Source organism: Schistocerca americana, chromosome 1 (genome assembly GCF_021461395.2).
Source record: "Schistocerca americana isolate TAMUIC-IGC-003095 chromosome 1, iqSchAmer2.1, whole genome shotgun sequence".
Classification (NCBI taxonomy): domain Eukaryota; kingdom Metazoa; phylum Arthropoda; class Insecta; order Orthoptera; family Acrididae; genus Schistocerca; species Schistocerca americana.
In genome coordinates this window covers 80538914-80683092 of record NC_060119.1, presented here as the reverse complement: position 1 = coordinate 80683092, position 144179 = coordinate 80538914, and positions in this window count along the sequence as shown.

The following is a 144179-nucleotide window of genomic DNA, read 5'->3' as shown; positions in this document are numbered from 1 at the left end:
CAGTTCTATTTGTCCGTTGAGCTTTAAGAATGCAGGCATCAGAACCAGAACACCGACAGCAACTAACTTTTAAGTCATCAGAATGAGCAACATACAAGCATGAGTTGCGTCTTGCTGGCATATTGTCCGGTGCTTACACAAGCAGCGTTGTTTTACTTTTTTCCGGACTTGTGTGTCACTATCGCTTTCCCAGGATTTGGTACTGTTCAGTGGACGAAGCGAAGAAAAAAATGGTTCAAATGGCTCTGAGCACTATGGGACTCAACTGCTGTGGTTATCAGTCCCCTAGAACTCAGAACTACTTAAACCTAACTAACCTAAGGACATCACACACATCCATGCCCGAGGCAGGATTCGAACCTGCGACCGTAGCAGTCGCACGGTTCAGGACTGCGCGCCTAGAGCCGCGAGGCCACCGCGGCCGGCGGACGAAGCGAAGACTCCTTTTGAGAGTGGAAATGTCGTTCGCCTCCATAACATACCAGCACTGGTAAGTGAAACGTACTTTCAGTGTCATGTAGCTTATTCAGTGGACGACACAGCAGTTTCGTGTAACTCGTGTCACTCTCTCACTTTTTATTCATTATAAATAGTCCTAGATACACATATCACTACTAACTGCTTAGACTGGATCATATAGGTTTATTCCCTCTTCCTTGGTATACTTGCAGAACACCTTATATGCGTTAGCATCTCACTCACGAATAGTTTTAATTACTATTCAATTAAGAATTCATTTGATGATTTTACACTATGCTCCCTCTGTGCGGAGAGATCATCAGATTGATCGGAAAGTTAATATTCCGTGTGTGTGTGTGTGTGTGTGTGTGTGTGTGTGTGTGTGTGTGTGTGTGTTCCACTCAGACGGAAACACAGCTTGATATAGACGGTGATGCGTATTAACGCTTAAAATACCTAAAACGACGCACATGATGCTGAGGTAAGCAGATAAGTAATTTAAGACACGTGCGGCCGCAAAGGTCGAAAAATGGAGAAGGTTGGGTAAGATTAAGCTCAAATGGTTCAAATGGCTCTAAGCACTATGGGACTAACATCTGAGGTCATCAGTCCCCTAGAACTACTTAAACCTAAGGACATCACATACATCCATGCCCGAGGCAGGATTCGAACCCGCGACCGTAGCAACAGCGCGGTTCCGGACTGAAGCGCTTAGAACCGCTCGGCCACACCGGCCGACTAAGATTAAGCGTTTGGTGGGGCCGACTAAGATTAAGCGTTTGGTAAGAGTTCGCAATGGCATTTTCCTTAAATTGGCAACAATTACCGACAACGGAAAGCTACATTCAGTTGTTGGTTCTATAGATACATCACACGTAGCTTTGAAGAGCTCCGCTAGATTGGCTGTAGCGGGTAAACATAAGTTTTTTTTTTATTGGCTGTAGCAGGTAAACGTAAGTTATTGTTTCAAATTACGTAATCTTTAAGTTGTATAACGTAAGCTATAAGCACTATCTAGGTATATAATAAAAAATAAAATTATTTGCCAAAAGAATAATTATCGTTCTGGGAGGAACAAACCACGGCTCGACAAACAGCGGAACCAAGCAGTGGCTGACCTTCGTGATTCTTTTTTTTAACTGTGTGGCGTATTGGTTAAAGAGTACGCTGTGAGATGGCGGAAAAGACTACGTGCCTACTCTTAAACCCAACCCCCCGCGTCTTCGTTTCTGACGGTTACTAATGCAGGAGGACCCATTAGGCACATAGATGTGAGTGCTTTGTTTCGAGCTGCCTATTTTAGACTATCCGCAATCCAAACAACTGAGAAATCCTTCAAACAACTGAGAAATCCTTCGAGTCAACGGCAATATTGACTTTCAATCCGAATGTCTTCGTAGCAGAAGACTTTTCTCCATGAGATATCACTCAGAGAGCTGAATTTCCAACAACTGAAGAACGAGTTTAACAGGAGCGCATGAACAAATTCTGCCGCTCAGGTCTGTGTAGTCCCCAGGAAAAAAATCAGGAACGTGATACAGATGAAGTTCAGAGAGCTAGAAAGCTTGTACGAACATGCGTCGGGCTGTCCAGTATTTATTCGCTGCGAAATATGATGTACCCACAAAAAAAAGAAGAAAATGGCAAAGAAATCCGAGATTTTGGCTTGGCCACCGTACAAAAATGCATTGTTATACGAACAAGCTAACCAGTCAAAACCAAGAAGAGACAAAAGGCCAGTACCAACAACGCAGAGTCTCTAGGGCCAATATGGGCTTAACCGCGCCGTCATCTTCACGAACAATTACGTCCAAATCCATGGAGAGATCTGATGTTTTGTATTGCTCAACGTGGAGTGAAGTCTGCAAGGAGCCTATCTGGGAAGACTGGATTAAGTGTGGTAATCCAATGGTGACATGAACACTGCACAGGCTATGAAGGACATGGTGAATTTTCTTGTGATTTGTGTTCGTGCGTACTCTTTGACTATATGTCACGAGCTCTTACCAGACGATGCGGCTAACTAAGAGTACGTACGAGCAGCGCCTTACATATGTTGACCTTTAACCTTTGTGTTAAAAGTTAGGCAGCTGTAACTTATACATTTTGTTCTCAAATAAAAAGAGCAATAATTTGCAATAAGTTCGTTGTAACCTTCTCATATACTAGATGTGAGCGGTTAAATACTAAGTGTGTACTCTTTCCCGATGTTTCCCAACCCCAAAGCGGGATGAGAAATGGTGTACATGTGAAGTCACCAGACGGCTTACCTCGCTGCACTTGCGGCGTTTGGGCCTAGCCGAGAAGGGTTGATTGAATGATATAATACTTGTATTCGACCAAACGGTGCAAATTTCGGACACCTTCTATAAATCTGACCTGCTGAAAACGTAAAGTTACAGAATTTTTGTTCTCACTGTAAGCAAGTAACAGCTGTTCTTACTTAGTGTTTTTTTTTCCATTTTGTCCCTATTTTTTGTTTACAGATATTATTTTGTTAATGAAACATAGGTCATTTACTAGTAACGACGCAATTCAGCATATTATACTCATTTACTTGTTACGCAATACAGTAGGTTTTTGTTGTACTGTACTTCGCAATAAACCACTAGAGACCGTGAGACCGGTAAATAAATTAGAAATGTTAGCTCTGTATACGCGTTAACTGTCGACCCAATGAAAAAATAGTGCCTGCCAGAAGCAAGGCTCGAATCCTCAGCTTCACGCGCGTAAGTCGCGCACCAGGGTCCAGAGAGTCACACCGACGAGAGTAATTGATAATTTTGGCCAACATGGTTGAGAGTGTCCGCGATATTGCTTGTGATAATTACTTATGAAGAAACAGTCACGACTGCAAAATATCATTTACTTAAAATGACTGTTTTGGTACATACAGCACGACGTCTTCAACCTGATCTCACTGTAAAGATTAAGGGTGGCTGGTAATTAGGGAAGTCAGTCTTGCAGAAAATGCAGAATGGCGTAATGTTTTACCCATTTGCTGCAGCTGGCCACGTGCTGAGCAGCTGCGTGTTGTCTACACAATAATTGCTGCTAGTGACTGTACTGACACGCGATAAATAGTGCTTGATAGCGCATCAATTTCCTGCATTACGTAAACTGCAGCCAAAAGGATCTCATTTTACCTAAAATCCAAAAGGATCTCATTTTACCTAAAATATGTATGAGATGCAAATGAAGTATAAAATAAACAGTACAGTTATATGTATATCAGAAAATGCAGAAGAGCACCAAGGGGTCCTCAACAGGCTCACATCGTGGGCGGAAAGAAATGAATTGCAAATAAACCACAGCAAAACCAAACAAATGACTTTTAGGAAAGGAGGGAAACACACTCCCAGAAATACAATGTCCCTGCACAATAGACCTTTAGAGGTAGTGCCAAAATTCAAATATCTTCGAGTCACTTTGCAAAACACCTTGTCATCCTTCAGTAGATAGAGTGGCCGCAGCAATAAAAGCCATCTACCACATGCAAGAATCTCAACAAATATCACTGGCTACAGCAATGGTACTGTTCAAGACAGCCATTTCTCCAATAGCTACCAATGCCATCAGCACTATATGGGAAAAACTCACCCTAAGCGACCTGATAACAATAGAAAAGGAGTCTAGGCATCGGGAAGTCTGCACCCTCAATGCTAACGTATGAATTAACCAAGGAAAAGTACTTCACTGACGACATCAAAATGCAGTTTTGGCCGCAAAATACCAAGCCCTACCATAAAGCTGGTCAAATCTTCACAGAGAATTGCAGAGCCACCTGGCCGGATATCTACTCCACAGACGTCATAATGATGGATGAACGGAAACAAGCAAACTACAAGCTACGACACGTAGCAACGCGTTACGCCACTCACGGATTTCATGATAAACTCTGTCAAAACAAGAGATTTCACCAGCCGAACGAAGAATGTGTTTGTGTTTTGTGTAAGAAAAATTGTGAGAGATACCACGCTCAAAACTGCAAAATGGGGTAAACCTCAATTATAAAACTGGCTCTGGAATAACTATTCATTTGTAATTTCTCTTTGCACATTATGCGCTTTTAGATTAATAATAATAAATATGCATATCATGATAAAAGTACTGCTGGTTCTTTTTTAGTGCAGGTCATAAATAAAATTGCTTAATTTTAAATGGAAGTGCACCAATACAAAGTGTTGTGCGAACATTGAACGCCTGCTGGTGATGCCTGTTCGTGCTTCACAGCGACACCGTTACCATGGAAATGACGATGTGCTGGCCGTTGCTTATCAAAGACCAAGCTGTAGCACGCTGTTGCCTAGGCGACGTTGTATATAGTACCTATTGGCGTCCAAAGATGTATGGAGATCACGCTGTTCCCATGGAGACATATAGGTGGTGGTTACTTTGGTTGAATTGGCGTTTTGCTCGAAATTTTCAAAGTTGTGCTTAGAGAATATCGTGATTTATAAATAACTGGCAGAATTAGACAACACTTGCAATAATTATAATGTGTGAACAAATCAGTGTAGCACGAGGCAATAAAAAATTTAAATGATTAAAATTTGCGATAATACCTATGTGGCTATGTCAGCCGTGAAATAAAAATATTGATGTTTTTAAAAGGTTTTTTTCCTGTAACATACGGTATTGTAACATACAGTATCAGTATTTATGAAAGATTTAGGAAATATAATATAAAAGACTGACGGAATCAATTGGTAAAAACGAAATATGTCAAGTCTAATAGGTCCAATAAAATATTTTTAAAAAATTTTCGTATAAACTCGTCAAATACCTCAAAGTTCAAGAACAAAAGAATAAAATAGAAAAAGAATTCAAATATCTCAGAGAATCGATTAGTTGGAATGCTAGGGAAAGCAAAGCAATGGAAGCCAGAAAAAATAAACTTGAATTGGGCTTCCAACTAACAAAAAATACATACAACAAAAAATCCCTTTCATGGGGGTCCAAAATTACAGTGATTAATCCAGAAGCATTGTATGAAGCAGAAACACCAAACATGAATTTCAAAGGCCAAACGGAGAAACTTGAGCTAGAGAAAAGAAAAATTTTAAGAAAAATTATAGGACCATAATTTCAAGACAATAAGATTATATACATCAAAAATAAAACTATCAACAAAAAAATTCAAAAACTTTCAGATACTGTGCGAAAAAGGAGGATATTTTTTTATGGTCATCTTCTCAGAATGAATTCCAGCAGATTAACCAAATGAATCTTTGAGTTTTTCCGTAACCGCAAAACGAAACTTCACTGGTTTAAAGAAACTGAGTAAGACCTAGTACAATTAAAGATTTCAGAAAATTCACTTATCGATTGAACAGCTAAATTACTTACTAATGATGAAAACATAAGGGTCCAAAACAAATCTACATAAGGGTCCAAAACAAATCTACACAAAAGTCCAAACCCTTCATCTTGGAAGAAGAGATGAAAAGAAGATCAGAAAGAATGAAGAACTACTGGGGCCTGAGAAATGAACAACGAACAACGAAATGAATGTTCCAGCGTACCCAAAAGAGGTTGAATTGAAAGAAGAAGAAGAAGAAACTCGTTAAATGGGAAAACGAAGAAGCAGCAAATCCTTTCTTGCATTATTTATTACAAAAGATCGCAAAAGGCCGTTTCGTGAAAATGTAATTGTTCATTGAAAGGGATTGACCAATTATCTTTCAGGTGAATAAAAATTTGAAGCTCCGCAAGTGTGTTCAATAGTAACACCTTTGGACTCGTGTGGAATATTTTGAGGCGATTGGTGATGTCACCTTATGTATATTCCTCATTTATAAGGCGTTGACAAAACATCGCTTTATTTCGTGAGATTCCTGAGGTATGTTCCTTAAACGTGTTTTAAAATTACATCCAATCTGTCCAATGTATATTTTTTCGCAATTACCACAGGTCAGTTTATATACATCTGATCGAGAAAAAGCCCGCATCTCGTGGTCGTGCGGTAGCGTTCTCGCTTCCCACGCCCGGGTTCCCGGGTTCGATTCCCGGCGGGGTCAGGGATTTTCTCTGCCTCGTGATGGCTGGGTGTTGTGTGCTGTCCTTAGGTTAGTTAGGTTTAAGTAGTTCTAAGTTCTAGGGGACTGATGACCACAGCAGTTGAGTCCCATAGTGCTCAGAGCCATTTGAACCATTTTTTTTTTGATCGAGAAAAATGTTTATTGGCATTTCTAATACAGGGTCGTAATTTATTTAAAAGGCACTGGCGTTTCTAATATAGTGTCTAATTTATTTAAAAGGGTGTAAGAATGCAATAGCGAGGCTGGTATTCTTGAAAAGTCCGTTAATTCTACTGGAAACTTTTCCCATACATACCATTTATAGTACATTTCTTTTGATCGTAATTTATGGTTCTTGATTTCACTTTCTGAAATAGAGAATCTACGATTTTGGGGTCATCGTTATTAGCACAGTGATTTTAGCATTCTGTTAACCATAGATAGAAAAAAGACACACTGCTGTTACAATCGAGAATACGCTCCAGTCCTGCGCACAAAACCAAAACCGTCCTGTAGTGGACATTCTTGAAGAATTGAAAATCTATAGACACTAGAAAATACTTACAAGAAATATTAAACGAGCATACGGAATTTAGACACAAATACTACCTAAAAACCTTTATTGAACTTTTAGGACACGAAAATGGATAAATCGGAAATAACGTATAATCAAAGATAATGGTGACAAAATGTAGTAAAATATTACCGCTGTTCACCCGTATAACCTTTGTTATCATATAACATTGTAAAGCCTAGTTTACACGACGACACTAGGTTGCATGCAACTGCCCTACGGCCACTGCGCATGCGCGCCGCGTGCTTGCGCCAACTCGTCGGTAAAACTACACTTTCGGCGTGTTCCAACTTTGGCGACACTAGCTGCATGAGTTTTGAGGTTATGTGTGTTCTTAGTGTGTAGACAAACTTAAATATGAAGTGGGGAACGGAGAATAATGTTCGCTTTTTGGATATCTATGCATTCCATAGGTGTTTGTGGGATTTCAGTGATGCTGAGTACAAAAATAAGCAACATATTGCTGCTCCTGAGACCTTCACATGCAATTACAACAGTTTGACAATATCTGAGCTGCAGGGCAAAATTTATTTAATTAGGAGCAAATATACAACTGAATTAAGAAAAATTCGAGCAAATGTAATTCTAGCTGTAGTTATACTCTTGTCTACAAGATTAAAGTCCAACCGTTCGAGTTGGCCGACTTTTTTTTATCAAGAAGCTACATTCTTTATTCAATATTCACCTATTTAAAACGTCGCAGCAGTGCCCCTATTCACACATGTTTGAATTTTGAAATATTGCCACTGTACAGATCTATCTCCAAGAGAGTAGTTTGTAAACCATTCTCTTCTTAATGCGCCCTGCTTCGAATAATTACTGCCGAATGTTCTCGATTGTAATGCATGCAATGTGAAATGAAAATTCAATTCTGGCGACAGTACTTCATGCATTACAGTATCTTTATTCCTTATCGCGTAATTAGCTCTATTTAGAAGAAACATTAACAGTTCAGGTGACATTCTAAGATAATTAAAAGAACTTCTTGGGTCTTCCATTACAAATTATTTCAGCAAGGATGCTGAGCAACCGAGCTGACGTCTTTTCTTCATCCTGTCAAGAATCGAAACACCTTTTTTTTTTCTTATGTAGCGATTCCACGCAACAAGCTTAAACTCCATCACAACTCGTGCGACGTGCAGCTGCCGAAACTTTCATTTCAGACACAACTCATGGACCCACAAAACGACGAAACTGTAGTGTATACTGGTTTCGCCGTGTCTACAGTCGAGTATGAAACCATTTGCGTGCAACTCATTCCACGCAAAGAGTGGCGCAACCCAATATCGACGTGTAAACTAGGCTTAAGAGTAGAACGGTCAAACAACTGTCAAACCATAATTAACGTATTATTCTCAATATATTTACGTAATTTGCTATCAAATCGTAACACTGATAGTTGGAAGACAGTTCCCTGAACCACATAATATGGGCGTCATTTCATTCTAAACCTGAGTACACTTTAATATTAAAGTGACATTCACGTTTATACATGATGTCGCCAAAATTGTATTCCCACGTACTTGACAATGGTAATAAATGCCGGAAAGGTCTCGTTATTAAAGATTAATTGATTATTATTACCAACTATTCAGGTGCATCATTATAATAAGCATGTCTCTCTGACATATACTTAGCAGCTGGCTCTGAAAAAGAAAAAAACTCACTGGGAAGTGTACTAGGCCAGCTTACTTCAAATATGCATAAAATTGTAGTTTTTCAGAAGCGAGAAATTTGTATGACGACCTAAGAAATGCAATATTGGTTGCAGCAGACCATTTAATCCCAAGGAAAAAGACAGAGGACATGAATAAGCGGCCTTCTACTAGGCCTGTTGTACTAAAGAAAATGCAAGATGATGATTTGCGTTACACACATACAACAACAATCCTTCCCTAGATAATTATCTTAAACTTCGCAAAACTCATGAGAAAAAAAAACCGTAAAACAATGAAAAGAGTGTTATTGGTGAACTTTCTGCGAGAATAAGAATAAACACTCGAATATGTCTGTGGTATGACCGAGTGTCAAGTAATTAAGAAGCAGAATTTCGCCTGCAGGATATACTTTCTTACAGATAGGTAACTTGTTCAGAAGCTTCATGGAAAGAAGACCGGCAGTGCACCTACCTTTCACTATGCTAACAAATGGCTATTCCGATCACTTACCATGTCAAATGTTTCAATACGCAGAATTGCAGAAAGCACTGAAGGACGATACTGATTCTTGCCTGGGAATAGATCCATACATTATTCAGTGGATGTAATATGTCTCAAGTAACTCGAATATGTTTACTCGGCATTTATAATACAATATGAATGGTGGGAGAAATGATTCCTGATTGAAAAACTCAAGTTATACTACTAGTTCCAAAACCAAACGCTGATCCTCTTAACGAAAAATCATTTAGACTAATAGCGTTATCATCTCACATCAGTAGAACACTGAAGCATATTATTAAAAACAGATTGGAATAATGGCTTGAGTCAATAAAACTTTTTCGAAAATCAAGATTTTTTTTGCAGGAGAAAAGGAACTCTGTACAGCCTCTTCTTTTTATCAACTGAAATCTAAATGGTTTGTAAGGAAAAGTAAATCTTCTAAGCTCTGTTATTAGATACTTCAAGATCTGTTCCAAAAATTATTAAATATGGGTGTTCCTTTCATTTTGTGTCAAGAATAATACCATTTTTAAGTGACTTCAAAATATTCATTTAACATAATAGCAAGTTATATGGACCAATAACGATACAAAAAGGCTCACCCAAGGCGTTGTATTAACCTCTTCGACTTATATAATCTATACCTCAGATCTAGAAAATATTTTTCTCTCCATCAATAAAATTTCTTCAGTATGCCAATGATATACGCATATTGCTGCAGGCTACAGATTACGCACACTACAATATTTATTTGATCAAGCTGTCATCGCATTAATTTGATATCTCAATGAACATGGTCTTTCAATACCGAAAAATAAGTTCTTTGTTGTACACATTACTAACAATAAAATCAATAGGCAGAAGATAGATTCACTTGGGTAAAAGATAACTTCAAATTCAATCGTCTCTGAAATTCCTGGTATGGTTTTAGACATGCATCTCACAGATATTAACCATGTAGACTATTTTACAAATAAAACAGAAGAATCTATGAATGTTACGAGGCCAGTGGCTTGCTTTCGTTGGAGAACTCATCCTTCTGTTCTACCAATATTATAGAGATCTCGATTAACATCTATAGGTTAGGCTACGGAACTGTGCGCTTTTATGCCCACAACTGTCACAATACAATGCAAGCAATTTATTCCCCCCCCCCCCCCCCCCCCCGCACTCGAATCCATCTGCGCAGCAGAAGCAAAAGCAGTAAAAGAGGCACTATCATTTGGTAGACAAACAGGACAGCGAAGACCACTTTCCAAATATGTTGTTTCATCTAATGAAAGCCCAAAATAGATATACGAAATTATTCATATGGTGATGCAAAGTAAATGACAAATGAATCGTCTTTTCTTTCTTTTGGAACCCTGCTCACTCCAGCATCACTCGCAACGAACAGGTAGGGGAATTAGTGAAGCCAGCAATTAGAGTCGGAATTATACATCTCTCGTGAGTGCCTTAAGCAGAGTGTAATCCACGGATTAAGAAGAAAGTTAATATTTATTGGAAAGAATATTGGAATTTATCTATATCTAATATCGACAAATGGCATGTATCGATACACGAAGCTTCCTTGGTTCCACGAAACAAATTTATCAAAGATATTACGAATGAGTATAATTTGGAATCGGTTCCATCACAGATATATTCCTGAATTCTCCTTACTGTGATTGTGATAATACCTCCTATTTTGATCTCAACCATAATCCTTTACTTGTGCTAAACACAGTGTGCACAGACACGTTTTTAAGGAAGTTTTGAGAAAAGCTGACATCCACCTACTCGATGGTTTTCCCAGTATCCTTTATGGCAGTTCAATCTGCAGGGTGTTCTACGAGTACTAGCAACACAACCGCCTAGCGAGGATTTTTCTACACTCATGGTCATAAATTAAGGATTATGCTGATACATGGTGAGCGGTTTGCGAGTTTAAATCACCTCGGGGTATGACCATGCGGTACATTTGACCTGTGGTCGCCACACGATAGTGCTGGCAGCAGTCCACATACGCAGATGTGTGTTGGTGCAAGTCACGAGTACGATGCAGCAAGTGTGCAGACGTTTTCAGACGTGCTGATGGTGGCTGTGTGTTGAAAATGGTTCAAAGAACACATATTGATGAGGTTATGAGGGGTAGAATACTAGGGCGACTGGAGGCTGGTCAAACACCACAGGTCGTAGTACCGGCGCTCCATGTACCACAAAGTGTGACCTCAACATTATGACAACGATTCCAGCAGTCAGGAAACGTGTCCAGGCTCTACAGTAAGGGACGTCCACAGTGTACAACACCACAAGATGACTGATACCTCACCATCGGTGCCCGAAGATGGCCACAGAGTACTGCAGATAGCCTTGCTCGGGACCTTACCGCAGCCACTGAAACAGTTGTTCCAGACATAAAGTCTACAGACGACTGAACAGACATGGTTTACCTGAAAGGTGCAGTCCACTGACCCCTGGTCACATGAGAGCCTGTAAAGATTGGTGTCAAGAACACAGTACATGATCACTGGAACAGTGGTCGCAGGTTATGTTCACGGACGAGTCCAGGTATAGTCTGAACAGTGATTCTCGACGGTTTTTCATCTGACATGAACCAGGAACCAGATACCAACCCCTTAATGTCCTTGAAAGGACCTGTATGGAGGTCATAGTTTGATGGTGTGGGGTGGGATTATGACTGGTCCACGTACACCCCTTCATGTCTTTGAAATAGGAACTGTAACAGGTCAGGTGCATTGGGTCATCATTTAGCACCAGTAAGTCCGCCTTTTCAGGGTTGCAGTGGGTCACACCTATCTCGTGATTGATGACAATGCATGGCCCACCGAGCTGCCATCGTGAAGGAGTACCTTGAAACAGAAGATATCAGGCGAATGGAGTGGCCTGCCTGTTCTCCAGACCTAAACCCATCAAGCACGTCTGGGATGCTCTCGGTCGATGTATCGCTGCACGTCTTCAAACCCCTAGGACACTTAAAGAACTCCGACAGGCACTGGTGCATGAATGGGAGGCTATTCCCCAGCAGCTGCTCGACCACCTCATCCAGAGTATGCCAACCCATTGTGCATGGTGATCATATCCCACACTGCTGTCGGGGTACACGCGCAGGAAACAGTGGCGTTTTGTAGCATATGTGTTTCTAGACGGTTTTCTCAACTTATCACCAATGCCGTGGACTTACAGATTTGTGTCGTGTGTGTTCCCTATGTGCTTAAACTATTAGCGCCAGTTTTGTGTAGTGCCACGTTGTGTGGCACCACATTCTGCAATTATCCCTAATTTATGAGCATGAGTGTACCTCCGCCACCAGCTAGCCAGTGGCGGCGCTGGTAAGGGGGTGGGGGTGGGGGGAGGCTATTTCCCCTGTGCTGCAAGGCCTTTTGTTTGTGAAAAACCATGCGCAGGAGGTACGCGTTTGTTGGCGACGCAATGCAGTGTACTGTGTGAAAGTGTTGTACGTGAAACGGGGAAATACAATTATTCTATTGGCGGGAGTATTTACGTATGATTCATACGTATATATATTATCAGTGTTTTCAGCAAAGAACTTATTTGAAGTGGAATTTCCTGATGATCAGGTTCCTAATCAGAGTACGATACATTGATCGATAAATACAATTCCTGAAACGGCAAGTGTTCTTGACAGGAAACATAGACAGCTACACACAATACTCACGGAAGAAACTCTGGATAACTTATGGCATGCTCCGGAAACGTCTAGAAAATCAGTTCGACGTCTTTCTCAGCAAATGGTAATTTTCTGTTCATTGTTGAAACGGCTACAAAATTACTGCAGTGCAAGAACTTTATAAACAGGGTGACCCAACAAAAATGTTGCAGTTTTGTGCATGGATTTTGAACAGGGTTTATGAAGAAATTGACCCCCTCCTAATTTTCTTCTCCGATAAATCCACCTACTTTCATTCACCAAAGAACGTTTATTGGAGCTCTGAAGAGCCTAATGTAAATATGGCGCACGATTTTGATCAAAAATTTTGGCAGTTACTCGAAGAACGAAAGAGAACTACCTATAGGTTAAATGAGCTGACCAAAAATCTCCAAACTGCACAGGACGAGTTAGCTAACAGCGTATCTAAGGTTCAGACAGATGTTTCAGGACTAGAATCATTTTCCAGTGAAAAAGTGAAAAAAACCGATAAAATGGAAAAACCGATCGAAAGAAATTAGGTTTATGAAGCTGGAACAAAAACGTGTTACACTGATGTAAAAGAGGTGGGGGTGTTCGACAGTGACAGCACACTCGCGGGGAAGTTCGTATTGCAGCACCGAACTTATGTAGAAGAAGTCTAAAAACTGTCCGAAAAGGAAATTAAAATTGTTAATCAAAGTACACGCGGACATCACAGCTGCCATACAACGAATTCGTTCTGGACTTGCTACTGGCAAAGCTAGTTCGAACTAGTCGACTACTGATAACATGGGAAACATACAAGAAAGTTTAACGAACGAAAGAGAAAATTTATTTTCACTTCCGCGGATTCATGGTGCTGCTAAAAGAGAGTACGTCACGCATGATCAATCGCCGACGCCAGTCACACAAACAAAATTTGTTACCTCCTGTTGCCGCACATGTCAGTTACCACACTAAATGGGGATAGGATCCTGTCTTGCATCAGCATTGGTAGATGAAAGCCGCTCAAAGCATCGTCAATTTTAGTTCGTTTTCTGCAGAGACGAAGAACGTCCACCCATGGTTTTTGTTAGAGCTTTCCGTAGCATACCGCTGCATAGCTCGACCGAATAAAAAAAAAAAAAAAAAAAACCGCAACGTGGTTTGATTCACCTGAAGGGGTGCATTACTCTTGGATGTGGCAGAACGTTGTCAAATATATGACGATTTTGAACAAACGTTTCCGGAAAAATTTGGGTCTCCCGGAGTTCACGAACGATTACGACGAGAAGTGTGCAACCCCGATCTGTTCAACAGTAACGAAAGGCTATTGTGAAAATATTGCGAAAAATTTATAAATAAAACAAGATACTGGAGCAAACCCATCACTCACCGAAAAACGCTAAAATGTTTCATGTGGTGTCACCGCCAGACACCACACTTGCTAGGTGGTAGCTTTAAATCGGTCGCGGTCCATTAGTACATGTCGGACCCGCGTGTCGCCACTGTCAGTGATCGCAGACCGAGCGCCACCACACGGCAGGTCTCGAGAGACTTAGTAGCACTCGCCCCAGTTGTACGGACGACTTAGCTAGCGATGCAACGGACGAAGCCTCGTTTATTTGCAGAGAAGATAGTTAGAATAGCCTTCAGCTAAGTCGATGGCTACGACCTAGCAAGGCGCCATAGCAATTGATAGTTATCGTATGAAGCATGTCTCATCAACAACGATGTATACAAATGATGGATTAAAGTTAAGTATTCCAGAAGCTACGTACTTTTCTTTATAGCATTCATTATGTATCCTGTTTCAGACCTCACTCCATCCTGCGTGAGCTTATAGCGTGCATTTCGGTCTCCTCAAACCACACTGTGTCGGCACTTCTGTCGACACATCATTTATAACGTAGGTTGCCTCTTAAATCTGCGAAAAATTAGTCACACTACCAGAAACAGATCTCGAATATTTTCTCTCTGTGCTGAACTCCGTTGACTTAATTTATGAAGACAGTTGAGCTCAAGGAGCCAATACGAGCATCCAATCAAATTTTCAGGGCAATGGGGACACACTGCCCAGTAATAACAATAAGAACATCCGTACACCACCAAGAAGGCAACAGAACTAGAAATTCAGGCTATCGAGAATATTACCATTATCAACAGAAAGGAGATCGTAGGTACAATCCCGGATACCAGAACCCACCGAATCATGTCGACACGAGTCGATACTACTAGCAGCTTATAATACAGTAAACAATGAAATATCTATTGATTATAGGCCAAGGAATACTTGGTCCAATACAAAACAGAGGTCAGACTCCGCAACTACAACAAGCCAAGAGCGCTTACAGTCGTTGGGGAAAGTGCTGGAAATGGTTGTGAAATGTGGTGTCACAATAAACCTAAACAACTCTGAATTTAGTGTGAGAAAATTGATTTTTTGGGGCACATCATTTCCCCAGCGGGAATCCTTTTGGAGAAAGGAAAAATTGAGGCTATGAAATATTTTCTGTCACCTAAGACCAAGAGAGTTTAATTTCCTATGGAAAAACACTACAGAGCTATGAACAGATCGGTGTCAACAGGATTTTGATGTGATCAAAGAAGCTTATTATACCAACTTATTATACCACCCTTATGTGAACACGGATTTTCGCCTGAGCACAGACGCATAACTATAGGGAGTAGGGCCTTGCCTGTTCAAAATTAGGAAAATCGATATACGTAATCAGTTTCACGACTAGACCTCTTCTGAGTGTGAAAGATCGTATTCTGGAATGGAGCTGGAGGCCGTGGCGGTTGTCTGGACATTCAGAAGATTCCGATACTACCTAAGCACACGAGTGTATTCTGTGATTGTCAAACCTTATCACCTGCAAACTGCTACACAAACGCCGGCCGAAGTGGCCGTGCGGTTAAAGGCGCTGCAGTCTGGAACCGCAAGACCGCTACGGTCGCAGGTTCGAATCCTGCCTCGGGCATGGATGTTTGTGATGTCCTTAGGTTAGTTAGGTTTAACTAGTTCTAAGTTCTAGGGGACTAATGACCGCAGCAGTTGAGTCCCATAGTGCTCAGAGCCATTTGATTTTTTGCTACACAAACGTATAGTACATTGGTTCCTCTTTGTACAGGAGATCAGTTCCGAAACTGCATAACTCAGGGGAGAACAAATCATTGTAGATGCACTTTCACAATACAGTGTCCCGCATTAAAGTACATTAAATGTCAAACCAATAATAATAGTAAAGCAACTTTCAGCTTATAAATGCCGATACTCGCAACAGCCTTTGGCCTGTCCTGAATCAGCGAAAGAAAAATCCACGATGAAATTTTCATTCATCAAAATACTCGTTGACGAGAATCAATGACAGAAATTCAGAGGTACCATTTCAAAAAGGAAGAATAATTTTCCAGTTTCTATTTATAGCACTCTCGCAACTTAGTACCAATATTTGTAGGTAAATTAAATGTCCGATCACGATGTAAGGGCTAAGCGTCGGGAGAAACTTATAATGACTTCACGCGGTCTGAACGAATTTATTGAGATAACGCGAAACGGAGTTCCAATTTTCATAGTTTGCTTGTGTACAATGGCACATATATCTCCCTCTCCCCCCTCCCTCAAATATTATGCGAAGGCGTGAGCTGGAAGAGTGTAAAAGAGAAACTCCAAGGAAAACAGCCGGGAACAGGCTAAGTACTACACCTTACACACATAGGCACTATTCTATAGTCACATACCTGAGTCACGCAAGTGGTCCGTATGTTTATCTGATGACTGTGATAATGATTTTGTTATGTATACCCATCAGACTTGGGGACATTAGTGTGTTTCAAAATGCACTGACAAGATTACGTCACACAGTTATTTTCGAAATATCCGATGCAAAGTACAAAAACTTTTAAGAACATGTGAGATATATCAGAAGGTAAAAAACACAAATACATCTTCTTCGATGGAACGGCATCTGATCATTCTTATTAAGCCATTAGAATTGATATCTCACAATGCAGCTGACCCACTGCCACAAAACAGGGGGCCAGGTGAAGTATGTAATTGCATTATATGACATTTTTATCAACCACCTTCGTATGTATGCTATTGAAACAATAACTTCGGCCTATATTACGTCTCAAAGTAGTAAACCGAAGTATTTTTTAAGGAATAACAATTAACGCATATATGGATTCTGCGTTTTCATCCACAGGCAAGTGCTGAGTATGTTTAGAGAATTCAACAGACATATTAGAACGCATGCTGCACACAAATAGACTAAACGGATAATTATCTCCATTTCAACAAACTGTCAATTACCTCCTCCAGACTTCCACTGGTTTAATCCCGATAAGAGTTAATTTTCTAATATGCTGCAACTGATGACTGGGCCAAACCATTACCACGAATGAGGTATTATTGAAAGAAAAGCATAAGGCAAGAATTAATAACACTTCGTGAAAGGACAGAAATGATGAAGAAAATACATGGTCAGAGATTAGGATATATGTGCATACTTCAGGTCAGAGAAGAAATATTCCCATGCGTGCATCTCAAGCATATCAACAGGCGAAATAAATCACAAATGGCAGCTGTTTAATATTCAGGACCATAACTGACATTTCACACCCCAGATGCGACACCCAAATTCAGGAAAGGTGTGAGGATTACCCCCAGAAGAATCAAAAGAAGTTCGTATACTGGAACAGCTAGAAACTTGAAACCTATTTCAGTGTTATATGGCTTTGTGAAGGCACATGCAATTTTTTACAATTTCGTACATTCAGTGAGATACCGAACTACTGTCTCTGCTCTCATCTACAAGTACTGACGTTTTCGTTTCCAGCATACAGTGGGGGGGGGGGGGGGGCGTAGGTGTTGTATTTAAGTGGAAAAGAGATGAAAATTTTTTAATGGCAAATGCTATGATGACTGGTGATAGAAACAATTTTTTTTTTTTGAGAAGCCATCCTTACATTGTATAATGATGCACAGGAAAGTTAAGATATAATATAGCTGAAGAGGTCAAAGGACTCTTCATTAAAACTGAGCAATTTCCACCTTCTCTTATCACTTTTTACCTCTTGGCTCTGTTCTCGTATGAAATGTACGTTAATTAGGGCCTGTCTGAATAATTCACAATAAAATTTGTACATTTTAATGGAATGTAGTACTTCACGAAAGATATTATCTGAGAGTTATTTAAAACCTGTATTTAAATGTTAACGAGGGACGGAAAAGAAGAAAGCACAACTGAAACATTCGAGCGCCATTCATTATAATTGCACACGGCATAAAAGTCGTTGTTGGGACCACGGTAAAAACTGCTGCCTCCAGGGAAAAGGAAAACGTCTAAAAGATAATCTTTATTGGACCCCAGTTATATAGTGAAAGTACAGCAACGAGTTTGATATCCAATTTTAAAGACAATTGTAAAAAATTGTTGTAGTTCCTTATACTGTAATATTAACTATTCCTGTGAGAAAAGCCATTTTTTTCTTTCTACACGTAAAATTGAAAATACTACAGCATGTGAATGTGAGAGTGAAATGGTGTGCGCTAAGCTCGGAATTTCAATTCGGTTGTGTGGGGATTTGAAGTCAACACTTAATATAAACCGGGAAATATTCTGAGAAACATAGCAGAGAAAGAGTTGGGAAGTGGTTTACTGAACGAAATCAATTTGGATATTGTAAACGAAGCTTAAGAGTGTTGCATCGTTAATCAAGTGGAGGGCTCTCCTCCTTTGATGGAGACCACAGCCGGTAGTTTAGGTTGCTGATCTTGAGTGTGGGAGAAGAAGGAAACCACTTAGGAGTAGGACCGTGTGAAATGTGTGAACAGTAAGGTTGCTGCACTGAACGGTGTTCGAATTAAGATTGAAATGTGGCATATGAAAATGGAAGACGCTAACGATTCTGAACACGGCAGCAGCAGGTTATCATCAATACAAATAAAATTTTAAGGAATATTTAGTTTTTCACGTGAATTTATGACTTAAAATATCATCATACCAATACTCACTGTTGCTATGAAAATTTGGGCCAAAAGTCAAAATCTGAATATCATACGTTATTAACCACGATACAGCAAGAAGACATTGGCCATTGTGGGCGAACACTCACTTTTCTGTTCCCACACAATACGAAGAGGATAGGTCTGATTCTGAAGTTTACGCTCACTCGAATAGATCATTGTACGAAATTCCGCGTGAGTCCAGTAGATATCAATGCAGGAGCTTCGGATATAGGGGGCAACTGCACTCGGTTTTCCTTGTCACTCATTCGGCCAATTCATGTTCGAATGGCCTGGTCTTCTAATATAGTTACCCGAGCGCCATTCAGTTGCTCGTTGAAGGTGTCGCGTGAAGGTCAGATGAATGAGTGTTCAAAAGTAAAACGTGTTTCGAGAAACATATCCTCAGTGCAAAAGACGTTGGTCGTAACGATGTTTGGGAGAGATATCCACTAGCGCTTCATCAGGATGTCAGCTACACGTACTGTGGCAAGTGTGCTCTCCTGTCTTAGACATCCGCCACCGCACATCTGAGGGCACATGTCTGCAGTGTATGACAACGTGTAAGTTCTGGAACATTACCAGTTTCAGTGAAAGCTACAGTAATTAAAAGGTGTGCAGAAATGAGTGCTACAGACCTTCGTCAATAAATGTCAGGAGTTTGTTAATATCGGTTCACAAGAGGAACATGTAGACATCTCCAACATATTGCTTGCTCCTATGAAATATGAGCCAGTATGATGCCTAGCAGCCCGCCAGATTGGCCGTGCGGTCTAGCGCACGACTTTCCCGGCGGGAAGGAGCGCCTGGTCCCCGGCAGAAATCCGCCCGGCGGATTTGTGTCGAGGTCCGGTGAACCGACCAGTCTGTGGATGGTTTTTAGGCGGTTTTCCATCTGCCTCGGCGTATGCGGGCTGGTTCTCCTTATCCCGCCTCAGTTACATTATGTCGGTGATTGCTGCGAAAACAATACGCGTACACCACCATTACTCTACCACGCAAACATAGGGGTTACATCGTCTAGTGTGAGACGTTCCCTGGGGGGGGGGGGGGGGGGGGGGGGGGGTTCCACCGGGGGCCGAACCGCACAATAACCCTGGGTTCGGTGTGGGGCAGCGGAGGGGTGAAGTGGACTGCAGCAGTCGTCGTGGGGTTGTGGACCACAGCGGCTGCGACAGGGACGAAGCCTCTCCGTCGTTTCTAGGGCTCCCGTTAACATACAATACAATACAATGATGCCCAGCATTATCCAGGCGACAGGCGTGAATGCATCTGGATGTATACCGGATGTAAGGATCAGTACATATCACAACATACGTTAGCTATCTATTACTGCGCTCTTCCCCTATGAAGATTATTGGCGACAACTAACTTTTCTGCGAACAAGAAAATTCTGGCTATTTACGAGGAAATACGAGGCGCTAATATACGCAAGCCACTGCGATCATTTCAGCACTCCCAAGTATGCATTACACATCTTTTCAACACAGTCGTGAAACACATGTTGGATGACGATTATTTGATAAGTGAGATTGCTGTCCGATTCATATGACGTGAACTCTATACAGACGAGTTTCAAGCAGGAAATTGGGAGAAAGACAGGTGTAGCTGCTTCTTTAGAGTGATACAGTCTGCCGTTAGGCAGTATCTAATGACAATTTTACAGCCATTCAAAAATACAGTAGGAATGCTGGAAGTCGAGAAATTTCCCACAATTCTGTTTCTATTCTTATGGCTGCACAAACTGAAACGCCGTTGTAATGCAGGGTCCGAAGATACAGAGGTATATTTAAATTATGGTAGATCTAGTTTTTTGTTTAATGCACAAAAGCTACATACTGTCGGAACAAAATCGCGATACCAAAAAATAATTAATGTAAAGCAATGAAATTTCGGTAATACATTTGTCTAGGGAACGTATACAAGTGATTACCATCCCGAGATCACAGGTAAGCGCGAGATAAGCCATTGGAAATGTTAAATGCTGGTACATTAATAAACTGTGTATCCACCAGAATGTCGAATGCAAGCGTGCAAACATGCATGCACTGTATTGTACAGGAAGAGAAAGTTTGTGGGACGGAATTCCATGCCTGCTGCACTTCCACAGTCAGTATAAAGACGGTAAATGTTGTTTGTGGATCACGCTGGAATTGTCGTCCGATGACGTGCCATATATTCTCAATTGAAGGCACATGTGGTGATCGAGCAGGCTAAGACAACATGTCTACACTCTGTACAGCGTGTTGGGTTTCAACAGCGGTATGTGGGTGAGCGTTATCTTGTTGGAAGACACTGCCTTTAATGCTGCTCATGAATGGCCGCAAAATAGGTCGAATCATCAAACTGACGTACAAATTTACTGTCAGGGTGCGTGAGATGACCACTAGAGTGCTCCAGCTGTCATACGAAATCGCACCCCATACTGTAACTCCAGGTGTACGACCAGTGTATGTAGCACGTGGATAGGTTGGCTTCAGGCCCTCGAATGGACTCCTAATCAATACACGGCCATCAGTGGCACCGAGGCAGAACGAACTTCCATCAGCAAACACAGCAAACCTCCACCTTGCCCTCCAATGAGCCTTTGTTTGACACCGCCGAATTCGCAGTTGGCTGTGGTTTGGGGCCAGTGGAAAGCACGCTACAGGCCGTCTAGCTCCGAGCTGTCCTTGAAGTAACCGATTTGTAACAGTCGCTATATCACTGTGGTGCCAAATGGTGCTCAAATTTGCTGTTGCAGAAATAGTACGACGCACCACGGCCCACGTCCCTCTCCATAGTGTCAGGTGGCCGACTGAAGACCGTCTTCTTGCAATCGTAAATTCTCGTGAACACCGCTACAGTGGCTACATTCCTGCCAAGTGTTTCTGCTGTACTGCAGAATGAGACGTAACAGTCCATTGAAATCCATTTAAAACACGTATTTTTGGATCCAACTTGAAATAAACAGGAAACACTCACGTAAACAAAAGATGGATCTGTGTTTGTAGAATTATTGCAATGAAACTGGTTACTAAATTATAATTGTATTGAAGTGTATGCGTCCTGTAATTGGTACGAACATTTTCCAAACCATGTATCTTTTGCGTTTTATAAAAATAGTAAAACGATTGTTATATTTCATATTTTGAGTATTTGCACACTCGCAAAATGTTAATGGTTGAAAATCCATATATGTATTTGCTCTGTAAGAGCCAGTGAAACTTTTCAAATATGTCATTAATTTTGAGGCAACAGTTTTAATTGTAATTTTATTAAAAAACCCTTTATAACATTACCGAGGATCGTTTGTGTGGTGTCACCGTCAGACACCACACTTGCTAGGTTGTAGCCTTTAAATCGGCCGCGGTCCATTAGTATACGTCGGACCCGCGTGTAGCCACTGTCAGTGATTGCAGACCGAGCGCCGCCACACGGCAGGTCTAGAGAGACTTCCTAGCACTCGCCCCAATTGTACAGCCGACGTTGCTAGGAATGGTTCACTGACAAATACGCTCTCATTTGCCGAGACGATAGTTAGCGTAGCCTTCAGCTACGTCATTTGCTACGACCTAGCAAGGCAGCATTACCAGTTTATATTGAGATTGTTATTTATCTTGGGATGCGTGTGCAGTCAGACTGATGTTCTCCAATTATGGATTAAAGTTAAAGTATTACAGCAACTGCGTCCGTTTTTCTAAGTTCTCATTTCCTTGTAATGTTTCAGACCTCACGCCAGCCTGCGTGAGCTTAAACACGTGCCTTTCGGCTACCTCACAGTGGCTTGGCTGTCTGGCCAAGTCACAACAGTTTGGAATTATAGAGGCAGCCATGTTGGCATTTAACGTCAGTGTCTTTATGAGATTTTGTGCAAGAAGCATGTAATTGATTAAGTAAGACGTACGTCAGTGTTGTAAGCATGTCAGCACTTTTGAGTTTTGTTAATGTAACATAAAAATTATGACGTGATATAGAATGAAGGTTCTGAAACATAATGTTAGTACTGTCATTCTTGGTGTAAAAACCAAGTTACAGTGGACATGGAGGAACACAGAGCTTGTGGCACCAGCAGATAATAAAGCAGTTGGATGAGTACACCCTACAAAATTATAAGAATTTTAATAATAATTTTACAAGAAGGAACATCCAGCTTCTCGTAGCCGTATTACACGACCGCGTTCAAACTGAGTGAGATACTGATATTGACGTCTTTGTCGCCTTAAAGGCACTCATGACTAACACTAACTCACCACGTCCAATCTCAAAGGTAACAACGCTCGCGATCTCCACAGTGTGCATTTAAAGGAAACCTGACTTGAATCATCATAGTGGAGCTACTACCGCCACTCTTTTGCGACTGACACGAAGAATGAATTGACGTCATCTTTCAGATATCGAAACACGCCTACCAACTTCCGTTTTTGTCACACAACCCCTTCTTGATATTGCAATTTTTTGCGTCAATATATTTATTTAGGGCAGCTGAGAGAAGTCATCTGTAATCAGCAGCACAGAAACGAAATATCTATTTTTGCAGTGCCTGGACTGTGGACCATGTCATATTCAATCTACTAAGGAGGTTGATCTGCATTTAACCCCAATGAATAGTGGTGACAACGAAGATGCGCTTGAGAGGTGAAAGTTTAACTGTCGTCTCTTTCCAAGGCTGTCTAATTTAGCAATAAGACTGTGTTATGTTCCAACTCCATTGTGTCTAGCGAAAGAAACTGCTGCGTGGCATGAAAAGCTACCTAGGATGGACGAAACAAATTTGATACGAAACGAGTCTACCGATTGTAATTACGCCAACTGCAAATAATTTGAAGACAACTGTATTCCTGTTTTGTTCTAATTTCTTAGGTCGTCTAGTTCAGATATATACCTCTGAATGAACAAAGCAAACTGTTTCATAAAAGAAACACCAATGTGGTTTTTCATTATGAAACCAACAAAAGTTGACACTTAAAACAGTTTCCCTGTGAAATTCCTAACCATTTCCTAATATTCATTATCGCATAAGGCAAGCCGTTCTCTCTTATGGATCAAAACGATGTCGCGATGAAACACTAGTACCTAGAAATACATTTAGGTGACAAAGTCATGGGTTAGCGATATGCACATACAATAGTGGCAGTTGCATCGAATAATCTAGGTATAATGGGGCAGTGTGCTGGCGAAGCTGTCATTTATACTCGATAATTCACGTGTAAAGGTTTCCAAGGTAATTATGGCCGCACGACGAGGATGAACCAAATTTTCACGACGTGCAACGCAGTGGCTGACGGCCTACCCTTAACGAGCGACAACAGCAATGTTTTCGTAGAGCTGTCACTGCTAACAGACAAGCAACACTGCGTGAAATAACCACAGAAGTCAATGTGAGACGTACGACGAACGTATCCGTTAGGGCACTTGCAAGATCCCCTCGCTTCTAAACTGATACTGTTATTACTCACAAGGGAACCTCCCCATCGCACCCCCCTCAGATTTAGTTGTAAGTTGGCACAGTGGATAGGCCTTGAAAAACTGAACACAAATCGATCGAGAAAACAAGAAGAAGTTGTGTGGAACTATGAAAAAATAAGCAAAATATACAAACCGGGTAGTCCATGTGCAAGATAGGCAATATTAGGCACATGTGAACAGAGGAGCGCCGTGGTCCCGTGGTTTGCGTGAGCAGCTGCGGAACGAAAGGTCCTTGGTTCAAGCCTTCCCTCGAGTGAAAATTTCAGTTTTTTATTTTCGGTTTACATGACAAACTCTTATGTTTTCATCACTTTTTTGGGAGTGACTATCACATCCGCAAGAAAACCTAAATCGGGCAAGGTAGAAGAATCTTTTTACCCATTCGCGAAGTGTATAAGTTAGGTGGGTCGACAACATATTCCTGTCGTGTGACGCACATGCCGTCACCAGTGTCGTATAGAATATATCAGACGTGTTATCCTGTGGAGGAATCGCTTGACCTATGACCTTGCGATCAAATGTTTTCGTCTACAAATCGCACAGTACTGCGGTGCGGTCGCAAAACACAGACACTAAACTTATTACAGTGAACAGAGACGTCAATGAACGAACGGACAGATCATAACTTTGCGAAAATAAAGAAAGTAAAATATTCACTCGAGAGTAGCCTTGAACCCAGGACCTTTCGTTTCGCAGCTGCTCACGCTACCCACGTGACCACGGCGCTCCTGAATTCGCACTCTTCTTGATGTTGCCTATCTTGCGCATGGACTATTCAGTTTGTATATTTTGCTTACTTTTTCGTAATTCCACACAACTTCTTTCTGTTTTCTCGATTGATCTGAGTTCAGTTTTTCAAGGCCTATCCACTGTGCCATCTTATAACTAAATGTGTGGGGGGTTCGATGGGGAGGTTCCCTTGTCAGCCGCGAGTCCGTAGAGGGTAGTATATGTAACGTACAGTGTAACTGGTCAGCATTTCTACCCGGAATTTACGAGTATAAGTCGGATCTTCCTTGATCCGCCTTGGTGGGTCCTGTCCTCGGATTTCCTCCTACCTGTGCGCGGTGCAGCTCTCGTAAATGTCGTCCCGTGCAGATTCTTTGGATGTCTCTGTCGGTGGAAGCTAATTATCTGATATTGCTGTCGATCAACTTTGCGGTATCTATTTACTCGAAATTAACATTCAGAGTGACGTAGTATCACTTTTATTCCTATTAGATCAATAATATAACACTCATGTCACAAACTACTCGTAACCGAGAGCATGGCTACCATAGAACAAGACAGGAAGAGCTCTTAACGCCGACTGCCGACTTTGGCGCGCAGTCCGTATCTCTTACTAGTTAACGAGGCAAAATTATGACAAATAGTTTTAAACATCCAGAGGCTCCTCCTAGTATTCATATTGTCATAAATGACTTTAATTATTAAATATAAATAAAACAAATCGGAGACTTTGGCGCCAAGATGGCGGTACTTCCCGTCATGTATATTTCCCAGTCTGACGCTTGTTGCTACGGTCCAGCGCCGAGCCCCACTCCACTACGCGCGACATATGGTCGCTTCGTCACCTAGCCAGCCAGCGTGGGAAATGCTCTCCGATTCATGGCCGGCTACGGACTACAGCACTTCCTAACTATTGTAAATACATCAATGAGAGACAATAATTTATTAAAACTAGTAAAAATGTCTTCCTCACGTAAGAGGAACCTTACGCACTGCAGCGAAATTTAGCGTTAATGAGCTATACAGCAGCAGGTGACCGACTCGAGAGCCTTCGCTAACACCGCGACATCGCTTGCGGCTCCTCTGCTGCACTCGTGACCATATCGGTTCAACCCTAGACGACTGGAAAACCGTGGCCCGGTCAGATGTGTTGGTAAGAGCTGATGGTATGGTTCGGGGGTGGCGCAGACCCCACTAAGCCACGGACACAAGTTGTCAACAATGCACAATGGAAGTTGGTGGTGGCTTCCTAATGGCTTGGGCTGCGTTTATATGGAATGGCTGGGCACTCTGGTCCAACTGAACCGATCACTGACTGGAAATGTCCGCCTGCTTACCTGAGTGACAACGTGTTTGCGTATCATTCAGCGGCCCTGGGTTAGATTACCGACCGGGTTGGAGATTTTTCTCCGTCCGTGGACTAGGTATTGTACTATCCTTATCATCGTCTCATCACCACCGACGAGCAAGTCGGCCAATGTGGCGTCACCTGAAATAAGACTTGAAATACGGCGGCCGAATCTTCCTTGGTTGGGGCCTCCCAACGAACAATGCCACACGTTCACTTCATTTCACTGACTGGAAATTAGACTTGGCCACTGTTTCTATGTTTCGATACAGTGTATCGATACGTGGAACTGTTTCAGTGTTTCGGAACGGCTACGGTTCACTGTTTCGAAACAGTGGTGTTTCATTACACCCCTGTCTCGGATAACTGGGCCACATTCGGTCTCGAGCCAGACACAGAAACTGTATCGTTGTTTCAGAATAAGGCTGTTTCAGTCCACCAGTGCTTGGAACGGACTAATTGTATCGAAACAGTGATGTTTCATCCCCCTCTGTGTCGGACGAGATTCGGGCTCGGCACAGGTACTGAAACACATTTGACATACCACTTCATGAAACACTTTCAAGAGTGTCAAAATCTTTGTGACAAACAATAGCATGAAGCTTAAGATATCCGAAAATAAAGCTTCGTTTCTAGCTGACTGTCATATTCCGAAATGGCGTAATATCTGCTTTATAAACACTAATCAAGCAATAAAACAACACATACTATTCGCATTCAAAATAATAAATATGTGAAAATCATTCAGTTAAATTACACTTTTTGATAACATGTACAGTAATCATATTAAGAAACGTAAGTAAGCCTACAACATTTTGAATAAAAAAAGGCGTAGAGTGACAGTTATTAGACATACACATAAATCTGATTTAGGTATAATTGCAAGCAATCTGTTTGACATATCACTGATAGTGTAATGGTGAACGGGAAGGACTAGGAATCATGGTGAATTTATAGTAACGGTTCGAAACACCTTGAAAGACAAAATTTTTTTCTGTTATGTTTTGTTATTTATTCGAATTATTTGGCGTTATTTGTTGAGTCTATAGTCACTGTGCCTATTATCCTCAATGATTCCCTTTGTGTGCATGGCAATTAGCAGGATGGGTATATTACCCATACTAACGGAATGTGGGAATTCCAGTAGCATATCCGTTGTTTCTGCAGTTTGCTCCCACCTCCAGTTCCGTTCGTGGTGGCCTTTCTGTCTTCAGCTATGGCTGTCCTCATGCAATTGAAAAGTATGAATGCCACACGACACGAAAGCAGCGCATTTTCTGCAGAAATACGAAACTGCCAAGACGCCTAAGTGATAATTTCATACTTTCTGGGATGTGATTAGCGCTCTCGCAACTCATTTGTGTTTATGTGGACATACTTGTACAGTAGACATTCAAGATGATAAAATGTGTAGGTTTATTAGATTACAAAACACAAACTGTTTCACTGTTTCGAAACAGCGTATCGAAACATTACATTGTACTGTTTCATTTGTTTCGAAACAGTTACGTGTTTCAGTTTGCCCATCTCTACTGGAAATGGTTCTGTTCAACTACTTGGAGCCACCCCATCCAGTGGTTTTTATAAAGGCTTTTGGAGGAGGTACTACCCAAGACGTGGAATAAGAAACAAAATATTCATTTCACAGCTGTTCATGTATTTCATTTTCCCAAACAACAATGGAAGTTTTGTAGATGACAATTGACCTCGTCAGCAGGGCACAATTGTTTTCGACTGGTTTGAAGAACATTCTGGACAACTAGAGCAAATGGTTTAGCCATCCAGATCGTCCGATATGAATCCCATCCAGCATTTATGGGACATAACCGAGAGATCAGTTCGTGCACAAAAATCCTGCGACGGCAACACTTTCGAAATTACGGACGTCTATACAGGCAGCATGGCTCAATATTTCTACAGAAGACTTCCAACGACTTGTTGAGTTCATGCCACGTTTTGCTGCTGCGCTACGCTAGGCAAAGGAGGTCCGAGACGATATTAGGAGGTATCCACTGACTTTTGTCAACTCAGTGTGTACACCTACAGCATAACTAAAGTGATGAGAGTGTAATTCCATGAATTAGTGGGAGCATGCGAAGAGTGACACCAGCCTACAGACACGCACAACATGCCACTAAAACAGTTACAACAGTAGGATGGGGAGCACTCCATACAGGCCAGCCTCCTATCATCCATACCTGCTGACAGAAGTAAAATGTATGAGAGAACAAGCCCTGATAACAGTCTGTCACGATAAAGCAGAGGAAGTCAGACTATACACTGAATACTCATCTGAACTGGTGGGACAGCTTCTACATTAACAGTAATACCTATAGAAGGCCGTCTTTTAAAGCATTGTCAATTTCAAATATTCTCTTTGGAGTCGAATAAAGCCTTTTAAAGGAGGTACTACCCAAGACCTGGAATGAGAAACAAAATATTCATTTCGCCACTGTTTATAATCGAACCAAGGCAGCCCTCGTGCCGACTGTAATACCAAAATACTGCACTACCTATGATCCATTCGAGAGGATGTTCCTGGCTAAATACTGGTCAGGATGCCTACCAGAGCTACAAAAGGGACTCTGAAAGAAGGTCTTCATTGCCGAAATGTGTAACACAAAATAAGTTAGTCTCAGGAAAGATTTTGAGTGGTCTATCAGGAAAACACATTACTGGGATGAAACCGTAGCACACAAAAACATACTACAAATATTGAAGATCAAACTACCTATCAATATTCGTGAGAAATTGTTTAATGTAACAGACAACAGTTCTTGTCAGGTGTTCACTTTGTAGATCTTATACCAGTAGGCTTTAAGTGTAACAGCGACAGCGGTGGTGCTGTTAGTATCAACGAATGCAATCTACAGCTAGGTACGCAATTTCCAAGCAACGGTTCTGCGCTGAAGAGGCAATCTGAAGGGGGACCCCAAACCGCTCATACAGGAGACAATATCTAAACTGTGCCAACTGCTTTCGTAATAAGCCCATAGCCTTCTCTGTTCAACATCATGCAGTCTCTATAGCTGCATCGTTCGAATGTTTAACGAAAACTGAAAGTGGGTGTGAAGTCCCATCCGTACAAGCAGCAGATCGTTCTGCATCTTCGATCTAACGATCTGCTAAGGCGTAGACAATATGCTTACCACATGTTAAGAAAGATCCACGATGACGACAATTGCATTAAAGGTCTACGGATGTCGGATGAAGCTCACTTCGACTGAAGTGGGCTTAGTCAACAGACAGAGTTTTCGCTCTTAGTCTCAGCAAAATCCACGGAAGACATTTTGGAAATAACATTCATGTGGGTGAATAAATGTTCCAACCTTTTCAGCTGACAAGAATTACGTTTGTCTAGACACGCAGTCGTTGATTGGCGAAACTTTAGTAGGTAAGTATGTGTGCCAGATTGGGTTAGGAATTATGGGTGACATTGGAAAAATTATTGAGATCGACGAATGCAATTTCAGAAAACTGACGTTTCACACAGGCAAACGAGCAGTCGGTGGATTATTTTTTGGACGAGTCGAGAGACAAGGCAATAAGTGTTTCTTCGAAGTAGTTCGTAAAGAAGAAAAGCGTATTCTTCTTAGTGTACTCCAGAAGGCCCTTCTTTCCGAAACTACCGATATTTCAATTTTTTTGAATCCAACGTTTGAAGGATGAAGGTTTCATCCATTTTTTCGTTAATCATAGTTCCCATTTCAAACACCCGGAAAAAGGTGCTTATACTAACAGTACCGAGGGCACTTGGTCTGCAATAAATTGGACCTTTCGGGAACCGAACAACTGCAAGAACATCTTTAATTCGTTTCTGCTTAAGTATGCGTGAAGGAGACAGTGGAGCCAGAAAAAAATTATTTAGAAGTGAAAAGAATTTACCATCCCCAGCTGAGTTCTGCGCTTTCTTCTATTTCCTTCTTCGTAGTTATCTGACTTAAGAAAAACACAAATTTCTGACAATGACAGAAACAGTGATAAGAGTTTACAATCCCTAACAAAGTTCTGCCCATTGTTCCATTTCCTTTCTTGTACATCTTATCTGAATTGGACTAACATTTATAAATCAGTTTCTAATTTTTTGCTGATGTGTCGTGTCTTGCAACACAGTGAGTTCCTATGTGTGGTTAGGTAGTACCCTAAAAGCAAAGCAATAATAATAAGAATAATTTCGGTTGCTTCATTAGCCTGATGCAATTCTTTCAACTGGATGTCACTTTGGCGACTTGCGTGTCCCTAATCTAGGCCACTTGTCCAACTTGGGGAAGGAGACCTACACTTTAACGTGGAATCCGAAACACATGTTTTTATGGCGACCCCTCACATCGTTGAGAGGTGAAGGCTGGGTTAAGACGCACAAGGAAAAATCCAAGGTTCGACCGGGATTCTATACCACTCCCTCTTGTTTTCCAGTCAAGCACACTTTAACACACATTTACAGTCTCGCTTGTTAAAAACACTTCGCTATTTCTATTTATTACTAATCTGTAACGAGTTCCGAAGGTGCAGCTAGGCAGGAACCCAAGAACACAGGCTACACTGGTGCGTGTGAACTGAGGAGCAATGCCGTTCTCGTAAATGTGCACATACGGTGTCCTATATTAGCATACCGCAGAAGCACGCCCACAATGCAATTTTGTTGCAAAAGCGAAACGGAAGAAGAAGCACAATCAGATTGGCTACCTGCATCTCACTAATCGCCTCCATTCTTCGTGATTCATCGCACCGTTACGAACACCTACACGTCACCTAAAAACCGCCGACACCGTAAGTGCAGGAGAATCTTGGGAATCTAAGTAGTTTATTGCACGGTTTACGCAGCACCTAAAGCGTGATCCCTGAAATCCCACAGAGCACAAATATCAGAGCGTTGACAGGGTTTGCATGTAGGAGTACCAGAATCTAATATAATTAACGAGAGTAAGTTCTGTACGGTGCGCTGTAGTGATCGAAACGATACAAACTAGCGAAAACTGTATCTAAAAAAACAAAGGTAAAATTGCGTCCAACACAGTATTGCAATGGTGTCAACTAGTAGAAACACTTTTAACACAGCTTCACATACAGATATGACGTACGAATTTTGGGTCAGAAAAAAGATAAAAAGGGAATCATTCATCTGAGTATTAGGTTAACACACTTACTACAAAAACGAAGACACCATCCCCACATGATCCTATAATCTGTTTTACTGAGCAACGTCATCAAAAACTACTTCGGAAAATCAAACACAGTGACAGGAGTAAATATTTCCAAGTAAATAAATTTCCCATGTAGGGATAATGGTGCACATTCAAAATGACTGATAATTCACATTGCGACTTGTCTGAAGAAGTCAACTTCGCTGTCAATTAAAGAGTTTTAATCTCGCTCCGGCCGACGCTAAAGATGAACTATAGTTTGTAAAGCTTACTTTTGCCAGTAGGATGTTAAACTCTTGCGAAAGAAGCACTGGCGGTTGCGTGGGCCGTGAAGAAATTTAAGTATTTATTCAACTGAAACAAACTAGTGGTATATTCAGACCACCGAGAACTTCTAACAGGAGTATGATACAGAGATCTGACACACTTGTATAAGGGGAGAGGATAACAAAGTAGTTGATGCTTTGTCAAGAGTACCTTTAGGAATGAAATGTTGCTTGAACTGTGCTGAGATAGGCCAAGAGTTTATGGTAGGCAGGTTTCAACTATTAGAGTTTGAATGAAATTTAAAACAACTAATAAGAAATTTTAGGAAGGTTCAACTACATGATCCTTGTTTTAGTAAGGCGGGAGAAAAGCTAAGTATCCAAAAATGATAGAAAACGATGGATAAAAGTCTGGAGAGAATGTAAAGGCGTCTTGCTCAAAGAAAGATGCTATTAAATTAGTATGATATATTCATCAGATTTATGGTCATTTTGGAATCAAGACATGTTTAGACCACATAAAAACTTATTATTATTATGAAAGTGTAATTCGAGGTTTTAGAAAAGAGTTACCTAAGTGTAAGGTCTGTCAACAAACGAAAAGTTTTAAGGGGAACAGTAACATGCGAAGTTACTCCACTGTTCCTATGCATTTGTGGGATCTAAATGTGGTTGGCATTTTTGGCCCACTGCCCCACAGAACTGGCAGTGTATTCTATATCCTAGTCATACTGGAGTTGTGGTCTAAATTTGCAAAACTGTATCCCATTTAGTCAGCTACGAGCAAGACCATGATTACAATTTTTTATAAAAAGGAATATTTTCCCAAAGCAGGAAAACCAAGAAGATTGATAACGGATAATGGTCCACAGTTTGTAGCACTTGACTTTAAAGATTTCCTGAGGGAACAGGGATTTTCAAATTTATTAAAGGCCTGGAATCACCTGCAAGAGAATCCCTCTGAGAGAGTAACAAAAGAATTAGGTTGGCTAATGAGAAATTACTGTGGCAAAAGACATGCCCTCTTTTTCTTATGGAATTTGAGAGAGAGCCCAATGACACTCCGAACGACATTACTAGAATCGTGCCAGAGGAAATAGTGATGGGTAGACTACAAGGTGATAAGTTAATGCATAAAATATAGACCCTCGCCCTAAAAAACCTGATTGGAATAAGAAATTAGAAAAATTCATGACTCAATGATAACAAAGAAATGCTAGGAGCAGGTTTGGAAGGATGAATCGTGAGGAACTAACTTTAGAATACAAACAGGGAATCAGGTTCTCATTTGAAGCCATTGTAAGAGCAAGAAACTTGACGAACATATAAAATAGTTTTTCCACTTGCATGATGGTCCATACGTAGTTAAGGCGGTGAATCATCCCTCAACGATATTGTTGAAGGAGATCGATTCAGAGTAATAGGCAAAGATTACGTAGGTGATGTTACACAATATGTAGTGCCTATGCAGCGCATACCAACCAGGTCAATGGGAAGTACCTTATAGATTTTGATAAGTGAGTATGCTACTATCAACGGCATAAATGGTCTAGCCTTTGACTTGCAAGCTTCAACTGTTTTACGCCTCCAAGGGATCGTAGACGTACATATGACATAAACTTCACATTGATACGTCTACCCATTCCTGAGAGAAAGGGTTTTTAACAGTCGCACAGACAGAGAGTTGGACTGACAGTCCGATGAACAATAAAGTGAGCCTATAAGGATTCCCTCTTTACAGATTGAGGTTTGGAACCATAACACGTGCAAAAAGTGTATTCAGTCCTGTGACGAAATCAATCACAGACTTCTACAAATGGATATCGATGTGAGAAATAATTCTTTGGTTGTCAGAACAGCATACATCGCAATGGACGAAGCCGTAAATACTGAGAATGGCAATTTCCTTTCTGCTCTGATGACGTCTTTGGAAAAGTTGTAAATCGGTGGGAGGTGTTTCTAATTGGTGACCGTGAACGTGTACCAAATTACCTGACCCAGTAGTAGGCCGCTTCTGTGAATAATAATGGCGAAATGCTAATTCATTTATGTGAACAACAGGAGCTCACACAGATATCCACTAATATACATGGATGCAATCCAGACGTAACCTGAAATCGGTCACTGACCATATTATTGTCGGACAGAATACTAAAGTGAAAGTTTAAGACGTCACAGACGTGTGTGACCCAGAATATGACTCAGATCATTTCTTGGTCATAGCAAAAACTTATTTTCCCTGTGAACAAGTCTTACATCGTATCAGGTCAGGTGACGAAAAAGGAACTCCACTGAACAATATCAAGCATAATAACGCGTGTTGGAGAAAAGACTCAACTAGTTTCTTATACCAGATAGGGCTCGCTGTGAAACTGAATAGAATAGGCAGGGACACTGTGGCGAATGAAGGTAGAGAAAAAATTGTAGATGAGAAGAAAGCTGATTTTGAGAAATGGTTGTCTACACAAAAGACTCAATACAGGTTAAATTATAATGACAAAAGGAGAAGGGTACAGTAAGAAGAAGGCTAAGGGCAGCTAGGCTTACTGGGAAGAGACATGTCACGAGGCAAACCTAGAAGCAAGCGACACGAAAGGTAATCAAAGGAATCCAAAACGCAGTACAAAGACATTGTTGGAATGAGTCTTCTACCGAAGGGGAAGTGGGAGACCTATTACAAAATCTCCTAACGGAAAAAAGGGAATAATTCACAGCTGATTTCTAAAACCATCCTGTTAACACAAACCGACCAACAAGTAGTGACTGAGCAAATGTTAAGTACAGCTCTACAAGAAATGAATAACGGGAAAGCTACATGCTTAGGAAACTTACCTGTAGAACTCATGAAACCAGTCCCCAGAACAGTTTATAGAAATATTTAATACATGTTTAAGTGGCGGTTAACAGCGAAATGAAAGGAAAAAAGCAATTATTTCATCCATATTTGCAAAATGACGCCGATGCAATTGTGCAAATTAGAGGAGTCAGCGTTCTTTGTGAGGTAAGTAATAAAACTGTGGTGTCACCGCCAGACACCACACTTGCAAGGAGGTAGCCTTTAAATCGGCCGCGGTCCGGTAGTATACGTCGGACCCGCGTGTCGCCACTATCAGTGATTGCAGACCGAGCGCCGCCACACGGCAGGTCTAGAGAGACTTCCTAGCACTCGCCCCAGTTGTACAGCCGACTTTGCTAGCGATGGTTCACTGACAAATTACGCTCTCATTTGCCGAGACGATAGTTAGCATAGCCTTCAGCTACGTCATTTGTTACGACCTAGCAAGGCGCCGTTATCATTTGCAATTTATCTTGTGATGCATGTACCGTCCGACCGATGTTCACCAATTATGGGTTAAAGTTAAGTATTCCAGCAGCTACGTACTTTATTTGGCTAGTCTCAATTACTTTACCTGTTCCAGATCTCACGCCAGCCTGCGTGAGCTTAAACGCGTGCCTTTCGGCTACCTCGTAGTGGCTTGGCTGTCTCGACAAGTCACAACAAAAACATGAAACGGAAGCATAAATAACAGGGTCGGACGAGCAAAATGGGTTCAGAGGAGAAGGCTTATGGACAGATGACACATTCACTCCTGAACACCTCATTAAAAGAGGTAAGAAGGGGTAATGGTGATTCATTTAACTTTTATTGATTTGCAACACGCATATGATACAGTCCCACTAACTTGTATGTAGCAAAGCAATATCTTGGCACAGTAGTTATGTCCAGGCACAAACTTACATGAGCATTTCAACAATATGGTTGAAGGAGGTTGGTCATTGGCACCACTTTTATTTCAAGTATACATAGAAGAAATTTTGCAAACCTGGAAGAGGAAATGACGTGGAATGGGAATTCCTATAGGAAAAAAAATGCTGTATACTTTAATCTTCGCCGATGAAAAGAACTTTATAGCAGCAGATAAAGATGACGCCCGTTACATGTCCTGGTAACTGCACGAATAGTACTAAAAATTGTGTGTCCATTTAAATACTTAAGAATTATTCTTAGAACAGAGTGTAAGAAGCGTACAAGACAATACAAAAGTGTGCAAGTAAAAAGAGTACTTGGCCCACTTAACGCCTTGCTATGGAGTGACAAAATTACAAAGAAAAGGGAGGTATCACTGTAGATGTCAATTGCATCTAGTATCACTATACAAGGCGCTAAAAACTGGGAGATAACCAAAAAGGATAAAAATAAATTTATAGATAAGATTTTTGGAGAACAAATTATGGCATCTCCACAATGTAACTCGTCAGAAATGAAAGAACACAGGAAATTATAGGAGAAAAAACACTATTCTTGATGTCGTAGATAGCAAGACCACCTCCAACGAGAGGATGATTACCGACGACCAAAACTTATCTATGAATGGACAACGGGGATAAGAAAACGTCGAAAATCCCTAGAAAATGCATACAAGATGTTAAAGATCCGATGAATTCAAGGAATATTCACGATGAAGACAAGAGATAGGAAAATACGGAGCCACGCGGTTAGAGACGCCATGTCACGAACTGCGCGGCCACTCCCGCCGAAGGTTCCAGGCCTCCCTCAGGCGGGTGTGTGTGTGTGTGTGTGTGTTGTCCTTAGCGTAAGTTAGTTTAAGTAATGCATAGGTCTAGGGACCGATGACCTTACCAGTTTGTTCCCTAAGGAATTCACACACATTTGAATATTTGGAACTACGAAGTCAGAAAGTGAAAGACGACTACCGTCGTAAAACAGCCACAATGAGGTTACACCGGAAACAAAAGAAATCGAGTGTCGTAAGAAATCCCTACAGCTGTAAAGAATATTTTCATGAAAAGCACGATGTGAATATAAAATATGTATAGTAAATAAATTGAAATCAGCATCTAAAAGTACACTTGGCCTATATAGCTCACGTGGAAATAAAGAGTTCGGAATACGAGAAAAAAAAAGAATAACGTTGTCGAGGGCGAAGCTTGTGTGGTACGTATTTCTGACGCTAGGTGTCTATAGCACAACTCAATGCAGCTGAGTGCCGCCTGCGTTGTCGACCTGGATTGTCCTGTTCATTTGCGCTGATTGTTTTAGTTTTTTTGTTCTTATTTCTTCTTTTATGATGACGAGTTTAAATGAACAACGTGTAGTTGTCAAATTTGTTTTCTACATAGTAAAAATGCTGCTGAACTGTTTTGATGTCAAAAACAGCTTACCAAGATGACGCTATGGGAAAAACTGATGCATACGAGTGGTCTGCTCGAATTAAAAATGGCGACATGTCGGTTGATGACAAACCTCATTCTGGACGTCCGTCAGCTGCCTGAATCAACAAAAATACTGAAAAATTTCGACAGCTTGTGCTCACAGACGATCGACAGATAATGAATCAACAGTCAAGGATTAGTGCATTATCTTGGAGCTCGGTTAAGTGAATTTGTGGCAGGCAGGAGACTGGTTCTTCCACCACGACAACGCACCTCCACACACAGCCATCTCTGTGAAGACAGTTTTCGGCTAAAAATGGTACGGTTCCACTGCCCCACGCCTGACATGGCTCAGCGCATAAAAAGAGGCATGAAAGGATACCGATTTGACAACACTGAGAAAAAAAGATGGAGCAGCTTTCAGCTGATGACTACTAAAAATGTTTCGAACAGTGGTAGCACCGAGAGGGCAATGTATTAGTTGTAATGGAGAATATTTTGAAGAGGACAAGGTCGTTTTGTGAACAATTTAAAAATATACAGCTTTAAAAAAAATTCGGTTTGCTTTTGGCTACTTCCTCATTATGCATGTATCAGTAAGAAATGGAAATGGTTATCACGCAAGAAGACCTTTATTCATCGGGAACAAAAGGAATAGAGTGACAGCTATAATGGGCGTCATGATACACACTAAAACGCAATTGGTCGTAAAGGAATCTAAGTTAGTATACAATATACTCTTCAGTTGTAAATCACAAGTGGAGATTAATATATATATATATATATATATATATATATGAGCACGCTCGCGTGCACGTATCAATAAATCAAAACGGTTATCATAAAAACAACTTTACCCCTTTATCGGAAAGTAAACGAACCACGTATCGGAGAAAAGCATCTATTACACATGACAGTTTCTTCCGAAACAAAGGGTCAGTACTATATTTGTCACACAAAAATATTGAAAACAAACGAAAATGACAGAAATAGCTCTACAAAAATGCAATTCAATATGCCCACCATGAAATGACATTACTTGCCATAGCCTAGTATCCGAAATTCCTCTTGAACATCAAAAATTGAAAGATACTCGAAAGATTGTCAGCTAAATAGCAAAAAATTAAGAAAATGTGCGTTAGCGGTTTCAGACGACAGGCGAATGTTGTATACGGGGTGTCTCAAACCTTTTGGGTCAAACTGAAGCAGGTGATAGTGGGTCCACAACTGATTATATTGAGATAGGGAACCGATCGTCGGAAATGCATTCTTATTTTGTTATGGACAAAACACAGCGTACATCGCATAAAAACAACGTAGCTCACAGTAATTGTTAAAAGTGACGATCGCCGGCCTCAATGAACGCTTGGTAACGACGTATAAAGTTCTTCTGCACTCTTTCAACGATCCTTGGTGTTTGTTTTACTAGGAGACATCCAGCTTAGACCCTATACTGTGTTCATCGTAAGAATAAACCTGATGTAAACAAACACAAACGCGATGATTGGTCAGAAGCTGTAGCACACGCACATTGGTGTTGTTGCGCCACTGGAAGTAGGGTAGACTTTTGTATTACCTTATTGCTGAGTTACGTTAAATGGAACTTTAAGATAGTCTACTATATCAACAGCCATCAACGTTTTTCTTAATCACGCTTTAGCTATGTAGTTTTTATTTCAAAAAGCGTGTACAGTCATAGGCTCCATACAGTTGTGCCCTGACTGTCGCGCTGTTAATACGCTGTATGAAAATGGCTGAGGCTGCTTCCTGCTTCGTAGTGAAACACGGTTAAAAAATATCGACAAATGTTTTTCATACATTTACAGAAAAAATCAGCTTTGAAGTTTTCCGAGCGTCTGTAAGTGATGCAGTTGAGACACAAACACACCTCGGATGGCTACCGGAATCGGTAGCGTAGAGGATTGATAATCTTATGCATTTCATCGATCGCTTTGGTCATCCTTTTTTCGTCCTATTTGAAATACCTGCATCTCGTAATTGTAAAATTCATCATCATTTCTTATCAATAATGCACGTCTTACTGTTTCTAGTTACATATTGCCCACGAAATTCCTGTTTTCATTTCGAATATCAATTCTTAATTATCGATATTTTATGAAAGGTTAATAAACTTTGCTTAAATTAAGAAAACAAAATAATTTTAAGGACAAAAATGATAAACCAAATACTCTTCATTTGGACTACGTCAATTGTTTTGTACCACAGATGTAGATAAGTGTCGTAGAAACATGAAAAACAATTGTTTTGACAGCATCGTCACACCAATCAAATTCTACATTTTTACTCTTGCCACTGTGCCATTACAATATGAACCCAAAAGAACTGATCTGAAATCAAGTCAAGGGATCTGTCGCGAGAAATAACAAGATTTGCCAGACATACTGGAACTAATGTATGCAGCTTTTTCACATCTAACTGCTGAACGCTGGCACGATATAGAACGGCACGCGATAAAAGAAGCGGAGAAAATGCGACGCCTGGTTGGCTTCGTGGATTCTGTTACTGATAAACTCCATATTAACGTAGTAGACGACAGTTCCAGAATTGAAATGCATTTCTTGGATTCATATAAGGAGGGAGCTAACAAATTACCAGACGACTGACTGTAATTAATATCTTCAGTGGCTTCAGTATTCAACAACACGGTGAAATCTCTGCAGTATGCTTTTGCATCACATATAGTTCGCTCAGGAAAATTACCCTGTGTTCGGAGTTTTCGTTAATCTTATTTGTAATTAGAGTAATGTTGGTTGAGAACGAAAGCATTTCATGCTTTTCATCTGGTAGTCTAAGAAGCGTGCGATAGTACTGGAGTTTTGCCGAATGTTACTTCATTCTCTTTGAAAATTAAATGACATTCGAAGCTGTATTGTTTCTCTGTTCGTCACTTTTTACGTCCGAACTGCAACAGCTCACATCATTGCAGTTTAGTTGGACCAGCCCCTTTATCGTACTTGACTGTACTGGACACAGCTTGGCTTCCGCTCCACATGAAACGAAATCCAATAAGAGTCAAGCAAACGCAGAAAAATACATGGTGTAATGTTTGCGTCAGGTTTATTCATATAATGAACACCTTATAGCAAGCAGGTCTTCATCCATTTCTACTGAGGTATCATACACCAACGTCTTGATGTAACCCCAGAGGAAATAGTCCAGAGGCGTGAGAATGGGAATCGCATTGGCTATGGAACAGGACCTGCCACTCCAATCAAACGATGAGGGTATGTATTGTTGTTGTTGGTGGTGGGGGTGTATATAGGCCGTTCAACAACTTGGTCATCAGCGTCCAAGCTCAACTAACAGAACACAAGTATAGTGTTATGCGTGTTGTTCTGGTGCTCGTACACATTAACATCGACACCAGGGATAGTTGTGTGCGTGCTTCACTGGTTAATACGTCGATGCAATGGTGGCGTTCGCCACACGACACACGTGCTACGTGCTAAGTTGTGTACATCAAGTCTATTTGGTGGTAAGGGGTGTAAGCTGTTTATTGCCCGCTGCTCATCCAGCGTAGAACCGGGACCTCAGCAAGAGTGCAGCGGAACTACATGCGCCGTCAATAAACGTGTTTTTACGACCATTGGATTCCTATCTCAGTATAGTCGGTCGTGGACGCACTATCACCTGTTCCAATTTGTCCCAAAAGGTTTGAGACACGCTGTACATAAACTATGGTACAAAAATATAAATAACCAGACTACGTATTACTTGACATTATTATGCAGTGCATTGTTTAAAAAAATGTTGTGAAAAAAGATAAAAAATACGGGTAGCATTTGGCAGTGGGCTGAATTGTCTGGATATTTAAAGGGAGGGAACAAATTCAGAATTCCGCCTCTTGTAAATCTTGCCGGCCGCTGTGACCGAGTGGTTCTAGGCGCTTCAGTCCGGAACCACGCTGCTGCTACGGTCGCAGGTTCTAATCCCGCCTCGGGCATGGATGTGTGTGATGTCCTTATGTTAATTAGGTTCAAGTAGTTCTAAGTATAGGGGATTGATGACCTCAGATGTTAAGTCCCATAGTGCTCAGAGCCATTCTTCCCTTTTCCTCCATATAATATTGTATTCTTTGACTTATCCCACTTTAAAATGCAACTTTTCTAATGTAATTAAACGTGGCTACATAAAAAATTAAATCAAATCAAACAAATCAGTGAAGAGTGCTTATATTAGCCTCCCTGTTCTGTTACAGGTGCTCAAGCTTGCACACACTAGAATGCTTGCATGTGCATACAAAATAGAAATTCTAACAAGCTTCAAGATACTTGAATAAATCTATCCTACACACACTCACACATGCATGTGCAAGTACGGTTGTGCATGCATGCTTGTCAAGCATGCAGTTACATGTGTAGCTGCCTTCAGAGTAATGTGATGTAGTCCGCTTGGGTCGCCATTATTTTTAAACCAACGTCTTGATCATTTGTTGGGTGGATTCTGTCTGAATGTGTTATATGGAATAAACATAATTTTTCTTTATTGTAGTATTTTCTGTAGGATTTCTTAATACAATGGTGAAACCGAGCGGTCTGGTTGCACCGGAAGATACTTTAAAGGAAATAATATTTGGTCCCACACGTAAGTCTGTTATACAAAATTCCGAAGAGATTGGAAACACATTTTTCGAGGTTAGACCAAAGAATTACAGTTTCAATACAAAGAGATATCACACTACTGAGCAGATGCAAGTGGATCTCTGCTTCAATTTATTTGTGTGTACGTATTATGAATTTCAAGATACGGGACATTACATATGTCTAGTAAACATACGCGCGGAAATCTGAAGTTTGTACCTTATTTTTACGTATATTCTGTCTGTTACGACGTATAGTCAAGCGCTGGCACGCCAGTCGGGAACGACAGAGTAAAGATGGCTGTGAGAAGACGTCAACCAATAGCACGGTGACCGACCCCTCTCCAGGCGGACAACGCGACAGCAGCGGCCCCCAAGCACCGCGCCCGAAAGGTCGCGACCCAATACGACCACGTTTTTCCGTCCGCTTCGTACGGTCACTACCAGTGGCCTGTTCTCGTCCAGACACTTTTTTCCTTCACGATAGAGTTGGCGCATTACTGCACCCCTCTTCTGTACTTCCACCGTTGGAGGGTGGCACAGAACCTAAAGTTCCACCTTCACAGCTTCAAAGTACTATGCTCGGCTGTTATTCAGCCGTTGCTTTGAGTCTCCTCTCACTTACCCACCGAGACAGACCGGATCTGAACCGGTGACGCTATGAAATAGTAGACTGCTACAAAGAATTTTAAAAAAATGTGGTCGCGACCCAGTTGAATCGCAGCTTCAAGATTAGGCATTTGTATAGAAGCGACTCAGGTTTGTATATACGGAAGAAACCTGTTAATTTCGTATGTCACCCTCTGCTTGCAACACATATGTGTAATTCTCAAAGTTAAGTACTGTATCTTTACATTTTGTATTAAAACTCATTAATACGATTTGTTTGAATGTTGTCTAGCGATTCGAGAAAGCAGGTTTCCTAGACACCCCATATTTGACAACTAGGCTGGATTTAAGACATACAGTATTGTTAACCGTTTTTGTGCTGATGAAGAACGAACGTCTGGGTCTTTGCATGCAAAGGGAAAATTTTAAACCTAAAGGCCAACATAAAGCTATGCAGCAAACATGTTTCTCCCTGAATGTTTTGACTCATAAGTCTTTGGTATCGGAAGGAAAGTGAAGTTACGTAGAAAGTCATCACTTCTTCATTTACTTCCACATTTATCACGTAAAGAAAGACAGAAGAAACTATCAATTCAGACAAATTTATAGGAGTCATCTTCTACATCGGAATATAAAAGTATTAAATGCATTTTGTTAGTACACTGCTGGCCATTAAAATTGTTACACCACGAAGATGACGTGCTACAGACGCGAAATTTAGCCGACAGGAAGAAGATGTTGTGATACGCAAATTATTAGCTTTTCAGAGCATTCAGACAAGATTGGCGCCGGTGGCGGCACCTACAACGTGCTGGCATGAGGAAAGTTTCCAACCGATTTCTCATACACAAACATCAGCTGACCGACGTTGCCTGGTGAAACGTTGTTGTGATGCCTCGGGTAAGGAGGAGAAAAGCGTACCATCACGTTTCCGACTTTGATAAAGGCCGGATTGTAGCCTCTCGCGATTGCGGTTTATCGTATCGCGACATCTCTGCCTGCGATGGTGTAATCAACGACGAACCTGGGTGCACGAATGGCAAAACGTCATTTTTTCGGGTGAATTCAGGTTCTGTTCACAGCATCATTATGGTCGCATCCGTGTTTGGCGACATCGCGGTGAACGCACATAGGAAGCGTGTATTCGTCATCGCCATACTGACGTATCACCCGGCGTGATGGTATTGGGTGCCATTGGATACACGTCTCGGTCACCTCTTGTTCGCATTGACGGCACTTTGAACAGTGGACGCTACATTTCAGATGTGTTACGACCCGTGTCTCTACCCTTTATTCGATCCCTGGAAACCCTACATTTCAGCAGGATAATGCACGACCGCGTGTTGCAGGTCCTGTACGGGCCTTTCTGGATACCGAATATGTTAGACTGCTGCCCTGGTCAACACATTTTCCAGATCTCTCACCAACTGAAAACGTCTGGTCAATGGTGGCCGAGCAACTGGCTAGTCACAATACGCCAGTCACTAGTCTTGATGAACTGTGGTCTCGTGTTGAAGCTGCATGGGCAGCTGTACCTGTACACGCCATCCAAGCTCTGACTCAATGCCCAGGCGTATCAAGGGCGTTATTACGGCCAGAGGGGGTTGTTCTGGGAAGTTATTTCTCAGGATCTATGCACCCAAATTGCGTGAAAATGTAATCACATGTCAGTTCGAGTATAATATATTTGTCCAATGAATACCCGTTTGTCATTTCCATTTCTTCTTGGTGTAGCAACTTTAATGGCCAGTAGTATACTTTCAGCCATGCAAATAAAATAATAAAAAATTAATTAAAAAGTTTCAATCAATAAGACGTAAAATGTAATTCCACCTGAAAAAAATTTAGCTGAGGTTTGGTTTAATTTCTACAAAAATTAAGAAGAAACGCCTTTACTAATTATATTTTGGCTTCCAGGCCTGTGGAAGAAGTAAACTGAATGACGCATATTGTGGCAAAAGGGCGGAATTAATTGAAGAAAAGTTTATTCATTCGCTTTTATATTGTATGTGCAGAAATAACTAAAAAACAGTGTTTCATACTGCGATACGCTTCCACCTGGCCGACTGTTAAAACGATAAACAATTAAAATTTCGCAGAAATCACGTGTACTGTACGAAATGTACAACGCTTATAAAAGTTACTCAATTTGTGAAATCAGCCCGCATCTCGTGGTCGTGCGGTAGCGTTCTCGCTTCCCACGCCCGGGTTCCCGGGTTCGATTCCCGGCGGGGTCAGGGATTTTCTCTGCCTCGTGATGGCTGGGTGTTGTGTGCTGTCCTTAGGTTAGTTAGGTTTAAGTAGTTCTTAGTTCTAGGGGACTGATGACCATAGATGTTGAGTCCCATAGTGCTCAGAGCCAATTTGTGAAATCAGTGCTTGATTTCACCTATAAAGGGGAAATTTGAACTGTGACCTCTACTTCGGATGGTACGTACTGACAAAACTTTCATTTAGTCCATGCTGTGTCTAGGAATCTTGCATACTCGGTTCGCTAGACAATCAAACAACTCGTATTAATGAGTTTTATTACCACAAGGCAAGTACAATTATTTAACTCTGATCTGAGAAATCTTGTAGTTCAAAATGGGTCTGAGCACCATGGGACTTAACTAATAAGGTCATTAGTCCCCTAGAACTTAGAACTACTTAAACCTAAATAACCTAAGGACCTCATACACAGCCATGCCCGAGGCAGGATTCGAACCTGCGACCGTAGCGGTAGCTCGGTTCCAGAATGTAGCACCTAGAACCGCTCGGCTACCCCGGCCGACAATTCTTGTAGTCCTTTATACATGATCATCCACAACTGCAATCATACAGATGTGTCGCAAGGAAAGGGCGACATACAAAATAATCAGTCTTCTTGAGAACAAACACAAGTAACAATTCTGATCCTACTGACAGCTACTAACAAAGGTCTGTCAACTGAAATGCAGTGACTGCTGATCCCTAACGTGGAGACTTCTCAACAACGAAGCTGAACAGATTTGGGTATTCGGAGGCATGGAGAGACTCAAGAAAATGCTGTAATGTGAAAGCGTATTCCAGAACTAAATAAGTGTAGTACCTCTTAATAACTTTCTCTTGCCCGCGTCGAAGTCATTACAGATGGATGGAAATCGTACAACAATTTGAAGAAGAAGGGATTTCACCACGAGTCTAAACCATTTTCTCGAATTCGTGTAATCTGATGATCTGTCTGTGCACCCACAGAATATCGAGCAATTATGGAAATCCCTGAAAGTATCTATCAAACGAGGGAGACCGGGAAACCGAGATGAATTGCTCATTTTTGAATACATCTACTTCCACAATTAGCGCTTACGTGGTATAAAACGTTTCTGCGAGACTACCAGTTTTCTTGAGAGTTGCTGATAGAGTATGCACCGTCTATGAGAAACAGGGACTTCTACCGGCAGCTAAACATCATCCGGAATTGTCCAAGACGAAAATATCGACAACGTGTAAGGTAAGTGAGATTACATTATAGTCTCCATTGGGCGTTTATCGTGTAATGTTTTTGTCATTGCCAACGCTATAACCTAAATCAGCATCATTCGTCTTTTGACGTAGCACTTCCGATTGCTGTAAACACGATCGATATAAAAATGAAATGAAATGAGCGTTTGACATCGTTGGCCACCAAGTGCAAGTCTTATTACATTCGACGCCACATTGACCGACTTGCGCGCCAGCGATGAGGACGAAATGATGATTAGGACATCACCCAGTCCCCGAGCGGAGAAAATCTCCAACCCGGCCTGGAATCGAACCCGGACCCGCTTGCATGGGAGGCGAGCACGTTACACCCAGCTAAGCAGACGGACACGATTCACGCATTCGACATATATCGCTTGCAAGCGTTCTTGGAAATTACCGTCCCTATTTATGGTCTATGTAAACTGACATTTACAGAATCTCTGAAAACTATCTTCACAGTTAACAGTTGAGTCGTCTGGTAATTGTAGGCAAATTTCTAACGACATTATGAGACCCGTCGGCTTGTCTGATGTCTACCCAATCTCCATACCAACCATTTGAAAACAATAGTATCGAATCATAATAAACATTGTCGCGTTTGCTATATGCAGAGGGGTCCCGAAAAATGTAAACGCACTTAGATAGTCAATATTCATGAAACAAAATGACATACCGTTGCAAGTCTTGCCCGGGGGCGTGGGGGTGGAAGTTTCCAGTTCAAAATGACCCCCATTAGCCGCCGAACAACGTCAATGCCGCTGAACTGTTGGCCAAATTACGGCTGTCAGTGTTGCCGTACACGACGCCTCTGATGGTCTCTCGTGGCTCGGGCAGTGTAGCCGGCCTCTGTCGATAAACTTCATTTTTCAAGGTCCCCCATAATTAGAAGGCAAGAGGCGTTAAGTCTGAATACCGTGGTGGGTACTAAACGGTTTCTTTTCGATCCATTCATCGTCCAGATAATATTTTCATCCAAGTAGGCTCATCTCTGTGGTAGTGAAACGGATCGCCATCTGGTTGTTCCTTTCCAAATACCTCTCGGATGGCAGGTAAAGTCGTTATTTGCAGCATATGAAGATACATCTCACCAGTTATGGTACCTTCAAAGAAGAATGGGCCGATGACAGACCGCATCACACGTCAACACCCAATAGATTAACATGTATGTCCACGTGAACGTGAGAATTTTCAGGAGCCCTGTACACGCAGTTATGGGAGTTTACAGTGCCGTTCATTTGAATTGCACCTTGTCAGACCAGATAACCCTCCGTGCAAACTGCTCATCCTCGCGAAGCATGCCTTCAAATCACTCGCAGTACTCCATACTTCTACCCGTGCCGTCCTTGTTCATAGCGTGCAGAGATCTTAGAATGTACACTTTCCACCTTGCAAACTTCAGAATTCATCGTCCGCTTAATCGGCTTACCCCGATTTTGCGTTCACCCTCCTCCTCAAATTTTTGAAGTGACCTAGTAAAATGTTGCCACACAACAGCGCTCGAAGCTGTACTTGCTTTTGGTCGGCCAGACCTTTCCTTACGCACATCCTGAACAGTACTGGTGGCTTCAAATTTATCCCTGATACCATACATTGTTGTACGTGTTGGTGGCAGAGTTCTGTACACATTACGCCACTGCCGTTATACCGATATTTTGTTTTCGAACTTCAGTACGGCACTGCGTTACTCAAATGACAATCTTACTTCATGCGCTGCACTGCCATCTGCTGGAAAACGCGTGCCAAGATCTGCTACTGTTGAGAAAACAGTGGACTACGCTACAGCGCACAATTGCACCGGTATGTCATTTTCATCATTTTTATCTTTTCCGTCTTTCCCTTAGTTGATCTAAATTCGTGGAGGTATGTACCGCCTATGCAACTAAATGAAAGCAGTTTGTTTGTTGCCATAAGCGCTTCGCTTCTTTTATTTGGGAAGCATCATCACTGGCCTCAAATACCAATAAACGTTTTATGTGACAGATATAATTTGCTAATACATTACATTTTATCGTGTTTTCCTCTTGCTTTTTAGGCTAGTAGCAACTTTTGTAGCACAAGTTTTGTATTGTGAATGTAACACCTAACGATACACTCACAATACGAAACTTGTGCTACAAAAGTTGCTTCTAACCTAGATACCAAGAGAAAAACACGACAAAATGTAATATATCGGCATATTATATCCATCACATAATACGGTTATTGTATTTATAAAAAGAAACATGTATTTTAGGTTATTGATGATGCTTCCCAAATAATTGAAGCGAAACGCGTATGGAAACAAACTGCCTTCATTTAGTTGCATAGACGGCACATACCTCTATTCGCTATCGAATACTCGCTCGTAGCGAGACAAAAGACATCTCAAATCTACTAGCCGTAATAATTAATTCATTTCCCGAAAGAGGCGCTGCAAGTAGGGTTGCCTCGACAGGACCCAATTTTGGACCGATTTTGCAAAATAAAATTACAAACTTGGCTCTAAGTACTGAAGTAACCCCCATCTCTTAGCGTAACAAGTAAATACAGCATCAGTTACTTTTATTTACGTCAACAAGTTTATGTTGACGAAGTCGTCTCACAGATGACTTTCTTGATGCGTATCCTGGCTCTGGCTCTGAGCACTATGGGACATAACATCTATGGTCATCAGTCCCCTAGAACTTAGAACTACTTAAACCTAACTAACCTAAGGACAGCACACAACACCCAGCCATCACGAGGCAGAGAAACTCCCTGACCCCGCCGGGAATCGAACCCGGGAACCCGGGCGTGGGAAGCGAGAACGCTACCGCACGACCACGAGATGCGGGCATGATGCGTATCCTGTATCGACGTTTCAAGCACGTTCTAGATCTAGCGCCATCATTCGAGAAAATCTCAGACTCCTGGTACGCGGCTGGAACAATTTAAGCAGCGCCACACAGAAGAATCGGGCAGTTCCCTCTTGAACAGCGGTATGATATGACGATTCTTTCTAAACGTACTACGAACAACAAGTGAAAGTTAGTAATGTTTCGAGTGTTTACTTGTGTAGTGATGTGTATTTTGATAACTAATGTGTTATTGTCGACCGTTTACTGTCTTATAAACTTATTACAGCCTACGAAAATGCCGAAGGATGGAAAGAAAACAATTTCACTTTTCGGAACATTTCCAAAATAATGGTATTTTGTCGAGAAAGGGCGTATGGATCAGGAAGCGTTGTGTGACATTTGTGTCTGTTTCATATAACTCAGAGGTAAGGCAGATATGAGGCTTCACATTTCTACGAAGAATCAAACAAATAGGTTCGCGGTAGCATCGACATCAAATCCCACTTTTACTCTGATGAATAAGGAAGATACCCCGGGAGTATTGTTCGTTGCTGCTACAGAACTAATAGAAGCTTACAAAGTTGTCAAGCAGCATCCAATACTTCACTCTCGACTGTACCGTAAAACTGAATGTCACAATGTATCTCCAAAGTCGCCACAAAGCAGTCTACAGCCCGAACCAAAGCTGCAGCGACTGTTGAAAGTACTATGCGTCCGAATGTATAAAAAACAATTGGGAGACGTTCCGTTTTACGGCATAGGCACCGAAGCGCCGTATCACAATGCTGAAAAGATGTTTTCATTAACTTTTCAATACTTTACTGGAACTAACGGAATCCAACAGCAACTGTTGTACTTTAATTGGCCGAATAACGAAACATCGAACAAAAAAATGGTTCAAATGGCTCTGAGCACAATGGGACTTAACATCTATGGTCATCAGTCCCCTAGAACTTAGAACTACTTAAACCTAACTAACCTAAGGACAGCACACAACACCCAGCCATCACGAGGCAGAGAAAATCCCTGACCCCGCCGGGAATCGAACTCGGGAACCCGGGCGTGGGAAGCGAGAACGCTACCGCACGACCACGAGATGCGGGCGAAACATCGAACACAATTGAAAAGTTTTGCCTAGACACTTTAAGACAACCTCAAATTCCATCAGATAAATTAACCGCTTTTTATAGAGATAATACCATTGCCATCTTCGGAGTGTTTTTTCGACGCGAGCAGCGGACTGTGTTTCACCAAATTAAGGACGAAGTAGGAAAAAATGTAGAAAAACCTGGATGCCTTGCCCATTTCTCTACAATACTAAATCAAGTGCTGCTGGGGTCTGAACCGTCGACATTGAAATAATCGCCATGAAAATATTTAATTATTTTTAAATATACACGGTAAGGACAGAGAATCTGAAAGAGTTCTGCTAATACGTTGCCGTCAATCATCAGACTCTTCTATCTCACTCAAAAACAAGATCACTGTTATTTAGACCCACAATTGAGGGAATTCTTAAGCATTGAATTCCATTAATTTTTTTTTTTTTTTTGACGCCGAAGGCGACCTATAAAACAATTTCCTATTTTTACAGTAGTCCGATCGCCGAAATTTACTTCGTGTTTCTGCAGTCAAATGTGGCTCTGTTTGGAAAAAAATACATGAAAAGCGTGGAGGAGAATTAAGTGTCGACAACTGAACTACATTAATCGACGCTCAAAGATGTCTGAATGAAAGACAGACTGCCAATTTTACTGACATGCAAACCAAAATAAGTTTGAACAAATTAAAGAATGAGAACCATAACCGAGAAATAATTAATTTGAGGAAGAGAAAATGGTTTTCTGTACCACAACATCTGATTACGAGAAAAGGGCTGTTTCTTTTAGTAAATATAAAGTGTTTAATCGAGAGACGCTATCCGAAACCTCATTTTGGGTGCTCGTGAAAATACTGTTAAATACCTGCCTAAAATAGGTGTGAAGATTTAAGGGTCAATTGTTTTCAGGAATACATGCATGTGAAGAGCTTTTTAGAAACTACGCGTCACTCGGAAAAGTGCGCCGGCCGATGTGGTCGTGCGGTTCTAGGCGCTTCAGTCTGGAACCGCGTGACCGCTACAGTTGCAGGTTCGAATCCTGCCTCGGGCATGGATGTGTGTGATGTCCTTAGATTAGTTAGGTTTAAGTAGTTCTAAGTTCTAGGGTACTGATGACCACGGATTTTAAGTCCCATAGTGCTCAGAGCCATTTGAAAAGTGGAAGTCTGAACACTCCTTCGAAGAAAGGTGGATTTACTTTCTTAAGGAAACCGAAAATCCTAAACCCAAATGTCGACTACTAAAATTACGGAAGCATTCGTTTTCTCTTCCCGCACACAACGCCACAGTGGAAACGGTATTTCCGCTAACGTCGGCCCAGTGGACTGCTGAGGAAATCGATTGCTGACAGGGATTGTGAAATCAGTCTTATATCTACATCTACATCCATACTCCACAAGCCACCTGACGGTGTGTGGCGGAGGGTACCCTGAGTACCTCTATCGGTTCTCCCTTCTATTCCAGTCTTGTATTATTTGTGGAAAGAAAGATTGTCGGTATGCATCTGTGTGGGCTCTAATCTCTTTGATTTTATCCTCATGGTCTCTTCGCGAGATATACGTAGGAGGGAGCAATATACTGCTTGACTCTTCAGTGAAGGTATGTTCTCGAAACTTTAACAAAAGCCCGTACCGAGCTACTGAGCGTCTCTCCTGCAGAGTCTTCCACTGGAGTTTATCCATCTCTTCGTAACGCTTTCGCGATTACTAAATGATCCTGTAACGAAGCGCGCTGCTCTCCGTTGGATCTTCTCTATCTCCTCTACCACCCTATCTGGTACGGATCCCACACTGCTGAGCAGTATTCAAGCAGTGGGCGAACAAGCGTACTGGAACCTACTTCCTTTGTTTTCGGATTGCACTTCCTTAGGATTCTTCCAAAGAATCTCAGTCTGGCATCTGCTTTACCGACGATCAACTTTATATGATCATTCCATTTTAAATCACTCCTAATGCGTACTCCCAGATAATTTATGGAATTAACTGCTTCCAGTTGCTGACCTGCTATTTTGTAGCTAAATGATAAGGGATCTATCTTTCTATGTATTCGCAGCACATTACACTAGTCTACATTGAGATTCAATTGCCATTCCCTGCACCATGCGTCAATTCGCTCCAGATCCTCCTGCATTTCAATACAATTTTCCATTGTCAGTTTAACTAAAAGCTGATTTGCATAGCGTTTTATAAATACGAAAAGGGGAAAATGACTTGTTAGAAACATGACATCTTCTGAAGAATATGATGCACCAACTACTTATGCCGCGTTCCAATGTAATTGTGTTCTACATGAAAAACAATTAAATAGAGTTTTTTATTCATTTCTACTCCCCCATCTCAGTGTGTCCCGACGTCCCAGTTAGATACGGCAACCCTGTGCCCCGAGATACTGTTGCCGGCTGCCTTCGGTTGTTTCCAGAAGAGGCAGAACCATTGCCGGTAAAGAGAGTTGCTATCAATTATTCCGTTTGGATATGTTATAAATTCATACAACTAACCTAGAGACACAGTTCTGCGAATAGCATTGTGCGTTATTAAAACAAAAGTAACGATAATTCTCGTACATTAGACTCTGTACCTACGGGGTGTGTATACCAGGACAAGGAAAAAATCACGGTTTCCTGGTTAAAAATACACTTTTCCCCAGGTGAAAATGCCCTTTTCCATTCGAACTGCGAAACTTCTCAATCCTTTAAGTTTTCATACACCGGTGCAGAAAGTCCCGGCACTCGAGGGAGACGAAACCCATAAAGAAATATGCGTTTTGGGAAAATTTTTAATGCGCTGTTCACTGCATTTTTCGTATTAAGAAAATAGAACTACGAAGTCCAGCAAATACAGCATGTTAGTTTCCGAGGTACTTAAAGTGAGATAGTGTTGAGTTTTCATCAGCCAATCACAGCTCACGTCACGTGATGTCAGCCAATGTGAACTGATAGAGCGTAGGGCATATGATTTAGTCAATCCACAGCAAAATCACTGTTAAGCAGAGCCAACACACAACTAGGAAAAGTTAACGGCTTAAATTAATATACATATTCTTGTTACAAGAAAAGTTAATCTTTCACAAATAATATCGGTCTTTTTTTTTTAATGCGTTATAAAATGTATCAAACACAAACGTGCCAGTAAAATGTCCATTAATGACACGAATGTCTAGTCTTATGGGCCCGAAATTTTGTTAAGAGACTGCTCCTCAAAGTGCTAAGTTTTGAACTAGAGTGAAACGCTCTGTGATTTAAGAAACCCATCGCACATTCTCACACGTAACCCTATTGTTAAGTTTTGAACTAGAGTCAAAAGCTCTGTAATTTAAGAAATTCATCGCACATTCTCACACGTAACACAATTTATCTTGCGTAAAAGGAAATTTACTTTGAAAGTAACGCTCCTAAAACCACCATTCGCAATATTTTCCCTCGACCTTTTAGAAACGTAAACAATTATGATGTCACGCACATCACAAGCAGTTTATTGTTACGAAGTATTGCATAGGCTTCGTCCTGCAGCCTTTGACACGGTTTGCTGTTGGCAGACCTTTGTTTGCGCACTGTGTTTTGTTGTTGCAAATGGAGCCTTTTCTTGGTAGCTTAATCCTTAACTCACGAAGTGTGGTATTTCCGACCGCGCGAAAATTTTCGAACTCTCTCCCCTAGGCCAGTTGCGGTGAAATGTTTCTATACTCCCCGTACCCGCATTAAATTGCCAAGCCTACAATGTTTTGTTGTCAGTCGCATTGTTGCCTTCTGTGTTGATTGACTACACGTGTTACTGATAGGAGACTCCTAGACCGCGCCTGGTGAACTACGTGCCAGTTTTGTTCAGTACGGTACCCAATAGCTCAAAATATGCTCCCACAAATGTGGCAATTTTAACTTTCCCATGTTTGATGAAATTGTTATTCGCTCTATGGAGGATGGTGTCAGTGATATGGATGAAGAAAAAGACGAAGATTTTACATTAGCCAGAGATCACACTTCTGCTATTGAACAAGAGTCATCTTTCAGAGCAAGAACTTCAGGAAAATTGTGATGGGGATCTGCTTCTTCAATTAAATGCTAGTCAATTAAAATATTAATTTACATTTGCTACGGAGATCATGTAATTTTTCAGACTGTAAAATTCAGTACTCCAACAGTCCATTTACGTGTTAAAAGAACCACACAAAATTACGTGCTTTTGTGTGATAAATAGTACAATGCTTGTGGCTTTGTTTGTTGCAATAAAATATAACTAGGAACATTTAAATAACACTTTAATTGTAAAAATAAATCTTATATAGCATAAATTAAAGATTTCATATCATTCTTGCCTTAAATTTCGGTTCAAACATAGCTGTCCCAGAGGTATACGTCACAGAAAAGTCAGCTCGCGAGTTAAGGGTAAAGTTTTATTTTGGCGTCTTTCTAGAGTATATGTTTTATTGCTGCATTTTATTCTGCAGTAGGGGGCTAAATTAAAATTCTTTGTTTGATTATCAGATCTTACCCGTCAAAATTACAAAAATGTTAACTGAAACAACGAAAAATTCGCGTAATTTTAAAAACTTCCCGGATTTTACCAGTTTTTTCCAGATTACAAAATTCCTGGGCTTTTCCCGGTTGTCCCGGTGCGTATACAGGGTTTTGTACTTACGATAATTTATATGATTACTATCACGTTTAATTACTTATGTCTAATAAGAACTTTAACAGCGATAACTGACACCGTAGATCAATCGTTTCGGTTATCTCTGCTACGTTTAAGCATTTTACGACGCAGCAATCTTAAACTCAAGGCTACACGTAACGTAACGCACATCATCTTTAGCAGCCCGGCGGTTCCAGGATACGTTGCGGACGTATTGTTCACGCTACGCCTCTTAAGGATCTGAGCAGACGCTGCTCGTCATCATTTTGACAGTAGTGAGAATGGCCAAAAATGGACACAAAGCACTTATGTTCAAAGAAGAAGAGGAAAAGAAGACGCTGCTCCAGTTAACGGCTTAAAATGAGGACATTAAAATTTCCTTCCACTCCCACCTGTATGTTATGCGTTGAATACTGAATTTCCTTTCAACCTTTTCCTGCGTAATATGTGGCTCAGAAAGATGACACCACTACCAGTTTCGTAGTTGCCATTGCTATGTTCGTTTTATCATTGATCGTAGTTTCCATAGATGCGGAAACTCACGATACAGAGAGACGAGAAAGTTGTGTGTCGCTACGTATCAATTAGATTGACTGGACGCAGAATACTGATAACTGGTTCAGTTTTGCACTGGGTATAGGACGAAGAAATCGAATCGATTTCATTTAAATGGTGAATACATGCAAACACCTATCGATTTGGGTCCTCATCTCCAACAGCGCTTCACAGTCGTTTGTCAGTTCTACAAAACGTTAACTAGAGCCGTAAAGAGCATCCCATGTTACAAAACAATGTGCAGTGATACCCTGCCCACTGCAGCTAAATTATCACTGCTAAACACTCCAAATATTATTGTGTGTCAGCGCGTGTAATTTATGCACTGCAGCTAGTTTCTCGGCCACGGTTTTAAAGTGGTCCTGCCCCATACTGATTGTTAGCTCGGCTTAGATTCCATCTAAGCTGAAACGCTCACACCAAGTCAGTAACACTGGTCACGTGTGTGTTGGGCTTCTGTAACACTGCAAAAGCTGAAATTCTTTTACTTATCGATAACGTTCTGATTTCGTGAGACGTGTACCGGCAAGTTCTATACCCTCAAAGAAACATTCACGGAAATTTCCATTTATCTGTTATGTCATCTTCTGCATTCAATAAATCATAGTTGGCTCGCCAAGGAATGCGAGTAGTGCTGTGTACTTAATACTTTTAATAAAAAAAATCTGTGGAAACAATTTCAACGATCCAAAATTCAGTCACTGACAATACACTTCACATCGCAATCCTGAAGTAATTGTTTCTTTGTAGCCAGATGTACCACATCCTGAGACGTTTTAATCATCACTCAGTTGGCAATCTTGTGATGACTTATTATCCTTAAGATCGGAACGTCTCAGAAGTTACTGATGACTACTTTCCATTAGATCGGAATGTCTCAAAAGTTACTAACGGAAAATCCTCCCTGCACTGTTCTAATCGTAAATGAGCTCCCAATGACAAGAACCTATACTGTATACTTTACGTAACTAAGATGGAATAGTGACATTCTCTTTTAAATTAAAATCTGTGACGTATTTAAATTTTTCCATTGCTGTCACTCTAGATAATTAGGGAATAGTTTAATGGTGAAAACAAGATCAGACAGACTTCCCGCGCTCCATACGCAAATGTATGAAGGAATAAATAGCAGCAGTTGCTACAATGGTGAGAGTACCGTCTGTCATGGGCTCTACAGTACTTGCCGACGATGTATTTCGTGCCGGAAATATTAGAGAAATTTGGGTTTCTAACGAAGATATGCCTCGCCTCCTGCTGCTTTAAAGACCGTGGCAGAGCCTACTCAAGGGTCATTTGGCACGATGTCAAGTAACAGCAACGTCTCATCGAATGCCAGCTGAAATGCCCAAGAAAGACGCGTTACGCGTCGCTGCATTACACAACATGCATACCTTTTTGAAACTTCAGGAATGACACGAGATTACCCGCGAGGTGTGACAAAGCGACCTCTATTCGAGTTCATCTTCGCTAGTGATTTCGAGGCAATCCGGCAACATTCCAACTTTACATCAACATCTACATTGGTTGTGAAGTTTTAAGGGACCAAACTTCGCTGTCAGGCCTTTGGAGCAAACCAGTACTAATAGTACGTCAGGTAGCTCATGTATATCGCATTGTCAATCTTTGTACGAATCAGTTTGAGATTCTATGGCATCAATGGAGACAGTGTTACAGTACAAATGGCAAAGAGAATAATTTGTGTCGGCTGGCAACGTTTGGCAAAACAGATCGCTCCGCCTCATGCCTAGCCCACAATCCAAAACTCACATCATCAACAGTCCACACTACAGAATCATCGATAAAACAAACGGAAATAATTCGCTAACAATAGAAGGGGGAACTGAAAGGCGAAGGAGTAGAAAAAAAATAGTGAAAACTTAAGAGTGCAGCTGGTACTGATGTTCTTTCGTATGAGAAAGTGATCAAAGGCTAACCAAAGATATAATACACCACGTACGATCTCATCGAAAGAGCTGGTAAAGAACATCAAAGTTTTTTAAATTGAAACAACGGATGGACAGAATAAATTTCTTGGCCGTCAATTCAGTGTTATTTTTAACTGGATTAGACAACTAACTCCACTGCGAGTTACACTATCTGCTGTGTAACGACATCGGATTAGAAACATAGACCAATGTGCAAAAGCACAATATCCTGTGGCCGAGAATAGCTACCAACGTTAAGCACATTCGTCACGATATCCATCCACTATTATGTGCGGCAACTGAAAACGAAACATTCAGTTCCAGAAAACGCCTCTACCGTTTCAACAATCAGCGAACCATGCTACAAATGGACAGTACGTCAATAGTAATGTAACGAAAGTAACAAACTGCCATCGCCAAGATAACTACCAAGTACTACTACCGTACATTCAGGCGAACGAAACAGTAAAATATGTTATCCGACCAAGGAAACCATACGACCAGACTGGTAACACAAATCATCATTTATACACGGCACAGCTGCCAGCATTACTCGAAGCTTTCCAAAAACTAAAGAACTATAATAGGAGAAACCGCTTGTATAACTGGTACACAGAAGTCACCTAATGGCAACAATAACTGCAAGGTCACAGCAAAAACTTCCGGCCTTACTGATGGCAAAAAGTTAATTCATTCTTGGTCACGCGTAATTCAGCATTCAACGCTTGCATTGGAAGTGCATAGCGTTCATAGTACGACACGTTATCACTTAATACGCAATTTTCTCAAATGAATGACATACATGAAAACCGTATTAATTCACTTGACAGTTCAAGTGAATCAGTTACATTTATCGTGGTTCCATTTTCACAATGAGATAAGCCACAGTACGTTGCCGTAGTTTGGAACAAATCACGTTTTATGTCGTTACTTCAGTGCAGTATCGAAATGCGCTACTTCCGGCCACGAGCGAGTTTTTTTAAATACTTATTAATTTCCTTTAACGCAGTTACTGTTCCTACCGACCAAGTTTCTGGGTACGCGTGGATTACTTATCATCGTAAGTAATTACTATGCTTCACAAACTAGTGGCCAAATCACTTATTCGTACACGCGCAATTCCCACCGAACCTTTCACAGCAGCCGACCACACGTAACTGACTGCAGTCTCCACTGCACAAGCGCTCCTGCGCATTGTCGGAAGCGTTCGACAATGGTCTGTTCACAAACCTTAACAAGGTTTGGATTTTTTCTCGCTTTTTCTTCCTATAGATAAGCATTAAAATCCATGTTGATTAAACAAAAATTATTTGCACTTAACTTAGATTTCAAAACACTCTTTAATATCCCATGAACATTTTCTTTAATATCCCATGAACATGTATTATCGGATTGAATTAAAAAGACCAACAAAGCAAACTAAAGCTGAATTGTTGTGCGTTGCGCGCTCATCAGTACACACATACACAAGACTAAAAACATGAACACGAAATGTAAACGGTTAAGAGCTTTACTGGAAACGCATTTGGAGGATAACTGACATAAAAAAAGTATCGCAATTTCTCAGTAACGAAGCAATGCAGTCTTTGATTTTCGCAGTATGAATCAGAAGCCATTCGCTTCAGTGTTGCACCGGCCGCTATGGCCGAGTGGTTATAGGTGCTCCAATCTGGAACCGCGCTGCTGTTACGGTCGCAGGTTCGAATCCTGCCTGGGGCATGGATTTGTGTGATATACTTAGGTTAGTTAGGTTTACGTAGTTCTAAGTCTAGGGGACTGATGACGTCAGATGGTAAATCTCGTAGTGCTAAGAGCCATTTTCAATGTTGCAATAAACAATATGCCAGCGACTGATCTGCGGAGAGGAATTGCAGACATCTATTCAGTCCAGTAGTCTGCCAAATGTAATAAATAATGTGATACAGAAATTGTGAAATTTGTTCAGTAAGTATCTAGCGGAAACGTGATTCATATTTTTATTGTGAGAGAAAGTAAACTGAGCGAATAAAACTGACATGAAGATGTTTATTTCAATATATTTATGCGTCAAAATATCGATGTTTTAAAAACGGACTGATATATTTTATGGATACCGTATAAATAAAATCTCAGATTGTTATAACTGCTTTCGATACCCTGCATAAATACTTTACATGTGCTGTGTAGTAACATACAGACCAACCACAATGCTTTATTTATGGTTACAGGGCTTGTGACTGCTAAGTATCCTCGACAGGTTCCTTACATCCCGTTGTTCTGCAAAGAGGGGCCCAGAGAGAAACAGTTTAAATGGATGGCTTGCTGAAACTGTGAATGCGCAAGGAACGGTCACTGGAAATTGCGTTGATATGAACTCGTAGCAAAAACATGTGATCTTCCGTACCTGAAATAAAAATGTTTCACGCCGCTATGAAACCGTTCTAATCAAGGGGAAGAAGCATAATAGACTAAGATTAAGGACGAGTAAACAGGCCTTGCTGGGGGAACACTTCCACTATTTGCATGTCCAAATACTGCTGGTATGGCAACTGATCATCTCGGTGAGATCTGCCATTCAAAATTCCTGGATAGTACCATAGCCCGTCATATTCACGTGCACCGTATTATAAGCAGTGCTTTTATTGATTGCTTGCTGACGAGCCAACAGATATTAACTAAGCAAATAATTGGGGATAGGTACTCAGTACTACAATAAGAACTATGGGCGTATTTCTCAACTTTTATGGAACTTTCTGGTCTTGAAAAAGACAGTGTCGATTCTATTTTACTTTGCATTAAGAACGCTCTAACAAAATACGGTCTAAAACTAATATACAAGCGTTTGGAGTAGATAACATTAGTGTTAACGCAGGCATTGTTAATGGTCCAAATCAGAAGTTGGAGCAAGATGTGCCGAATTTAAATTTGATACAGTGTGTGTGTGCCACTCATTACAGCTGGCAGTACCAGACGCATCTGATACTTCACGCCATCTTGAATTCATCGTCCATGAAACTTACACTTGGTTTTCCAAATCATCTATTGGGCAGTAAACTTATATACAGATTTATGGTTTAACTAATGATGGCAATACGACACAGATTTTAAGAGAATGTACGACAAGATGGCCACAATTGACTTGCGGCTAACAATTTCAGATCAGTGGCTGGAATTCCAGTACCAGTTCGGTATTGCTAAGGCAAAAAGATAATGTTACACGGCAGAATTATTGTACGAACTATATACTGATGAGGAGAATCATGCGTTTCTCGTGTTTGTATATGTACAGCATTTAATGATTACATTTCAGTCTAATAACGTCGATCCCACAAAACTGTGTTCAGATTTACCAGTAGTTGCTGAATCATTGTGTAGAAGAGTAGTTACGCTAACAAAAAGGACTGGTTGCGTGACGATTATTTAAACTCGTTAGCATATTTAAGCTAAAGCTTTAAAAAAATGAACAACGACGTCTAGACGGTAAATGCAACCGAGAAAATTGTCAGGGACAACTGTGTTACCCTTAAAACAGCGCAATTCAAACAGTTACTGCAGCGCTGACCTGACAGTGTAGAAGCGTTTAGATAGATGTTCTTGCCGTCGGTAACACAATGCTTGAGCAAAGTGAAGGGAGCCTTTGAAATCATTGCTGGAATGTAGCGGTGTCCCACTATCTAACGTGGACCCCCTTCAACTCCAGTGGGATTAATTTGTCACTGAAATGAAATACTCGTATGGTATTTATTGGCCGGGATATCTCCTTCGCGGTTCGGCCGCTGTAATTGCAAATCTTTTTAGTTGACGTCACTTCGGCGGCTTACGTGTCAATGATGATGAAAATGATGATCAAGGACACACAACACCCAGCCCCTGCCGCGAATCGAACCCGGCCCCGCTTGCTACTGCTGCGCTACGGCGGTGGACAAATTGTCACTAATTACACGGAACAATAGGTCTAACGTTATTGCATTCTGTGATGAGCTACGTAAGTACAGAGATGCGACTGCAGAAAACCCGTTAAGCGCAATGGCTTCTTTCGTATTGTCTCTGCTCGTTCTTGCATCTGCTAACGGGAAAGTTGAAACAGTGCTTTGATCAGTTAAATGTGGCTAGAACGAAACTTCGCAATAAACTGAGTTCTGGGGCGCTGAATATCATTCTCTAAGTAGGAGATTGGCTTTGATACCACAGTAAGTATTTTAAGGATTATTCTTGCACTTTTCCATTATAAACAAAACTGGAACAATGTTGTCTTATGTAGGTGGCTCAACCTCACTACAATGTCTATACGAGTCGAAAGAACTACTCAGTGTAGGTTTTATGGATCCAACTTTTCTTGTAGATACATTTAGCTCATTTCGTTTTGGACAATTGGCAACAGAGATCGCAGGTGGCTGGCAGAATAATGACGAGTCCCTGTCATGCGTTATTCAAACAGTCAGAGCGTGTGTTCTGTGATAAATACACTCCATCGGTAAATAAATTGCTCCAAAATAAATAAAGTACAATGCTTCCTCTCTCCATCAGCCTAGTGCAGGCTGAGTCCTTTTACAATCCGCCCCTAAGAAGAGGTGGCAGCCTGGTGACTTAGGTTAGTGGTGGTCGTGAGCTTCGTTTGCAACAATTTTCTTACGTTGGTAAAGAAAGCACAAGTGGCCTATCTTTACTGCCAGAGTTCAAACTTGGCGCCGGTTCCTCGGAGGAGGTGGCGGTCGGGTGCTGAGGTTAGTACAAGTGTCCTTTCCTTCCCACAACTTTCTTAGATAGAGTCAGCCAATAGGAGAGCAGCATTCTGTTGATGGGGGAGTGGTACGTCATGAAGGACCACAGCGCCCCCTCCTCCTAGTGGGAAAATGTGAAAATTTGAATTTGTTAATTGAATATAGATGTCGTACATTAAAACTGAAATGGAATGTGCTCGATGTGTTAGAATATTTACGAAAGACTATGTCTGGAGCGTGTATGGAGGGAGCTCTCGGCCGCTCGTGGATCTGTGACGTCAGTACATTACTCAAGATCGCCAGCTTTCTCCCTCGCGCCGCGTCACGGTGGCGTCCTCTGATGGCACGGATATGAACTAAACCAGTTGCAATCCAGACTCAATGGCGAACACTTCTGCTTGAAATTGGTTAAATAATAAAGACAAGTCCCTTATTCCCGTCATTATCGTAGGTTTGCAGCATTATCATGTTGGAATTTTAACTTCGCGCGTTTTGCATTGTGGAGGGGCTTAGGTTAGTGGAGGTAGGCCAAATGTCCAATCTTACACCACGTGGCGGATACACTGAGTGCTTCTCCAGCCATCTTCTAGATGTGACGCATTATCATGTTGGAATTTAAACTTCTCGCCATATCCTTGGGGTTCAAATGGTTCACATGGCTCCGAGCACTATGGGACTTAACTTCTAAGGTCATCAGTCTCCTAGAAAGAACTACTTAAACCTAACTAACCTAAGGACACCACACACATCCATGCCTGAGGCAGGATTCGAACCTGCGACCGTAGCGGTCACGCGGTTCCAGACTGTAGCGCCTAGAACCACTCGGCCACCCCGGCCGGCTTCCTGAGGGAAAGGGGGTTAGGTTAGTGGAGGTAACCCAATTGACCTTCTTCCTGCCAAAATTCAAACCTCCCGCCAAAATCCGCCATCTTGATTGACGTCACTGGGAGTTGTCTGTGACATCACGGCCGCCATCTTGGATAACGGTACTTTGGGGCAGAAACCGCCTTGATCCATTAGTAGTACATGCACTCATCTGAGCCGGTACAATTACTGAAGGTAGTCCTTCACAAACTACACTTCCAAATGGATCGAGCTCACCTCAGAGAAGAGCTTGAGGACATTGTGTTTGGGATCACGGCGGTCTCTTGTATGAAGTTGCCCCGAGCTAACAAGCAAACACCACTATTTATGGTGATACTATTGGATAATGTAGAGAATAGGAAAATATTCCAGCTTAAAAACGTTGCCAATATTAGCAGTACTCAAGTAGAAAAGTTTCTTGGTTTTGACCAAGAGGCACAATGTGGGTGCCAGGGCCTAAACCATGACGCGACATTTTGCACCATGATGTCCAAATGCGTGAAATGTGCAGGGTCGCAAGGAAGTCGTCCTTGCACCACGAAACAAGAGGAGACGCCCAAATGCTGCAACTGTAATCAAGAACACGTAGCCAGCTATCACGGGTTGAGTCTAAACAGCGCGCCAATAATACTCCGGCCATACGTGTAACCCCTTGTCTAAGGGGAAGGGCTGCCTTGTCCGTCCCTCAGGCTAAACTGGCACAGCCGTATGTGGAAAAGCGTCCTACTGATCACAGCTTGCGCGCCTACGTAAACAATGTCGGCCAGGGGCTGGAATAAATGCAGCGCTCTGCTGCTGTTCCAAACAAGGCTACCCTAGCTCATATTGGTGTAGGTCAAGCGTGGAACGCTACTCCTGTGGGTCCTTGTGTCGTTGCGGTGGTGGCCTCTCGGTTGGAATTGGCCCTTGGGGATGCTTGTGGTGGCATCCTGATTACGTTACGCAATGTTGGACCTGCAACTGGTGCTGGATGTTGTGGCCCAAATCCCTGATGAGCCAGTTTTTCTCGTAAAACAGCCGCTCTGACTTGACGAAATCTATCCATAGTAATGGTATTCCGGTCTGGTCGCGAAGACAAGCTGTAGGATATAGCCACAGCAGGTGCAAAGAGAGGTTAAGCGCCCACTTTTGCATCTTCTGCAGCACATTCATGTGGGTGTCAGTCGCCTTTCCCCAGATCATGGCTGCATACTCTAGCACTGGGCCTACCACTGCCAGGTAGAGGGCAATGTCCTGGCGAGGGGGAGGGGGCAATGCTGACAACGGGTTGAGCAGAAGGTACAGGACACACATAGGCACCCCATTGCTCTCCTCCTGAAATCCTGTACACGCGGCGGTCGGGTGAACCTTTGATTGAGGATGACCCTGAGATATTGGCCAGTCTTAACTACAGGGAATGGGTCTTCCCGTTATGGTGACTGGCGGCAGACAGTAGTCTCCATGTGAAGACTACTGCCTGGCTCTTTACAGAGTTTTGTTTGAACTGCCACTTCGTCGAGACATGCTCCGAAGGCCACACAGCCGTACTGGGGAAGTCGTCTCATCTCCACCGGTTTCATGCTCTGCACTAAAAGCGCAGTGTCATCAGCATCCCCGCTGATCAGAAAGTTGCTGCTCTTTGGTGCGAACAAAATAGGGAGCGCCCTGCTGCACTCACTCACTGTTGACTTCTTAAGGTCTCGGGACCTTGTTTCACATAGTTTGAGCATTCCCACAATGCCTAGCTTACATACAATCTTGGGTTGGGAAATTCAGACCTCGCCTTTATTTGTTTTTCCTCTTTTTGTTGTCAACCAATTTTGTGCAACTGCTCTTTCTACTTGCCACAGAATGACTGCTCAAGTAACATGTCCAGCCAGCGAGTGGTCGGCCGCCAGTGCACCTGGCTGCCCAGGTTGGCAATGTACCTTCTGTCTGACTGCTGCGCCAATGATTAAATTGGCGAGCAGTCTATTTAAATATAGAAATGATACGCCTGTCATCTCATGCACTTCTCACCTTGGGAGAAGTAGTGCAAGGCATAAGGCTTTGTTTTCTACCCACTGTAGTGCGTCGATATGCTTATTGGCTGCATTGGCCCACACCAAAGTGGCGTTTCTAAAATACGTCGTATTAGAGCCAGGTACAATGTTATCCACAAAGTGTAGGTAGAGTCGAACTGGGGTTTAGTAGGTGGTGGAGTCTTTTCATATGCCCCAGTGCTTTACCCCTGACCTCTCAGAAGTCTGGTCCCCATGTTAGATGTCTATCAAGGGTCACGCCTATGTATTGCCCGGTTCGCGATCAAGAGATTGGGAGTCCCATGATGGAAATCGGTACTAAGTCTGCTGGTACCTTTTTCTCATTGTGCGAAAACCCTGGCTCTTCGCCACATTTATTTTAAGCGCCGCCATTCGGTCGCCTAAGCTTCAAGAGTGCTGCAAGATTACCGTAGACGGTGTCTTACTATGTGTACACCTAAACTGCGAGCAAACAGTACTGTGTCATCAGCGTATAACGCCATATGAATTCTCGGGGTTTTGGGAGTATCGGTGGTGCGTAGAGTGTATAGCACGGGCCAGAGTAGGGGCCCATGTGGCACTTCTGCCCTTATTTGTCTCGCTGTCGAGACGCCTCTATCAGCTCTGTGTGGAATGTTCTAATACTGAGGTACGACTTGAACCAGGACACACGCGACACCTGTCGGGAGGAAACTGTTTGGAAAAATCTTCCTCTGTATTAGGTATCGGAGCGAGAGTGTAGGATAGGTGCACTTTAAAGCGTTCCCAGACGGCGTCTCTCAGCTGGCGGTGGTCGTTTTGTGTTGTGTTTCCATCGAGGTCGAGATCCAGTACTACAGGTAGGCGGTCCGACGATAGCGCAGTCCTGACAGGTGCAAAAGTATGGCGGCCTGCGGCCTCCAGTATCGCGATGTCGTGGACATCTGGGCGGCCACGTGTGGGGTAATGTGTTGGGTCATATGGCCCAACTACTATTGCACTTTGTCGTTCCGCGGCACGTGGCAGGCGGGGTCCGTTAGTATCTGTGACTCTAGAATTCCATTCGGAATGTTTCACATTAAAGTTACCGCCGATAAATAATCTGCCATACACCTTTAATAGCTTCTCAATGTCGCCTTGTAATAGTGGTCTCTACGCGGTTGTCCATAGTCTGATATAAAGGTGACCTGTCCTGTGGACGTGCTGACTGCGACGCCGGTTGCTTTCACTTGTTCGAACTCGGGAAGCTGACTTACCTGATGACGCAGCGATCGTTTGACGTAGACGGGCTGCCGCCTCCCGCCGTTTCGCGATCGTTACGGTAGCGACGGAAATTTGCTGCACGTACGATTACGCCAGGGTTGAGGAATGTCTCTGTTACGAGACAGACATGAACGGCCTCGTCTCGCAGAAATTGGCGAAATTAGCCGTCCTGGGTGCGAATGCCATAGGCATTCCACACGCAAACGGTTAAACCTCGTATTCGTTTTCCCGCGGTTATGGCCTCTTGGGTCAGCTACAGTGCAGCCACGATTGTCTGTGGGAGTCCCTGTATGAGCTGCCGCACTGAAAGAGTCAGCTTTTTGAGCTCGTCCGTTACTGGAACTTGTCTCTGCACTGGTTTGACTTCCCGGTGGAGAGTTTTCAGTTCCTGAACGACACGCTGATGTGTTTACATCCCGGAGGTGTCTTCACTTCTTGGTGACTGAGTCTGATCATACCGTTTCTGTTTAAGTACATCACTCAAGCGGCGTTTCTGTTGTGGTTTCTGTTGGGATGTGGTCGGATGATGAGGAGTTGACGGTGTCTTCAGTGAGGGAAATAAGGTTTCGGTGAAATTGAAGGTGGGTGACTCAGTCCGACTTCGCAGGGGTTCTGTCTGTTTTGATGACAGCCTGTAGGCCATAACGGTTCGCTGGAATTCCTCAAACCCCCTCCAGGAGGCAGGATGGCCTGTTTGTCCACAATTTGCACATTTGGTGGTTCCGACCGCGGATGTTTGCAATCTTTGGAAAGGTGGTGGTGACCACCACACCGCACACAGCGTATTGGCATTGAGCAATAATTGCCTGAATGGTAGAATGTTTAACATTTCTTGCACTGGGCAGAGCCGTTTCGGGCGTGATAATCCTCTACCGTAACCTCTGTGTGAAATATATATTTGACGTCGTAAATACCCTCATGATTTGTTCCCTTTTGGAGCGTGAGGCAATATGCTGGTTGGGGAATGAGTCGTCTCGTGTGAAGATCCCACTTCTTGAATTTGTGTACTAACGAAATTTTGAAGTTGAGATGAGTTAGTTCGGCCTTGGCCTCCTCTTCTCATATTTCTTCTGGGATTCCCTTGATCACAACTTGCAGTTCCCTCTCTTCTGCTGGTTGGTGAGTATACAGCGGCATTTCAATATCTTGAAAGAACTGTAAGGCAAGTCGGTGATCTTCAAGTGATTCAAAATGGTATTTGATCTGCTTGTTACGATATAGGGACTTCACAGGACCTTTGATGCGTTGTTTAAGAGCGGCATTCAGCTCGAGGTATTTCCCCAAATAATTAATGGTGATCGGTGGAACCTTGGATTTTGGAGGTTGAGGAGTGGTGACATCGGAAGGTCCTGGCTGTGGTTCTACAGGGTTGGATTCGTCGGGAGCAAGGACTGAATATTTATTATGGGTGGGAACATGTGTCCATTTCTTGCTGGCTGCTGGCAGTTCTTCTTTTTCCCCTTTACAATGTGGAAGGGTAGTTCCGGTTCTCGTGAGTCGCCTGGAATGTCCATGGCATCTGGAGATTCCAGGTCCTGGGATGTGTTCTGTATTGGTGATTCATCTTCTGACGTGTCGCTATCGGATGGTATAGTCTCCTGTAGTCCTCTTCTGATGGCAGCTTCCTGTGCCCTTTTGTCTTGGTCTGTTCTGAGTCATGTTCTTACGAATTTTATATTTTCTGAGGAGTTCTTGGTATTTTTTGCATCCAGGGAAGGATCTGGGTGTGCTTCATCACAGTTCCCACATTTTGGGTGGAGATATTAGTGGCACAGTACGGTTTTTAATCCCGCACAACGGACACATCGCGGCGGGAGTTCGCAGCCGTATGTTTGAAACGCTGACATTTTTGACATTTTGACAGGCCGTCTTTCGGTTCAATTAAAGTAAGACTAGGACAAAACGGCCCATCCTCTCCTCAATCACAACACGAAAAGTATCACTCAGATGCATCATCAAACCGAAAAAGTACCAAACAGGATGAAACAAGCTCACTGACCTCACCCAGCATTGTGCAGCCTTTTCCACAAGCTCTGCAGACACCGTGACACTTTTAACCAATCTCCAAGAAAAAAAAACATCTTTCCTCGGCCTCATTGAGGGAATAATTAAAACTTTCGCGTCGCCGTAAAATGGCACACGAAATATCAACACGACGCCTTAAATTCTGTAACTGGAATGCAAATGGCTTAAAACCTAATGGTAGAATTTTTGGCATTTCTTGCATTGGGCAGGGCCGTTTCGGGCGTGATAATGCTCTGCCGAATTTAATGCCAGACATAGACCCAACGTTATAGCAGTTACAGAAACGCATTTAACACCGACGTCGACTTTCAGACTACGCAACATGCACACCTAGACAGACCGGCAAGAAGAGATAGGCGGCGGAACTGTTATATCCATTAAACGAGATATCACTCACCAGCACAATACGCGATCACCATTCCAGTCCTTGGAAGCCACCGCAGTAACCGTACATACCGCAATAGGAAACGTCACAATACTTGCAGCATACATTAGCCCAAATAAACAATAAGAGACGATCTGATTGCAACATCCCACAAATTTCCAAAAATTCTAATAATAGGCGACCTGAGCGCAAAACATGATTCCAGAAACTCCATAAATACGAACCTAAAAGGACGACTATTAGACGATATTCAAGATGAGCTAGAATGCTCAATACATGGACCACATCAACCAACTAGAATCCTAAACGTTCAAAACCATACAGCAGACGCCCTCGACATAGACCTGGTCAAGAGCATATACCCCAACCTTCAGCTCCGCACCATCAAGGACCTCTCTTCCGATCCTGACCCGTCCATCGAGCAGCTCTACACATAACACATACCACCACCGTAGCAAATACGGCCAAAATGGGAACAATACCAAAGATATTTAAGAAACTTCATTCGACTGACAATAAACGGTATACTCCAAAAACAGCATAAATATGCCAACAGAAGCTCAAACCAACAAAATTAAAACAGCAGCAAAAAGGGCATCATCATAACTATAACCCCAGAACCACACCATGAAACATTCCCGCCACTTTTAGAAGAATTAAAAACACAAAGAAACAGATACAGAAGGAGATGGCAGCAATTCCACAACCCAAGAGACAGACACGAAATGGGAAAACTATCCCGTGAACTACATAAAAGACATGGGAGGACAAAATGGCCGAGTTCGTTTTACACACCCGCAACGAATGGAAGTTACTTCGAAATATCAAACAAGAACCGTCACCTCACACAGCCGTCAACGGACCAGACGGCTTAATATTTAAACGCGTTACAAAAAGCAGAACTTTTTGCAGAAGAGTATAACAAACAAATGTCCTTACTGGCAAACGATCCACCTAATTAAAACCAAATAGACAACGAAGACGACAGAATTCATAACCTCTTGCAACAATTTCGTAACGATCTTCCACATCAATACCGCTATTGACAACACCAGCCGAAGTAAAGAAAATTATCTCCAAAACGAAGAATATAGCTCAAGGCACAGACCAGATCTCTATTCACCTCAAAAATTTACCAAGAAAAGCATTAGTCTTATTAACACGTATAATTAATAGTCGCTTACTATTAGAATACTTCCCGGACACGTGGGAAACAGCTAAAATAATACCCGTACCAAAACCGTGAAAAAAACCAGCAGAACCAACAAACCGCAGACCAATAAGCCTCCTACCCACTTCAGCAAAAATCCTCGGAAGAGTCAGCCTAAAACTATTACAACTCTGCCTAATAGAAGAAAATATTATGCACCCAGAGCCATTATGCTTCACATCTAAATTATCGGCAGAATCACAGAAAACGTTCAGAATAACTTCAGACTAAGTAAGTCAACATTAGCGGTGTTTTTCGACATAGCCAAAGCTTACGATAGAGTTTAGAAACAAACTTAATCAAACAACTCCCATACGAGACTGCTACCCTAAAATCATAGGCAGCTTTTTACAAAAGAGACAGTTTTTCGTTACGATGCTACGTAAAAAAATCACCTACCAAGACACCAGAACCAAGAATATGACAAAGTTTCGTAATTTCGCCTACATTATTCAACCCATACATCAATGACGTGACCCACTCTCCGATTTTGTAAAGCTCAGCCTACGCGCCGACGACACAGCCCTCTTAACATCCGGCCGCCAGCCTCGACACAATAGTTAGAGCCCAGAGACAAACTGATCTTATGGAAACATGGCCACAACATAATAAAATTACATTCAACGCAACAACAACTGCAGCAGTATTCTTTACCAAAAAAAGAAAAAGAATGCTAAGAACTCAACTTCAAATAGCAGAACAAAACATACAATGAACCGAAAAAACTAAATATTTAGGATTTTATCGGGACAAAGGACTAACTTTTAAAGACGACACAATAGAACGAAAGAGAACAGCTCGACAAATTATGACGGTACTCATACCATACTTCAAAAGTAAAGAATTAAATACAAAAATCAAAATCCAGCTGTAAAGATTAATAGTCCAACCGTCGATCGTATACGGAGCGGCAGCATGGGGCCCAACCTGCACAACGAACATAAAACAACTCCAACTCCTACAGAACATCTCGGTATGGTCCCTCGCAGTATCTCGCTGGACAAGAATCACTGAAATGCATCAAGAATCAAACGAAAAATACATTGGAGAAAAACATTAAAGACTACACGGAAAAAATGTTCCAGAAAATTGATTGCATCAGAGACAGAATTCTCCAACTCGCAAATGTTGTCACACTCGACCCACAACCATACATGGATACAGTCCCAAAATCTATAATATTTAGATACCACTAACAAAATTCCACCTAAGAAAACATTGCATCCGACGACGATAACTACAGAATGGAGCATAAGCATCATAAAAACCTTAAAATATGCATGCAGATATGCATGAAAAATGCTTAAAAATGCATGAAAAGTATCGAAATACGCAACATCAAATAATAAAAAAACATGGTAGTTATTGCATGTATTGCCGGCCGTAGTGGCCGTGTGGTTCTAGGCGTTACAGTCTGGAACCGAGCGACCGCTACGATCGCAGGTTCGAATCCTGCTTCGGGCATGGATGTGTGTGCTGTTCTTAGGTTAGTTAGGTTTATGTAGTTCAAAGTTCTAGGCGACTGATGACCTCAGAAGTTAAGTCGCATAGTGCACAGAGCCATTTTTTATTGCATGCATTACATCTCGAAACCCCCCCCCCCCCCCAAGAACCATGGACCTTGCCGTTGGAGGGGAGGCTTGCGTGCCTCAGCGATACAGATAGTCGTACCGTAGGTACAACCACAACGGAGGGGTATCTGTTGAGAGGCCAGACAAACTTGTGGTTCCTGAAGAGGGGCAGCAGCCTTTTCAGTAGTTGCAGGGGCAACGGTCTAGATGATTGACTGATCTGGCCTTGTAACAGTAACCAAAACAGCCTTGCTGTGCTGGTACTGCGAACGGCTGAAAGCAAGGGGAAACTACGGCCGTAATTTTTCCCTAGGGCATGCAGCTTTACTGTATGATTAAATGGTGATGGCGTCCTCTTGGGTAAAATATTCCGGAGGTAAAATAGTCACCCATTCGGATCTCCGGGCGGGGACTACTCAAGAGGACGTCGTTATCAGGAGAAAGAAAACTGGCGTTCTACGAATCGGAGCGTGGAATGTCAGATCCCTTAATCGGGCAGGTAGGTTAGAAAATTTAAAAAGGGTAATAGATAGGGTAAAGTTAGATATAGTGGGAATTAGTAAAGTTCGGTGGCAGGAGGAACTAGACTTCTGGTCAAGTGAATACAGGGTTATAAACACAAAATCAAATAGGGGCAATGCAGGAGTCGGTTTAATAATGAATAAAAAAATAGGAGTGCGGGTAAGCTACTACAAACAGCATAGTGAACGCATTATTGTGACCAAGATAGACACGAAGCCCACGCGCACTACAGTAGTACAAGTTTATATGCCAACTAGCTCTGCAGATGACGAAGAAATTGAAGAAATGTATGATGAAATAAAAGAAATTATTCAGATAGTGAAGGGAGACGGAAATTTAATAGTCATGGGTGACTGGAATTCGAGAGTAGGAAAAGGGAGAGAAGAAAACGTAGTAGGTGAATATGGATTGGGGCTAAGAAATGAAAGAGGAAGCCGCCTGATAGAATTTTGCACAGAGCACAACTTAATCATAGCTAACACTTGGTTCAAGAATCATAAAAGAACGTTGTATACATGGAAGAAGCCTGGAGATACTGACAGCTTTCAGATGGATTACATAATGGTAAGACAGAGATTTAGGAACCAGGTTTTAAATTGTAAGACATTTCCAGGGGCAGATGTGGACTCTGATCACAATCTATTGACTATGAACTGAAAGAACCAGAGGTTGTACAGAGTTTCAGGGAGAGCATAAGGGAACAATTGACAGGAATGAGGGAAAGAAATACAGTAGAAGAAGAATGGGTAGCTTTGAGAGATGAAGTAGTGAAGGCAGCCGAGGACCTAGTAGGTAAAAAGACGAGGGTTAGTAGAAATCCTTCGGTAACAGAAGAGATACTGAATTTATTTGATGAAAGGAGAAAATATAAAAATGCAGTAAATGAAGCAGGCAAAAAGGAATACAAACGTCTCAAAAACGAGATCGACAGGAAGTGCAAAATGGCTAAGCAGGGATGGCTAGAGGACAAATGTAAGGATGTAAAGGGTTATCTCACTAGGGGTAAGATAGATACTGCCTACAGGAAAATTAAAGAGACCTTTGGAGAAAAGAGAACTGTTGTGGATTGGCAAGAGAGCCAACCCACTATGAGAGGAAGCCGAAAGGCACGCGTTTTAGCTCACGCAGGCTGGCGTGAGGTCTGGAACAGGTCAAGGAAATGAGACTAGCAAAAAAGGACGTAGCTGTGAAATACTTAACTTTAATCCGTAAATGGTGAACATCGCTCTTGACGGTACATGTTTCACGGCATCAATAGTAACTGGTAATGGCGCTTTGCTAGGTCGTAGCAAATGACGTAGCTGAAGGCTATGCTAACTATCGTCTCGGCAAATGAGAGCGTGATTTGTCAGTGAACCATCGCTAGCAAAGTCGGCTGTACAACTGGGGCGAGTGCTAGGAAGTCTCTCTAGACCTGCCGTGTGGCGGCGCTCGGTCTGCAATCTCTGATAGCGGCGACACGCGGGTCCGACGTATACTAACGGACCGCGGCCGATTTAAAGGCTACCACCTAGCAAGTGTGGTGTCTGGCGGTGACACCAGAAGAACCACTTGTATGAATATCAAGAGCTCAGATGGAAACCCAGCTCTAAGCAAAGAAGGGAAAGCAGAAAGTTGGAGGGAGTATATAGAGGGCCTATTCAAGGGCAATGTACTTGAGGACAATATTATGGAAATGGAAGAGGATGTAGATGAAGATGAAATGGGAGATACGATACTGCGCGAAGAGTTTGACAGAGCACTGAAAGACCTGAGTCGAAACAAGGCCCCGGGAGTAGACAACATTCCATTAGAACTACTGGCGGCCTTGGGAGAGCCAGTCCTGACAAAACTCTACCATCTGGTGAGCAAGATGTATGAGACAGGCGAAATACCCTCAGACTTCAAGAAGAATATAATAATTCCGATCCCAAAGAAAGCAGGTGCTGCCAGATGTGAAAATTACCGAGCAATCAGTTTAATATGTCACGGATGCAGAATACTAACGTGTATTCTCTACAGACGAATGGAAAAACTGGTAGAAGCTGACCTCGGGGAAGATCAGTTTGGATTCCGTAGAAATATTGGAACACATGAGGCAATACTGACCCTACGACTTATCTTAGAAGCTAGATTAAGGAAAGGCAAACCTACGTTTCTAGCATTTGTAAACTTAGAAAAAGCTTTTGACAATGTTGACTGGAATACTCTCTTTCAAATTCTGAAGGTGGCAGGGGTAAAATACAGGGAGCGAAAGGCTATTTACAATTTGTACAGAAACCAGATTACAGTTATAAGAGTCAAGGGGCACGAAAGGGAAGCAGTGGTTGGGAAGGGATTGAGACAGGGTTGTAGCCTATCCCCGATGTTATTCAATCTGTATATTGAGCAAGCAGTGAAGGAAACAAAAGAAAAATTCGGAGTAGGTATTAAAATCCATGGAGAAGAAATAAAAACTTTGAGGTTCGCCGATGACGTAATTCTGTCAGAGACAGCAAAGGACTTGGAAGAGCAGTTGAACGGAATGGGCAGTGTCATGAAAGGAGGGTATAAGATGAACATCAACAAAAGCAAAACGAGGATAATGGAATGTAGTCGAATTAAGTCGGGTGATGCTGAGGGAATTAGATTAGGAAATGAGACACTTGAGGTACTAAAGGAGTTTTGCTATTTGGGGAGCAAAATAACTGATGATGGTCGAAGTAGAGAGGATATCAAATGTAGACTGGCAATGACAAGGAAAGCGTTTCTGAAGAGGAGAAATTTGTTAACATCGAGTATTGATTTAAGTGTCAGGAATTCGTTTCTGAAAGTATTTGTATGGAAGTGAGACATGGACGATAACTAGTTTGGACGAGAAGAGAGTGGAAGCTTTTGAAATGTGGTGCTACAGAAGAATGCTGAAGATTAGATGGGTAGATCATATAACTAATGAGAAGGTAGAGATACTTTCTGATAGAGATCAGGAAAGGGGGCCTTTCTTGGGTTATTTTCTAAAAATATGCCAAATGGGGGACGCATACAGTGTTTCAAGAATTGTTCCTTCTTTGCTATTGTTGTCGGTAACAAGCGCATGCGATGCGAGTGAGTCGCAGCGAAACAATCGATATGTATAGGACTTCGAGATACATCGTGCGCAGAAGGGCATGCTCAAAACCTCCGTAATATTTTATTTAGGAAACAACATAAATCTCGATTTTTTTAACAACATTAACTTTCAATTAATAATATTGGACCAAAGCATCATTTACAACTTATTTTACATTTTTGTACCACTCTAAACATAAACGCCCAAGTACTGTTCTAAATGTTCGGTAGTAAGATTGTCTCTTCGATCATTCAAAATATATTAATAAGCAGAAAAGAACCGTTCTACATCAACAGAGGTAACCTGGCAGTATTTGAATTTAGGTGCTATGTTGGCATTTATTGTTTATGGTGAAAGTTCACCTGTCCCATTAATAAAACTATCAATTTGGCACAAGGCTTCAAAGCCTGGTTTTTTGTTTAAAATGTTTTCAAACCCTCCTTTTAAGTTTTATTGGGAATACCTCCGGCAATGAGGAGTTCACTAGAATAATTTTATTCATTAACAGAATAGATTCATTCAACGCCGAACCTTGAGTTTCAAGCTTTTTAATACTTCCAGGTATATGGGAAAATGAGTGCTAATTACAGCAATGTCTTTTTTAATACCGGAATCATTATAAGCTTCTTTGCACTGGCAAACTTCCAAAGCCTCTGCTCTATCGAGGTCGTTTACTTCCGCTCTAATGGCCTCGAAATGTTCATTGTAAAAACAGCACAGCTTCGACCCACGTACCCCGAGTTACCGCTTATTCCGGAGGTAAAGGCACATTTAGTAGTTTTTCTTTGTAGTCTTGATGCGAGCAGGAGCCTTTAGAAACACTTTCTATGTGGATGAAATCAGTTTATTTACATTCACAAACATGGAACGTAGTTCTTCAGCAAGGCGATGTACTCCATGAGGAAAGCACGTGTCATAAATCAAATTGGGGTACAATACTCGGAGGGATTTTCCTGCTTTAATCATACAGGGAGCAGCATCTGAAATAAAAACAAACACCCGTTCATCTGTGGAAGATCCTGGAAATATTTTTCTAATATCCTCATTCATAAATCTGGCGATCGTAGAATGATTTGCTTTTTCAAGTTCTTTGCAGGCCGCTAAAATAGGAAGAAGAAGGCTCTTCTTTTAAAGCACCAACAATTAAATTTGCAATGTAGCGGCCACAAGCGTCTGTAATTTCGTCAGCTGAAATTCAGATGATTCTATCCTTGAATTCATTGCGTATTTCTTCCAGAACATTTACGTAAATTGTCGGTATGTAATTTTTACGCAATGTTGATTCGTCTGGTATACGTAATTTGATTTAAGCAATAGTTGCGTAGGAAGCCTATGAGGATAGGGTTTGTAGGTCTGTGAAGAGGAATGAATGTTTCACATTGATCCATGTTAAACCGACTCTTTTGGTTACCTTCCTGCTACCGCAACTTGCTGTTGTCAGAAGTTGTCGCGGTCCTTTCTTCCGCATTCCTGCGATATGAAGACTTCTCTTGAAATGCAGGTGTGTTTGAAACTTCTTTTTTGCATGAAATATTTTTCTCGCAAGTTTGATAATGTAAAACAATTCCGCCATATGTAAATTTTCCAGGGTGGCCAGCTATCTACGAAACGACGTTTCTTTTTTCGGGTGGCGTAGCGCACAACACGTCGTAAACACGTTCAATTGTGTACAAGTAAATAGAAAGCTAAACTGAAACAATGGTCGTGCGACTAAAAGCTTGCGTAGTTTAATTTAATTGTTGCAGACGCGTACAGTATTACAGCGGAGGAGATTAACCGGGGACGTGAGCGCAGGGGCGTTCATTCTGCTTGTTCCTGTTCCTCTTCTGTAATGATACCGCTAGGCAGTGGCCTCTCGGTTAGGGACTGCACGCACTTCTAGGTCGTGGTCAATCTGTGAGACATCAAAACCTAGAGACAGCCCGTCTAGATTTCTAAAGTATTGTAGACATTCATGGTGTGGGTTCCTGTAGTCATGTCCTAGTTCATGAACCACGGGCAACGTATGAGTGGCCAAGTAAGTGGTCCCGACAGTCGGGATACCAGTTACTTTGGAATAAGGCTGGGCATCTCGGACATATTCTGAGTCGTGGTCACCTTTGTGCTCATACGGCAAAGACTACCAAATCCACCGGTTAGTCCAAAAATGGTTCAAATGGCTCTGAGCACTATGGGACTTAACATCTGTGGTCATCAGTCCCCTAGAACTTAGAACTACTTAAACCTAACTAACCTAAGGACATCACACACATCCATGCCCGAGGCAGCATTCGAACCTGCGACCGTAGCAGTCGCGCGGTTCCGGACTGAGCGCCTAGAACCGCTAGACAACCACGGCCGGCCCGGTTAGTCCCTCAGCCGTCAGGGGTAAAACTCAAAGGGACTCGGGGCAAGTAAGGCTAGCAACCTGCTTCCCTGGTACTTTAAATATGATGCTGGCAATAATCAGAGCAAAATGCCTCGGACCTTTGGAGGTGACGGAGTCCCATCTCTAACTGACAAACCAGGGACCCATAAGATACGACTTGGCAAACAAATGGTAATGAGATGGGGAGCTATTAATATCAATGGGGGCTACTCTGGGAAGAAGGTAGAGCTGGCAGAGGCTGCAGGTAAGATGGGGCTGGACGTTTTGGCTGTTAGTGACATTCGGGTAAGAGGTGAGAAAGAAGAGGAAGTGGGAGAATACAAGGTCTACCTGTCAGGAGTCAAGGCAGGAATTGCAAAATGGGGTGTAGGGCTTTACGTCACGAAAGAAATGGAACCCAGCGTAGTTGCAATAAGGTATGTAAACGAACGACTGATGTGGATAGGTTTGACAGTGTCTAGCAAGAAAATTAGGATTGTGTCAGTATATCCGCATTGTGAAGGGACAGATCAAGATGAGATGGATAGTTTTTATGACTTACTCAGCGATGAGTAAAGGACAAGGACAGTGTTCTGCTCATGGGTGATTTTAACGCCAGGATTGGAAATCTAACAGAAGGGTATGAAAAGGTTATGGGTAAATTTGGAGAGGATATGGAGGCCAACAGGAACGGGAAACAACTCTTGGATTTCTGTGCCAGTATGGGCTTAGTAATCACAAACTCCTTTTTTTAACATAAGAACATTGACTGGTATACTTGGGAAGGCAGGGGAACCAGATATGTCATTGACTATATAATAACAGGTCAGGAATTCAGGAAGGCTGTTAGGGACACACGTGTATTCAGGAGATTCTTTGATGACACTGATCATTATTTAATCTGCAGTGAAATTGGGATTGTGAGGCCGAAAGTGCAGGAGGTCAGGTCCATATGTAGGAGGATAAGAGTGGAGAAACTTCAGGATAAGGAAATCAGGCACAAGTACATAACAGCGATCTCAGAAAAGTACCAGTTAGTTGACTGCAGTCAATTACAGTCATTGGAAAAGGAATGGACAAGGTACAGGGACACAGTACTAGAAGTGGCTAAAGAATATCTTGGAACAGTAGTGTGTAAAAGTAGGATGAAGCAAACAGCTTGGTGGAATGACACAATCAAGGCAGCCTGTAAAAGGAAAAAGAAGGCGTATCAAAAATGGCTACATACTAGAACTCAGGTAGACAGAGAAAGTTATGTTGAATAAAGAAACAAAGCCAATCAGATAATTGCAGCATCCAAGAAGAAATCTTGGGAAGACTTTGGAAACAGGTTGGAGACTATGGGTCAAGCTGCTGGGAAACCATTCTGGAGTGTGATTAGCAATCTTCGAAAGGGAGGTAAGAAGGAAATGACAAGTATTTTGGACAGGTCAGGAAAACTGCTGGTGAATCCTGTAGATGCCTTGGGCAGATGGAGGGAATATTTTGAAGAGTTGCTCAATGTAGGTGAAAATACGATCAGTAATGTTTCAGATTTCAAGGTAGAATGGGATAGGAATGATGATGGAAATAGAATCACATTTGAGGAAGTGGAGAAAATGGTCAATAGGTTGCAGTGCAATAAAGCAGCTGGGGTGGATGAAATTAAGTCGGAACTCATCAAATACAGTGGAATGTCAGGTCTTAAATGGCTACACAGTGGCCTGGGAGTCGGGACAGGTTCCATCAGACTGGACAAAAGCAGTAATCACACCAATCTTTAAACATGGAAACAGAAAAGATAGTAACAACTACAGAGGTATCTCTTTTATCAGCGTTGTGGGTAAAATCTTCTCAGGTATTGTTGAAAGGAAAGTGCGAGTATTAGTTGAGGACCAATTGGATGAAAATCAGTGTGGTCTTAGAGGTTGTCAGGACCAGATCTTTAGCTTACGGCAAATAGTGGAGAAGTGTTATGAGTGGAACAGGGAATTGTATCTATGCTTTATAGATCTAGAAAAGGCATATGACCGGGTTCCTAGGAGGAAGTTATTGTCTGTTCTACGAGATTATGGAATAGGAGGCAAACTTTTGCCAGCAATTAAAGGTCTTTACATGGGTAGTCAGGCAGCAGTTAGAGTTGACAGTAAATTGAGTTCATGGTTCAGAGTAGTTTCAGGGGTAAGACAAGGCTGCAACCTGTCTCCACTGTTGTCCATATTATTTATGGATCATATGTTGAAAACAATAGACTGGCTGGGTGAGATTAAGATATGTGAACACAAAATAAGCAGTCTTGCATATGCAGATGACTTAGTTGTGATGGCAGATTCGATTGAAAGTTTGCAAAGTAATATTTCAGAGCTAGATCAGAAATGTAAGGACTATGGTATGAAGATTAGCATCTCCAAAGCGAAAGTAATGTCAGTGGGAAAGAGATATAAACAGACTGAGTGCCAAATAGGAGGAACAAAGTTAGAACAGGTGGACGGTTTCACATACTTAGGATGCATATTCTCACAGGATGGCAACATAGTGAACGAACTGGAAGCGAGGTGTAGCAAAGCTAATGCAGTGAGCGCTCAGCTACGATTTACTCTCTTCTGCAAGAAGGAAGTCAGTACCAAGACTAAGTTATCTGTGCACCGTTCAATTTTCCGACCAACTTTGTTGTATGGGAGCGAAGGCTGGGTAGATTCAGGTTACCTTATCAACAAGGTTGAGGTTATGGATATGAAAGTAGCTAGGATGATTGCAGGTACTAGTAGATGGGAACAATGGCAGGAGGGTGTCCACAATGAGGCAATCAAAGAAAAACTGGGAATGAACTCTATAGATGTAGCAGTCAGGGCGAACAGGCTTAGATGGTGGGGTCATGTTACACGCATGGGAGAGGCAAGGTTACCCAAGAGACTCATGGGTTCAGCAGTAGAGGGTAGGAAGAGTCGGGGCAGACCAAGGAGAAGGTACCTAGATTCGGTTAAGAATGATTTTGAACTAATAGGTTTAACATCAGAAGAGGCACCAGTGTTAGCACTGAATAGGGGATCATGGAGGAATTTCATAAGGGGGCTATGCTCCAGACTGAACGCTGAAAGGCATAATCAGTCTTAAATGATGATGATGATGATGATGTAGACATAGAACAAAAATATGCATCGTCACTAATTTTTAGTTAAAATATGCAATAACCGGTGAAAAGGAGCATGAAAATGCATATAATCAAGTCTCTAACGATAACCAAGAAGCTGGACAAGAACCTCAATGAAGGAAACAAATAGACAAGACCTCAAGACGCACATAAAGAGCGAAAATCTAGCAAAAGAAAGGACAACAATACGGAAGAACCAAGGACCCATAAGACAGGCCACGTCCTTCTGAAAGTGTCAATAGAGACTACGAAAACCTTCCCTTCCCTTCCTTACAACACAAAAACAAGCAGAAACCGCCAAAGATGGGTCCACTTGGGTACTACGCACGACACAAAAAAAGCGTTCCCTTTTCATTCCGCACCCTGGAACGACTATCTCCGCTTCCTGAGGCAGCACCCCCCCCCCCCCCCCTCTTTCCCACGGCAGAGCCGAAGTGCCTGCGATAGTGAGCGAACGACTTAACTCGATTGTGCTCTCGTTAGAAAAACCTTATTGTCCAAGGGTGGGGATTTGGGCAAAATTGATTGTTTCGTTATTTCCTTGTTCGAAGTAGGAGGAGACTTAGCGGACTGGGCTAGGCGGCCCTGATAGAATCTTAGGACTAGCGGACGCCGGGGAGCTAGGAGCCAGGGCCCCAGCCGACGATGGCAAGCGCACGTTCCCCACGAAAAAACAGCACCTGTAGGCAGACGGAAGTAACTGCGAACAGAACCATCTCCGACACACAAAACAATCAAACACAAAGATCAGAAAATACCTTCGCTGCTTAAAGTCACCACGCATCACAGCAAGACAATTTACGCCAGAACCGCACAGATCACATGGTCATATTCCAGGAAATCCAGAAAAATGCAGCCACCCCAAACACAAAAAATTCGCAAGAAATCAATATGGATTCATCTTGCGAAGACACCGAAGCAGCTTCCTCTTCAGAAGGCGAAGCGGAAGATGCTGAAATGCCCGACCAAGACACGAACGAAAAAGATGAACAAGATCTTACTACAGTGCAGTACAAAAGACAGCATCGAAACAACACACAGCAGCAGTCAAACCCATGAAAACGCCTTGCAGAAATTACAACAAGCAACAGATTCCAAGCGATCGCGCTAACAGAACCGAAATAGCCAATCACAGAAAGCAATACAACGACCAATCATGAACAAGCAGTACCTGCGGAACAAATGAACTACAGAATCCCTCCCATTGCTGTCTACAATACAGAAAATACACTCAGCTTAACAATGCCCTAAAAAACCAACTAAAGGCAACTCTTAAAGCACTGTGCCACGGAGATCGGGTGAAGTATCATTTCGATCTATAATGACCATCTTCAGATCTAGTATATTAGTGCGTGATTTTATAAAACAGACCTGAAGATGGTCAACATAGACCGAAACCGGTAGTCTGATGACATAAAATTTGTGACCATAGACGTGAAGTAAAGGAAATTTAGCGAAATAAAAATGGTCATAAAAAAATTACCAGATCAAATCGCCGAGGAAAAATTGACAGCCGCCTTGCATGAAAAAAGGATTCACCCAGCAAAAGTATACAGTATAAAAAACGAGGCGAAAAAAATCTCAATCCGCTTCACACCTAATCCGTCATACTTCCAGAGCTCAAACACGTACTACACACTAAAACCCGAGTCGAGGGCTATGAACCGAAAGACGGGCCAACACAATGCAGAAAACGCCAACGTTTTGATGACACATCCAAATATTGTGATTTTCTGCCGCAATATGTCCGTGCGCACGGTTACACGAATCAAAAAGCTGCATAATGCCAAGAACATCTCCATCGATATGCGCCGATTGCTAAGAAACACACCCTGCATCCGTCCTTGGCTGCAAAAATACCAAGAACTCCTTAGAAAATACAAAATCCGCGGGAAACATGACACAAAACAGACAAACATTACAAATTATAAAACAATTGCTCTTCAACCGCTATCCAGTTCCCAACCAGCCACCGCATCCCGACCAGCAACGATCCAACACCCATCCATTTCACAACCATCCATCGCATAACGGAAGAACAAGACAGACAAGAAGATTTCAATGAACGGAAGACTAGGACGAAACAGCCAACCTACATCAACATCACATCGTTTCTAGTCCGCAGCTCGTGGTCGTGCGGTAGCGTTCTCGCTTCCCACGCCCGGGTTCGACTCCCGGCGGGGTCAGGGATTTTCTCTGTCTCGTGATGACTGGGTGTTGTGTGCTGTCCTTAGGTTAGTTAGATTTAAGTAGTTCTAAGTTCTAGGGAACTGACGACAATAGATGTTAAGTCCCACAGTGCTCAGAGCCATTTGAACATCGTTTCTAGGCCTCGCTGAGGGAATAGTAAAGGCTTTCGCGGTGCCGTAAAATGGCACACGAAACATTAACATGATACCTCAAATTTTTCAATTGGAACGCAAATGGTCTAAAGCCTAAACACTCGGATTTAAATGAATTTAATGCCAGATGTAGATTCGGCGTTATAGCAGTAACGGAGACGCGTTTTACACCGACGACGAACTTAAGACTACGTAACATGCACACCTACAGGACAGACCGCAAGGGCAGAGAGGCGGCGGAACTGCTATATTCATTAAACGAGACATCTCTCATCACCACGAAACGCTCCCACCATTTAGGAGCCAGAGCAATAACTGTGCACACCGCAACAGGATATATCACAATAGATGCAGCACACAGAGGTCCAAATAAACAATTAGTAAAGGACGATCTGAAAGCAATATTTCATCTATTTCCGATAGTTTTGATGATACGATACTTACACACAAAACACAATTCCTGGAATTCCATACTTACGAACCGAAAAGGATGATTACAACACGACCTGCAAGACGAGTTAGAATGATCAGTCAATGGACTACGCCAACCTACCACAGTCCCAAATGTCCAACACCAAACAGCAGACGCGCAGATATAGCCCTGGTCAAGAACATCGATCCGAACCTTCGGCTAAGCACTATCAACGACCTGTTTTCCGACCACAAACCAGTCCGTGGCTTGATCCATCAAGCAGCTCTACACATATCACCACCGCAGCAAATACAAATAAAGTGGGAACAATACCAAAAATACCTAAACGACAATATCAGACCGACAATGAATGTAGACTCCAAAAACAACAGAAATATCGCAATAGAAGTACTAATTAATCAAATTAAAATTACATCAAGAAGGGCATCAACAGCGACTATAGCTCCTAAGCCACACCATGAAATATTCCCATCAGTTCTAGAATAACTTAAAATACTAAGAAACAGGTACAGAAGAAGATGGCGGCAATTCGGTAACCAAAGCGACAGATGTGAGAAAGTTATCCAGTGAATTACATAAAAGCGTAACAGAATGGCATCAGCAGACATGGGAAGACAAAATGGCAGATTTCGTTCTACACACCCGCTACGAATGAGAGCTAATCCGGAACATTAAGAATCACCACCTCGGACAACTATCAAAGGTCGAGACGGTCGAAGACGATAGAATTCATCAGCTTCTAGAACAATTTCGCGAAACACCTTCGATATCGAGACCACTGCTAACAAAACCAGCTGAGTAAAGAAAATTATTTCTTAACAAAAAATACAGCTCCAGGCAAAGACCAGATCGCTAATATTCACCTCAAAAATTTACGAAGGAAAGCAATTGTTCTATTAACACGCATAATAAACATCTAGCTACTATTAGGATACTTCCCGGACACATGGGAAACAGCCAAAATAATGCCCATTCCAAAACCAGGAGAAAACCCAGAACGTCTTACCAACATTAGCAAAAATTTTGTAAACGGTTATTCTAAAACGACTAAAGCTCTGCTTTATAGAAGAAAACATAATGCGCAGAGCACTTTGGCTTCACATCGAAATTATCGGTGAACTGCAATTAATCAGAATTACAGAGTCTCAGCAAATCAACAGTAACGGTATTTTCTGACATACCAAGACATACGATAGAGTTTGAAAATAAAATTTAATTAACTACATCAAATAACCCCCTCCCCCTACCAGACTGATACACCAAAATAATACACAACTTCTTACAAAAGACACAGTTCTTCGTGAGAATATTAGGCAAAAGATCAACAATAAAGGTACCAGAAGCAGGGATTCAACAATGTTCGGTAATATCGACAATACTATTCAATTTATACTTCAACGACCTACCCATTCGTCCAAATGCGACGTTCAGTCTATACGCCACGCCGACTGCACAGCTTTCTTGACATCTGGGTGCAATATCGACATCACAACAGCTAGAGACCACAGAGAAACTGATCTAATGAAACATTGGCACAAAGAAATAAAATCACATACAACGCAACAAAAACTGTAGCAGTATTCTTCACCAAAAAACGAAAACCAATACCAAGAACCCAACTACAAATAGCAGGACAGAACATCCAATGCACGGAAAAACTTAATATCCAGGAATACATCTGGATAAAGCAGTAATATTCAAAGGCAATACAACAGGACGAACAAGAACAGCACGAAAAATGATGCACGCATTATACCCTTCCTCAAAAGTAAAGAACTTAGCACAAAACCAAGATGCAACTATACAGATCAATAGCTCACCCGAGGATCCTATACGGAGCGACAGTGTGGGGCACAACCTGCAAATCGAATATAAAACAACCTCAACTTCTACAGAACACCTTCGTGAGATGGTCCTTCGCTGTATCCCGCTGGACGAGGATTACAGAGATGCATGAAGAACTGAACGAAAAGTATATAGAAGAAAGAAAATCAAAGACCAAGCCGAAAAGATCTTTCTAAAAATTTACTTAATTAGAGACAGAACTCCTCAGCTTGCAAATATTACTACAGTCGATCCACAACCGTGGCACAGATATAAAGTACCAAAATCCATAGTATCCAGACAAAATTAACAGAATTCCACCTATGAATAAATTAAATTTAACGACGACAACTAACAAACTGGACGAGAGCCTTAAAGAAAAACAAACAACCAAGATCTAGAAATAGAATAAAAAACAGACAAGCCAAACAAAAGGAAAGGATAAAAATACCGAAGAACTAATGACCCATTAGAGAGCCCTAGTCCTTCTGAAGGTGAGAATAAAGAATGTGAAAAAAAAATTTATCCATTCCTACACCACAAAAGAACGTACAAACCGACAAAGGCGAGTACACCTGTGCACAACACACGACAAAAAAAAAGCAGCCCTCCACCCCCACTTGCACACCAGTATCGATTTTGTTGGGATGCTGGCTATCTGCTGTGCTATCTGCACACCTACGCGAGTTACACCTTCGCGAGGGGAAATATGTTTCGCCTGTGGAGTACAAGGGTAGCCATACTTTCCCCATTTCCAAATGTCTTCCCCGACTGTACTTTATTGGACACGTGAGATTTATTTTTCGCACCGCCTCGGCTATATGCAGCGCAACCACCGCAATTTCCGGATAATTGCAGTATTTCGGTTTGTCAGTTCACGGTAAGGGACCTTCTCCGCTTGCATGGTTTCCGGTACATTTAACACAGCGACTTGCCATCGTGCAAAATGTAGCAACGTGGACGAGATGACGGGCAGTTAAAGCACTGTGCCCTCCGGCGCTTCCCTCTTAGTTTCTCTACTTCTCGCGACCAACTCGACTTGGAAAATTTTCCTGTTTGCGGTGTTGTCCTGGAGCACCACGCAGAACAGAGGCTATTCTTTGTCACTTTTGGGAGACTTCATTTTGCTTACAGAACGTGCGTCGAAACCCTGATAACCTTCACGCAGGTGATGTGGCTTCATATTGAAGGGCAGCCTCCAAAACACTGCCTTAATAAGTTTCACTGGGTTCTAAGGCGTACGTAAAACTATGTAGTTTTTCGTCCCTGACGTTTCGTCACTGCTTCGTAGTCATCTTTGGAGGGCGTTGTAACTTTGTACAGGTCGCGTCAGGTCAGACGAACGGTGAACTTCTTTTGCATGACCGATTTGGTAACTACCGGTGGTGGAGGTGGTAATCTTTTTCCCTGCTCGGTCTGCACGGATACGTCCACGTCCGTTGTAGTAGCTACATTAGTATTGTCATTTTAGCTAGAAAAACGGTTGTCGATTTCCACTTGTTGCATTGGAGCTTTACGTGTAACTGCCCTCGCGGTATGTTTGCAGTTTGGCCAGACAAATCCGTCTTCTGTAAGCCTTTCCCCGCGTTTGCTGTGCCCTAGTGTCTTTGCCGGACGCATTGCTGTGTGTTCTTGCTCGCGACCTCGCTGCTGCAGAGCGTTTCGTAGGTTTGGAAACCTCGCTCACGTCGCCACGCCGCTTCCGTGAATTTGTTTCCATGTCTACATCGGTTGGCCTGGTAGCAAGAGTGACTCCCATAGCAATAGCCAGGTTTGTTTATATCATCTGCGTGTTATCAGCGCTCGCGTTTGCAGTGCTCGCCGATGGTGTATTTGTACTGCTGTGAGCAACAGCTGACGGAGCAAGCTCAACATCAGACAGCAGGCAGTTGTACACGCGCACGAGCGTGCGAGGCAGTGCCCCCCCCCCCCCCCCCCCGCCCCCTAAGGCGGGGCATTGCCAGAAGTACAGGCCCTTTCTGAACTACTTTACGTGCCTGTGGGCCCTTGAACCCGTCCACGGATGGAGCAGTTGCTTGCGTCACAGCACACTGTGGAAGTCGCTAGACACAGGTGCAACGTAACCTCTTGCAGAGGTTGTTGCAGCGTCTGAAGGTGCCAATCGACGGGCAGCGCGCTCTGGGAAGCCATCGTGCACATCAGAGGTGCTACCGTCACCTTTTTGTGCGTGCGTGGCCGCAGCCACGTCCACAGTGAGTAGATGCCTGCGGAGCTTGTGCTCCGACCGCGCAGCGAGCCATCTTCGTCGACGTCATACTTACTCCAAATAGACCCGCCTAGGTTAGCCAGCCGAACTCTAGCCACTGAGCGCTCTGCTGCACTCATTCACTTGACTTTTGGAGATTTCTTACACTCGTTCCTTTTGTAGTTCCGGCACTGGTACTGACTTGCCTATTAACTGCTCTATTCGTTTGGCTTTTTAATTCTTCTCTTTTTGGTGTGTCTGCTTAAGGTGTCATTCTTGTTTTATTACTTTTTGCGCGCTTTATTCATGCAATAGGTCCGGCCCCCTTGTGGCTGTTAACGGATTTTCAGAGCGCTGGCGAGTGGTCTGTTTGATGCGGTCCTTTAAAATTGGAACGCCAGCCTGCTCTTGAAGCTCCCTAGTGTGGAAGCGTCTGGATAGGTACAGAGCAAGAAGTAGAGCTGCACTTTCTGTAGTTTTTCAGTGTGGATGATCGCAGCACTGTCCCATATCACATCTGTAATTTTTCATTGTGGATGTTGGCAGCACTGTCCCACGCCACAGAAGCCTAATAAGTGCCAGATATAGTGTTAATCCACATTGGGTGGGTAGCGTCGTTGTTGGGTTTAAGACTGGGTAAAGAGTGCGTAGGCGACCCAACACTTTTCCTCTTACTTCGCAGTCGTGAGGTCCCCAGGTAATGTGCCGATCTAGGGTCACGCCGAGGTATTTCCCGGTTCGTGACCATGGGATGGGGCCTCGCATGAAACGAAGTGGTACTAAATCTGCAGCAAGCTTTTTCCTGGTGATGATGAGGGCTTGGCTTTTAGCTGCATTCATCTTGACTCGCCATTTGGTCGCCAAAGATCCAAGACTGTGGCATGCTCCTTCCAGACGAGACCTCATTACGAGTGCGCTGAGGCTGCGCGCAAAGAGCGCAGGCCGGCCGAAGTGGCCGTGCGGTTAAAGGCGCTGCAGTCTGGAACCGCATGACCGCTACGGTCGCAGGTTCGAATCCTGCCTCGGGCATGGATGTTTGTGATGTCCTTAGGTTAGTTAGGTTTAACTAGTTCTAAGTTCTAGGGGACTAATGACCTCAGCAGTTGAGTCCCATAGTGCTCAGAGCCATTTGAACCAAAGAGCGCAGTGTCGTCTGCCCATACGGCCGCGGTAGACACTCACGGGAGTGGACCTACGACAGAACGCTCGTGTCACGCACTCGTATCTGCAAAAGTAGAAATTGATGCAGTCGGCCATTGCAACGGGCAACATCGACGTGCCATGCCTAATGCAAATCACAGATTAACAGTATGCACTTTGCATACGGTATATGCTCCCAGGTCTGAGAGCTTCTGCAGTTCCTATGTGGCGAGGCAGTTGAGATTTGCCTCGCCCAGGAAACTTTCTTGAACCCTGGCATACCTACGCGGGCGGTAAATTTTATTTGCCAGCGAAATGTTAGGCTAACAGCGGGAGGAGATACTGCCGTTTAGATTATGATCTCCCTCAGGCATCACGTTGTGCAGTTACCACGGCTTGCCACAGTTGAGGCCATTTCAGTCGCAATAGAAGCCAGATCAGATGAGATCACTTTTATTTCCGTAAGCAGGGCACCTAATCGCCTTGTCAACACTAGAGATCTTGCAGCACTGCTGTCTCTCCGTGGTAAGCTCTTTATCGCGGGAGACTTAAGGTCGGGACACACACGTCCGGGCCGTGTCAGGGCCGAGCCTCGGACGAGTGACGGCCGTACTCCGGTCCGTTCCTGCAGGTACCACACATGACCGGGGCACGTCCGTGTCTCTGTTGTTCCTTGTAGTGACTCGGACGCGGTGAGCTGTGTTTCTGTTTGTGAAAGCTGTAAAACATGTTCACTAATTTTCGTAATAGTGAATTAGGACTTATAGCACTTGCTTTAGACGAAGAGGAAAACGAACGAAGGCAAACAAGAAGAAGAAAATTATGGATCCACAGTGCCTGGAAAACAAGACCAGTACAGGGAGAGTTTCGGACACTATTTTCTCACCTCGTAGATGATGAGACTAAGTTTTATGAATATTTTAGGATGACGCAGTACACCTTCTGTCAACTTTTAAAGAAACTAGAACCAAGGCTGAGAAAAAATGACACGTTCTGGAGAGTATCAGTTTCACCCAAAGAACGACTGGCTGTTTTTTTACGGCAGGTTAAAGAAAAGTACACAGAACACAAATAAATAAGAAGTTTTAAGGACAGCATTTTTATTTTATTACTTTAGTAATTGAAAGATAAATACATAAGTTAGTAAATAATACAGTTAAATTTCTACTACCCTAAGAAAAACAAATGAGGACTATTCAGTGAATTAGTTTCTGAAGCTGATGAGGATGCAGGGGAACTTGGAGGATGATGGCTTTGGTTATTTATATACGAATTGTGCGAATCCCTTTGCAGGTCCAAAAGCTGCTGTGTAGGTTCTGTTGACTCGTTTCCCACAGGTGAAGGATATGGTGTTGAAACAGATTTTGCTGAGGAATTGGAGGATGATGGAGTGAATTGATGGACTGATACGTCATTCATGAGTTGCTTCAGTTCAAAGTCTTGTACAATTGAAAAAATCCTACTTTTAGCTTGATGAAACAGTAGTGGATGCAATGATTTTAGGGCTGGTGCTATACCAGCCAAAAAAGCATCTACTGGGTTTTGTATATCTCTCTGTTTTTCAGCTTTTTTTCTGCCAAAATGTAAGCCATGAGCTGGCTTGATGCAGATTCTTGTGGTTTAACCTCACGCTGAAATTTTCGTTTCAGTGGTGGTTTCATAAACGTGTTCTTCTTCGAAGTGACGGACGAATGAGCTGAGGGCGTCTGGGAATGCCGAGTGCGCTCTATCAAATTCTCTGTTTCACTATCCTGGGTTTTAATGATCCATTCTTCATCTGCAATGTCTTCTTGTGTAGACACTTTTTCGTTTTCAACAATCGACTGCTCCTCTTGGGAATCTGTATTTGATTCTTGTTTATGCTCATTATTGTCTTGCGTGTAAGGAACATTGGAAACTGTTTCTCGTTCTACCATGTAAGGTAGCAGGAACGTTAAGAGATCTTCATACTTGTATTTATGTTGATGAACAGCAGCTTGTCCTGAAACAGTTTTCCTTTTCTGCAAGGTCTTCCTTAGTTGGTCACGAACAGATGCCCCTTTTTTTTGCATTCCTCTATTCCACCTGTAGCAAAAATATTTTAAATCGCGTATTTATATTACAATGTTTAAAATGCTGCAAATATTTTATAGATTATACAGTATTTCTCATGTTATACATTCAATTTTTTTCAGGTTCCTTGCTACAGGAGATTCCTTTAAAACTATTTCCTTCAGCTACAGGTTGGGAAAATCCACAGTTGCAGCTATCGTCCATGACACCTCTAGAACAGTTATCAATTTATTGTTAGAAGAGGTGATGCCTGTGCCGAATGAAGAAAAATGGAATGCTATAGCTGAGGAGTTTTGGACAAAATGGCAGTTTCCAAACTGCATTGGATCTTTAGATGGAAAGTACGTAACAATACAGGCTCCAAACAACTCAGGAAGTCTCTATTGGAATTACAAAAAAACATATTCCATTGTGCTTCTTGCTCTGGTTGACCCATGTTATAATGTTATTGCAATAGACGCGGGAGCGTACGGAAAAAACTCTGATGGAGGCATTCTAGTAAATTCAAATCTTGGAAAGTCATTGGAAAACAATACGCTTAGCGTCCCAAAGAGTAAAACTTTACCCGGAACTGATCTTGAACTTCCAATGGTAATTGTAGGCGATGAAGCTTTCCCTCTCAAAACATACTTGATGCGACCATATCCTGGCAGGAACTTAACAAATGACAAGGCTATATTTAATTATCGTTTGAGTCGGGCAAGAAGAATATCCGAAAATGCATTCGGTATATTGCAACAGAAATTTCGAATATTTAGAAGAATCCTTCAGGGAGATCCTAATAACCTTCTACATCTACATCTACATCTATACTCCGCGAGCCACCTTACGGTGTGTGGCGGAGGGTACTTATTGTACCACTATCTGATCCCCCCTTCCCTGTTCCATTCACGAATTGTGCGTGGGAAGAACGACTGCTTGTAAGTCTCCGTATTTGCTCTAATTTCTCGGATCTTTTCGTTGTGATCATTACGCGAGATATATGTGGGCGGTAGTAATATGTTGCCCATCTCTTCCCGGAATGTGCTCTCTCGTAATTTCGATAATAAACCTCTCCGTATTGCGTAACGCCTTTCTTGAAGTGTCCGCCACTGGAGCTTGTTCAGCATCTCCGTAACGCTCTCGCGCTGACTAAATGTCCCCATGACGAATCGCGCTGCTTTTCGCTGGATCATGTCTATCTCTTCTATTAATCCAACCTGGTAAGGGTCCCATACTGATGAGCAATACTCAAGAATCGGACGAACAAGCGTTTTGTAAGCTACTTCTTTCGTCGATGAGTCACATTTTCTTAGAATTCTTCCTATGAATCTCAACCTGGCGCCTGCTTTTCCCACTATTTGTTTTATGTGATCATTCCACTTCAGATCGCTCCGGATAGTAACTCCTAAGTATTTTACGGTCGTTACCGCTTCCAATGATTTACCACCTATGGCATAATCGTACTGGAATGGATTTCTGCCCCTATGTATGCGCATTATATTACATTTATCTACGTTTAGGGAAAGCTGCCAGCTGTCGCACCATGCATTAATCCTCTGCAGGTCCTCCTGGAGTACGTACGAGTCTTCTGATGTTGCTACTTTCTTGTAGACAACCGTGTCATCTGCAAATAGCCTCACGGAGCTACCGATGTTGTCAACTAAGTCATTTATGTATATTGTAAACAATAAAGGTCCTATCACGCTTCCCTGCGGTACTCCCGAAATTACCTTTACATCTGCAGATTTTGAACCGTTAAGAATGACATGTTGTGTTCTTTCTTCTAGGAAATCCTGAATCCAATCACAAACCTGGTCCGATATTCCGTAAGCTCGTATTTTTTTCACTAAACGTAAGTGCGGAACCGTATCAAATGCCTTCCTGAAGTCCAGGAATACGGCATCAATCTGCTCGCCAGTGTCTACGGCACTGTGAATTTCTTGGACAAATAGGGCGAGCTGAGTTTCACATGATCTCTGTTTGCGGAATCCATGTTGGTTATGATGAAGGAGATTTGTATTATCTAAGAACGTCATAATACGAGAACACAAAACATGTTCCATTATTCTACAACAGATTGACGTAAGCGAAATAGGCCTATAATTATTCGCATCTGATTTATGACCCTTCTTGAAAATGGGAACGACCTGCGCTTTCTTCCAGTCGCTAGGTACTTTACGTTCTTCCAGCGATCTACGATAAATTGCTGATAGAAAGGGGGCAAGTTCTTTAGCATAATCACTGTAGAATCTTAAGGGTATCTCGTCTGGTCCGGATGCTTTTCCGCTACTAAGTGATAGCAGTTGATTTTCAATTCCGATATCGTTTATTTCAATATTTTCCATTTTGGCGTCCGTGCGACGGCTGAAGTCAGGGACCGTGTTACGATTTTCCGCAGTGAAACAGTTTCGGAACACTGAATTCAGTATTTCTGCCTTTCTTCGGTCGTCCTCTGTTTCGGTGCCATCGTGGTCAACGAGTGACTGAATAGGGGATTTAGATCCGCTTACCGATTTTACATATGACCAAAACTTTTTAGGGTTCTTGTTTAGATTGTTTGCCAATGTTTTATGTTCGAATTCGTTGAATGCTTCTCTCATTGCTCTCTTTACGCTCTTTTTCGCTTCGTTCAGCTTTTCCTTATCAGCTATGATTCGACTACTCTTAAACCTATGATGAAGCTTTCTTTGTTTCCGTAGTACCTTTCGTACATGATTGTTATACCACGGTGGATCTTTCCCCTCGCTTTGGACCTTAGTCGGTACGAACTTATCTAAGGCGTACTGGACGATGTTTCTGAATTTTTTCCATTTTTGTTCCACATCCTCTTCCTCAGAAATGAACGTTTGATGGTGGTCACTCAGATATTCTGCGATTTGTGCCCTATCACTCTTGTTAAGCAAATATATTTTCCTTCCTTTCTTGGCATTTCTTATTACACTTGTAGTCATTGATGCAACCACTGACTTATGATCACTGATACCCTCTTCTACATTCACGGAGTCGAAAAGTTCCGGTCTATTTGTTGCTATGAGGTCTAAAACGTTAGCTTCACGAGTTGGTTCTCTAACTATCTGCTCGAAGTAATTCTCGGACAAGGCAGTCAGGATAATGTCACAAGAGTCTCTGTCCCTGGCTCCAGTTCTGATTGTGTGACTATCCCATTCTATACCTGGTAGATTGAAGTCTCCCCCTATTACAATAGTATGATCACGAAACTTCTTCACGACGTTCTGCAGGTTCTCTCTGAGGCGCTCAACTACTACGGTTGCTGATGCAGGTGGTCTATAGAAGCATCCGACTATCATATCTGACCCACCTTTGATACTTAACTTAACCCAGATTATTTCACATTCGCATTCGCTAATAACTTCACTGGATATTATTGAATTCTTTACTGCTATAAATACTCCTCCACCATTGGCGTTTATCCTATCCTTGCGGTATATATTCCATTCTGTGTCTAGGATTTCGTTACTGTTCACTTCCGGTTTTAACCAACTTTCCGTTCCTAATACTATATGCGCACTATTTCCTTCAATAAGAGATACTAATTCAGGAACCTTGCCCTGGATACTCCTGCAGTTTACCAATATTACGTTGACTTTTCCTGTTTTTGGTCTCTGAGGACGGACGTTCTTTATCATCGATGATAATGTCCTCTCTGGTAAGCCGTCAGGTATTTTATCGTTTCGCTCAAGGGGGGGTCCCTCTAACCTAAAAAACCCCCGTGTGCACGCCACACGTACTCTGCTACCCTAGTAGCTGCTTCCGGCTTACAATGATTGTGACGGCTGCGTGTGTACTGTACAACTTTATTCGAAAAATGGAAGGTTATAGGGTGCCCGAACAGAGGATGGATCAAACGGAAACTGCTGAGGGATCCGGAAGTTCATCAAATCTTCGAAACCTACCTCGAATTCGTGGGAGATCAACAGATGCTGCATTTGCTGTACGAGAACAACTCAAAAAATTCCTGAACTCTCCACAAGGGACTGTGGAATGGCAAGAACATGTCGCCTTGGCGATATAACGATGACATAAACCAAACATCTGTTTGTAAAATAAAAAGTAAATAAATATCTTTCGGGTATTAAAACTTGTATAGTTTTTATCTTACCTTTGGCTTGTAGATCTGTTGCAATTGTCTTCCAAACTCTGTCTTTGTACTCGATATTCCTGTAATTTTCACTTCCCTGATCGTAAAGAACAGGAAACTTACGAACTTCCTCTATTAGTCGTTCCACATCCATGTTTTGTACACAGAACAGTTTTGCGCAGTTGCACAGCTCACAAGACAACCCCACCGTCAGGCCGTGTCCGTCACGTGAAAATTTAAACACGGCGAATCCCGCCCGGCCCGGCCCCGGCCCGTTGACGTTCCCCGTGCACGGCCGGGTCAAGTGGGGCCCGCTGCATTTGTTTTAATGTTGTATTTCGTAGTCCGGGTGACGGCCGATACTCGGACGTGTCTCGGCACGGACACGGTCCTGACATGTGTGTCCCGACCTTTAAATGCACGCGACCGCTACGGTCGCACGTTCGAATCTGCCTCGGGCATGGATGTGTGATGTCCTTAGGTTAGTTAGGTTTAAGTAGTTCTAAGGGACTGATGACCTCAGATGTTAAGTCCCATAGTGCTCAGAGCCATTTGAACCAACTTAAATGCAAGACATGCAGAATGGCATCCCATGGTCACAAATATGAGCCGTCGCCGCCTAGTACGCGTAGTTAGGCTGCACGAGGCGGTAGTTCTGGGGCCGTGTCACATCACACAGTACCCTAATAATGTTCGTTGTAGCCCTGAAGTGCTCGATATCGCAGTAACGAGGGGAGGCGGACACCTCACTTCTGCAACGAGTAGAGTGGCTCTTTCATCGGAACATCTACGTGGATCCTGAAGGTGTGGAGTCACCTAATTGGCGTCGACAGTCAGGAAAGGTGAAACGGGCTTAAAAGAGGGTCTGCAAGACTCTTTTGCTGTTATCCCAGATTCCCATGTCGTCGGCGTAGACGAGACATTGCGATAGCCCACAGCAGAAACAATACGAGCTGTAGATGCTGCCACTCCCAGGGGAGCACAAAGGCCTACAGACAGAACGCGCCAACTCCCCTCTGAGATTTTACTGGTCATCACTGAGAAAAATAGAATTTTTCCGCGAGTGGCAAATTACGCGACATCTTGCCACCACCCGCCATCTAAAGGCTGTGGCGGTGGAAAGCCACAGCGATCAGGGCTAGCTAGGCAATGTAGCCATGTTTCATGTTAAAGCTGGCTCCACCTGGAAACTCACAAAAAGACTACCGTGGAAAGGACAACGTCTTTCTCCTCTGCAAGAGGGCGGAGCGGTTGTCTGTGAATGTGACGTCAAGACCACTGTCATGGCCGACGGTTTTGCAGCTAACTCGACGCCGATAGAGAACGGCATCGACGAACAACACACGCAGACGGTACCATAAAAGTTGGCCACCTTTCTTCCGAACAATGCAGGAGATGTTATGACGACTATCACTGAGGATGAAGTAGACGTCCATCTTCGCACCCTCACCGCTGGGAAGGCTGGTGGCTGCGACCAGAGATGGAGGCTCTTAAGCTCAAGCAACTCCCTCCTGATGCACTTCGCCCCATTACGTACGTTGTTAACCGTGTCTTGACGACTGGCAGCTACTCCTCTGCACAGAAACATGCAGAGGTGGTTGCCATCCCGAAGCATGGAAAAGACGCGCGTCTTCCGCTAAACTATCAGCCTATAAGCCTACTGTTGTTCTGTCCAAGGTGTTCGAACATTATATATACAAAGGCTCATGGAGCATGTGGACAGAGAGAGACTACCACCGCCAGAGCAATTCCGGCGCGGCCACAGCACGCAACACCAAATGTTCAAATGTGTGTGAAATCTTATGGGACTTAACTGCTAAGGTCATCAGTCCCTAAGCTTACACACTACTTTACCTAAATTATCCTATGGACAAACACACACACCCATGCCCGAGGGAGGACTCGAACTTCCGCCGGGACCAGCACGCAATGGGAGCCTTGAGTGTCGCTAGTACGCTGGGGCGGTACTCCTTTTCGTCTTCAAGGCCTTTGACCTGTCGCAGGGAATGGGCGCGGACCACAGAGGAAGCGCCTGCAGCCGTTGGTGGAGGGGGAAGGCCATAGGCATAAATACTGGACCAGGTCCACTCGAGGAGCAGTCTGAGGTCGCACCTGATGAAGGTCACGAGCTACGTGACCGAAATATCGTGCAAGTACGACGCTGATATCCAGCAGAACACCCGACAACCCAAGATGTCAAGAAAAAAACTGTCCAGTGAGTGTGGGCTGTAAAATGCAGACATAAATAGCTACCAGTACATGTCTCGTAGTAGAGGTGTGCTCCGCGGACCACAGAGGAAGCGCCTGCAGCCGTTGGTGGGGGGGGAAGGCCATAGGCATAAATACTGGACCAGGTCCACTCGAGGAGCAGTCTGCGGTCGCGCCTGATGAAGGTCACGAGCTACGTGACTGAAATATCGTGCAAGTACGACGCTGATATCCGGCAGAACACCCGACAACCCAAGATGTCATTAGATCGCCGGGAAAGCCTGAAGAGTTACAGTTTTTTTCTTGTTTGGTCCCTACTACTTACGCCCAAAATATGGAAAGCAAAGAACTTTCAGTACAACAATGCTGTCATAATCTGCTCATTATGAGGTGCAATCTTACGTTAAAGGCTTAACACAGTAAGAGACGTAAGGCCTGTTACATATATGAACTGTGCTGCGTCTTGAGGCAACGTAACTCATTGTGTGCATATTATCCAGACTCTACTCATCCCGTATTGGAGAATGAGACCACTTAGTGACTTCATTTGTTTCGCTGACACCCTCACACAAAATAATGAAAAGAATAAGAGCTTATCGATTAATACACTATCGCTGTTCATGCAGTAAAATTTCAGCACCAGGCATCATGTTTTAATTTCTTACTTCTTTACTACAACTCTGGTCACAACACAGTTTGCAGACAGCATTCAGATATATAAATGGATATACTTGCCAGATTATATGATTGTGTGACACTCAGTTCACAACATATGATGTCCTAAACATTGGGATGCATGGAAAACTAGCTTTTGGTCAAAATGAAGGGCATGTTACCAGGGTTATACTCATCCAAAAAGTGGACCAGACAGTGTCACAGCGCATTTCTAAGAGTGCTACAGATTTTATCCCGTATTCCGACGAGTTGCCTTGGTAAAGTTCAGTGCCAAACAAGTGGACCTCAACATCACTCAAGCATATGTACCAACTGCAAATACAAATGGGTAAGAAGTGAAATCTTTCCCAGCAAATCAAGGAAATTTACATAAACCATGACGAAACATCACGATATTAGTGTAATAATAATTGGAGACTGCAATGCCAAACTGGGAAATGGCAGGTTTGAAGACGTGGTAGGACCTTTTGCTTTCGAAGCACGAAACGACAGTGGTGATTACTTTCTACTATTCTGCCATGAAGGAAACATGTTTCACATTCCCACCTTGACACCCGTATACATTCAAATCACCAGTAGACGACCAGGAAAACAGTTCGTAACCCGATATTCTATATTTTAATCAACAAGCATTTTAAAGCTTTACTCAGGCATGCATCTACTTGTCCTGGAACAGCTGTAACATCTACCGTAATGCTACTCACAACTTCTCTAAAATCAAAACTCGTAAAACATAAAAGACTACCCCAACAAAAGAAGACATTTTATGAAAAACTCAAAACCCGGAACTGAGAAATGAAGTGGGGACGGATATCAATAATAAAATAGGGCACCTCTGATTTATCAAGAAAACCATAACAAAGTATGGGAAGAGATGAAAAACATCATGATAATTACTGCTCAAGGTACACTGGGATATAAAGCAAGAGATTTAAACAATTAATGAAAAATTGACGAAATTCTTTCACATCGATGGATGAGCACCGGAAGCATAGAGCCCAGATATATGTAGCTAATTACAGTAATACTCAGAAATTTACAAAGTCAAGATTAGAACAGCCGGATGGAGAGTAAAAGAACAACACAGCGAGGAATACTATCTTGGTTAGGTAATATAAAAAGCAGCTGACAAGGTTATCCAAGTGCAGATTAGCTACGACCTACTGAGGTTCATGGGACAGAGATGCATCGTGCGGTCGCCAACATCCATTAAAGGATAAGTCAAAGAAGAAGATACTCATCCAGTGTTTGATAATGAGAACATTGAGGACTTCCAACAAACTTTAAAAATAAATTCAAACCTTATGTAAACTTTTCTCTCTTGCGTGCTTAACGTCAAATACATCACACATTAATTCACATGTAAAGTAATCAGATGTTTGAAGTTGTTTTCTACATGTGACTTCGACTCTTTTAAGAATAGGTGGTTTCCTGGTATGTACAAAACCGCTTCACAATTCGTGGCTCAGTTCTCCGAAACGTACCTGCATACCGAAAGAGCTTCCCATGTTACAAAATAACTTACAATATTGCACGCAAGTCACAGTAGTTGATACATCACTATTAAAAATTCGAAGTATTCTGGTAGTTCAGCGAGTCTCACTCGAGCACTGCAGCTTGTTTCTAGGGCATAGTTCCAAAGATACTTCGACAACTCACGGCGATGTCACACTTATTCTTGGTGCGGCTTAGATTCCATGTATGCTCAAAGGCTCACAGAGACGTGTCACTGGTCATATACATATTGATCTTTATAACACTGTATGAGTTTGGAAATTCCTTTACACATCGATATTACTTTCATGCTGATAATCTCTATATCCTCAAGAAAATTTTTCTGCACACCTATTGTGTCATCTAAAGTGTTCGATAAATCCGAGTTCACCCTGCAAGAAACGCGATTGGCACCACGTAATCAATACTTTTCACAATTTAAATGTATGTAGAAACAATTTCAGTAGTCCAAAATTAAAAGGCATTAAAATGTAATTTTTGATCGATTAAATATTACTATTTTCACGAGACGTCTCAATCATCACTGAGTTAACTACCGTCTGGTGAGTACTCTTCGTCAAGACCGGAACATCTCCGAAATTGAAGTTACAAACGGAATGTTCTGATGTATAGTTCCAAAAGTAACTAAACGTACAGTGACAAAAGGATTTACATAACTTACGTAGCTAATCTGAAAATTAGTAAGATTTACTTTTAAATTTACATTCGCATTGTATTTAAACTTTCGTACTCTTCCATTATTCAAGATAGTTAATGAATAGTTTAATGGTATGGCGTATACCGCAAAGTGTTTGGAAGATATTCACTTTAGGAGTGTGACTGGTATAATTAAAAACCTAAAAATTCACCGGACATAAGAAGACTTTCCTGTGATTCAACGTTTACGTAGCAAAATACACACATCAAAACAAGTTTTGCATCACCACGGTTTCCAAAACTCCTGAAGATAGACGTTGACTGCGGATATTGTATCACAGACACAATCCCTTTGACTGTTCATAGATGTCACTAAACCCGCCCAAAGATGTACACATCCATGCATGAGCAGCACCTATTAGACGGAGGGGGTCCGACAGCCGATTAGTTCGAGTCATTCCACCAGGAAGGAGGTACACGGCCCGTGTTGTGTTCAACCATGCCTAGACGGTCAATACCGCGGTTCGATCGCGTCCACATTGTTACTTTGTGCCAGAAAGGGCTCTCAACAAGGGAAGCGTCCAGGCGTCTCGGAGTGAACCAAAGCGCTGTTGTTCGTACATGGAGGAGATACAGAGAAACAGGAACTGCCGACGACATGCCTCGCTCAGGTTGCCCAAAGGCTACTACTGCAGTGGATTACCGCTACCTATGGATTATGGCTCGGAGGAACCCTGACAGCAACGTCACCATGTTGAATAATGGTTTTCGTACAGCCATAGGACGTATTGTTAAGACTCAAACTGTGTGCAATAGGCTGCATGATGCGCAACTTCACTCCCGACGTCCATGGCGAGGTCCATCTTTGCAACCAAGACACCATGTAGCACGGTACAGATGTGCCCAACAATAAGCAGAATGGACCGCTCAGGGCTGGCATCACGTTCTCTTCACCAATAAGTGTCGCATATGACTTCAACCAGGCAATCGTCGGGGACGTGTTTGGAGACAACCCAGTCAGGCTGAACGCCTTAGACACACTGTCCAGCGAGTGCAGCAAGGTGGAGGTTCCCTAATGTTTTGGAGTGGCATTATGTGGGGGCGACGTACGCCGCTGGTGGTCATGGAAGGCGCTATAACGGCATCCTCCGACCGATAGTGCAACCATATCAGCAGCATACTAGCCAGGCATTCGTCTTCATGGACGACAATTCGCGCCCCCATCGCGCACATCTTGTGAATGACGTCCTTCAGGATAACGACATCGCTCGACTAGTGTGGCCAGCATGTTCTCCAGACATGAACCATATCGAGCATGCCTGGGATAGACTGAAAAGGGCTGTTATGGACGACGTGACCCACCAACGACTCCGAGGGATCCAAGCCGACTCGCGGTTGAGGAGTGGGACAATCTGGACCAACAGTGCCTTGATGAACTTGTGGATAGTATGCCACGACGAATACAGGCATGCATCAATGAAAGAGGTACCGGTGTTTACAGTATGCAGCGAGACCACCACCTCTGAAGATCTCGCTGTATGTTGATACAACAATCAATATGTGGTTTTCATGAGAAATAAAAAGAGTGGACATGATATTTATGTTGATCTCTATTCCAGTTTTCTGTACATGTTCCTGAACTCTCGGAACGGAGGTGATGGAAAACTTTCTTTGATGTAAGCTCTAGCTTATCGAAAACTTTCACTGTATGACGAGTAATATATGAATCTTTAGGTTTTAAGATTATGTCGATATCGAGGTCTTTAGAAATGACGGGTGATCAGACAATATCTTATCGGGTGCCTCAGTGATCGCGACCAACTGCTACTAATGGCGTACATGTCCAGTTGCAATTTTCTTAGCAGAGAGTGGGCTCTATACTGGCGTTCCCAGGTCTCATAGTGCCGTTGCAACGGATATCGCAGTTTCGATTTCAGCTTCGGGCATTCGTTTTACTTTTGATGTATTCTTTCAACACGCGAATACTGTATGCGATGAAAGAAACTACGAACTGCCTGATGTGCGTATACACCTGTGCTGGATAAGCAGATTAAGGGTAATACTACTACCACTAGATCTACATTGTAGTTTTATCACCTCCAGGATTTAGGTTTTTCTTCTTTTCCCTAAATCTGTCAAGATGATAATTAGGATGAACTCTGAAAATGTCTCAGCCCATTTACTTCCCATTTATCGTCGCGTAGTAGCTACTTCCTTTTCTACAGACTTTATCGATGGGATATTAAACAGTCTTCCATCCTTCTGCGTACTATATTCTGAAATACGTTGGACCTCGACCTAATGTGCTGGAAGACACAACTATACTTCCCGACTGCTTCTACCATATAGTTCTGATATGTGCAGTGTAATTTGGCAACGAGACTCTATAGTCAGCACACGCACCTCACCTTGAGCATGTACAAAGTCTCTCGGTAGCTAGCACGCGCAACACACAGTTGTTTCTCGCGCAGTGAAGATTTATCACAAATAGATCACCCTGGGTAAGATTTCTTACAATTAAAGGTCACTCCCTAACGCACTGGCAGTAAAAGCCATCAGCAAATCCTAAGATGAATAATAATAGTGTTCCCAGCTGCCGATGTTCAGCGTGGATGTGGGGTTAGACGTGTCAGAGTAAACCTTACAGCAAAAGCGGTGGTCATAGGTCCTTGCTAACCATACCCTCGAATATAGCGACATATTCAGAAACAAACAGACAAATATGTACGACAAGCCGAGGAGTTATGAATGCCACTGCTGTTCGTTTCACTCCCAACATTTAAGCTTAACTCTTTGGTTAATGCCTAATCACGCCCTCGGATATCGCAGTACATTTGGAAATAAACGGAAAACACTTGCGACAAGCAAAGAATTTTGTCCTAAGTGTACTCTTAGGTTCCTACCTAGCCAAATGTTTCTGAAACGTGAGAATACAAATGTCATTGCTGGTCCGCGAATATGTTACAAACACGAAGACGAACAGAGCAAAGCTTCTATACAGCATGACGCGAATCCATGAATTCCATAACGTGACGTCTCCGACCAAGACGAACATTACCAAATAACAAAATTATTGTTCATCTTAGGATCTCCTGAAGGCCTTTACCGCAAATGCACCATCAACAGACTTTTCATTATAACAAATCTTACCAAGCGTGACGTGTTTGTGCTAAAATCTTCAATGCACTAAAGACAACTATGAGGTGCATGCGCAGGCTGAGTCGTTAATTCGGCGCTTTTAACGGGAGTGCTGGCAACGGATAAAACCGTCTCCTGCTTCGCATAGGTTACTCTCGCAGGGCAATCTGCTTACAGAACAAACATGCAGTGTTGTTTTATATCTTTCTACGAAAGCAAAGATGAAGCATGGAGACACCAATCGCTTAGGTGTATTTGTATAGTCACAACTTACAATTTCAAGTGTCAGTGATAGTATGACGCTTAACACGTACTTCATGAAGTGACACATGCTAACTACGCATCTACAGTTAATGATATTTTACAGGATAATAGATTATTCAACATCGCTGAGTTATTTTCTAATTCCTTAACCTCCCTGGTGAAGTGAGTTTCAAACCATGTATGCTATTTTCTAATTCAAAGGTTTTTCAAGCAACAATGTCGGCAATTCTATCTGCATTATTCCCTGTCTTTTGCTTCAATGTAGTGCGATTAAATCTGCGTTTTTTGTAATGTTAACAACTTCTCCGTGCAAGCTACCCTACAAAGAATTGACTGAACATACTGCCATCGCTCCCTTCAATAGTAACTGCACTTTCGTACATTTTTATAATGTTTATGAAACTCGGAAACGAACTTTCATTGATCACTGACATTAGCTGCATGTTAATATCGATGCAATTTTAAAATTACGAAGGCGGACGTTTTAGAATGATTGGCAGACATTAAAAGATAAGACGTCAATTATCTCACAAAATCCTGAAGTTTCAAGGACCAATAGAAATGGAGGCTCTAGAAATGCACTTCAGCACGCTACCTATCACTGCCGTGGGACTGCGAAAGCGAGAGAAGTGTGATTAACAGCGGGCACAGACGCACTCAACCAATTTTACTTCCTGCGCGTGGAGCAGGGGGAGAAACAGCAGTGCTTGGTACAATGATACTGCAACGTCTACCATGCGCTTCACAGTGGCTGCAGTGAATTATTTGTGCTGGTAAAATTCTAGAAATTTTGGCTTTCACAAAGACAGGTCTCGTTTTCCACCGAGTGTTCGGCCGTGGCAGAGTGGGCTCTACTCAATAAAGTCTTATGGTGCGAAGGCCATCCGCACACGAAGCGACACAACGAAGGCAAAGGGCACGCGATCTACAATGGCAACTGGCTGCCGATTAGCTGCCAACGCAGCTCAGGAATCAGAAACTGCAGTTTCCGTGGGGACGGGGCAGTATTTTTTTTTTCGCATCCAATCATCTTTTGTTTACGACCGTCGAGTCGAGCACAGACTGAAGCTCAAACCACGATGTGTTTATTATTATTACACACGAATATGTAAACGGAACATATTATGGATTAATCGATACATAAAAAATACATATGTGGACGTTCTATGTAGCTGCCAAAGAGCTGTAACGGGCAGATTCGAAATTCATAGTTTTTTACAGAACGATTAAACAGTGTCACAGTGATCTGGTTAGTTAGTTGATTTGGGGGAGGGGACCAAACAGCGAAGTCTTCGGTGCCATCGACTTAGGAAAGGATGGGGAAGGAAGTCGGCCGTGCCCTTTCAAAGGAACCATCCCGGCAACTGCCTGAAGTGATTTAGGGAAATCACGGAAAACCTAAATCGAGATGACTGGACGCGGGTTTGAACCGTCGTCCTCCGCATGCGAATCCAGTGTGCTAACCACTGCGCCACTTCGCTTGGTACAGTGATCGGGCGCAATTGATTTCTTCCGACATAACATATCAATACTTTTGAAAACCCAAATATCTTCAGATTTATAAACACGGAAATGTGGTGATTGTGGTTTGTGTTCGTTAAATCATTTGTGTGTGAACGCAATTGTACGTAGAATTGTGGATTTTCGCTGTTCGTTTCCAAACGATGCAATTTTACATAACGACAAAGGCTGCTAGTCACTCAAATGAATACTATTGGTATAATTCACAATTTTTTGTACATATCCTTCCACTGGCGTAACTAATAACGTTAAACAAAAGATGTACAGTACACTAAACATGCCATTGTATTTATTTTCCCTCTTCACACCCCGCTTTTCCTGCGAAATCTCTCCTGCAGTAACCTGGAAGCCGGTGGCTGTATGAAACGGGATGCTTTCCGTACAAACTTTCAGATTAAACCAATACGGAGCTATATTTTACGTCACGACGCAGCTCAGATCTCTTGGCAATGAGGGCGCCGAGTCCCTGGCAACGAGCTGTCAATGCGTTGCAAGGGGCTGACTCGTGGGCCACTCTGCAACCGCGCTTTTTGCGGAGTCCTATTTATAGTGCGTTTAAAATTAATTGAGACTTTTGACGTTTGGCTGACCGGAGAGGGACGAGATGCCGTTGCTCAGGTAACACCAATGGTGAGCCGGATTTCCCTACCAGGCCGCCAGCTCGTCGCCAAGTAACGCGCCCCTGTTGCCAGACCATGAACAAACAACACGCATTAGATGCATCAACGTTCGTCAGCTCTCGTTGTAACGTCGTATTTTCTGGCACTGACGTGTTCTGTAGTCGTCAGGTCTTGCGAGCAAGTGTTTTCTGTTGGTGTTGCATTAATGAGAACAATGTAGTACATCTGAATACGAGATTTTCAATAAAAGTGTCATCCGAGGACACGTTCATGGTCTGGGAAGATAACGTTCTGCTGCAAAACATTACTCGTAATTCGACAATAGTAATGGACAAAGCGCATTACCACGCTGTCGTGATGCATAAAGCTCCACCAATGCAGTGACGGTAAGCGGATGTTTGGCGGATACAAAGAAATGTTCGATGAGATCAAGGTGAACCTGGTATGTATAAGGAAAAGGTAATGTTACTTGTAGTGCTCTACAAGCCAAAACTTCACGCTACCGGATCGATGCAATGAACTGGCTAACGGTGAAGGGAATAGTTTAACTAGGCTTCCGCCGTATCATTTATGCTCACTCAAATCCGACAGAGTATATGGGCTTAGGTGAAAAGTAACGTGGCGAAAAAGACAAGAAGTTTACGCTCGGTGAGGTTGAAATGCTGACCAAAGAAGGCACTGAAAATGTTGCACTACAGAACTGGTCTTTATTTGTCAGCAATATCAAGAAGGCAGTTCAAAAGACAATGATTCGTGTAGCACTGTGACGAGTTTTCAATAATACTTAACGTCCCTCGTTGCCATGTTAAAATCTGCTTCTTTTGTCAAGACAAAGCAGAGTTCTAACATATTCATCTCACCAATATTCTAATGCAGTCGAAATTGCGACATAATCCTGAAATAGTGTCTTATTAAACTAACAACAGAGTTCTAGTCATGTCAATACTTTATGAAACAGTCCATTCCTAGTACAAAGGTAAACTTTTAATTTCTTCACTTATATTGTCACAAAACCCCACAGCAGTTCTCGTTTCACCCGCTATCGATGACTCTCCATAATTACATTATTTCATTGAAAAAGTGTGGTGTCACCGCCAGACACCACACTTGCTAGGTGGTAGCCTTTAAATCGTCCGCGGTCCGTTAGTATCAGCACCCCCTGTAAAAGAAAGCCTGTCTACGTAGTGCGTGACGTCACAAGATGGCTACGCACATAGTCCCTTCTTCAACAGTTTCACGGAACAGTGCTTGTGAATAGTCGTTCGGCGAGTTTCGCATCAGTTTACTATTATAGTGAATGGTGTTCCTGCGTTAGTGTACGTGATTTGGTTGTTTAGTTTCTGTGCACTAAACTGGTGATCTGTTTTTCTTGCCTGTGAAAATTTCGTTGCCTGCAAAATGCCGTATCGTTGTTGTGTGCCGAATTGTAGAGGAAATTACGGCGGTGGACCAAAAGTAACCGTGTTTAAATTTCCGGAGGATGAAGCAACGAGGAAGAAATGGTTGTCAAGTATTTGCAGAGATAACTTCACTCCTTCTTCAAGTTCAAGAGTAAGTATTTGTTTTGTTTATTTCTTAAAAGAGGTTAAGTGTGCTAACAAAGAATAGGCACTTAAGCAGTAAGGAAGGTCAGCGACATTTTGACTAATATATCAGATCTTAACTGAATAAGTGCCGAAGAAAATAGCGTTTCGTTTTCTTGCCCTGGCAATTCTACAGTTTAGCTGGTATAGGTTACATGAGATCTGTATTCTGCAAGTTCAACCAGTATAGCCTAAGCACAGTCATACTTACATAGTTAAATATCTCAGTATATCTTTATACTTACTGTTTATGCCGCCTGTTGTTAGGAATAAAAGTCGATTTATAATTAAGTACGTGCACTTAAGATACAGACGACTTTCGATGTATTCTGCTTCTGTATTTAGTGTTTCTTTTTGCTGTAAAAGTCTTTAGGAAGTTGCCTGTTCAAAAACAAGTAATGTGGTGTACCCAGAAATTGAAAATGAAGTAAAAACAGTGTCTCAGTCGCTTGTTTTTAATAAATTATTGGTGGGAATTTGAAGTCATTGCAAGGAATGTTACTATTAGGGAATATAGTAGGCTTTAGACTTAGAAGTGAACCATAGACAGGAAAAATGAATGAGTACATGAATGGATTAACAGGCCATCACAAAATGCAAAGGGAGAAACTGTGAAAACATGTAAAAAATAAAAAATACTTGTGGATTTTACAAATTCTTACTTTCTGGGTCTGGAATTTCAGATACATGCCAGTGGCCTACACAGCTGTCTTATAGATACACAGCTAAAGTACTTGAAAGCAATTGTGTGCTGATGTTTAGCCTAATAGGTAGCACATAAGTGGTAATGTATTAGTTCATCATACTGTCAGTTTTTATGTAAGTTATGAACTGATATCAAAAGCAAAACAGTGTCTATCTGATAAAAAGCACTACCTTTAAGTATTTCATAGTTCTAAAGGTTACACAGTGTGACAATTACTTTGTATTATTCTGTTGCTGTGTCACAGTTGCTTCTATGGATTACACCTGTGTGAGTTTGGTGTCGTCATGCTTTCTTGTGTCCAAGGTGTGTGTGTGGGGTGGGGGGAGGAATAGAGCAAGACATTAAGCAAAAATCCCACCCCTCTTGTGAATATATGAGCTTCAAGGCTAAATTATAAAAAAAATTATCACTGTTATTGAATTATGCTACAAACATTAGTCAATGTTTGTAATTTTTGATGGGGCAAGTACTTTCTTCATTTCACCATCTCTTTAAGAGCTTGTTGCCATGACATGTAACTGCATGTGTTTTGATATTGAGTATTCTTCTGCATTTTAGTTGGGAGTCTATTTGTATTTTAGAACTAGAAACTAACTTTATATTCATAATTTGTTTTCACACTATTAATATTGTCATCACTTTCAGTTGTAAGCACCTTTTTCATTTTTTATTCATTTTTAATTACAGGTATGTCATGTTCACTTCCACAAGGATGATGTTATTTGGGAAACACAAATTGTGGATGAAAGGACTGGTCAGTTATTAAGAGCCCCCCTTCTCAAACCACGTTTGAGACCAGATGCAGTTCCATCACTACTCCCAAACTGTCCTTCCTACCTTTCAAAGGAAGAAAGTAGACGTGAAGGGCCAGAGGAGAAAAAGCAAAGGCTTGAAAATGAGCAGTTAGCTGCAGCGTTACAATATAGTTTAGCATCACAGAAGGACTATGAAAACACTTACAGCTTCAGTTCTTTAGAAGAGTTGATGTTGCGTATGAAGGAAGTGGGTTTGCCCAACGAGTGGAGTGTGATCGAAAAACACAGTGATTTTGTTTGTTTTTTAAAGATAATAAGAAATCCAGCACCATTAATCACACATTCTGTTGTTATAGATAGTAATTTAAATGTTTCATTTTTTAAGAAAGATGTACAAATTAAGACATTAGGAAAAAGATCTTTTCCTGTAATTGTAACCAATATCCATGAAATTGTCAGTGTACTGCAGGAGTTTTCAGACACAGATTGTGGGCACTCAGAAACTTCTATAGGTAGTATTGTAGAGATAGTGAAAGACAGTCTAGGAGTGCTGAAAGACAGTTTACAGGAGAGTGAAAAGGAGATGGTAGACTTTATATATGAACAAGTTAGTCTCATAAATGTAAAGAAATTTAATCATAGGTTTAGTTCTACATTTATGATACTGTGTTGTTTGCTATTTTCAATTTCATCTCATGCTTACAATTTTTTACGTAGCAGCTCATTAATGAAAATGCCACATCCAAGCACTCTGCGTAGGATCTGCAGCAAATTTAATGTGAATCCATCTCACGAAAGGCTTGGGGGAAGTAATTTCCTGTCCTATGCAAGACAGAAATTTCAATACTTGAACAGCGATGATGTCAATGTTGTTTTGAGTGTAGATGAAATTCATCTAAATTCTTATTTGGAATATAAAGGAGGTAGTGTTTTGGGCATGTCATATAACTCGGAATGTGCTGCAAATTCAGCATTTGTATTTATGTTGCAGAGTGTCAAGTCTTTGTACAGGGATGTTGTTCACATTTTACCGGTGAAAACCATTTCATCTAATGCATTATACGATGTGCTACTGGCCATAATAAATGACCTTGAACTAATAGGCTATAGGGTTTTTTGTGTGGTAACTGACAACAACAAAATCAATAGCAAAACCATGTCAATGTTTTCTCTGGATAGAGCTGTTAATATAGTTTTTAAGCATCCATCTGATCCTAATCGCCCACTTTTCTTTTTAATTGATGCCATACACATTGTTAAATGCATAGGAAATGTGTGGCTGAACCAAAAAAATGATGGTAAAGATATGTTTTATCCTCAGTTTCCAGTTAGAAAAGAAGTGGATGAAAATAAGTTTTCTGTAGCTTCTTTTAAAACACTGAAACAGATTTATGACATAGATTCCAGTTCTTTAGTAAAATATTGTCACACATTGTCTCTCAAATCACTTTGCCCTACATCGTTAGAAAAACAGAGCTTGAAACTAGTGCTGCAGATATTCAATCGACATGTGTCAGAGGGCCTTGAGGTAGCTAGTGATAAATTTGATTTGAGACATGCACCATCAACGGCAGAATAAATTCGAATAATAACAAAATGGTTTGATTTCATGAGTGTGAAATCAGTGTTTAAAGGGAAACACAAACAGAATCCTTATATGGATCCGTTGACAACTGATAGCGTTTCTATGCCATTTTTGCTAGATTTTCTAGAGTGGCTTGATGTGTGGAAAGCAAAGGGTTTGTCAAGTGGGTTTTTCACAAAAGAAACATTTTTTGCTATTCAGCATACAACATATGCCGTTGTAGAGATTGCTCGATACTGTACTGAAAAGCTAGGTATGAGCTATTTACTGACAGCCAAGCTACAAACAGATGTGCTTGAGCGGCGTTTTGGAAAGTATAGACAGCTTGCAGGTTCCCAATACAATGTTTCAGTAACACAAGTCTATGAAGCAGAAAAGAAGCTTCGAATTCAAAGTGTAATGCCTTTAGTTTTATGTTCTCCTTCCTATGGCAATATCACAGTAGGGGCCATAAAAAATTTTATGTTTTCGGAAGTTGAAGAAACAGACACATTAGACATAGAAGTCAGTGTAACTCAAGACGATGTTCTTTCAGTGAAAGATATTGCAACGTCTTTAACTTTCATTGTAGGCTACTGTGCTCATGCAGTGATTAAGAAGCTGGAATGTGAGAGTTGCCTTAATGAAATTGTGATTGAAAAGGAGTTGCCAATAAACGAACATTTTAGTTTGATACAGAGACTTGATCATGGAGGACTAAAATACCCATCAGACACTATTTTAAATATGATTGTCTACACGTATATTGTCATCAGCAAACTTCTCAAAGAACATGAAAGAGATTTTCTTGCCTGTACGAATCAACGTGCTATTGCCTGTGCAGTAGCACTTGCTACTCTTCACGAAAATGACTTTTTATTATTTGATGGGGTATGCTGCAATGGACATTCATCCCAGGCAATAATGAAAAGTGTTGTTTGGGTTGGTGTCAATATATTTTTAAACAACTACTGTAAAAAGGATAATGGAAAAAAATTTCAAAAAACACTCAGCGAAAACTGCAAACTCTTACAACATAATTTTGAAATCTTTATCTTAGATTCTTTTTAAATCATTAATACAAAACCTGTCATCAGTAATATTGCCACATCAACAAATGCCTCTTAAGCTGAACTAGTCAGGTTAATCTGAAACTAGTCAAACTTACCAAATTGCAACTTACGGCTGAGAGTTTGTATAAATATTTTAATATACAGCTGCTAACAGCTATCAACACTAATAGCCTAACGTGAAATTTTTATCAAAGAAATTAATCTTTAATATAAAGAATCTTACACTAAGTCTTTCCCAGTTGAAGTTGGGTGGTGAATGATACACACAGGAGGGACGGGAGGGGGTGTGGCAGGCAGAGAGGACCAATAGTAATCTTTTTATGGTATGTGAAACCTAAAAATCAATTCGCTTGCTTTTCCGAGTATGACTTAAATCACTTCTTTGCTGCATGTCTTATTCATAGTATTTCTAATTTGTGTAATGAAGTTATGTGGCCCAACATGGCACATGCCTTTGACAAAGACAAGACAATGCCATTTTGATCACCTTCCTTTATTATTTTGAAAAAAACTTACACAAACTGTGCTATAGCAGACTCCACTTTTTTTGCAAACAAGGTTAGTTTGTTTTGGTGATAAATGGAAGACAAGAGCAAAATTGCTCTATAGTTCTCTACATTCTCTGCAACACTTTTCTTTGTATACTGAAGTTATTACTTTAGCTTGTGATACATGTGAGAAATCTGCCAATTTGTAATGATTCATTAATTGTTACTGTTGAAAAAGCTACTATAGTATTTATGCATTCTTTAGGTAGACAAACTTCGATTTCATGTAGTGTTTGTGGTGTTCCTCTGTCTTCTACTACTATCACTGTTATGAGTGCAGATGTGCATGCTGTGACAATTGCCTCTCTTTTTCTGAGTTTACTACTTTCTCTGCAGCTGTTATAACTGTTGTTCTCTCAACATTTTCTTATGTAGATCATGTTTGCATATATTTTACTACCAATACAAATAGAGAAGCTGGTAGGGGAGGGCTTTGCAGTACTTTCATGGCCTTCTTTGTCTATAATGATTGGCAGGTCTCCTCATCTAATAGTAATGTAATCGTGGAACAGCTCTCACTTCTGTTACAAGCACTATTGAGTGCCACTAATCCTCAGGTTGACTAATTACTGAGCTCTTTAAATAGATGCTTGCTCTGTGCCATAAAGTGCCTTCTTGTTAGCTCATCTTTGCTGAGGAGGAAAATATCTGAGGTGGACTCTCAGGTATGCCCTTCTGTTGGCTTTTTGAATATATTTGTTTATAAAAGAATATTAAAAAAGCTTAAGCATGTCACAATTGCTTTTCACTCACATAATCTAATTAATGTAACCAGATCATATTCCAACACCACTTGACACATTTTTGCCACATAACATACACTTACAGTTGGTAATTACTTGCAATTTACAGGGTGACCTAATGTAATGTCTATATGCATCACCATTTTTCTACTACAGTGCTTTCATATGCATTCTTCCTACACAAAACTTTATGGTCCAGTGTTTTATTTGCATTATTTTAGTGTCCCACTTACTTAAAGACCTTCCATTACTACCCTGGAGATTATAAAATAGCAATTTAATAATTAATGTTGTTCAAAATTTATCATTATTATTCCTAAAATTATGAAACTTAAGTCTCAAGAATGTGGTTATTGTTAATGTTTGGCCTTGGTGTCCATAAGTCTTAATTATTTTGTACCTACATAGTATTCATGCTGTACATCTATAATTTTCTATTGTGAACCACTATAATCTAAAAATTTTCTCATTCCATGTGTTAGTGACTATTGACAAGAGTGTATGGAAGATGAACAAAAGAAATAAATAAATTCATTCATACACAGAATTTTTTTACTTAATTTACATTCATTCATATCAGCATGGTCAGTAGATGAAACCTGTTTTCCACTTCTAAACAATTACCAGTATATATATTTTGGAATGATGATCTGTTAAAGTATTTCAACTAAATAGAGCTGAACCACCACCCCCACCCCTTTCCCCAAACTTATGGAAGGATGAAGTATCTAAGCCACTGGTGAGTGCAGCCCAAATGTGATGCCAAATGAAGGTAAGTGTTCATTTTTCACAATTATTTCATCACAGGTCACATCACGTCATAAAACTTCTCAACAGATGAAATGAAAGTTTACTTCATAGTTGAAATTTATTTATGTGCAATTCATGCAAACAGTTTGTTTCAAAGTATATATTTCTTAGTACAGAAACATTCTTTCTTCAAAGGTATTCAGTTTAGAGCAGCGAAATTCTAATCTGGTAATCTGTATTTTGAGACCTCATGTAATTTCAATACATAATGGAAATTTAGTTAACTTACTGAGAAAAGAGAATTCATTGAAATTCGTATTGGCATACCAAAACTTTATGGCAATACCATTACATACTCATCTTAGGTCAGTGAGATTTCCTTAATGGAAAGAAAGTTTCTTAGGGAAAGGTGTACAAACTGAGAAGAGATATCATATCATTCATTAGAACTGCATTTCACTTAAAAAATATTAACAGGAGAAATTTCTTTAAATTAAAAAAAAAAAGCGTGAATACAAGGTTGCTGAAATGGTGGACTAAAACATATGTAGAACATGTCTTTCAGGGCAGTGTTAGTTTTTGAAACGACTCATACAATTGCTTATTACCAGTGCCTCTCTATAGGGGGTGTTATAATTCGAACACTATTTGCCCAATTTTCGTGTTTCTAATTCACAGGTATATCATCCAATCATGTTTTAAAATGGATTTTGCTACATAAGGAATAAACAGCGGCAATAACAGTGTTCGTAAAATGTTAGCTGCCAGTGTGCTACTTTGCAAAGTGCCGTCCACATTATTAGACCTGCGTCAATGTGATGCAATATTTAACTTAAAAAACAGAACGAAAACCCTAATAGAAAGTCCGCGAGAGCATACGAGAATCTTTCGCGGGTGGCTTTGAATCAAAATTTTTGTCATTAAAAATCGTCTGACACAGGAACTGCAAAACGGAAGAATGGTGAATGGTGGTCAGCCATAAAAGATAAATGTATACCGTTGCAGACGTTTAGATTGGCCTTTTCGAGATTTACAATTTATACTACAGCACTTACAGTTTAGGAATGGTATTGGGAAAGAGCACACTGGTGGCAAACACTTGCACTTTGTGAACCTGACGATCTTTGAACGGCTAACCAGACTGCCATCAAACAAGTCGTGACAATCCCCAATAAAGCAACTTTAAAATAAACTACAATGAAATGGGTCCATTCATTTGGGAGTTTTGATGCCTCAGATAATGAAAGTTATTACAACCACTTTTTACGTCGGGGCTAAAAGGTATGCAGAAATAAGTTACAGACAAAAGAACTGGGTCATTTGAGAAAGGAAATCTTGTAATTCATGAGAGAGGTATGTCAGATTTCTTTACGAATTTTCCTCGTGCGGTTCCCGTAACAGTCTATTGCTGTGGCCAAACGGACGGCGAGCACCGGTACCAGACTACGTGCGTGACGTCACTGAGCGGGCGCGCAGGCTTTCCTCTACAGGGGGTGCTGTTAGTATACGTCGGACCCGCGTGTCGCCACTATCAGTGATTGCAGACCGAGCGCCGCCACACGACAGGTCTAGAGAGACTTCCTAGCACTCGCCCTTGTTGTACAACCGACTTTGCTAGCGATGGTTCACTGACATTTGCCGAGACGATAGTTAGCATAGCCTTCAGCTACGTCAATTGCTACGACCTAGCAAGGCGCCATTACCAATTACGATTGATACTGAGTCAGGTACAGTCAAGAGCGACGTTCATCATTAATGGATTAAAGTTAAGTATTCCACCAGCTACGTCCGTTTTTCTAAAGTCTAATTTCCTTGTCCTGTTCCAGACCTCACGCCAGCCTGCGTGAGCTAAAACGCGTGCCTTTCGGCTTCCTCTAGTAAACCGGTGTTGGCTCTCCTGCCAACCCCACAACAAAAAGAATCTGTGGTCGTTTGAATATCGCGATAGATACGTAAGTTTAGCATATTAATCGTAAGACAAAACACTGTCGTCTTCGCCTGCTATCATTTGCCAAAATCTTGTTTGGATGTACCAAACCATTTACGAGATACGAGGAATTTGTGAAAATTTTATTCTGGTTTTTTCACTGACGCACGAATTCGTCACGGACTGCTTTAAATACATTACATTTTCTCTAAACTGGGAACAGACGGCGATATCCTTACAGTTTTAAAGAATAATTCAATGTATCATCTACATTTAATACGCAGTAACATGTAACGTATCATAGCGATACCTATTTTTCGCTACAAACTTAGAAGTTCTTGCAGTAGCTTAGCTACTATTGTAATACCACAATAGTATGACCATAAACGAAATGATAGTCTGTTCATCATTAAGCTGACAAATTAAACTACACGATGTGCGAGAATCAGAGTTTATTACCAAATAGTTTCTCTAAAAATGTTTGCGAAAGATCGCAGATCGGTCAGCTTGCGCGGCTTTCTGTTCGCGGTGCCAAGCGAGGCTGACAAGTTCCGCACCTGTAGACGCCTGCTGACGCGTCCAGCACACGCTGGCTACTACGCTTCCCTCCACTATCCCCGTTCTGAACTGTCAAAAGTCGCAACTTATTTTAAACGCACTATGACTACACAGGAAGTGATTTGCTGCCGACACTTTGCCAACTCACGTCGGCAACGAGTTGTTGAGTCGCTTCCTGTGCAGTGGGCCGTAAGTCAAGTCACAGCAACGTCTCGTCAACAACTGGCGCACTCACAGATGCAACGTCAACGTCTGTGCCCGAGCCACGTTACGTCACAGTACAGGGTGTATCAAAAAGAATCATCTGATTTAAAAAAAAATCTTAACTATAATGTTATTTGAGATATGTGCGTGAACAACGTACTGTTGAGAAAGAGCAAAATATGGACTTTAACATGGTTCCCGCTAGGTAGTAGCACTGTGCGCCCACTTCAGATCTACTAAAAATGTTGTAGGGACAACAGAAAGCGTTTTGTGTTCTACATTTTGCGCAGTGCAGGTCAGTAATAACTGTCCAGCGTGACTTTCGTACTATGTATTGTGTGGATCCTGCAACACAGAGCATTAGACGATGGCATGAACAATTCCGAGAAATATGTGTAAAGGCAAATCGCCGGGCCGTGGCCGAGTGTCTGACACAGACGTCGAACGCATTCGTCATAATTTCAAAAGGATTCCACAGAAATCCGACAGCTCAACATACCCCCGATATCAGTCTGGCGTGTGTTGCGTCGACGTTTACACGTGAAACCATACAAAATTCAGTTACTGCAAGCTCTTCGTGAAGGTGACAAGCAACAACGTGTGGAGTTCTGTAATTTCGTTCTTGGCAAGATCGAGGATGACAGTTTTCTTCCACGCTTAAGGTGGAAAGATGAACCATCATAATGTGAGAATATGGAGTACGGAAAAACCGCATGAAGTTGTACAATACGAGGGGGACTCTCCAAAGTTTAATGTGTCTAGAGCAATTTGACGGGAAAAGGGGTATGGTCCATTTTTCTTTGTTGCCGAGAACACTGTTACACGAAGAAAATATCTCGATATTGTTGAGAACTTCCTTTTCCCACAGTTGTAAACTGATTCGAACGATTTCATTTACCAACAGGATGGGTCACCGCCACATTGGCATCTGGAAGTGCGGGAATTTTTAAATCAGGATTACTGAGCTATGGATCGGTCGCACTGGAGCAGATGATTCAGCCTTACAGTACTGGCCTCCAAGGTCACTGGACCTGACTGTATGTCATTATTTATTGTCGGGTTTACAGAAGGCTGTTTGTGCCTCCGTTACCAACAACAATGGATGAACTGAGAGGTAACATAACAGTAGCTGTGGAAGCTGTAACTCAAAATACATACTCGCCGCAGTGTGGGAACAATCTTAATACTATACTGACATATGCATCTCAAGAATGACATATTAAACACCTATGAAAAGGTATGGAACAAGCTTTTTTGTTTCTCGTTCATCAAAAAACAAAATTCATTGTATATGTTTATTAGTTTCAGAAATGCAGACGTGCGAAATCGGGTGGCTGTTTTTGATACACCCTGTATATACCTCGTGCTGTGCCTAACAGCAGCATACTGTAAGCGAACGCAGTTGTTATGCGAGGTACGTAGGGAAGACAGTTTGCACAGCGTGCAGGCGTCGACATGAAGTGAAGCTTCCGGAGTGATAGAGATGAAGCATCTGGTAGGTGTGACAACGCAACAACTGTTGGAGAAGTTCAACTTCTCTAGTGTTTTAAAGCAGCTCAGCAAAATACACGTATCAACATTTACACTGGGACCTAACTATGCGCTCAGCAAACCCGTCTTCCTTTGGAAGAAACCAGTGCTAATGGTACATCACGTAGTTCATGTATATAGCTCTGTAACCTTTGTACGAAACAATTTATAAGTTCAATGGCATCAATGGAGACAGGAAGTTACAGCACACAGGGCAATGCGAATAATTTGTCGTGTCGGCTAGTAACACTTGACAGACCTGATCCCCCCCCCCCCCCCCCCAATTCTCTCGTGCCATGCCCGCCATCTAAAACACACACAAGAACTCAGTGCCACCATATCTTTTTTAGAGCTAACTACTGATTATTTTTAATACTATTTAGGTGGCAAATGATTGATTTAGCTAGCGTTAGGAAGTATGACTTTTCCACTGACATTTGTCTTCTTTTCTAGCTGTTTTTCTTGACTATATGTAAGCATTAAAATCCATGTATATTAAAGAAAAATTATTTGCCCTGAACTATGATTTCAAAAGACGCTATGAGATTCCATGAAAATGTATTATTAGACTGAGTTAAAAAGCACAACAAAGCAAGCAAAAGGCGCGTTTGTGTGTTTCCTGCGCTCGTCAGCATACACATACACAAAACCATAAACATAATTACAAAATATCAAGTTGTGTGCTTCACTGGCAACGTTGCAACACAGCTGATGTCAGCAAAGTATCGCAACTTTACAGTAATGAAGGAGGCTGTTGTACGCAAAGCGGACTTTTTAATTTATGCAGGATAAATGACAAGTCATAAGCTTCACAGATGCAACGAACAATGCGCCAATGATTCAACTGTGGAGAGGAACAGCAAACTTCTATTCACTGCAGTAGTTCGTTAAGTGTAAAAAATAATGTAATATTACAACGCAGATATTGCGAAGTTTGTCCTGTAAGTACCTAGAGCAAACATTATTTACAGTGTGTAAACTTTTAGATGGCAGACCTCTCCCTAGTCCTGAATAGGTAGAAGTCGGTAAACGTCGGAAGGCTTCGGTAGGCACGCAGTTTCGACTGCTGTCAACATTACGTAGCTGACTGTGTTGTACAAGGTAGCCATTGTCGTCTGCTTCGTTATTGTTTTGCGCTGTACTGTTCTGCGTGTTTCTATTGTGCATTTGTGCTAAACATTATCAAAATGAGTGAAGAGGCAGTTGCTGGCTCATCTCGGGAGTCGCCAACAACCGCGGCCTACTGTTAGAAGGAAACCAGTATTACGTAGCGATGCTCTCAAAATTATATTGCGTGTGATTGAATGCTGCGAAAGGGAAAGGGAGCAGAAAAAATTGCTTCACCCCATTTACAAATCTTCAGTGAGAGCTGCTACATACACAGGACAAAGCATGCGTAGCATTGGAAGATTCAAAAAGTTTTCCAAGAATCATCCTGGCGTATCACCACAAACGCCTGGCAAGAAAAGGTGAGTTTCCATTTCAGACATTTTGTTCGCGATCACTTTGAAGGAGCCCCCTATTACGTCCGAATTACCTTATATTTCATTTTTCCTTGCTAACGTATTGCTTTGTATGGAAACACCACTGGTTACTGTATTATTTCGAAACACATTCATATTACATTTCCAAATTCGAAAAAATACATGCAGCGCAGAAGGCATTTTCTTATAAATCTGTCTTTTAACTTAGGAAAAGAAGTGGAGAAATCGAAGTGGAGTATTGTCTCGCTGAGAAAAGTACTTTTGTCTATGGGATTCATATAGCGTAAGGTGGAAAACAAGAGGAATGTGTTGTTAGAATGTCCAGGCATTGTGCACTGGCGATCTCGTTTCATTGTTGACATGAAGAACTTCAGGGAAGCAGACAGAGAAATATTTTATCTCGATGAATCGTGTATCGATAATAAAATGGTTCAAATGGCTCTGAGCACTATGGGACTCAACTGCTGAGGTCATAAGTCCCCTAGAACTTAGAACTACTTAAACCTAACTAACCTAAGGACAACATACACATCCATGCCCGAGGCAGGATTCGAACCTGCGACCGTAGCGGTCGCGCGGTTCCAGACTGTAGCGCCAGAACCGCTCGGCCACCAGCGGCCGGCTATCGATAATAACTTAACGTTTAATAAATGTTGGCAGAGGAAGGGTGACTTACGTGAAGAGAGTGTCGTTGATGTCACTGCATGGGGGAGCTCATCGAGAAGACATAGTTGCAAGTGTCGGATCCAAGAATGGGTTCGTCAAGAAAGAACAACTTACGTTCTGGGCGGGCGGTTATCACGGTCAGATGAATTCGGCAAACTTTGAGAAGTTGTTCGGAGAGAAGGTACTGCCAAATCTCCCGCCTAATTCGGTAATAGTTATGGATAACGCTCCTTACTATAACAGGCAAACAGAGAGAACTCCAACGAAGTTTGACACGAAAGTGCGAATGCTGGAGTGGCTGCACCGCACATATATCCCCTGTGATGAGAGTATGACGAAGGACGTGCTGTATGCAAAAATACGATCGAATAAGCCAGCTGTGAAGTCTTTTGCTGTAAACCTGTTGGCTGAAAGCAAAGGCCACCAGGTCGTTCGCTTGCCACCTTACAACTGCGACTTAAACGCAATAGATCTAGCATGGGCGAAGATAAAAAGGCATGTTAGGGAGCACAACATATCAGGGGACTTGGCTGCCACAAACGTGCTGAATCTTGTGGACGCAGCTTTCCAGTCGGTTACTGCCAATGATTGGAAGTGATATTGCAAGAAAGTTTCAGAAACAGAAGAAGAATATTGGGCACGTGATGGTGTCGTCGAAATTGCTGTGGACGAAATTATCATTAACACAGCCACATAAGATGTAAGTGAGGAAGACTCAGACACACAAACGAAAGACAGTGACAGTGAAAGCGATTGATCACATGGCGTGAAATGTTTTTACAAAAGATCACAGCTTGAATAAATAACAAAAACAATCTCCTATTAGTTTGTTGTAAATTGTATTTCTGTTCTATTTTAATCAAACACAGAAACGGAACATAGTCACAGTGAAAGCGGTGGACCACATGGCTTTAAATGTTTTTACAAAAGTATGGCATCTCGAATAAATACGAAAAACAATCTCCCATTCATTGCGTCGTAAATTTTATTTCTATTTCAGGCTATTTCCTTTCCTTGCGATAAGCGTAGGCTACTTCATTGCTGCAGTTAAGATATTTATTAAACATTAGCTGTATGCCCGTGCTTCGCAACGGAAGAAATCTCGGAAAGTTGTTGACCGATTGATATAAATTTTGTCACAACGTTTAGGAATACGCCCGTGGTTTTATATGCTTTTTTTAACACGTTTGCGAAACGTGTTGCGAATAGTGTTTGTAGTGAATAAATAATAGAACAAAATGTCATGCCTGACGCGGGACTTTTTCACGCATCTCGATGTTTACCACGTCATATCTCCTGAATTATATGTCGTAAAGAGACATAAATTTTCCCACGCATTTACTGATATATGTGGATACTGTATGCGAAATATGTTGCGATTAGGGTTAATAGTAACGAAATAATACATCAAAACGTCATGCCTACTGCGGCAGATTTACGGTATGTACTGAGAAAATGTAGTAAGCGACAAGCTTTTTTCCTTTCGTTATTTTGTAGGGGGGTGTACGCAAGAAAAATTTTCGTAAAGGTCTGAAATTGTATGTAACGTTTATTGCTAGTCGCTAAGTGCTCTCATTCAGAAATAGTGGATGCATAAATCTGGGTTTTTCCCGCGGTGGCATCTCATTGCTTATGACGTCATATCTCCTCAAGAATGTGTCTTATTTCCTTTTTTTCGGCTAGGAACCTTCGTGGGCGTACGGAGAACAAATCACCAAAATTTCATCGCAATCGGATGAATGGTTTGGGAACGCACAGAGGGCAGACATACATACATACGGTATGTATACTGTCAGACGGTCCATAAATAATAATTATTAATATACCGTAATACATACATTCATTTTTATATATAGAGATTGACAGTTACGTTATACTATATGACCTGATTCAGTACATTTAAATTTTATAATTGATAGTTTAACATTGCGGAGAATGAAATAAAATGAAAAAAAAATGCGAGCAGCGGGAATCGAACCCGGGTCCGCTGCATAACAAGCCTTTACCAATTTTTTTTTTCATTTAATCCGACGGGGGCGTTTAAGGCATCTTTGAGGCATTATTGGTAAAATTCTGATGTGCGCTGCGTCCAGAAGGATACCTCCTGACTATAACATTGAGCGACCATCCTAATTTGTGGCTTTGCGTAGAAAGTCCACCACTCGAGTGCTGAGTTGTAGTTTCTCTCTTTCTGCAGGCAATACTGCCATGCAGATTGCATTTTCGAACGTAAGTCTGTCGCGGCAAGATGTTTAGTATTAAGCTTCCACAACCTGGGAGTGGGTGTTTCATTTGTACGCTGTAGGTGGATGGCAGCAACATAACCGCAATGGTCGCTAAACGCGACAGGGATGATGTCTATGCTATTTAGATGGTTTGTAATATGTTAAGAGACATATATGCGGTCTATTCTGCTTGCTCCACTATTGTATATGGGCGTATACTGCGTTGTATTTGGGTTAAGGAGGCGCCACGTGTCTCGCAGATCTTTGGCGGTCAACAGTTTCACTAGTTCAGGACACGTAGTGGCCGTAGGGTATTGGTCGGAAGGGTATGTTACACAGTTAAAGTCACCACCGAGAACTATGGGACGGGTAGTATCAAACAAGGGAACTATTTCGTCTGTTATCTGTCCCTGAGGGGGCGTAAATATTGATAAATCTGATCCCTTGTATATTACACGCAATTGTGCGTCCGCTTGGCAACGTTTGGACATTGTTTGGCTCTAGGAAATTTTTGTATAAAATCGCGGTGCCGCATTTTATATTATTGTTAATGTTATAAACAACATCATATCCATTTATATTATTGAGAATGTTTGCGGTAACTTCCTGAAGGAATATTACGTCAATACGACTGTAATGTACAAAGTCCACTAGCGATAAAATTTTGTGAACTGCAGAAATCCCGTTTATATCTAAGGTAAGAATAGATAAATCTTTTATTTGTGTATAACAGACAGACATTTGAAGTGAAGAAAGAAACAGAGAAACATTAACTAAGGGAGACGGGGTACAAATGGAGGTAATTTCATTCTGCGAGTGGTTTGTTTTGTTATGTGACGAGTATTGCAAGTAATTTTCAACCCAGTTGGTACTTAAACGTCTTCGGACCAAACAGTACTGCATTGTTGATCTGAGCGGGGAGGATCATTGTTGGTTTCCATCGGTATGTGTGTATGTGGTGAATCGCATGGCATGGACCACATGAATTCTCTGCCTCGTGATGGCTGGGTGTTGTGTGCTGTCCTTAGGTTAGTTAGGTTTAAGTAGTTCTAAGTTCTAGGGGACTGATGACCATAGATGTTAAGTCCAATAGTGCTCAGAGCCATTTGAACCATGGACCACATGAATTTCGTCCGTCAGGACGTGGGCTGTGTGCCGAGCACGACGTTCATGCATTTCCTCTGCCTTTCTTTTAATTGGCGCTGATAATACAGCCTCGGTTACAAGCGGTTGTACGCTGATTTCTTTCTCTTTCTCTTGCTTATTAAGAAATTCCCTTAGATGTCGAACAGTTGCCTGGCGCCGGCGTTCTGCTTCTGTTTCAGGCGACGCAACAGGGACGACTGTCACGGGGCATTGTTGATCACATTTAGAACTTGCATCCGAATTTTCGTTTCCACGGCCGCGTCGATGTTTCTTTTTTGAGGTTTTATTGGGTGAATGGCTCATCGACCTCCTACTCGGGGATGGTCTGGGGTCTTTACGTGAAACACGCGTTTGTGAGCAGGCAGCAGCAGGGCTGCGCCAACTCTCAGAATTTTGCGTGTTGTTCGGAATAATATCGGATGCAGTATCGTCACTGTTTGGCGGCTCTGGGTGAATGTCAGCCACAACCGTGTCATTTGTTGCATTATTGCCGAGAGAATTTTCTGGAATGACGGCTTTTTCGTCAATTTTTGTTACGTCCATGACATTGTCCGTGTACGCTGGTGTCGCAGACGATTCGCACGCAACCTCTGTCACAGGGAGTGACGAGGGCCGAAATCGGAGCAACACCTAACGCTCCAGACACATACGAATTTTTCTGAGTTTTTGCGCTATCCCCGCCGAGCGGGAGCTGCGCAGGGCGACGCCTATTCGGACAATTTTGTCGAGAATGATCAGTTGCATTGCAGTTCGAGCACGTCTGTGGCTGTCCATTGTACGATATAAAAGCCCTGTAACCGCCTATGACGATAAAAGAGGGGATGTGCTGTTTCAGTTCAATAAGAACACTTCTTACTCCTTTGTAGACTTTTAAGCGGAAACCACGGCCCCATTTTTCATTCGTCACTGAAAACACATTCCCATATGGCATGAGACCACTAGCAACCATTTGCGTTGGTATTTCAAAAGGAAGGTTGAAAATACGCACTTGACGAATACCGTAACCCGCGTGGCACAGGGTCACGTCGCAAACGCTTCCATCACGATATTTAAACTTCCGTTTTCCACCGTTTTCATTTACGAGCTTTTCGCACATTTCCGCATCATTGAATTTCATTAACAGGGTTCCGGTAATAAAGTGCCACTGGACTCCATACCTTTCGATATCGGTAAGACCGAGTTCGTCTATAATCCAGTCGTGTGCTTCATATGCCGTAGGGCGTACAGCTTCTTTGTCGAAAATAACATTCAATGTGTTCGATCTGTTTACGTTTTCCATTTTCAAACTGTTACTTAAGAACAACGCAAAAAAAGACGAGCGAAAATTAGAAACTCGACAGCGGAACGCAACGCGGCGATGCCAACAAAGCGGCACTATGCATGCTACAATGACCTAAGTGTTGAAACATTGACGATTACTCTTTTCGGGCGTTCGGAGAACAACTCACCAAAGTTTCATTGCAATCGGATGAATGGTTTGTGAGCGCATAGTAGACAAACATACATACATTTATATATATATATATATATATATATATATATATATATATATATATATATATATATAGATTTTAATGTACATGACGATTTCAGTTTCGTTTACGAACAACATTTAAAGCGAGTTCTACTTCCAAGTCTTTCGCCTGCTTTCGTGTAAGCAAAGCATGACGCGCAATTTGCAGTGCCAGCACTGAAACTGGTAGGCGTGGCTTGTCCCCCCCCCCCCCCCCGGCTCATCTTCCCACGCCAGCCAATGCTTGCTTCCTCCTCTCCCCGCACTCCCCTCACAACTCAGCCGTCTTACAGTGAACACACTGTATATTTTTATGATGAAAAAATGTACGTTATGCGGAAGAAGCTGATAAGAAGGCGTTCATTTGAATATATTTTTGGGTGAAAATACCAAGATTTTAAAAACGTGCTCATATTTTATGCGCAGGTTATAGAAATCAAATATCAGTACCTCCGCATTCTAAGTGCATCAAGAAATCACTTTTGCCTAATAAGGAGTTTAAGGTACGCCTCTAAATTTTTGTTGTTTTTTGCTGTCCAGAGGCTTACTTTATGAATATCTATGTATTTTCTCTCCGGCTATTAAAATGAAACGTCTAACACGTGTTTATGGTACGACGTTAAATCCTATGGTACAGTTAATTTCCTTATGTTATTTAAAATTGAATTACACATCTACTATAAGTTAACCCGATTAAATTTTATATCAAGAAGTAGGAAATCCATCAAAATAATGTAAACGTTGATTCTATTTCAGCTCGTGTGATCAAACTGTTCTTCATACAGTTAACAGTTACAGCGTGATCGCAGAGGTCAACGAACGAAGCGCAGAGCGGAGGAGCGCAAGTTCGACCCCCACACATTGACTGATGCGGGAAGAACGAGACACACCTTACCCCCTGCAGTGCTGACAACACTAAGCAGCGAGTCATGCTTCCGCGAATTCAAAGTACGGAAGTAAAATTAGCTTTAAATGTTATTCGTAAACGGAACTGAAATACTCTTAGGCATTAAAATCCTAACTGCTGCAATTACGTTCCCTACTATTATCGCAAGGAAAGGAAACAGTGTGAAACAGAAATAAAATGTACCATACAATGAATTGCAGACTGTTTTCGCATTCACCGATTCTGCCATCCTTTCGTAAAAACATTTCAAAGCATGTGGCTATTCACTGTCTTCATCTTTCGCTGGTGTGTCCGATTTTTCCTCACTTACATGTGATGTGGCTGTATTAATTTAATCGACAGTGGGACTGTATTGTAATATTAATGTTTCGAAATAACACAATGACATAAAATGCAGCAGGGCACTAATGGAAGGCACAATGTAATGTTAATCGGACGAAATAGTGCCCTCTTTCAAAGCGATCTTGAACAAAATATCTGATGTGGAAACTTATCTTTTCTTCCAAGGAGTTTTCGGTGATTGGCCAAGATAAGTTTTGGAAACTGTTTGAACCTCCTAGTACTTACTACACACGCTCGTGTGTGAAGCAGCTCTCACGGGAGATTTGTAGCTGGAGTAGAGAAATGCTTTCCGCTCCCTTTCCGTTTTGCAGCATTCAGTCGCACGCAGTACAACTACACGAACATCACTATGTAGCGCTAATATCCTTCTAACAGGCGGCTTTCCGGTAAGTACTGAAGGCGACAAACCGTCATGGGCCAGTAACTGCATGCGTATGAAGCTGCTCTCACGGAAGATTTGTAGAAGAAGTGGAGTAATGCATTCCGCTCCCTTTGTTTTGCAGCTCTCAGTCGCACGCAGTGTAACTACGCGAGGATAGCTATGTTAACACTGATATCCCTCCAACTGAAGGCCTTCCGATAGGCACTGAAGGCGACAAACCGAGATGGGCCAGAAACTGCCTATCTACATTCTGATACAATACGGCACAATAATAAAAAAAAAAACACGCAAAACAGTGAAGCGTGAAACAATAACAGTGGACTACAATGGCTACCTCACACAAATCAGCTACATAATGTTAGTTACAACAAAAAGACAAATGACTGCCGGCCGAAGGCTTCCGTTGTCTGCCAACTACTATCAACGCGCAGTACCTAAGAACATCTTACTGCATTTTCGTATGCGTCCCTCCCCCGTTAAATAAATTACACAGTTTAATTAATGCAAAGAAATTGCACAATACACCTTGTTTGATTTCAGCTTTATTCGGCTTATTTTGTAGGCATATATAGCTTATTTCGATTTGGAGAGTTGGGGTGATGGGACGGAGAGGGTTGTATGGGCGCACGACGGCAAGGTCTTCAGCGCCCGCTCAGTAACAGATTGAGACGGGTGTCAAGAAAATACTCAGGAGAGTAAGGTAAAACAGAACGTAAATCACAGGTAACAAGCTTGTAAAAATATGTGCCCACCCACACGGAAGCGTGGGACGAAGTATGCCTTCAGCAGTAAAACATGGACAACACAGGAAGAAAGTGGTAGAGGGAGCTAAAACAATATAGCAGATGGATGTGGCTGGCTGACCGTAAGGAAAAAAGGGAGGAGCCAGCCACTTTGCAGTATACTAAAACCTCCAGTCTAAGAGCTCAGGCCATATTAAAAGCTTAGGCCAGATTCCAGACACATCAAAAAACTTTAAAACCCTAGACACACACCTCATCATTAGCTAAAACACAGGGCAGATCCCCATCAACTTGTGCTTCTGCCCTTGCATCACAGTATAAAGTGCAGTCTGTTAAAATGTGCCGGACAGAGATGTGCACACCACAAGCATCACAAAACGGGGGATCCTCGCGCCGTAATACAAAGCTGTGTGTGAGAGGACAGTGCCCACTCCGAAGACGTATGAGGGTCACTTCTTCCCGCCTGAGCAACCGGCAGGAGGAACGCCACGGCTGAGTTGTTGGCTTCACCAAACGCAGTTTATTGGCCGTCACCGCCAGCCATTCTCCCTCCCACAAGTCCATGCACTTCTTGTGGAGTGCAGAAAAGACAGACTGCAAGGGAATAGAACACTGGACCACATCCTTCTCTCTGCAGGCCTCCTTGGCAGCCCGATCGGCCTGTTCATTGCCCCATATGCCGACATGACCAGGCACCCAGCAGAAGGACACCTACCTACCCCGCCGTTGGAGCTGGACCATCTCCTCAGTTAAAGAGTTGGCAGCACTGCAAGAGCGACCGCTCATATCACCAACAAAAACAGGGATACTTCCCTACCAATGGAAGAGAGGGCTGAAAGGGCGAAGCAATAAAACAACAAATGTTAGAACTTATTAGGATCGCAACTAGTACTTCAATATAAAGAAGGTGACATCCCCAAACTCAATCGCCCCGCTGTCTATCCGACAGCTACGAAAACGAAGTTGCTTGCAGAAACCTTTCTTTCGAATGAATGACAAAACGTTAACTACAGAAATAGTCCAACACGTACACTCTGAGCGAACGAGAAGGTAAACAACACCAAGTTTTTTTAAATTTAAAGACAGAATAAAGGTTTGGCGAACTGCTGGTTACATCATTGCTACTTCCTACGGTAGCAGACAACAAACGGCGAGTTACACTGTCTGCTATGTAGCGCCGTCAGAATAGTAACGTACCGCGAAAAACAAGAGATCACATACATCAAAACGCTACCATCGTTAAGGCAGAACACTTGCTTTAATAGTAACCTATCTGCTCATGAATCGCGAACCATGCGGCAGATGGACAATACGTTAATTGTGATGTAATAGACCAATCAGAAAACTACCAATCGCCAAGATAAGAAAATAGTACTACATTGAGGTTTACGGAAACACTACAATCTACTATCCGACCAATGTAACCATTCGACCAGAATCAAATATTATTGGCACAGAAGGCAGTATTACTTGAAGCTCTCCAAAGAACACAGATAAGCTACTGTACAAGAACACGCTTATTGCAAAAAGAAATGATCTAACTGCATCCAACCATAAGGAGGCAGAACTAAACTCGTAGTTGGTCACGCCTGATTTACAATTGCATGATTGCACTGCCCTACACGTACGCTGCGAAATGCGTGAGAGTCATAATAATTGATGCTATTACTCAATACGTAATTTTCGAGAATGAATCGTAATTTTCTGAAATTAATAAGACATGTAAATAAACTACGTCAACTGGATTCATAGTTCAAGCTTATCAGATGCATTTATCGTTTTATAGCGGTCCTAATTCGCAGCTCGAGAAATCATATTACTTTGAAATATGATATCCCTTTCAGACCGGATACGCACAATTGTGTGGGTGCAGTTTATTTGCGTTGCAGCATCATATTATTCCGCTATGCAGTTGAGTCCCCAGTCACACGAGTGTGCAGGAATCGCTGTTTTGTATACAACTCGATTTATATCGATATCTCGTTACAGACGCGAGATATTGTGTCTTAATCTTTGGTAGTTTTCAAGATGGTGTGTCGGAGGCATGTCTGTCGTGGTAAATGTTTATTGTGCTTTATTTATTGTATTTTGACATTTGGAAAAATGTGTTTGAGATTCCGAAAGGTGTACAGAAGTAAATAAAAATATGTCCCACACAATTATTTGAATACTTTCATAGGTGAAATGGCTGTAACATCTACACGCATAATTGTGCGTGTTGGGACTATTTTACCGGCATATGGTCGTTTTCGATCGATGTTTGTGGTTACGATTCAGAACAGATTACGGAATAGATAAGTCATTTTACTATTGGATTCACGCATCAATTTTCACAGTTCGTTTGTTTGTTTTTCGTTTTAGGGCTTACAGACGAGGAAATTCTAGCCAAATTAGATGACTCTGAAGTAGAAGTCTTCAGTAGTGATGACGAATTGTTAGATACAACTTGGACTCTTCCAACAATCAAACCTAGACTTGGAGAAAGCTCTGAATCTTCTGACGAGGAGGAAAATTGTAACAATGCTTCTGCAACAATACTACCAGTTGCTCCAGAAGTTCAGGACAATTTTCCCAGTCAACAAAGTAGAAAGAATTCTAAAAGAACAATGGAAACACATCGTCGTTTGTCCACTTGGAGAAAAAGACCATTCACCTCCAAAATTTTTGCGCACTCAAGAGAGTGAGATAGGACAGGAAATTAAAACTCCAATGAGCTATTTCAGCAAGTACTACCCAAAAGATTTTTTTCAGTTAGAATCTGACTGCACTAACAGTTACTACTTTTCGAAGAAAGGAAAGTTTCTTCATACAAATCCTCAAGAGATAAAAAAGCTGTATGTCACGCATGTTCTTATGGGATGCATTAGATAGCCTCGTAGACGCATGTACTGGCAGAAGTCATTGCGTATGCCAACTATTGCAGATTGTATGCCTAGAGACAGGTTCTCTACTCTCAAAACAGCACTGCATGTTGTGGACACTAACAACATTCCACGTGAATCAGAAACTAATAGATTGTGGAAAGTACAACCTGCAATTAATGTTGTACGCAGTGCTTGTTTGAGACTTCCACGCCCCTCTCAATATGATTATTCCATTGATGAGCAAATGGTACCATTTACTGGACGCTGCACATTGTCTCAGTATGTTCCATACAAACCGCGCCCTTTGGGAATTAAAAACTTTGTTTTGGCCACGACGAAAGGTTTAGTACTTGATTTTGAATTTTATCAAGGTAAATCAACTCCTCTGCCAGATGTTGGCCTTGGTCTTGGGCCATCTGTAATGCTTCGCCTTGCTCAAACATTACCTCAAGGTCCAAGACTATATTTTGGCAGATATTTTATAGCTTTCACATTATTTCAACAGTTACTTGACCTAGGGCTGGAAGGAACAGGAACCATAATGAAAAACAGAGTGAAACCAGTTCACCTGACAGAAGAAAAAGACTGAGGAGAGGAGATATGGAAGAATTCTGCAGGGACGATGATAAAATAATCATTGTCCAGTGGAAAGATTCAAAAGCTGTGACCCTTGCCTCTACTTGTACAGGATGTGAACCTGTAAGCAATGCTGAGAGATGGAGTAAACCAGAAAAGAAGCACATCTTAGTGCAATGTCCTGCAGTCGTAGTGAAGTACAACCTGTGTATGGGAGGAGTGGACCTTTGCGATCAAATGATGAAGACCTACAGGACTTTCTTGAACACAAAAATGTGGACTTTAAAAGTTTTGTTTCATTTACTTGATTTGGTTTGCGTCAATTCCTGGTTACAATAAAAAGTTGAATGCGAAGCCAATAAAGTACAAAAGAAAAACACTTTAGATCTTCTTGGATTCCGACAAGTGACTGGGGAAGCGCTAATTTCTTCTCCTTCAGGACAGGAACATGAAAGTGAATCCGATGAAGAGCCACCAAATAAAATGTACAAACTAGCAAACACACCATGTGATGAGAAGCGGCTAGACGGATATCGTCACTGGCCAACTGTTGATGATTTGCCTTCAGCTCGTTGCTGCAGGCAAAAAATTGCAATAAGAAGACGAGAACAAGATGTCTGAAGTGTAATATTTATTTGTGTTTCTCAAAAGACAGTAATTGCTTTCGTGAATATCACTGCAAGAAATTACATAAATATGTAAGATAATCCCGACCCACACAATCGTGTGGGTGCAAAATTTGTATCAAAATTAAAAAACAAAATTTTCTAACAATTGGTCCACGATTCTATATTTTGTTTAGTTACAAAAATGCATTTATTTCAAAATTTTCATTTCAAGTTTGGGTTGGGTCTGAAAGGGATATTACGTATTCAGTCGTACTCTCATCGTACTAATGAAGTTCCAAAGTCGTTACTTCAGTGCAGAGGCGAAACGCACTACTTCCACTAGCGAGCACGTCTTCTAAAACCTGAGAACTTCCTTTCACTCAACCACTGTTCATGTCACCCTGTATCTGCGCATCCGTGGATTCATTATCGTTGTAAAGACATCACAGAAATCAGTACTCGGCTTTCACAAAATTAGCCGCCTAAGCATTTCTCCGTGCACGCACACTTCCTACCAAACTGTTCTCAGCAGCCAACCACAACGTACTACCAACTGTCAACACTGCCGAAGCACTGCTGCGCACTGTCGAAAGCGCAATGGTCTGTTGAAACACCTTTGACAAACAGCGACGAGTTTTATCGAACTCACGTGACTTAGCAGAATAATGCCGAATCCCTCTCATAATGCACTGTTGAAATTGTCGATTGTACAGCTTTTCCCATGTATCACGGAAATGAAGTAATGATTTTGCTAGCTGAGGGACGTACTGTATTAATATTAGGTATGTAACATTAAATATAACGTAATTTCTGCAGATTTACCGAAATTAATTTAGTGACTATCATTTTAACATTCATAGCGCGCAACTACTAAATTTTTGTATATACTGTTGTTTCTGTATGAAAGTTTTACAAGTTCTAGAGTTATTGTATCTTTGGCGAGATTCCTAATTCTGCGACACTGTTGGCCTGCAGTTCATTATCGAAGCATGTTTTCAGACAATTCCTCAAAAATATATATAAACTGTTAAAAGAATGCTACAGAACTAACATTAGCTTTACCCAATATAGCCAGCTTTTACACAAAATAATCTTTTTAGTTTTACGGTTTTTACTAAGGCCAATTCAGGTACCGAAGGTGTAAGACTAGAACCTGAGCCTATGTAGAAACCTGTTGTAGTGAGTCAGATAGAATTAAACGATTTGTTTCTTCATCAAAATCTTGTTGTTTTCTTTACTTCCATAGCGACAGAAGGGCAGACAAATGGTCTTACACATTACATTGTCCGATGCAGATCACATGCCTTGCGTAATTACTTTGCTGCATTAGCAGTCACTCTTTATTTCGTTTGGGTGATAATTGTGGAGGAAAATTAGAAACTAGTAACACAGCATATGGCTGTAGCTTTCTTCCGATACCAAAGGCATCACTATGAAAACAGACTAAAAACCTTTGGTGCATAGCTTACTGTGATCGCTTGATTTAAAATCTTACCAAGCCTAGAGACCAAACTTAAATTCGTATTTAAATCAGCAGGAAAGCAGATATCAATATTAATGATTACAATAAAAGAAGTTACAAAATTCATATCACATACAGAAAAGGGAGAAAGAAAATGTTAACAATATTTCATAAACTGATGCACCTACGTTTTAGAGACGAATGTATAATGGTCCTCATCGATAATTTTGCAGTATTTATACATATATAAATCTAAACGGAAGACAATTCGTATCTCCTCGGTAACCTTCATCTCATTATTTAATGATATGGTCTTCAACAGTGCATTCTCAAACTCCTGATGTTTTTAAAACAGCAACGAAATACACTACCTTTTACTTTTTTCCAGTATAACGAAACGCAATATAGTGCTCCAGATTATAAACAGTAACGGGTTGACCAAAGTCCGCAGCTCGTGGTCGTGCGGTAGCGTTCTCGCTTCCCACGCCAGGGTTCCCAGGTTCGATTCCCGGCGGGATCAGGGATTTTCTCTGCCTCGTGAAGACTGGGTGTTGTAGGTTGGTTAGGTTTACGTAGTCCTAAGTTCTAGGGGACTGGTGACCATAGATGTTAAGTCCCATAGTGCTCAGAGCCATTTGAACCATTTTTTTGTTGACTAAAAGTACTAAAATAACGACAAATTAACGTCTACTCAATAAATCGTCTGCACCTGGTTCACACATTTTATCGAGATATCGGTTTCCACAGAATGTCGCCGTATGTAATCACATCCATAATCTAACTTGGAAACCGCCTGAATAGTCGTATCGAAACCTGTCATGATTTGTGATTCGCAGGTGACGTCACTAAAAAGAAAATCACATGCTGAATTTCAGATTCCGTTACACACTGGAACTTACAATGAAAAAGTAACAAAAACGGGTATATACTGACTGGGCGTTTTCAATTAAACTAATATCCGCTCCTTTTTATTTACTTTCTTTCACTTCTTCAAAAAACTTGGGAACACATAGTTCTCACAAGAGCTGGAGCTCCTAGAAGTATTTCGCACAACCAGTCTCGCCGAACAGACGATGGGAAACCTATGAATGTTTTCCTACCTACTACGGACGTATACCATTGACGCTAATGTAACTGAGCAATAGGGAACGTGTGAAGATGATGTGACGTGCACAATGGTTGTTGAAATTCTATACGGACATTTAAACATTGCAGACGTGATGGTCAAGAACGAGTAAAACACTCGATACTGCAGATCCATAACCCCCTAACGCGAAGAAAATGAAGGTTATTAAACTCATGAATAATTTGCGGCTAACAGTGGCTCATTTGATTAACACGTCTCTCCGAAAGAAAAGTCAGAAACTGAATTTTAATTTTCAGACGAAGAAAAAGCGATGGTGTTTTATATGAACGTGTGGCAAGAAATTTCTTCGTGTCAGTACTGTTGAACACAAATTTCGCTTTGACGTTCTGACGGAAAACACACAGGTGGAAAAATTATATCGCAGAACGATGTGTTAGTCGATCGGAAACAAAGGTGATGTCAAACGCGAAATATTTTGAGCTTTATTATGAAGCCATACACATTTTATTCTGTGTTAGAAATACCAGGTTGCACGACTGGGCTATACACATTACTAACAACATAGGAGTAAAAGAATTTACAGCTTCTCCAAGATGGCTTACTGGCTTCAGGAAATCGCATACAATCGCATCAGGAAGACTACAAAATTTGTATCCGAAAGCATGTATGGTTCAAATAGGAGCTACCGAAGCTCTTATTACGAACGAAAAGGATAACGCCGCTAGTTTTGCTTAATTTTGCGTGTACACTGCGCATCTAATTCTGAAACAGAAATGATTGCTGACACCTTTTTATTCAAAGACGCGACTGCGCAGTCCATTTCTGCACGTAAATGTTCATACACAATAATGGCCACGAGCAGTCTGGGTGGTCTATTTATTATACTTTTTAAATGTTTAATCTATTACTATTTGTTTGAATTCAAGCCACATCTGATCTACACTTGTATTGTTAATTAGGAATGAGTGGAGATGGTCCCTCAGGAAGGCGTCAAGTGAATTTTTATCTGCTTTTTTAAATAGGTATATTTTTCGCTTATTTTTAGAGAATCTGGGGATTACAATATTAAATCTCGCTACGACAACCCTGTGTTCACTAACCCCTGTATCGGTTTTGATGCTCATTATTAACTAAGGATTATTTGTTGCTAAGAGGTCAAGTGTGTTTTCACAACCGTTTACTATTCCCGTGGGCTCATGACCTAACTGCTCGAAATAATTTTCACAGAATGCGTATAGCACATTTTCGGACGATATTTGACACGTACCTCCGGAATTAAACATGTATTTTTGCCAACATATCGAGGGTAAATTAAAGTCACCACCAACTGTTATCGTATGAGTGGGGTACGTGATTGAAATCAAACTGAATTTTTTTTAACCTGTATAATCTGAATTGAGAAGTCGGTAAAAGTATCCTATTACTGTTTTATTCCAGTTGCCAACAATTATCTCTGCCCACTCTAACTTTCAGGAACTAACTACTGCAATTTCCCGACAAAGTAAACTATTAACAGGAACAAACACGCCACCGCCAACTGTGTTTAGGCATCTTTCGGACTACCATTAGATTCTTCGAAAAAATTGCCGCTGAAATTATCTCCGTATTTTCGGTGCCTATAACGAGCTAACCATCAGTGCTTTTTATTAGCGCTTGGAGCTCTTTTACTTTACCAACACAGTTAAGACAATTTACCACTGCTATACCGATGATTCCTGCATCAACGTTATTCCTGTATTCGACCTACACCCTTTGTGACTGAAGCCCCTTTTGTGTTTTATCGAGACCCTATAATCTAAAAAACAGCTCAGTCCACGCCACACAGCCCCGGCTACCCGTGTAGCCGCCTCCTGCGTGTAGTGGACTCCTGACCTATTTAGTGGAACCCGAAACCCAACCATCCTTTGGCACAAGTCGAGGAGTCTGCAGCCTACACGGTCGCAGAACCGTCTGAGCCTCAGATTCAGACCCTCTACTCGGCTCTGTTCCAGAGTTACGCAATCGGTCCTGTCGACTATGCTGCAAATGGTCAGCTCTGCATTCATCTCGCCAGCAAGACTGGCAGCCTTTACCACTTCTGTTAGCCGCTCGAATCCAATCTCTTCCGATTCAAAGTGACACATATCATTGGTACTGACGTGAGCCAGCACCTGCAGTTGGCTGAACCCTGTGCTCTTCATGCTATCCGGGAGGACGCTTTCAACGTCCGTAATGACTCCACCCGGTTAGCACACGGAGTGCGTATTGGCTTTCTTGCTCTTCTTGGCAGCCATGTCCAAAAGGGGCCGCATGACGCGCCTAACATGGGAGCTCGCAACTATGAGTAATCCTAGCCTCTGTGATAGCTCGGATGTTGCAGACTGAGACGTTTCCTCTGAGGACAGGCGACTTCATCTGGCTGAGCGACACTTTCATCCACATACTGCACCTGTTCTTCTTCTTAAAGTTCCTCCAACTTTCCGCAGACAGCGTGATATTCATTAACTTTGTTCTCAGTTTTTTTTGTCATAGTTAAAAGTGATGTAGATAACTGAAGTAAGGTACTTATTTTAAATTTTTTCGTTTGTTCTTCTCTTCAATATGACTGGATTCTTCCCTCGGAAACCTATTATCTTAGTATTTTTTGCAGATATAGTTAAGTTGTAATATTTTGCTTTTTGTCTCTGTCTATATTGTGCTCTTTGTAAATTAACAGTAAAGTGAAAATTGCAGACATTGAAGGCAGAGGACTGTCCGCGTTATTTGAAAGGGCACAAACTGATTTGAAAATGTTTCGTTTTTCTGAACTATATAAATATCATTTATTTCAGGCACACTGTCCAGTGAGTGCAGCAAGGTAGGAGGTTCCCTGATGTTCTGGGGCGGCTTTATTTGGGGCCGACGTACGCCACTGGTGGTCATGAAAGGCGCCGTAACGGCTGTACGATACACGAATGCCATCCTCCGACCGATAGTGCATCCATATTGGTCGCATATTGGCGAGCATTCGTATTCGTCTTCATGGACGACAATTCTCGCCCTCATCGTGCGCATCTTGTGAATGACTGCCTTCAGTATAACGACATCACTCGACTTGAGTGGCCAGAACGTTCCCCAGACGTGAACCCTGTCAAAAAAGCCTGGAATAGACTGAAAAGGGCTGTTCACGGACGACGTGACCCAGCAACCAGGGATCTACGCCGAATTGCCGTTGAGCAGTGGGGCAATCTGGACCAACAGTGCCTCGATGAACTTGTGGATAGTATGCCACGCCGAATACAGGCGTTCATCAATGCAAGAGAACATGCTACTGGATATTAGAGGTACCGGTGTGTACAGCAATCTGGACCACCACCTCTGTAGGTCTCACTGTATGGTGGTACAACATGCAATGTGTGGTTTTCATGAGCAATAAAACGAGCGGAAATGATGTTTACGTTGATCTCCATTCCAATGTTCTGTATAGGTTCCGGAACTCTCGGAACCGAGATGATACCAAACTCTTTTTGATATATTACAGTTATTTAAACAACTGAGTTATGTAATGGAAAGAAATTGACCCGTAGCACTCTGCCATGTTCTTGTCGCCTTGGGTAGAGAGCCTGTATAGGGAGAGAGTGGCCATAGCTGAAGTTGCCCGTGATTGGTTCATTAGCTTTGGCGCCATTTTTCTGCCAAACGTCTCTCGCGCTTCCTATGTTCACCGTGTTTTTGAGTTGAATTGAAGTTCAGAGGAGTTTTGGAAAAGATTAAAAGGTATTTGAATTATTGAGAGACTTGCTATGCGTTGTGCATGCATGTTCGATATGTTTGAAGTAAACGCGTTAGTAATTGTACAGTATTGTTTTTGACATCTGTAAACCGTTCTGCAGACGTTCGTAAACGATGCCAGATTGTGCTGCATTTGGTTGTTCGAATAGAGGCGAAGGTGGATTTCACATGTTAACATTTCCACGGAATGGAGAAAGACGAAAGCAGTGGGCAGTCGCAGTCAACAGGGTCGACATAAATGAAATGGGAGCCTTGTGGAAACCAACCAAGCAGTCTTATCTATACGAAGTAAGTCGTTTTTGCTTTTTACTACATATAAAACAACTTGCAATATACGTAGTTAAATTTGATAACAGACCTGTAAATTGGCTGTGTGAAAAGTTTGAAGACGTGACAAGAAGTACTAAAGTGCACGTCATTTATGTTGGCGGCCGAGTTTAGGTTCGTTCTGCGCATCTGACGTCACAAAACACAGTCAGCCAATGAACAGAGAACGACGTTGCCAGATCTCGACTGAAGTGCATAGCATGGACGAGTGTCTTCAGTTTTAGAAACGTTCAGTCATAAATAAAGTAATAGAACAAAAGCAATGTCTTGATAGCAGACTTTCTTTTATAGAAAGTTTGGAAAAAGCGTTCTTTATACCAATTGCTTCATATTCTATTAATTAATTAAACCAAACAAGAAATAAGACTCCTAATTCAGTCGATAGCAAGGAAAGGTGTTTGTATCAATCTCATGAACCGCTTTTCCGCACTAAAGAAGACCGGTAATTGTTTATTTCCTATTGTACTTCGACGAAGCGTGAGTAATTCATAGTCGTACCAAAAGTGTTTGTCAGTATTTTGCCTGAATGGTTACAGTCCTCACTGCGTATTGTAGGCAGGCGCTCTGCGTTAGCGTAATGGTTAAGGTATTTGGCTTCTACGCGAAAGGTTGTGAGTTTAAACCTTCTGCGGTGTTTAATATTTTAATTATTTAAAAACAATATCGAAGTGCCTTACTTCATGAATTATATTCGTTTGAATGCTATTTTTTGATATTTCTAGTGCTTTGTCTCTTCATTAACCCTTTCGCTGCTGCAAACATGTGCCCCCCGCATTCCGCGCTGTGCGCAATTTTGTCACCACTGCACTGCTCGCCTGTGCAGACACATGGTGTTCCCACTGCTTTGACGCACTTATCATTCGATTTCACAAAAAACTATTCGGCCCAAAAATTTGATTTTTACACTGCTTCTTGACTGATACCTTCCCCCCATAAATGACTTAATTTTGTTTCGATGTTCAACGCAGTTATTATGCAGCATTAAATGTAGTAAACCATTGCACGAAGTTTTGAAGAGTTTGCAGAGGTAGAAGTCCATGGCGCATACTTTCCGTATGGTCGATTTTAGTTGCCACAATGTTGAGAATGAAATGTGGACAAGATACCTAAATTTCATATAAAATTTACTGTATAACAATATCTCATTTAAGTACCACATAGGTGTCGTATGTAATATTGAGAAATATTACGTCTTTCGCGACTGTAATAAAAGTTTTATTTACACCGGATGCGTTTGGCTTTATTTTAAAGCACTTCAATCAATGAAAGATATGGCACATACACAATGGTACTCATGTTCTCTTTCTTGTTTTTGTTCCACAGTCGCAGTTTTACCAATGGTACTGAAATATATTCCTCTTCTGCAACTGTAATAAGCGACTTATTTAGACCAGACGCGTTTCTCTCTTTTGAAGCATCTTCAGTGGACAGTATTTTGTCTCCTCCATTGCCAAGTCACCTTTCGTAGTTTAGTGCTGCGGTAACACAATATTCAACGTTTGTGTAGGCTGATCAGTGTTTTAGCAAATAAATGATGTTTGTGTGTGCCACACACAAAAATTGTATTTGACATAGCTGAGAGCACTTCATTGATAGACGGTATATTCAAGTCCTAATCTTTTTGTAAGTCCACAGTTTTGTTTAATGTATTTTGTCTACTTCCTTTTGATTCATTGAAGTGCTTTAAAATAAAGCCAAACGTGCTCAGCGTAAATAAAACTTTTGTTACAGTCGCGAAAGACGGAATATTTCTCAATATTACATACGATACCTATGTGGTACTTAAATGAGATATTGTTATACAGTAAATTTTATATGAAATTTAGGTATCTTGTCCACATTTCATTCTCAACATTGTGGCAACTAAAATCGACCATACGGAGATATACGCTATGGACTTCTACCTCTGCAACCTCTTCAAAATTTCGTGCAATGGTTTACTACATTTAATGCTGCATAATAACTGCGTTGAACATCGAAACAAAATTAAGTCATTTATGGGGGGAAGGTATCAGTCAAGAAGACATGTAAAAATCAAATTTTTGGGCCAAATAGTTTTTGTGGAATCGAATGATAAGTGTGTCAAAGCAGTGGGAATACCATGTGTCTGCACAGGCGAGCAGTGCAGTTATGACAAAATCGCGCACAGCGCGAAATGCAGGGAGCACGTCTTTGTAACAGCGAAAGCGTTAATGCGGCCGTGGTGGCCTTACTTCATGAACTGCGCGCTCCCCCCTAAACGTAAGCTTGCGAACTAAGCCATACTATGGCGCTGCTTCTATTGGCGCGTGCGTCGTGTGCAACTGGCAACGCAGCAATCTCCCGCGTCTGGGCGGGCATGCGCGAGCCGCCAAGATAAAAGAATTGAACTATAACACGTCTCACACTTTTTGCATGTCAGAAGTAAACAACTGCTTACGACTTTCATTTATCTGGCGTAATACAGGTACGTTAAATCTTTAGCGTTATGCACTTCCGATACAAAACAAATGCTATACAGTGTATTTCTTTTATTTACGTTACTTCCATTGCAATATGTCTAGTAAACGAACTTTAAAGGAGATAAACGCAAGTAACGAATAATTTTTACAGTCACTGTATCAAATTTTCCTGTGCTGTACGTAGTAGGCTACTATGAGTATATTATAGCTGTAAATAAATGCATTTAACGAATGATTTCGCCATATTGTCTTGTGCTTTTGATTCGGTGAGGGCGTACTCCACTACTGGCCATTCAAAAGTCCCGCTCGCAGTTTGGCAGAAAATTGGCCGCCGTTTCGTCCGGTTGGCCACTCTCTCCCTATACAGGCTCTCTAGCCTTGGGTTTATCTGCGCGCGCTCTGTCGAGGAGCGCCGGAGTCTGTTGGCCGCGGGTTGAAGAGGGGGCGTGACGGGCGCAGCTTTGCAGCAGTGAGTCGAAATAGCAAGAGAGCTGTGGCGGCGCTGCGCCGGGGTCTCCCTTGTAGCGGGACTGCAGTTTGACAGTGGCCACGCAGCAGACGCAGTCGCCGTTGGCGGGCTGTCTGTGTCCTGGGGACGGTGCGTTGCTCGTTGCCCCCGTCTTTCTGCTGTTGCCTGCTGGAGACTTTAAAATGGTGAGTTGTCTCGCCACTGCACTGCACATCTGACCTTCAAGGAGGTTCGTGCTCCGCGCTTATAATTTTAATTAATATTGGGTTTATAGCGGTTGCTGGTGAGGAGGAAAGTTATTAGTATTTTGTTAATGATCTCATTCATAAGCAGCCTCATCACAGTCGCTCAAGAAAGTTATAATTGAGATTTACTTGTTTAATCAGATTCGGACGATGCCTCTCCTTGTCCGCAGTCTCGATGATTCGAAGCGATCTGCAATCCTGTGTAAATAAAATGTCTTGGTTTTCTTGCGTTGCGTAGTCAGCCGGGAAATCTCAGATCAAGGGGAAAGTTTGCTTTGATAGTTTAACTATCCGATGAAATAGTGGAGTTCTTGTATCTAATAATTGCAGGTTCGTTTCTAATTCATCGGAAGTTCCCTTCTGATTACCAACGAAACACCTCCGTGCAAATTTCCAATTAGAGTATACATATATAATGAAATTTCTTACACACCTTTGACGTAAATGCTCAGTATATATTTTCTTGAGTAGCATAAAATATATTTTCAATCTTTCTTCCAGTAATCTCGATAGCAAAATTACAATTATTCAATGCGGCTATTCGGCACGGAGAAGATCCTAGAAGTCTCCTCAGCACACCAGAGAATACTACAAAGAGTAATTATGCGCTCATGGAATAGTAATAGTACTGTACTACTTTGCACATCGATTCTGCGAGTGTATAGATGGTTAAGTAGGAAACGTAATTCACTCATAGAATTGTGCAGGGATAATTAGTAGAACATAAAGAGATCTTACTCTGTTTATGGCGTTGAAATCAATTTGCCCGGTACTAGTCGTATTGCCGGCTTAGTGCCTCGTCTGGGCTCGTTATATTGCTCTGACACTGCCTTGTTTATTGTTTGAAAGATGTTTGAAATTTTTGATTGTGTTAATATTTGTGAGGATATCGAAGATTTGGTAGAAATCTGTCATGTTCAGAGCTTTAAGAAATGTGCTAAAGCCGTGTACTCCATTGGGTGTGTGATTTCCATGCCGTTGTTGAATCGAACTTACAAGCAGTTACCGCGTTGGAATTGTGTGCAAAGCTGGGGCCCCTTTTTTTTCACTTAAGGGGGAGTCGGAAACATACATATTTCTGTTAAGAAGTTAATCACTGTAATTTGACATTCTTTTATTTGAATGCGTGGTGTCTGTTTCTTAGAAACAGGAGACAACGCGCAGATTCCAAAGCTGTGAAAAGTTATACGTAAATTGAAGGGGGATCGCGGCTGTCATGTCCGACGGGCCATTAAGGGGCTCCGGAACGCCCTATACTTGCAATGTTAAAATAACGCTTATAAATTACATTTTTCCTCACAAAGTATTTGAGGTAGGAAGTTGAACTTTTTACAGATTATTTATTGGAATATGGGTTACAACTTAACACAGGGATTTTCCAAAATTTTAGTTCAGTTATTAAAGATGATTTTTTTTTCAATTGTAATGAAAATTCACAACATTTTTTTGCAATTTTTTATTTATATATTCAAAAATATACAGTTTTTTGGAAAAAGGCTGTGTTAAATTATGCAGAAGGTACTGTGTAACATTTACTGAAAGTTTGAAACAAATAAGTTTGGAAGATCCTTAGAAAACATGTAATTAGTATGAGAAAATAAAAGTTTTGGGAATCGAGCGACAAAGATTGGATTAATTTTTTAGTGCATTCCAGGTCCATAGGATGGATTATCTTCATCCTCTGCAAACTCCTCCTCCAGCGTCCTCTTGTTCCTCCTCCTGTTTACTCTTGCTTGTATTTCTAGACTCTTTACAGCCCTGTCTGCAGCCCGAAGGCGTTCCTTGTCTAAAGCAAGCATCGCTTGTTGTTGAGTTCGTAGATTTTGCTACCATTTTCTTCAGTTGCAGTTACTGCAACACTGTTCCAAAAGGTGGTCATGTATGAACACTTATCACATTTCAGTTGTATTTCACTAGCAAGTCCTACGTGCTTTATTATGGAGAGTTCCAGACAAACTTCACTACAATGAATACATCTTACACAGTTTGAAAAAATTCCTTTGAGAACCGACATATCAAATATTTCATTCACATTCGATTCGCCCATATAACATTCATAGTTTTCACTCATTGAACCAAGCTTCTTCTGTGAAGTATTTTCTTTCCCACTTTGACTGCTATGGGCAGGTGTACTTGAGAGGTTAGGTTCACTCACTTAGTTATCGTCTTTATTGTTTACAGTAATAACACATACCTTTGGCTTTCCAACATTTCTCCTTTTCTTAAAAGCCTTCAGAGGATTTCTAATAACTTTACTTTTACTCATTATTATACTTCAACAAAACAGAGACTCAAGAAACAGAATTAATTACGAATATTTTCGAGATAACGACAGAGTAAATAAACATGAAACAATCGACAATCACACCAGCGATATATATTGAACCATTACAGGTTAGGCACAACACATACTTTATCTCACATTACTAAAATGTACCTGATGAACACGGACGTTAATAATAACACCATTTGACAGCAGTTTAACAGCGCCACAGTGGGTCACGCCCATGTAGAACACATTTAAAAAAAATTTAAAAATAGTTGTAGTCTTCGGAATTGAATAAATTATATATCTATTAAAAGGTAATAGTCTGCAGATTCAGAAAAAGCAAAAAAGTAAAAATTGAACTTTTCATGATTTTGAGCCTTTCCGGAGCCCCTTAAGCGGAATCAGCGGCAACGAGCGGAAATGTGTGCCGGACTGGCATTACAACCTGGTCTCTCCTGTTTACTAGTTGGGTGCTTTAACCATTGCGCCAGTGTTACCGCACCTGCCTAGTAAGCAGGAGAGGCGCCGCTGATTCCGCTTAATGCCCCGCTGCACATGGCAGCCCTTCGATTTACATATAGACATTCTGTTCATAACAGTTCGTGAGGCTTGTGTCCTAACGTCAGTTACTTTTATTATTGGTTAACGCATGGCTGTTGTGGTAACTTCTGAATGTGAGCCAGGTGCTGCTAGTATTTTCCTGTGCTATATATCGAGCTGTTGACAATTTAGCTGTAGTGCCTACGGCACTGAGTCGGATCACGTCACCGAGTTAACTAAACGCTCTAGGCCGTCAACCTCAGCAACTCTGTAATCCATTTTCGTTGATTGTAAAGTCCTCAACTAACATGTCAGCATTAAGTTCTGGTGATTGCAGTAAATTTGGAGGAAGATTTAGGTATTTTTAGCAAACATGCTAAGTTAAAGAAAATACCTGAAGTTAAATTGTCATGCTTCTGAAGTTTGATACCTGTGAATTTTTAATGAGTTTTGATAATAGAAATTATATTAGACTTGCCGGTCTTGGGCTGTATCTTAACTTTTACTTTTAAAGGAAGTAAGGCCGGAACATTTAAGTGTTCCTTAATAAAACTGCAGTTCGAAATGTGTGTGTGTGTGTGTGTGTGTGTGTGTGTGTGTGTGTGTGTGTGTGTAATTATATTCTGTGTCCCCAAACTGGACTCAATGCTTCCACCCCATCAGCCCTGTACCATGGAATCCTTTCAAAAATACTGCTAAAATACGCGTTGAACATTAATTCAAAGCCTCGTATTCATTCTATCAATTGAATTTAATATAAACGATGGATGTTACCTGTTTCCCAGTCCGTACTTCATGGAGTAAGATTATAGCACGTTTTTGTCTTTACAAAAATTACGTTTTCTTTGTCAACATCTCTCTCCTTTAGGTCGACAGTACACGTCCGGTTCATTTTGCCCCATTCTTCCAATATGCCTCTTTTGTTAGGCAATATTCTATTTCATGCAAAATCTGTTCCTTTCCTCATTTCAGGCTTCTTTGATCTCTCGGTGTACATCCCAATATCCGTAAAAATTTCATTTCAGGAGACTCTCCTTCTTCGGTCTTTCTTAGCTATTGCCCTCACTTCCGTATGTGAACATAAGTGGGGCATTGCTTCGCTGAATTTTGTTTCTCCGGTTCTATTCGCAGAGTTGTACGCGTAGTCTACTGTGAACCTCCGCTAGAAAGTGATATTTTACTTAACTTTGAGTGAATTTATTCATTAAATGGTATCAAAAATTGAAAATTAGCACATTGATGCAGAGATTTATTTTTCAGCAGGTGCCGTTTTGTCAAGTTTCCGGGTTTTTTGCAGAGCTATTGGTTATTGATGATCCGCTTGGAGTATGCTGTATTTCATTTTTACCGCGAGGTTCAAATACCGCAGTATGCCCTTATAGAACCCACAGAAATGGCGCAGTCCATTTCCAGTTTGCTTCCTGTAGTGGCGCGTTGCGGTACTATGGTGCTGGGAATGCACGACTGCGGACGTCTTCGCAAACATATACTGTTAGCTGACTTTGCTTCTGCGACAAGTTTCTCTAAATTGAGTTCAGAACGTTTATGTCGTTGTGACTGGATTCCATTACGAAGTTTCTGCATCAAGACCACAATTACTGCAAATAACAAAGCCCAACATTGATCATATAAATCTGTGAAACGGTTTTTTATTATTGCATATACAGGGCTATTACAAATGATTGAAGCGATTTCATAAATTCACTGTAGCTCCATTCATTGACATATGGTCACGACACACTACAGATACGTAGAAAAACTCATGAAGTTTTGTTCGGCTGAAGCCGCAC